At 39.0% G+C, this 121,896-nt stretch overlaps 1 protein-coding gene across 1 annotated transcript; it reads left to right on the plus strand.

Moving 5' to 3' along the window:
* Window positions 1-8,443: 8,443 nt before the first annotated feature.
* Window positions 8,444-104,487, plus strand: LOC128742057 (protein tincar). The gene is made up of 6 exons (XM_053838250.1): window positions 8,444-9,003; window positions 9,738-9,859; window positions 100,752-102,494; window positions 102,549-102,870; window positions 103,288-103,651; window positions 103,702-104,487. Exons 1-6 carry the CDS (start codon window positions 8,444-8,446, stop codon window positions 104,485-104,487), a joined length of 3,897 nt encoding a protein of 1,298 aa, XP_053694225.1.
* The last annotated feature ends 17,409 nt before the right edge of the window (window positions 104,488-121,896 follow it).

The raw sequence follows: 121,896 nt of genomic DNA on the forward strand, positions 1-121,896 counted from the left end.
GGGCTATTTTCCAATACTGAATTACCGGTTTTTCCACGATCAAAAACCGGTATTATCGGTATTATCTTGCACGTTGAGCCCCTTTGTTCCTGGTGCCGATTGGGTTCGTTGAAGAGAACTGTTTTCGTTGCACTGTCGTCCGGCATCTTACGACATGTTCAGCCCACCGTAGCCTACCGAATTTTGCCAGCTGTATAATGGAAATCTCTCCGAACAGTGCCTTTAGTTCGTGGTTCATGCGCCTCCGTCACTCTCCGCTTTCAGTTTGTACTACGCCAAGTATCATCCGCAGCATCTTCCGGTCAAACATGACAAGGGTGCGTATTTCCCCCTGACCAGCGACTTCACAGCTTCAAGTCCGTAAAGAATTACCGGTTAAATATGGGTTTTGTACATTGCCAGCTTCATACGGCGGTGTATGCATCATGATCGTAGTGTTTTGCGAAGGGCAAAGTAGGTCCGATTTTTTGCTTGTATGAATATAAAGAACATTGCACAACAAAAGAAATGTGCGATATACAGTGAAGCTGTTCAGAAAATCTTCAGTGAAAAGTAACGGAGTACTCTAAAGAAATGTTAGAACACACCACGAAAGAGGAATTCGTTCGGTTAATAGTACAAACTGGAATAGAAATAACTTTACGATTAGTTAGAATTACCTGTTGGCAGGGTTGAGCCAATAATACGGGCTCCAATCATCGCTTCGTACGTCTCTGTTCGATCTAAGAAGCAAGGATACGCTTTACTTAAGCGATGAGGTATTTATGAAGAAAGAAGAAATTGTCGCAGTGCTAGAACCAGCCTTGGCCGCTATCGAATTACTATGCACAAAAATTGCAAACTCTTCGAACTACGAACTCTTAAACTACGAACCTTTCAGGTATCGCACAACTACTGTTTCAGTTACTGTATTGGTAGAATTTCAGAGAGAGTTCGTATATTTAAATGACTTTGTAATATTCTTCAAGGCATAAAGGATGTTTTAAAATAATAAAATTCTGCAAGGTTTTATTATTTTAAAAGTCAACGGAATTAATTCAGAAACCGAGCAGGCAACCAAATCTACTGAACTTTCAGTATTAATTTATCATAAATGTCAGTATCTAAGCCGCGTATTAAAAGCTCTTGAACAATGGTTTTATTATACCACATTTCTAATTTACCGCTAGGAATTGTTCTTTCTTTTTCCGTGGACACCGAATAAAGATTCGCTGCCTCCGGAAGTTTTTTCATCATGACATGGTAAATTCTCTTGGCAATGTTAAATATTATTTTTTTAATGAACTAGTCAATTAGTTTTGCCAAAAGAAATTGAGTACCATTGATTATGGAAAGATCTTCAAGTGGAAGTCACATAATTTTTAAAGGTAGTTTTCAAGTAATAACTTTTACCGGTTTTTTACCGGTTTTACCGGTAGTGCATTTATCAATACCGGAAAACCGGTTTTCAAAATATCCCCCGGTATTGGCATCTCTAGTTAATAATGATTGATAGCACTGCTACCAATTAATCATTATTGACTATTCATTTTCTCTCAAGCAGCCTAGAAGTTTTCAACTTAATATTGTTTTCTATATAAATGAAAATTGTTTGCTTTTTGTCAAGCTCATTCATTTGTTCATTCATTTGTTCATTCAATTTCATAGCGTATGTTTCGTGCTGGAGTTCGAATGCTATGCCACACTTCATTCAGTCATACCACTGATTGTAGAGCAGAACGAATGCGTTGTGATCTTTTTTAGCTTTTCATTTCGATCAAGTTTCCTTTACCGTTTGGAGCAGCGAAAAACTACAATACAGTCAATTAACTACCAGTCACCACTTAACGTAAAAGCGCTATCATATTTATTATTTTTATTTTATTATTTATTAACATTGATCCATCTGACAACAGTGTCTACATGAATAAAACATACTAAATTGCTACTAACAGGCTAACTAGATTACATTCAAACTTTGCAAACGATTTCGAAAACAATTAGCAGAACAATTAAAATCAAAGTGACTATATACACGATTAAACATACAACACATAGCTCTGATTGGCTCATTTTGTCCGTAATCAGTTCTTCTAAAATCCAGCCGAAGAAAATCTGAGCTGCGAAGGGCACGTGGAGCAGCGTTTATGTTAATTTGAGCGAGGATATTTGGAGAGTCCAATTCGCCCAGCAAAACTTTCCTGATGAAGAGTATCCTATCAATATTTCTCCTTTTGGCGAGAGTTTCCATATCGAGTAATTTACAACGGTCTTGATACGGCGGGAGCACTGAAGGGTTTTGCCAGGGAAGGTGTCTCAATGCGTATCGTAAAAATTTCCGTTGAACTGCCTCAAGTCTGGAAGACCAAATTCCAGTGTAAGGGCTCCAAACTACAGCAGCGTATTCCAAGATCGACCGAACGATAGAATAGTACAAAGCGCGTAAACAGTACGGATCTCTGAACTCTTTGGACACTCGAAATATAAAACCCAAATTTTGATTGGCCTTGGATATAATGTAGGAGTAGTGCTCCCGAAAGTTAAGATGCGAGTCGAATATCACTCCTAGATCTTTAACAGCATATACCCTTTCCAAGCACTCGTTGCCGATGTGATAACTCCAAGTAATGGGTTCTTTTTTACGGTTAAAGGAAATAACCGAACACTTGCACACACTAATAGAAAGTTCATTCTTTCGATATGATTCAATACTACAAAAAAACAACCACATGTGCATGAAAGAAGTTGGTCGGATGTCGTCCGACATAAACGAACATTTTGCTTGCGTCTGACTGACGCCGTGGAACAAACTTTTGCTGTGGGCATCCGATTTGGAGACAAAAAGCGAAACGAAAAAATACGAGAAGAGGAAAATAGAGAAAACCGAATAGAAAGAATGGCCAAATCACTCAATAACTCAGATTGCAGTTTACACTCTTCAATATGAACGCAAAGCAGGAGAGCGACCGTTAGTTTCTCTGGCAAGGCCACATATGAATAGTAGGCTGCAGTCTTGCAAGCGACAGATTGATTGCATTCAAAAAACTGTCAAATGATCGTTTTTGAAGCGCAAATTGAATGCAGAAAGCGTACGCATTCACACAGTCACAGTCAACTGGCGATCCTCTTCCAAGCGCTGGCCGGATGTCACATTCGACCTGGTCGAGCACTTGTTGTCCACCCAGTAAACCATTTAGTTTGTATAACTCGATTGCAACTGAGGTATACGAAATCATATCTGAACGAAAAAGTTATATTTCACGCCATATAAGAACATATATGTACCAAAGTGGAGGCGATATACGTGCGAAAATTTTGACAACTATTTGTAATTCTATTTTGTGCAGTTTTTATAACACGCAACTAAATACTACTGAATATATGATATAATCAAATATTGCAATTGTCTATCCTATTTAGTATTTATAATTCACAGTCATGAATTGTATATGAGGACACGCACGACATCGTCGGGTCTGTCTTCGTGCGTGGGTAGTGCACGTTAATCATGCTGTAATTGACGAAACAATCCTTTATCCTCAATAGACACATCCTTTAGTTGATCATGCGATCTTGAAATTTGCCCAACACTACAATGCCCGTTCCCAGTTCGTTGGTAATGCCACCGCTTTGATAAAAGTGGGTCTTTCCGCCTCACATCTTCAGACCTTTCTCTCCTTTGCGACAGATTTACTGCAGACCTAGCTGCGGTACAGATGCGGTATATACCTACAGACCTGTCCGCTGCCTTCGACAAGATTAATCACCGTATTGCAATCGCTAAATGGGATCGCTACGGTTTTTGTGGCAATCTGTTAAGCTGGCTAGAATCTTACTTAACTGGACGAACCCTGAGCGTAAAAATTGGTGACGAGATCTCTGATTCGTTCCCCGCTACTTCCGAGATTGCGCAAGGTAGTCATCTGAGTCCACTAGTGTTCGTTCTGTATTTCAACGACATAATCCGCTCACTAAAACATCCAAGACTCACCTTTGCGGATGATTTGAAGCTATTCAATAGCATCCATAGCACTACCGATGCGCTATTTCTTCAAAAACAACTTGATATGTTTGCTAACTGGTGCGAAGTGAATTGTATGCTGCTCAACCCAATTAAGTGCTCTATGATTACGTTTACGAGGAAAAATCAGCCGTTACGTTTCGACTATAATCACAATGGAATTCCAGTTCAACGAGTCGACCATGTAAAAGATCTCGGTGTGTTATTGGATGTTAAATTAACCTTCAAACAGCATATATCGCTCATTGTTACCAAAGCCTCTAGGCAGTTAGGCTTAATTATGCGAATGACTCGTGACTTCCGCAGTATCGAGAGCTTAGTAACGCTTTATGGGACGCTTGTACGGTCTTCATTAGAATATTGCTCTGCTGTATGGATTTCTCACTACAATAATGCCATTTAACGCATCGAAAGCATCCAGCGCCGATTCGTACGCTACGCGCTTCGAATGCTGCCTTGGAGATAGCCCACGAGGAATACACGATACGAGAATCGCTGCTAGCTCATCCGATTAGACACCCTCGAATTACGCCGAGAAACAGCGCGCGCCATAGTAGTTTCCGATATCCTGACTTCCAACATCGATTGTCCCGATATTCTTCGCCAGATCCATCTGAATGCACCACTAAGAGTGATGCGATGGATTCCTCTGCTTAACCTGCCTTTTCGTCGCACCAACTACAGTGCTAATAGCACCATCACTGGGCTGCAACGTGCATTCAACCGAGTTTCAACAGCGTTTGACTTTCATCTGTCTCAGCAAGTGTTACATTCTAAATTGGTCTCAATGTTTGCTGTATTAGGTATTAAGAGCCATTAGGGCAGTGTTGCCTGTTGGTAAAGTTATAAAAATAATAAATAAGACGGCAGCAACTCAATTTAAAATATCCCGGTCAAAGCACTACAGTGCTCTGTTTCGTCCATAATTGGTGCGATGAAATGGTATTCTCAACATTAAGTTATGGTGCATTACCCTGGAGCGTACGTTCACATCAATCGCTCCTAAAATAGTAGGACAATTGATTTTTCCCTGGAGCATATCAACAGCAAAGAGAACCACCTGAAGCGTCTCCAAATGGATCAACCAGCATTAATTCTCGTAACTAGGCAATCGGAATGGATCTCGCCATGGTAGATGATGGAGAACAAAGCCATCCCGTTTTGGTAATACGGATGTCAGACCAACCGACTTCGTCGCCTCCAAGAACGTGACCTTACGTGGTATCTTTTTCCAGCATATCCACTTTCGGTGCACCTGGAGATGACCCAACCAGACGGAACCTCAAATCGACCACGGTCTGATAAATGGTCGACACTTTTCAGACATTATCGACGTCAGAATTTATCGGGGTACTTACACTGATTCGGACCAGACCCTAGTGACCTAGCTACGCATTATCTCTAAAGCCGCGCTGCCAGAAGAGGGTAAGCTGGAAGAAGCCTCTCTTGAGGACTGTTGGAGTGTCGTGAAAACAGCCATTAACAGCGCAGCGGAGAGCGTCTTAGGCCGTAACGAATGAATGGTTTGACGAGGAATGCCAGCAGATATTGGATGTGAAGAATGCAGTGCGGGTACAAATGATGCGTAGAGCCACTCGTCAGAATGTGTAGCTATATAAACAAAAGCGAAGACAGCAAATCCGACTCTTTCAGGAGAAGAAGCGCCACCAGGAGGAAAAGGAGTGCAAAAAACTCGAGCAGCTGTACACTCGGAAGTTCTATCGGAGACTCAACGAATTTCGCAAAGAATTTATGCTGCGGGCCGAAATGTGCATGTATAAAGATGGAGGTATATTGACTGACGATCGTGCGGTGATCGAAAGGTGGAAGCAGCACTACGATGAACACCTGAATGGCGTGCAGGCGGAAGATCATGATAGTGGAGGAAGTGGCTTCATTGGTGCAGCATCGATAAGCTAAGTTAAAAAAGTAATCCGACGGCTGAAGAACAATAAAGCAGCAGGAAAGCATGGCATTGAACCGGAAGTTGTTAAAATGGGCCCGGCAAGTTGGCCAGCTGTTTGCATCAATTGATTATCAAGATTTGTAATACGGAACGACTACCGGACGAGTGGGGTTATGTGGGGTTATTTGGCCTTTCTACAAAAAAGACCATAAATAGAATTGTGAGAACTGCCGAGTGATCACTATCCTGAATGCTGCCTACAAAGTACTTTGCCAAGTCATCTTCCATCGACTGTCGTCAACGTACCCACAGGTCATAAGCGAAAGCATGAATCAATAAGGTGGATTCGGATAAGTTGTAGGAAATCTAATTATTAGTTATTAGAATTTTATTAGAATTATTAGAAATTTTATTACAAGGTGAAGTAACTCAAATAACAAAAGGATAGGAGATATTTAGAATAAAAAAAACTTAAATAAGCCATAGAACCCTATATATTTTTAGTCTATGTATCGAAATTTTCCAGTTCACCCAATTAATAATTTTTCACATCAGAAACTTATACTCATTCCAGAGAAGAGGCCAAAATATGCTTTTAAAAATCGGTGCCCCACCTTCTGTTTTGATATGGACTGCTTGTCGAACAGCGAAAACAATAGAGGTCCCAGATTACTCTCTTGAAGAACGACAAAAATATTTGTGAATGCTACCAAACGAACAGTTCCTAATTTAATATAACTCAGTTAGCATTTTCATGTATTTATTACTTGCCGATATGTATCCAACAAAATCGTATTCGATGCGCAAAACCTGCTTATACGAACTATTTTGGAGGCGATATACGCACGAAGGTCACTTATATAGGTATTTCTATACCATAAGATCCGATTTAGTGCGACTAGCTTCATACTGCTATACAACTTTGTACTTTTGTTTGTCAGGTAAAAGCAAAACAAAGCCTAGGTTCTACACTCCGTTATCAAAACTTGACCTTCTGTTTTTATACGACAGACTTCGCATCCAGCTGTTAGAGTACAAGACAGTTGCGGGGCCAGTGCTACGATCCTATTGACTCTAACCACCTCTCCCAGTCGGGAGTCATACATACGACGATTGGCTTATTATGTTTGTCAGCTACTATCATTAAAAACGATTGAATATCAGTGGTTTATTAGGCTTTATTTACAATTCCGAATTTGTTCAGAGATATTTACGAGTTGGTGCTGCGTGCTAGCTGGGAAAGTTACTGCATGAATATATAAAAAAAAAACCAAATTTTTAATTTTTTTTTTTAAAGAGGTTTGATTGATTTTTGTACTATTAGGGAGTTAAGAATAAGGTCACCATAACAAGAAAGTTAAGAAATACAGTATGGTTACGTTTTCTTATCTGGTCGTTGATTACCAACGAACGGAAGCTTAAATTTTAACGGCTCCAAATGCATTAGTTTGGTGCTAAAATAATGTACACACCTAAACCTTTTGACCATAGTGCACAACCAAAGGCCGAAACGTCAGACAGTAAAAAAAGCCGTTTTCGATATAAAACTGACTGGAAAGCCGAAAATCCACAATACAATGCTGATTTAAAATAGTGAAAAACAGCAATAGGGTAGTTGATCCAATAGTTGTGGTAGTACCAATAGTTGCGCCACTATTCATTATTAATGCATATTTTCGTCACCGTAGCATTTTAGATAAAACCATTACATTCATTATATAAAACAGGCTTTTAGAAGTATTGGTAGTTAGACTACACCATTTAAAATTAAAGCATTGTTTGCTAAAATGCCAATTTTCCAAAATCTAACGCGCAGTTGGAGCGCACAACTATAGGCGCTCATCTATAGTTTTGCTACGATGTTTTTTCACCTAGCAACCTAGCAATGTATATGGAATAACACAATTACAGGAACATCAAACTTAATTAAGGAAACATTAGCGCAACTGTTGGTACAATATAATTGAATCGGGAAATTCATTTTTTCTTTATAAAGCTTCTCGTACAACGAAAGCAATTGTCTTGCCTTGTGACAAATACCTTGTATTTGATAAATTTATATCCCACAAGCATTAATTGAAGCATATAGCTCAATAAACAAGCAAAATGAAGTTATATTGTGCTTAGTGGCGCAACTAATGGATCATCTACCCTAGATCATGCAATAAAAATATTTTGTTCCATGTAATATCCATTAACTACAAAAAGCATCTCTGTCTAATTGTTTGGTTTTCATTGTTCTCTTTTTACAGTCGTTCGCTAGGATTTGCTACCACGCCATCAGCACTGAACTAACGATGAACAAACCATATCGAGGCAGCCGGAAAGACTTCATACCAAATACGTAGCCAGTAGAAATGGCAACGGCTCATCATCCCATCGTGTTCACCTAGGACTAAACAGCTTTTTATTTCCACGTCGTGAGCGTCGCAATCCGACGACTCGAAGCTCAATCTAACTGTCTGTAAGACTTCATCAGTAGTTGATTAACTCTTTCGTAACTAGCTTCAAACCGTAAACGTTCCGATTCGAAGAAAATGTCGATAACGGGGTCGCTAGTCGGTTACGAAAACAACAATGAGGTATCGAAGAAGAACCGCTCTCTGCTCAACATAACCGCGACCTCCAACGCATCCTCGAAGCAATGCCCAAGTCTCAATACAAGCATATCGAATAGTGTGATAACAACGGCCAGCAATCAGTACCGGCAGCACCGAACAGATGCTAGCACCGGGGGAGGCTGCACTTCCGGAGGCGGCACCAAAAAGCCCCGGCGGTTGCATCTGAACACACTGTGGTCGGTGTGGTACGGTATACTGATTACCCTCCTGCAGGGCTATCTGGTGCTCCAGGGAACGCACCGCTATCTTGGTCTGTCCGCGCTGAGTTGGAAATATGAAAAGCCGACCACCGAACTGGACATACAAATAGTGTTTTGCGGGTTGGTGGTGTTGTTTCTGCCCCTGCTGCTGGCTGCCACGATGTTCCGCGTAGGGAATCTGGCCAATGATGGCATTAAGCTGGCATCCGGCACCAGACTGTGCTCGTCTGCACCCACCGACGGACTGGAGGAGGAAGCCTTCGAGGGAACACTACGGTACGTACCGACACTGCACTGCTCCCATCTACCCACTACTTACCTACAAGTGGTGCATTGTTGCTCTCAATCACAACCGCAACGACGCGCCGTGGCGCGACGACCAACCGGTGACGTTCGTTAGAACCGACGCGACGAGAGTGCGGACAAATGTGATTTATCATTGCGACACCTCTCAGAGGCTCGCACGTCAGTGTCCGTCAAAGGAACGAGTTTCCGCTAATGAGATTAACTGGACGGCACTATGTGGGTCTCGGGGAAGTGTGGAAACAATTATGATTCATGATAGCGTCCGGCTATGTTTCATGCTAGTCTGTAGTCAATACATTTCCTAAAGATTACTTTAAGAGTTTTATGAAATATTTTCGGAAAGAGCATATAATTAAAACTTTGTAAGCTATTACTTCCATTCATCTTTCAAGAACTTCTCGCAGTCGATGATGGCTATTAATTAGCGAAAGTTGCCGAGTCGGTGCCAAATTACTAATTGATTAATTACAAACACTTGTTGGACCACCTCTGCTCTGCTCATGCCGAGCAAATTCATTATTCGTTCATTCTTCCACTAATGGAGCGATAATTGAACGCCAAATAAGCTAATAATTGCAACCACCACCACCACCACTTTGTACAACCGCAAATTGTTCGAAACTCACTGCCAGTCGCAATGATGGCAACTGTGATGGCTGCTCCTGGCTCTAAATAATATACCGTATTTTCGTATTTTTCGACAGAGCACTGTGGATTCACGGAGGGCCGACTTCCGCTTTCATACATATCATAACGGCAATATGTCTGCTACTTCCGCGCTTGCTGCTAGAGGCAAAAGTGATCGAAAATGGACTGCTTCCCAAAGGTAAGTGATGAAACCCTTTACTTTACGCTACCTTCAATCGGGCGTTTCCTCTAATTCAATTCAATGTAAACGCTTGGTTATCCACTGTAAAATTGGCTTGGCACAAGCAGCTTTAAACTTTTTATCGAGTGCGGAGAACCGCAAATGGTTAGAATAATGTTATGCTACAGCGTTCGTTTGCGGTTCAACACGGGTCGTATAATTTCTTCCGTTCGGTTACAGCAATAAATATACCAACAGCCAAGCTGCCTGGCTATAATTGTTGGCTGACTCGATTTCTGGTGCGCCCGGCGCTCGCCCGCTCGCTGGCTGGGACGCGATCCGAGAAGGAATAAAACTTTTTTAATTACAATTGATGTTATTCGCCTGGTTAAGCTTCGCTCTTCGATTAGCGTCTTTCCAGCGAGTGGTGCTCAATGCTGCTGGGTATATAAAATGTGTTGAAGTGCGAGTACTCTTAAAGTACAGATTGTTTTCCGTTGAGTTTTTCGAATTAAAAACTTTTGTATGGAAGAAGTAGCTGATGTTGTTGTTTTCGAGAAAATTCGTAAAGTTTTCCAGCTTATCGGCTATCGGGAGTACACTGCTTGAATTTCATTTAAATTTTTGCTGTGAAGCTGATCCTAAAAATTAACCTAATAATTCGGAGAAGCGGTTGTCATGGGTTAACGATATCAAATAAATAGTTCGAATTTTGAGCAAATGATTTAAGATAGTTTACAAACACATATAATATAGGAATGTATTCGATTTTCAATTATTTAGTAAAAGATTCCCCTCCATCATTCGGGACCTGCACACGCTAGTACTTATAGCGGAATCAGCTTAATGAATTGAAAAATTAATAATAATGATGAACTAACAAAAAGCGCATTTACATCTCCACAAAAGCTCGTCCGGTATGTAAATCTTCTCGACCACAATCGAAACGAAATTTACCACCCAAATTGATACCGGTGTGCAACCAGTTTATTACCATGCGGAAGCTGGTCTCATCGTCACGAATTAAATTTGCTTGATTGTCAAAAGAAAAAATAATATATTTTTAATTAAATTATTTGCGAATCTGCCCGAACGAAAGATAATGAATGAATAAATAAACGTAATTAATTTCACACTCCCGTTTGGCTAGCGATGCTCGAGCGCACACGAAGCCATCATGGAACATGGAAAGCTACACGGCAAATTCCATACCGACCTGGATATTCGTAAACCACGTTGATGGAGGAAAACTGCAGCTGCTGCAGAACTGTTTTCCTTCTTTGATGAAATAACCTACCTATGCAGTGCTGTAATGTTTTGTTCTGAATGTGGAGTTGTGAATCTTGTATTTTTAATCAGAAAACAGTGGGCAGAAATTAATCATAATGTAGTTGCTGATTAGAATCCCTTATTAACAATTCAACAATCTAAAAGCTTGCACATTTCTCAATCCACATCTGAAAAGAATAATAAGCTCAATGTAAATGTTGTTTTTTTCTGAATTTGCACAGAAAAACGAGCTTTCGCTCGGTTTGTTTACATTTGGTTTATTGGCCATCAATCAAACAATTTTCATAATAACAGACATAGAATTTTTGATATTTCACGTAAGTACAGTGACATTTGCTATTGTGTTAGAGAAATATGGATTTCTCCAGATAAACAAAAACAACTTAAAATCTTACTTTCGTTTCCCTGTCTTGCAAAAAGGTCATCACAAGCTATTTTTATCAGAATATTAATTCTGCGACGAATAAAACTTCCTAAATGTTTTGCAAAAACTGCTTCTTCCTTAACCAGAAAATTACCAAATTTTCAATATAATATTTTCGTTTAATCGATTTTTGGAGAATCCTATTGGAAACCCTGCGTACAATTATACCTGTGAATAAAAAGTGATGAAAATTTCGTTTAGTTTAGCAACAAACATTTATAAAGAGCGAAACAAAATGGTTTACCCAGCCAGAAAGACAATAAGGTTACAATTATTATTACCTATTTCACATTTTATTAGGATTCCCATTAATTTTGCTGCTGAACAACATAATAATTGTGAAAACAAAAATGAGCGAGGATGACTCCATTGTGTGCGAACGAACTCTCAAATCGTGTATTCAAACAAGCATGAAATTATGGAAGCTTCAAAGCTGAAAAGTGATGTTTCAGTGCATTTCCAATCGGTTTAAAACAAGTTTAGCTAAATAATGCGGAAGCGCTCTCTGCATTATCTTCTAATAACTGCGATTTACGTCGAATCACCGATGATCTAGAAAAATGTACGATATTTTATTGAAATTCTTTAATTTCGATCTTCGTATCGTATTCCATTAAGACGCTCTACAAATTTCAGTGATACGATATTTATAAAATATGGTATTGCTCCAGCAATATTGCTTAGTTTTCCGCTCGTTGTATGTAAATATTAGATTGCTGTAAACGGGAAAACTTTTGGATCGACTACAGAAGTCGTGCCACTCCTATTTTTCACTATCTAGGTTGTGTAACTGAAAAAGCACACATTTTACATTTCTCCTAATAATTCGTCGTTGGAATGGATCATTGAAGATAGTTGTTTTCGTAATCCCGCAATCGGTGTTTAACAACAGAAAAAACTTTTTCAATAACTTTCGACGATTCTCTCAGTGATTTAATGATTTAATGAACAATGTGTTTTGAATGTTATTTTCTTTACCAACACTGTTTTGTGTACATACACGGTGTGGTATTATGCCCTGCTCCCGATGAAAAATTCGACAGATGGCATTTGACGCATCTCTTGAAAGGACGTGCCACGAGGTATCCACGACGTTGATCCAAAATTGATTCAATTTCTGATTGTTTGAAGCTGACAATTATTTATTTTGTTTATAAAAACATACATGTAGTGGTCCTAATGATAACTTTAATTTAACTAGTACGCCAAATGTTCAGTTCCCACGAATAGTCCTACGAGTAAGGTGAAAATCAAAACTAGCTGATATTTGGCTGAAGACTCGTTAAAGACCGACGTTGGCCCCGTTTGCTGCATAATTTGTCTTTCGAAACAGCACTTGGAGGAGCATTCTGCTTGTGTTGTTTACCCCATTGGATTGGGAATATTTGGATTTGGGTTAGATAAGGATTGGGCTTGAATTTGGATTCGGATTCGGATTTGGATTCCATCCAATATACAATCAAATCCTAGTTCAATCGAAATCCAATCCAAATCCTATCCAAATCTCATCAAAATCCAATCCTAACTCAAATCCAATCCAACTCCAATCAAAATCAAAACCCAAATCCAAATCCTATCCAAGTTCAATCAAAATCCAAGTTAATTCCTATCTAATCCAAATCTTATCTAAATCCTGCCGAAATTCAATCCAAATAAATATCTAAATACAATTCTAATTCCACTCATATCCCATCTAGACTGAATCCAAATCCAAATAAACATCCAAAAGCAAAGCAAAGCAAAGCCTAGGTGCGACATTCCGTTATCGAAACTTGACCTTCTGTTTTTATACGACAGACTTCGCAGCCAGTTGTTAGAGTGCAGGACAATTGCAGGGCCAGTTGCTACGATCCTATTGACTCTAACAGCCTCTCCCAGCGTCATATCTCGACAAGCGTCATACCTCGAAGCCAACTGGGAGGTAATAAACATCCAGACTTAATCCAAATCCAATCCAATCCATCTAAATCCAAGTCTCATCCAAATCCAATCCAAATAAATATACAAATCCAATCCAAATCCAATGCTAGTTCAATCCATATCCAATCCATATGAAATCCAAATGCAATCCAAATCCTATCCAATCGCAATCCATCTAAATCCAAGTCTCACCCTATTCATCCAAATTGAATACAAATAAATATCCAAATCCAATCCAAATTCAATCCAGCTCTAATCCAAAATCAATCCATAAAATATCCAAATCTCATCCAAATGCAATCCAAATTCAATACAATTTTAATCCATATTCCATTCAAATAAATATCCAAATCCAATGCTAGTTCAATCCGAAACCAACCCAGATTAAATCCAAGTCCAAATGAACATCCAAATTCAATCAAAATCCGATCAAATTTATCTAAATCCAGTACTAACTTAATCCAAACCCCATTTAGATTGAATCCAAATCCAAATAAACATCCAAATTCCATCCAAATCCAATTAAATTCATTTAAATCCAACTCTAATCCAAATTCAATCCAAATAAATATCCAAATCCAATCCTAATCCAATCCGGATTGTGTGCAAATCCAAATAAGCTTCCAGATTTAATCTAAATCCAATCCAACCTGCCTATCATCGCCATTTGGTAACCTAAGCGGAATACCCTAGGGGAGCAACTTGGGACCACTGTTGTTCATTACTTGTTTCAACGATGTTGCATTATTGCTCGTTTAATTGTTTACGCTGACGATCTAAAACTGTATACTGTTGTGAGATGTTTCGAAGACAATGCAATCATCTACAAAAATTACTAAATATTTACGTTGATTGGTGTAAACGCAATAAACTAACTGTCAGTGTATCGAAGTGCTCCGTCATAACATTTCACCGTGGGACCTAAGAAATGAAAGAATCCAAAAACGATTCATCCGCGTTGCTCTACGCAACTTGCCTTGGCGTGATCCTCTGAATCCTCCGCCTCACCGCGATTGCTGTAAACTAATCAACCTTGACACTTTGACTAGACGCCGGACAATTCAGCAGGTTTCACTTATTTCCAAGCTCCTGAACAATGAAGTTAACTGTACACGATTGCTGTCTTTACTGGGGCTCCGAATTTTTGCTTCTGTTACTGTTACTACTTACTCTTGCTTCTGTTGAAGACTTGTTCGAGTTTGGGAAAAGCGCGAGCACCTTCTCACGCATCTGAATCCCTGCATCTGACTCCTTCGCAATGTGACAATCGCACCGTGTTATTTTTAATGTTTTTATATTCAGTAGGACAATATGTTGGATGGATACAATAAGCTATAAATAAATAAATAAATCTAAATTCAATCAAAATCTATCCAAATCCAATCCTATCTATCTAAATCCAATCCAAATCACATCAAAATCTTATCCAAATAAATATTCAAATCCAATCCAAATCACATCAAAATCCTATCCAAATAAATATTCAAATCCAATCCAAATTCAATCCAACTCTAATCCAAATTCAATCCAATCTATCTAAATCCAATCCAAATCACATCAAAATCCTATCCAAATAAATATTCAAAATCAAAAATAAAATTCAATCTATCTAAATCCAATCCAAATCACATCAAAATCCTTTCCAAATAAATATTCAAATCCAATCCAAATTCAATCCAACTCTAATCCAAATCCAATCCAATCCATCTAAATCCAATCCAAATCCTATCGAAATTCAATTTAAATAAATATCCAAATTCAATCCTAATTCAATCCAAATCTCATCTAGATTGAATCGAAATCCAAATAAACATCCAAATCCATTCCAGTCTATCTGAATCCATGAGTCGTTGCTGGCGAACCTCTCCTCTGGACCGGCGAGCACATGCTCTTCGTACTGGCGGTTTTTAGACGGTGGGTTCTTTTTTCCACAGCTCTACCAAGACGAACCAAAAACATTCGCACAGAGTCTCTGAGATTCCTCGCATTGGAATCATGTGAAAGAATTCTGCAGAGGATTCGCACAGAATACCTTGCTTATAGAAGCAGGATTCTTATAGGAGAATCCAAGAGTTGAATCCCAGGTATAGCTATAACTCGGAACGGGATTCGCCTGCACTATAAAATAAAAATCCTCTGGATTCTTAAATTCAAATCCAAATTCAATCCAACTCTTATCCAAATTCAATACAATCCATCTAAATACAATCCAAATCTCATTCAAATCCTATCCAAATAAATATCCAAATCCAATCCAAATTCAATTCAGCTCTAATCTAAATCCAATGCAAATTCAATCCGAATCTACATCTAATAAAAATTCAAATCCAATCCGCATCAAAAGCCAATTCAAATCTAGTTTAAATTCAATCTAATTCCAAGCCCATGTCCAGATCTATCTCCAAATGTAATCCAAATCCGATCCAAATCTAGTCCAAATCCTATCAATCTTATCCAACAGTTTAAAACCTTATTTGCAGCCCGTGAGATGAACTCAAATAGCTTCCAAATGATGTCGAAACATCAGAAGAATCAAATCCCATCCATTTCATACTGTGCAAAATGCAAGAATAGTCCATTTTACCCAATTCACCCCTAAATACATAATAAAACCTAACAAGAGCGACTAAAATTAACTCAAAGGCCGGAGAATAAACACGAATAGTATCAATTCGTTTGAAAAACATCAGGAGAGTTGAATGTCACCGATTTCATCGTACCGTGATGAATTCACAAATGGTCCATTCTGCCTGATTCTCTCCTAGATCCACACGACACGTTCATTTTCTATTGCGTAAAAAATGCGTTAATTTTCAACGACGGTCTCTTTAGAAAAGTTTATCAACAAAATATAGCACATCTTCTCACACTATTAGGGTGATCATAAATTCACCTATTAGGGTGAATATACAAGGTGTTGGGTAGCTTAGTGCAAATATTTCAAGGGGTTACATGAGAACACATTTGACGAAAAAAAAATTTTATACGCTCATGGTCAAATCTCAATAGTTAGCAGAGTTATTAAACATTTTTAGTTTTCGGATCTGTTTCTCTTAAATTAGCTCTAGTTCAAAAAGTACGCTGACTAGCTCAATTCTGTTGCTTTCATTCGAAAGCTGAGAATTTAACACCGATAATTGTCGTTAAGCCACCTGCTTCATGAAATTTAGTAAATTTTCAGAAGTAAAAAGCTTTGAAATAAGTGGTTTTTAAGGTGTTTTCATTAATTTTTTTCCTTAAAAGGTGTGATAAAATTAATTGGTTTTATCTACCAAATTGAAGCTCTGGTACTGTTCTACAATTCATTGTTCGGCGTGAGTTTCGTTACAGTTTAATTTTAATCGTAACGTGTTGAGTGCTGAATTAGTATCTGAAAACTGGGCGAGTTCATGCATAGCACACTAGATCACCGCGTGCGACAGACACAGTCTGACACGTATGAAAAACAACAACAGCAACAACCATGTTTTCCATAAGTAGTGGGTTCGCCACTACGCAACTCAAGTCGCTTTGGTTTGTTTGATGCAGCTCTCCTCGAAGCCTCGTTGAAAACAACGCTCCATCTCGGTAGCGACGGTACTTTGTTGGATATGTCCTTGAATTGAAATCATTATCTGACGAAACGATTCTGGATGTGTGTTTACTTGCTATGTACTTGCATTAGGTTGCCAACGGTACAACCATACTCCCTCTGGGTCTTCCTTGCTACACAATTGGCGAAGCAAATGTGACTGTCTGCAAGTTTTTCCAAAAAATGCATTTTGATGCTGCAATAGTTTTCTCGAATGTCCTAAAGAGACCCAAGAAGTCTGTTTCGTGTTCGTCGCATGCGGTAATCCAATGTGCTATGCGTGATGTATGAATTCGTGCTGTTTTCAGATACCGTAAAACGGGGTAACATTAATCATTGGGGGTAACATTGATCAGTTCGGGAAAGTTGGCGGAAGTTGTTTATTTCGGTTATTTATGCGAATGGTCCATTTGATCAATGTTACCCCGGTGATCAATGTTACCCAGTTTTACGGTACTAATTTAACACTCAATACGTTGTGTTTAAAATAAAATTGCAACAAAACTAAAAGAGCTAGGTGTTTCAGTCAAAGAACGAAGTGAACAGAATTGAACAATAGTATTAGAGCTTCAGATTGATAGATGAAAGCAATCAACTTTATCGCGCCTTTTTGGGAGCAATTTGATGAAAACGCCTTGAGAAACACTTATTTCAAAGTTTTTTACTTCAGGTTACTAAATTTCATGAAACAGAAGGTTTTTGGTCAATTTTCAGTGTTGAGATTTGACCATGTGCGCAAAAGGATTAATCAAATGTGGCCTACTATCACCTCCTGAAATATTTGCACTAAGCTACCTAATACCCTGGCTATTGGTCTAAAATAATTACTGTTGGATTCATTAACTTGTTTCTGTTGGCATTGGATCTTAATTCAATGATAAATTGTAGTTGTCTTAATGTGTAGATAAGCGTGTTGCATTGGAAAAGCTAAAATCTGTGACTAATCGTCTTGAATACTCTATTAAGATTTCCTAGATAAAACATCCTTTGGTATTCTCTAATCTAGTCATTTTCAAGTACCGTACACTTATTCATAGACGTAGAATTCCTCATAAGACGTTGGAAAGCGTTTATTCTCCAAACATTAATTTTCAAAAGTGGTGAAATATACATTTTTACCTTATCCCTTGCAGTGCCTTTGTCAGTAGAAACCTTCCTACCTAGTCTTTAAGCCCCATATGCAAATAAACCTCTTAAGTGCTTTGCACCCCGAGCTCCTGCCGCTGCTGCTTCCGAAATTCAAATATCGCTCGGTGTGCTCTTCCGTAAGTGCGCAATGCCTCCGCGAAATCTGAACATCTGCCTGGCACCGTGCCTGAAAAGCGAGACGGGAAAGGAATTTTTAAATAACTTCACACCCTTTGGTTCGATTCCGATTCCGACAAATTGCCACCTAGCTGTCTAGGGTATTATTATTCTTATTCCTGTACAATAAGTACACAGTTCGCGGGCAATGAGGGTGTGACTATGCGACGAATTCCACCATCAAACGTCGTGTGTCGCTGTCGGTAGATATCAGAGGAATTACGTTTCCCTGCGGCAAATATTTGCAAAAGGGAATTTTTCAGAAATCAATTTGTGAACAGCGAGAAGATGACGGAATCAAGATTGAACAAAGCATGAGCACGTTGGATGCTTGACTGTCATCATCAGTGAAATTTTCAAAAGATTGTGCAGTGCATGGAACACTTTGTCAATCAACGTTTAACGTGGAATGAGATAGGAGGTTCCCACTGTCAAGTTTTTGATAGCAAAATCGTCTCGTCACTTGGTGGCAACAGAAAAGTTTTCAAAATTTTTTTACGGTTCAATGTGTTGCAAAAGTCTCCATATATCAGTTATAAATGGAAATTATGAAACTGTATGAATCATCCTACCCAATGCAGAAAACTTCGGTAGGCAACAGATGAAACCGGTTATCGATTGCGAGATAAAGTTTGCGGATAGCCATGGCACCAATGGGTAGGTACATACAACTGCGTTTGAAAACTGCGAAACTTTTTCCCGCAAATTTACCGAGTAAACATTGCGAGTGAAGACGAAACTTGTGCAAAGTACCCACTCACATATGTGAGCAGATGTTACCGCATTATATACTTCTGCAGGCTCTTTTTGGGCAGCTGTGGAAACTGACAGCCCCCATGAACACCAAAGCAACACATAATCGATCATAGCAGAAATAAAAAGTTATTTAATACTCGAACGGTTTCGACCGGGAGGACGCACGCCGTGTGTGCTTTTGCAAAAATAGAAACTTTATCTGAAAGATCTATTACCAAGCCAACAAACCTTGCCAGCAGATAAGGAAACATGTTTTATTTTTCCTCCTTAGCACACACACGGAAGGTAGACTCGATCGGTTAGCGGTAAAAAACACACTAAGACGGATAAGGTGAATGTTCAATATGAAGTAGGGATGGGCCGTGGGTGGCTTTTCAGAAGGGAGCTTATGAGAACAGCAACGATGATGCAAGCGCAGGGGAAAAATAAACGAGAGCCGGTTCGTTCGAATGTTATTCTTGTACCTATCCAATGAGGGACGGGAGGGGGAGAGCAACGATTTATCCTGTTCCGGCTTTTCTCGATGTGATTGGTTCGGTAAGCGTAACGAAAAATATTTGTGGATGTTTACAGCTATTGCAAAAGGCATTCAAGCGTGGAAAATGAGACGGAAATGCGTTTAGCATAGCTGACAGCCAAATGCCTGCCTTTAGCAGGTTAGAAACGTTGCTCTTTAAGGGATTTTTTTCGGGAGGATAAGAAAAACAATTTCTTGATTTATGACTTCTCTCATTATGAATGGTAATTCGACAGTTTCTTATGTTAATCGCGAAAGTTCCCGCTTTTCACGATAACATTCGAGAACATAAAAATCTACAACATAATATCTGTTTCGCCCACAACTCAAAGTGCTTTGCAGTTATGTCTCATAACGCTCAATAAAGGAAACCTGGCAACTATCATTAACGCGCTGAAGCGCAAATGCAAAACTTCTTCCCTCGAGTTGTGCATCAAGCAGCTTACCTGCATCTAGGTAAGTACTACTATATTCCTAGTTATTGCTATGGACAACCCGCATACTGCTAGGGAAAGAATGCGCAGACAGCACAGGTGCAGCTGAAATAACAGCGAACGAACAGCGCTCCTAGACTATCATTTTTCTACTACGTGACGCCTGACGCCGTCCTGCTGCATGGGACGATTGCTCCCATTTTTTTCCTCCTTGGAACTACTGCATCGAAAACGAATCCTTCTGGAAAAAAACTTTTGCTGGTGCGAAGTTTTCTCTCACGCTTCCCTATTTCTCGAAGCATTCGGAGGTTGGCAAGAAGTTGCACTCAACCCGAGAACCGAAATCGATAAAAAGATAAATAGAAACGGCGAAACGAAGCGGTTCGTTTTGAATTTCTGCGATGGTATCCGTCCGTCGCAATATTCCATTAGAGGAAATAAATAATATATGAGCCACATCTGGATGAGATCGCGAGTCGAACTGTCGGAGTGTCGAGCACTTGTCGCGCCGTGAAGCTTGTTCGATCATTTGACATCTTGCAAAAGGATGTGAAACAAGTAAACGGAAATGACGCTAATCTAGTTAATTGAAACTCATTTTTTATCAAACAACGTCAGTTTGAATAATTCATCATTCTTGTCGAATCATTTCAAATAATTTCAGTGCGAATTTATTGCGTTTAGTGGATACTACTTTTTACTCACGTTATCAAATTCAATAATTTTCTTAGCACAATCTTGAGTTGATTTGAATTGGTGATAAACCTTTCAAAAAACTAAATATATCTATCTGTATCTGTCATCTTTGCCCACCACTTTTCCTTGTCAGAGTGTTTTGGTTGTTTTGCCACACTTCTACAATTTACATTGAAAATTGCCCAATATTTTCCGATAGGACGAAAAATTGTACAATTTGGTAAATTCAAACTTTTTTCAATCAAATTCGCATTATTTGGCTTATATTAGCATCCTGTTGTGCTCTTTGCGGGCATTGTATAGCCAAAATCCTTCACGCATTCAACGAAGTGTATCGTGCACCACAGTGAATCTTTTCGCCAGATGTCATTATCACACATGATGAATATCAGAATGCCACATCCTCCCCCTGCATAATATGAACAATTCAATATATTCTATCTTCGTATATATTTATAAAAGTGAGCATGAGTATGTTTGTATGTTTACATGTCCCACCATAATTCCAGAACGCTTTGACCGATTTGCACTAAACTTGGCACACATGTATTCTGGTACTAGCTGATTACCCGATCTTACTCGGGGTCCCTTTGCCTCTCAGTCACTTGTACATCTCTTATTGTATGAAAATTTTTAGTCATTTTTAGCGGTTGACTGAGCTGAGTGGCGCAACAAAATCGTGTCGAATGTGACTTACATAATACCAAAAGTAGACCAGTCGAGCAAAGTGCCCAGATAACCAATAAGCATTAACATAAGCAGCAAATCAACCGCCTATTAGCATATCTGGCATTTTATACTGCACGTATATTACTGTATATTAGCTTTTTGACTGCATAGGTGTTGTAAATTGGCATCCACAATTCTATTAAAATTCTTCTTGTCGGTAATTAGCTGCACATTCTCATTTTCAGCACTACAAGAAGGTAAGCAGTAAAGTAGCCATACATTTCGCCAAAATGGCATTATAGTAGCATTTAAGTCTTTAAGTCGCCTGCTTATTGGCTTGCATTTGAATAGCATTGGTGATGCTTATTGGTTGCCTGGGTGACATTCGACGTGACAAAATCGGAGTCGAAAAGTGGTTCTATAGGAATTAGATACAACAGTAATTGTCAACCCTGACTCTCTGACTTGAACAAATTATCGAATTTAAAAAACGAAATAGTGTGTTTCATCTATTTTGAAAAGGCGTTATATACATTTTGGACATTTTGATTTCAAAGTCAAACTTTTGCATAAAAAATACTTCAGCTTCAAAAAGCAAGTTTAGTTAACATGTGCATCCACCTATAACTGCGAATCACGGGGCTTGACAGAAAAGTTAGGTTTGAATACGATTACAATTGGCTCCCATTATAGCTTGATTCAATCTGTGGATCTCCCAGTTTGGTAAAAAGAACGGATTTTGAACTGTTGCTTTAATGCCCCTCCCCGAATCTAATTGTCGCTCTTTCCACGTTTTGTCTCGTTCGGAAATACTATAAAACGCATATGTTTCATTACTTTCTTCTACTGTTTCCTTCGGCTCTTAGAAAGAATATTGTTATAAATTTTTTTTTTAAGTTATCGAATGACTTGGAAAGCAAACTGAGTTAAGAACTGAGGAAGGCGTCAAATCGGGTCTTTATGTATCAAGGATGCTAGAATGTTATGCTACGATTCCTTTCAGTAATCAGCATCTGCGGCTGATTTACAACGCCGAGTATTAAAGTTACTCAAAATTTGCTATGTAAGAGAGATCTCAGCACATTTACCGGTCTTATGACAGGACATTATCCGTGCAAATATCATCTTCAAAACCTTGGTTTTGTACAAGATGATGTCTTTCGCTTTTGCAATGCCAAGAACGAAACCTCGGAACACTTGCTCAGCAATTGCGGAGCACTAATTAGACGCAGACTGCAGTATCTCATAAAGGGCCTATTAGAGCCTAGAGAGGTCTGGTTTGTGTCGAAGATCAGGGTAAGTAGGTTTATAATTCAAGACATTCCTGTTTGGTACTTTTCAATTAGGCCATTGCAAATAATTTTAAAAGTTCTTGTCACTCCCCCCTCTAGGAAATTGGTTGAAGGATATGAGTTAAATTTTTTTATAAAATCAATTGTCTGTGGGCTCTACAGCCTGAAAAACTTGAAAAATGAGTGTACGAGTTAAGTTAACGCTTCTAGTATGAAATAGAAATGGAAATTCAAACAGCGAAATTTCCGACAATCGGCCAAAAATTTTCTTTCGTTTTTGACTTTATTTCGTAGACTTTGGTATGGAAATTAACAATGTATATATTAAAAGCAAGAATAGATTTGGTTTTCACGTTTAAACTTAAAATAAAAATGCCTAAAATCCATATATTTTTTTGCTCGATTAAAAAATTCTCTTTGTTTGTTTTTCAACCCTTCAGCGGCCCAACACCGGAGGGACACAAGATTTTTTAAAATATTTGTAATGGCCTTATAGAAATTTCGACGAAATTAAAATGTAATTTCGTTTCCTTTCGAGAGTTCGAAATTGGTCATTATTTCGTTTCAACTAATTTCGCCTAATCGAAATTGAGCTTGAATTTCGTTTCGTTTCGTCTCGACACCGAAAAAGCCAATCTCGCACAGCCTTAATGATGTCCATCCAGTTTTGTTTGTTATTGCGTCTGCAACCATCCACCCTTTTTCATGCCTTTTCACCCCTTTTCATGGAATATGATCGACGCCCATATCGTAAACGGACCAAATCTTCACCCTGCGTCAGATCCTCCAGAAGTGCTGCGATTTCCATGTCCCCACGCATCGCCTGTTTATCGATTTCAAAGCCGCATATGATAGCGTAAACCGACAAGAGCTATGGAAAATTTTGGACGAAAATGGCTTTCCGGGTAAGCTTACTACACTTACCATGGCTACGTTGGATGGGATTCAGTGCTGTGTGAGAATCTCGGGTGGACTGTCAAACCCATTCGAATTTCGCAGAGGACTTCGACAAGGAGATGTCCTTTCCTGCCTGCTATTCAACATTATACTTGAAGGTGTTATTAGACGTGCGGTGATCGAAATGCGGGGCACGATTTTCAATAAATACAGTCAATTTATCTGATTTGCTGACAACGTGGATGCTGTCGGCAGAACATATTAGGCGGTGGAAGATCAGTACACCAGACTGAAACGCGAAGCAGAGAAGATTGGGTTGAAGATTAATGCGTCTAAAATAAAGTATATACTGGGGAGCGGGACCGAGTACGATCGGCCCGCTAGGACAGTACCGTGGCAATCGGCGGGAATGAGTTTGAGGTAGTCGACAAGTTCGTATACCTTGGCTCACTGGCTACAGAAGACAACAATACCAGCCGTGAGATTAAAAGGTGTATTATCAGAGGAAGTCGAGCCTACTACGGACTCCACAAATACTTGCGATCGAACAATCGGAGTCCCCGTACAAAGTACACATTGTACAAAACGCTGATTAGACCGGTTGTCCTCTACGGGCATGGAACGTGAACACTGCTAGAAGAGGACCAACGGGAACTCGGAGTTTTTGAACGGCGGGTGCTAAGAACCATCTTTGGCGGCGCGCAAGATAACGGTGTATGGAGGCGAAGAATGAACCACGAGCTCGCGCGTTTCTGCCGCGAACCAAGTATTCAGAAAGATGTTAAAGCTGAACGGATACGTTGGGCAGGACATGTTGCTAGAATGCCGGACAACTATCCTGCAAAAATGATTTGCGCATCGAATCCGGCAGGAACAAGACGAAGAGGGGCACAGCAAGCAAGGTGGCAAGACCAGCTGAAGCGAGATCTGGCGAGCACTGGGTGCCCGCGGAACTGTAGATTAACTGCTATGGACCGAAATAGATGGAGAAATTATACTGCGCAGGCCTTATCGTTAGTCCAATTGAGTAAGTCGTGAAGTTATGTTCCCATTACACTTTGAAAAAAGTTGGGTTTTCTTTTTTATTTGCCCTACAATAAGAGCTATCCATCTTGAAGTAGTTGCCAGTTAAACCACCGATGCATACAAGAAAGCGACTAGAAGGTTCATAGCACAGCAAAGATCTCCGCACACACTTAACAAAAAGCACCGAATTTGGTAAAATTTTACCGAAATCTAAACAGCTGAACGTTCGGTAAAAATTTCGATGGTGCCAATCGACGTTTACAGATCATTAATAATGTTTGGTGCAATAAAAAATTTTACCGAACGTTCTGCTGTTTAGATTTCGGTAAAATTTTACCGAACCGATTGCAGGAAATGTTCTCCGACAATTTTGTACTAAACTAAAATGAGTCCTTTCTGGGTTAGGAAGCCCTTTCACGAATGCTCATACACAATGATGGTTTAAAGGGTTATATACAGTTAGAGCTTTCGAAACATCGATTTTCTGTTTATTTCAAAATCGTAGTTTACATTTATTTAAGTATGCACACAGAAAATTTCATGCCAATCCGACAAATATTAACGAAGCTCTACGCATATTTGTAATGACGTGTCAGAGCGATTGAAGAAGGAACGCGAAACTTTGAACGCGTTTTTCTCAAAACCATGTTTTCAAAGTCGGTGAGCAAAATTTTTCGAAAACGGCTACACCGAATCACTTCAAATTTTGATCAAATTTTGAAATTTTGAATCGAAGGGGGTTTTCACCGATTAATATCTGACATTTTATAGACAATTTAAGAGCAAAATTTATGTCAAAAATCGATTTTTTGATGTTTGAGAAGCTGCTATTGCGTCAAAAATGATTAATTTGCTAATTCCTTCGATCAATCTATAGAAAAAATATATTATATCACCGATTCCTTTTCGGTTTTTCGACTTCCGATGATTTAGTCTATAGATATCGTTCTCACCGCAAGACGCCTTATTTTAGAAGAGTTCCAAGAGATTGACTATAGCAGCTATTTCAATAACTTTTTTTAAAAACAAAATATGTTAAAATACAGCCAAAAACTATCGTAAGATGTATAAAAATTTTCACTTTAATCAAAATCCACTTTTTTAAGCCTCCTAACACTACATAACCCCTTAATCCTCCTGCTGCTCCCCATATGGGTGGCTGTTGGGAGAGGATGGTTCGGGCTGTCAGATCAGCGCTGGGATGCATCCCGGTAGAGTAAAAGCTGGATGACGAATCGATCCTCGCGGTACTGACAGAAGCTGAAAGCATGGTTAACCCTTTATAAGGCAGTGGCAACTATATTGCCACCAACAAAAATTTTTTATTTTGCTTCTATAATTATATTGATGTCCTTATAGACGCAAAACAAATATTTTTCGTTGGTGGCAATTTTATTGCCACGGCCTTATAAAGAGTTAATTCCAGACCATTAACGTTCATCCCACTGGAAACGGCCTACCAGGAGTCTTTAACACCGAACTATTTCTACAGCTCAATTCGAGCGGTGTGCAAAAACCGGAGAAATTTCCCACGAATACTGGTATGGCACTGAGGAATAGCTGGAGCACACCCTGGATAATTTCTGGCGTCATTGCCTAGCAGAATATCTACCAACTATTATTAGTCGTATGAAGTTGTTGGTGAAGGTTTTCGCAACAGACGAAATCAGAATATTAGAAACTAGTGATTCAAACACTTCCAGGAAAAGATGGAGTAGCACGTTGAGCAGATGCACAGACCTCAGCAGGTGTTTTGAAAAGGGTTGTTGTGAAGTTGGCTGTACTGGACATAGGACCTTTTGACGCTAAATCAGAAATTAAGGCATCACGGGGGGGAGGAGATGTTCGCCGTAACAGCTCTTGTAACGAACAGCTCTGGTGCAATTCCACGCAAGCCCAACGGACCGGATGTTCGCGAGAAGTTACATCAGGATCAGGATGGATGCGCATCGGTGGCACTCGCGTTTGTTTTGTTTATTATTTTGACATTTGACGATTTTGATCTGTTTTAAAATATTTTAAATAATGAATACTAAAAAAAGCAAAGCCTAGGTGCTACATTCCGTTATCGGAACTTGCCTTCCGTGTTTATTCGACAGACTTTGCCGCCAGCTGATAGAGTGCACGACAACTGCAGGGCCAGTTACTACGATCCTATTGACTCTAACAGCCTCTCCCAGCCGAGATTCGAACATACAACGACTGGCTTGCTAGGCCAGCATCATACCTCGAGGCCAACTGGGAATACTAACATGTTCAATATTTAATAACACAATAACATAATTTTCTAGTAATACGCTACGGGTGATGATCTTACCCTCCATATTCGATACATTTGCTCCATTGAGAGAAGTATATTTCTCTTCAATGTTTTACCTTTGTTATACTATAACAAAGGTTTAAAAATTGGTCGAAAAACACGAAATTGATCCGAGGCCCGGAGGGCCAAGTCACATATACCAATCGATAGGGTTCGACGATTTGAGCAATGTCTGTGTGTGTGTGTGTGTGTGTGTGTGTGTGTATGTATGTAATGATTTTTTCTATCGCCTGTTTCTCAGAGATGGCTGAACCGAATCGTTCGCTATTACTTTTGTTTGAAAGGTATTATTGTCTAGTAGATCACTATTGAGTTGTTTCGTGATACGACGTTTCGTTTAAAAGTTATAAGGAAAAATGTGAAAAATACGTGACACGGGTTTCTCCGGAACTACATGACCGATTTCAACGATCTTAGTATCAAATGAAAGCCCTTATTAAAGCTAAATTGTTCAGGATTTTTTTATTGAAAACAAACAAGTAGTTTAGAAGTTAGTCTTAAAAAACCTGTTTTGACAAGGTAATAATTATCGCCTGTTTCTTAGAGATGGCCAAACCGATTTATGCGCTATTAGTCTCATTTGAAAGATAATATATCCTAATAGATCACTATTGAATGATTTTTTGATTGGACGTTTAATTTGAAAGTTATGAGCAACCGTATACACCACACCAAAATTAACAATAATTTGGAATGATTTTAACGAAGAAAATTTACCTAATTTCAATTATTTTAATATCAAACGAGATGTTTTCACACTACGAATATATATGCAAAATTTCATAAGAATTGGTTTTACCGGTCAAAAGATATTAACCCTCGAACACTCGCGCCAACTTTTGTAATACAGTTACTCGCGCGCAAAATAGTCCCAAACCAAAGAAAACGCGCAAGGGAGTTTTGACTGGGAAAACTTGGTTTTAAGTTTATTAAACCATTGTAAGAGTTACTTGAAATTGAAAGCTCTATCGTCTGGTAGAATTTTAATTTTGATTAATCCCCCTAAAAGTGAAATAAAAAATTTATTTTTCTTCAGTGTCAATATAACACATTGATGTGTTCTGCAAAGTTATAGAACATATTATTACAAGAAATTTTGTTGAAAACAGTAACCTTCTATCTCTGCAGCGAAGATAGAAAAATCTTATTTGAATTTGTAAAATCAGTTTTTCTATTTTTGCTCTTTTTGTAATTGTTGTATAACTTTTATATGTACTACAAAATTGTACAAATAATAAAAATACACAACTTTGCTGAAAATAGTATACCTGTATGTTTGCTTTTTTAGGAACTGTAGAACTTTGATTATAAAGAATGCCCCAATTTTGACTCCGAATTACTCGACTACCAGCAGACGGATACATTTTAAACATTTTACATTTGCTGATAGTTTTGCTGCATACAGTTTCCCAACAGTTTAAATTATTAATGCATTGAATAATTATGACATTTTGCGCACAATAAGTTTGTTGAAGAATATACGTTAATTAAACAACGTTTTGTAACTTTATAACAATATGGCGTTGGAAAACCTACACGTGCTGTATCAAATACAACAGCGTGAGTAACCGAAGGTTAATAAAAATTGATGAAAATTATACAAGAAAACTCTACTGATGTGATTCAAATAGAATAGCCACAGAGAACAGACATCCAAGCAAAAGGTCCCCACTTGGATAAAACTTATGTCAAATTAGTTGGGAAACTATAGTGATGATGTTGCTGAAGGCGCATAAAATTCTACACTAAACTCACAACCACTAGCTTCTGGCGCTAGCATAACGCTTATAGTCCATATAAACTAGCGCCAGAGGAGCCAAAGGTTGTCAGTGTGCAAATCAAAAGAATCATTTAGTTGGGAAACTATAGTGGTGGTGACGCTAGCATATTAGGTGATTTTAATTTGAAATTTTATCCAACAATTCCCAAAAAATTTGTTCGTGAATGGATGTCTGTTCTCTGTGGAATAGCATTACAGGAAACTATGCATAGTTCAAAAACCTATAAACTAGACCTTTACTAAACAATGTATATGTTAAAGAATAAGATTTCCTCTTACAACTTACTTTTATTTGCACTTACTCAGATTAATAACAACAGATTAATAATAACTTACTTATCCTTACTCAGCAATTTCATGAAAAAAGGATCTATCAAAATTTAAAAGTGTTCTTATTTTGATCAAATTTTGTAAACTTATTCAATTTTCAAAAATTTTATGTAAACCAACGCACTGCGTAACGATAACCAATAGATGAATTATGTTCCGAAGCCGTGTCGATTTCTATCTCAAATAGCAAGTAAGACCGTATAACAAAGGTTCCTTTCACCACTAGGTGGATTAAATCGGGTTTTATAATCTGGAATGGATCCGAATTAACGACTTCTGCGATTGTCATGTGTCGGATTAGCAGCGGAATACTGTGGTTTGTTACTCTAAAAATAATTTCTCAAGTGATCAAACTGAGTTAACTGACAAATATACCAACTGATAATATTTGCTCCGGAATCTTCTGTCGATTTCGTATTTTTCGACTCACTTTCATAACATCACATTCTACAAGAACAAAAGTAAGAAGAAGCACTCAATTCTGGGAAATAATTTAGATCACAAAGAAAAAGTTATCCTACGAACGTGTTCTACGTGAAGAATGCCAACAACTACTTCAACTTCTGCTAACAAGCTAGGACTTGCGCCAAACCTTGCTCGGTATGTTTCCATATGAATGAATGCACCGCATGTTTCCATATCGCCACCATCATCAGGCCGGAGTATCATCATTATTATCATCGTCATCAGCACCATCACGACGATCAACGGTTGAAGTAGCTTCATCCCTACAGTATATATTCTCTCCCGTATGAAGTTCTGAGTGTGTGTTACCCACATGCCCACATCCGGCAGCTTCAATCCTCGTAATGTTGACTGATGGCAAAGGGAGGGCGACTGGCAGGGAAAACCGGCCGAGGAAGGTGTTTGGGATGTTTGCCGTGCTAACAAACAGAATAAAGTAATAACCAGCTGTAGTTTTTTTGCTCCTCCACCACCTACGGTTGTAATTTTCCAGGAAAAGTGCTCTCCGGGGAGACGCAAATGAGATGTGTTAGTTAAAGCTGCATCAAAATGCGCCTGTCGGCCGGTTCCCCGGTGAGGGGGACTACCTGGATTGCTCGACGTGTCAACGGGGTTGGAGGGCTGGCACGCTGGTAATATGGGGAGAATGCTCCGAAATTGCTTACCGGTTTGGGGTATTTATTTGTACGAAACTTGAGAAACCGCCGAACAAATACCGGTTGTTTATTTTGGACTGGTTATTCTGAGAGGAGGATAAACGAAACGGTATGTGAAAGTTATTCCAGTCTGAAGGAGCATTTCGTTCGGGGGGTTCTTTTCCGCAGGAAGAATTTTTCTCTATGGCTACGTTGGTCAGCAGACCGGCCGGCTTTCAGATTGAACAGCCGAACAGACGACTTCTAGGAATCTGTTGTAAAAATAAAGAAAACACTAACATTACCATAACAAAACGATTTTTGCGGACTTAATGCAGCAATAATTAAAATATACAGCAATCCCACGAGTCGGGCGGTTAGTGATACTATCCACCTGTCATATTTATTTTACTCTAAGTGACTCTATTTGCAGCTAAGTGACTAGCTTCATGAGGGACCTTAAAAATCAAAGAGAAAATGCACTTCGTTGGATAGATATAGGATACCTCACTCAAATTAAGACTACTGAAAATTTTAGTGATAATTTCAAAGGATTTTCGTTTACAAGCAATATGCTTTAACTTTTTGTTAATAAACCCTATTTCCAATTCACTGGTCGTCCTTTTCTGGTCTGTCCTTCTTGATCAGAAAGTTGACTGTCCAGATAAAAATGAATTTCTGTTTAACTCGCTTCTGGTGTGATGTCAATTATGTCGGGCACATAATTGAGAAGATGCCTGCTTAAGATATGCAGACTGTATTATCTGACAAGCACTTCTGTGTCGAAAAAAATCTGTTTCCTTCCGTTGTTTTGCTTCACACTTACTTTACCTTTGGCTTGAAATGAAGTTTTCACATCGCAAAGTATATACCGTGCGGGTAACCATATAGGTTACTTGCTGCTTTAGAGGTTTCCAATTTCAAGTAGCTCCGAAACTATTCGTTCATCAAAAACAACTACAGGCAAAATACCTGCAGATGCATTTTAAACATACATGTCTACATACATGCATGTAGAGCAATTTCGTAGCATATACGATAACACCTCGACGGAAAGTTGCTCTAAGAGTGATATTAGATCCCTTCTACATACAAGAAAGGTCGGAAGAAAACTTCAGCAACTACACCCTTTCATCCCGAACAAAAAGCGCAATATATCACATTGCACTGCTCCTTCACTTTTCCACCATCAGAAGCTATCTTTTGTTTTATCGCTGTTCGGAACACCAAAACCTCGTATTTTTTACAACCGGCGAAAAATTGGCTTCTTCGAATATTCATATCGACCTACAACATTGGGTTAACCAATAAGAAACGAACTTCTCTGTTTTCAGCTAGTTTTCCTCTTTATAAATTTGTTTTCGGCGAAAACTCGGATTGCACCCATCAGGAAAAATGGTAAGACTGCTGCTCTGTCCAGGGAAGACATCCTACTTTGGGCGTTTGGAGATGGGCAAGCAGCTCGATAAAACAATCACTTCGCTTCGAAGAACCTCGAACTTCAACCCTCGATTACAATCGAAAACAAATAATTCGACCAATGTCGACTAAGAAAAGGAAAAGAATTTTTCCTTTTTCTTTACACTTCCTGTTCCGCTACATACTTCACCATTATTTTCACAATCCAATCGAATACTAACGAGATGGAACGAGATGATCCAATTGATGGGAACGCAAAAGCTGGAAAAACCACCGCCCGTCGCACCGATGATCGTACAGAAAAATCGAGCTCCTTCCTGCTGGATGGAAGAAAAGGAAAGATTCTTCGGATGAATAATTCGTCCTTACTGACGGATCCGGACGGATGGGATAATTTAGCCTCCGGCTGCCGCCAGCTGCATCGCTAATGAAGTCGGTCGACGGTCCTGCTGTGTGTGCGGTAAAGGAAAACAATGATGCTTTTATTTCGATCGGAGTAGCAGAAAAGTAGCCCCCGAATGCGAATGCCGTGCGGCGGAAAAGTGGTGATTGTGATGGATGAATCGAAACTGCGGATTCCAGGCGCAATGCAGAGCTTCCGTTTGGGTAATGTTGTTTTGGGTTATGAGTTTTTTTACTGTCTGGATTTGTTGCTAATCATGATGAAGGTAGAACATTGTGGTATTTGCATAATCTCAAAATGTTTTCTGCTAATAAAACAAATGCGTAATTATATGTATTAAAGTCAAAATAGCTGGGCGGAAAATTTCAAGTTGGTAGCTGATTGAATACAGGACTCCCAATTCATCGGAGTCTCTTTCAAAACAAAAAAATAAAATGGCAGTACAAAGATGTACAAAGTATTGAATATGGATAAAGAGTATTCGTTAATATGATCTTTCCTAATCGGGTTTTGTTCAACATGTTCGGAAAATGAATCTAATACTGCCCTAGTTTTTCTACCAACCCAATGACTGCTATCTCATTTTTCTTTTCCTTACACCTAACATGTGCATTACGAAATCCTTCCGTATTGGTTTATTATTCCCATCGGATTCCGGTAATCAGCTCATCCATCCTTTCCTTGCCGAAGAAGGGAAGGGATCCAATTTAACTGTCGTGTCCCTTCGCACCTTTACGAACAACCAACCCCTCTTATCCGATTCATTGCACAGCAAGTAGGCATGAAAAACACTCAACTTGCTTGCTTGCTTGCTTCTTGTTGCATCAAAAGCAAACCCAACAAGCTCACATCTCCATCTTTTGTTAGCCATACATTTGCATCCCTAGTTAGCTTCATAACTTACGGTTTGTTGCTTTGAAGTCCTTCTCATCATGTGCGTTTCATAAGTACCTACCGACCGTTCGCTAAAACATCAGTCACCTCTTCTATTCAGCTGGCAGGTGGGACGGCAATCTTGATGTGGTAGTCCTTTCGGGCTCGGCAAAAGCTGAGTCGAGTGGCTACCAGCATGGTGGATGGTAAAAGCTCATTCATCATGCACTCGTCAACGCTTTTCTCCGTATTCAGGTCAAAGAAAAACCAGTTGCTCTTCGGAAGACTTTCGCCGGGTGCCATGAATCAACTTCGGTCGTCAGAGTCATCTTATCGTGCTTTTTGACACCTTTTTTAACAATGGCAAAAAAGTGAGAGCTGAGAGAAAAAAACATCGGATCGGATACCGCGCAGGCAAATTTTTCACCGGGATTCCCTTGATGAAAGCGGATGATCGAAGCTTCACGAGCGCGAAAGGTGATTCATGTGATGTGATTTATACATTTTGGCTACTAACCAACTTTCGTACCGGAATTCAACTGTCATCGGCGAATGATTTATCCCGCTACAGGGTGTGAAGTTTCCGAAACGATGGTGTCGGCACCCAAGCTCCAGCCAGCAGCAGCGTCCGCCGAATGAAAGTTTTTATTTATAGCTGGAAGGAAGCTGAAAAAGTGCCATTTAATATTAAATCACAGTTTATTTTTCTGTCATCGCAGCAGAACGATTTCCGCTGGGAATGAATTCTGCTAACGAAATGGTTATTGATATTTTGTTGGAAAACGAATTGAGAACGATTGTTTTTATTTCATTTGTATCAATAAAATCAAAAAGTTGACCCATTAAATATCATACGATTCCATACGGTAATAATTATAAATTGATTGATTAAAGTCAATATTATTAACATAGATCATGTTCGCAAAGCAGAATTTCATTCACCAGGTAATTCTGTTGATTGCCGTTGAATCAACAACAACTAAAAAAACATTTTCAAAAGCTTTAACCAGGATACTGCCATGATCCACAATTTTATTAAATTCATTTTCCGCGAAATCAAAAATCTTCCCGTTAGTCTTGCTGAGCGGTCGTCCGCTAGGATAAATACTCTGCTGCCATTTCTGCCAGCTGATGGCACAATAAAGTAAAAAATCTATTCTGCGATTTACTCCCCTTCTTGCGCGTGACAATGGCTATTCTTTTGCTTGGTTCGGTAACATCCGGTGCAAAGTCGTTTGAGGAAGAAAAAAATAGAAATGCTATTTATGCTGTTGATTGCTTCTTCTATGGTTTGCTTTTAGGGCTAGGAGGCGTTTCTAGTCTAGATTATGATTATATTTAATATGCTCTATTTTATTCATTGTGAAATGCTTGCCTAAATGCAAGACAATCATTAAGCTTTTCTCGACTTTCGGGCAGAGCTGAAATACCGTTACGGTAAAAGCTTTCTACTCTTGGGGCTATTCACGGTTCAACCCATTTTTCGACAGCTTAATATAAGCGTAACTGCTGATCAATCAAACCATATGCCATCAAACGGAACAATTATTAATCAGACAGCGCAATATCTGGGGAATATGGCAGGTGGTGTAGAACTTCCTATTTGAGTGTTTCATAACATAAGGCCGGGCACTGTCATGCTGTTAAATGATATTCTCAGGGAATAAATAAACACATATTACCCCGCATTTGCCGGATAAGTTAACCTATAGTGGACCCTTTACCTAGATTGGACTTTGGGTACAGTTTCGGCGTTTAATAGCGTGTGCTTCTTACTTCCGAGGATAGGGTTTATTTCTAATTCCGTCGTAGTAAAGAAAACCACTTCAATTTTTATCATTTCTTGGATGGATGTAACGAATAATCCAAAAGTTCTTATGCTGATTGTACCCAAAGGCACTCACCTTCCGATCCATGCTCTTTGAATTCACTAAAAAGCGATTATTAAATCATTTTATTGAAATTAAGCAACTGACTTTATATCTTAACTTCGTAGTACTGTTATGAAATCCAACCATCAAAATACTAACCAAACTAAAAATCAAAACAATGTTTATGAAATTAACGCGCATGTATTTGTGTAAGACGGTATGACGAATGTTATTCTGCAAAAATTTCTGCTGGTCGTGCAAGTTTTCCCAGCTGCAGAATAACGATAATGCGTTGCGTGAGTGATTTTCATTTTACGAATGACGGAAATTGAAACGATTAGTTGACATTTTCTTTCTTGTCGCACGAAAAAAACGTAGGATATTTGGCTGCTAGGAATTCTTTAATAAAAAAAGCATTTAAATAGATCTCAGTTCACTTTGATTGATCGCGTATGATAGTCAATAAACTAAAATACGATGAAGCAGCAACATACAGTGATGCCAGTTCTACGGATTTATCCATAGTTCTACGGATTTAGGAATTTTCTACGAACCTACCGATCAAGTGCTCAAATCTACGGATTTTCATAAACTATGCGGAAAAGATTGAAAGTTTCATTTAGTGACAAAAAGTACGAGTACGCTACATGCAATGAATAATACCCCGAAAAGCATAACTTTATTCTTTCTGAGAGAAAGAAGCGAATAGAATACCTTTCTTTAATGAGAAGTGTATTAAAAGTTGAAGATTTGCTTTATTGCTGTTATGCTGTCAATAAAAACTAGCATTTTTCGCTTTGACGGTAGATATTTATAGTAATACTGTTATTTTCCTGGTTGGATTACGGCAAAATGGCTAAATATTTTTATTTCTTCTTTATTTCCATAATATTTCAATTCTTCATTTCCATAATATGATTTCTGTAGTGCGATAGAACATCGAAATCAAACGAAAGAGGTTGTTCTTTATAATCAAGTAGATTGTTCTATATGCATTAATGTTCAATATGCTCTTTTTACGCGACAAACAAATACTCTTGGACATTTATTCCTTCAGAAAGCGATGAAAAGATGACTTAAATAAACTGAAAAGACAACGAAGAGATGGCAAAAGACAGCGGAATGTTGACGAAAATGTGAATAGAAGTCAATGAAACTGTGATGAAAAGATGACCAAAATACTTTAAAAAATGGAAAACGACATTTAAAAACTGTTAAACAGGCGATAAAATATGCAAAAAAAAAACTTCGAAAAGATGGCGAATATATGTCATCAAAAAGACGTCGAAAGAACAACGAAAAGACAAGAAAAATACGACAATTTTGTTGTCTTGGTAACAAACAGGGCGAAAGATGATAAAAAGATGACAACGAAAACGAAGAAAAGGCGGCAAAATTTTATAAAATGAAAATACGATGAAAAGATGGCAAATAATTGACAAACAAGCAGTGAAATGCCTGCGAAAATACCATAGAAAGACAATAAAAATGTAAGAAATGACGACGAGTAGACAGTGAAATGCCTGCGAAAAGATATGACAAACAAAACAAACAAACAAACAAAAAACGGCAAGAATATGATAGGAACGGCGAAAAAATTGACGGAGTACACTTCTCTTTGTCGGAAGATTTGACCACTGCGACCATTATACTTAGTAGTACACTTAGCAAAGCGAAAAATTAAAGACAAAATACAAAATAACCAAACAACGAAAAATTAAAGGATTCGGAGAAATAAAGGCAAAAGGCGAATGACGAAAGTCAAGATTATGCGATTTTGAATAATATGAAATGGAAATATGAAATATATCATGAACTGATTTGATTCAAAAAAGTATTTAAAAAATGTCACTTGTTAGCAAAACTGAGAAACACTTTTTACAAAGAACAAATGTCGGCCAAACTTCCATTTAAATCAAAAGTTTGATTTGAAATTTGATTAAGTTTATATCCCTTTCGTCTGTGATTAAAACACAGATGGTAAAACTACGGATTTTTCTTCAGCAAAACCTGGCATCACTGGCAACATACCCTATATGACATGAAACAGAAAATACTAAACATACCACACAGTGTATAGGTTTATAGGGGAGATGCATTAGCCTTCGCCCCCTCCCCAATCTTCGCCCCCAGGTCAAAGTTGCTTTTACTGTATATCTCAACCTTTGCGCTTACAAGGAAACATCACTATCGGTAACAGGCTTAGAGCTTAACCATATACACCATAGTATAGTCCTGTCGATCCAGAACTTCACTGCACTGCTCGTATAGGTGTAGCCTATGGAACTTTTTTGAGAAAACTTAACTTGAAATTTGTATGGGCATTTGACTTAATGGAGGCGCATGGTACATTGTGAATATCCTAAACGTTTAGGTAAAAGATCAAAAGGAAAATGATATTGTTTGAAAAGGATAATTACATTATGCAACAAGCTTTTCTAAATCCCTTTTTCGTTCACCTGGAAGTGTTATTAAACTTTTCTTCCCGTTATTCCGGTATGCATGTTTGGTGTTCTGAATTGAAACTACAAATGTAATTAAAAAAGCAAAAATTCCTGCAAGATTGTTTTTGCATGTTGCGTATCTTGAAAAATCAAGACAAAATTGCGCTGGTGTTAAATTCATATGGATGTTCATCAATGAAGACGTTCCGATACCATGAATACCATGATACCATAAAAACTTTCAAGCCTTGGTACCAAAGCATGTCTAGAATTGCCAATACATTGTTCCGCTTTGACAATATTGTGATGCCATTGAATGTTATTACATACGTTTCGTATGAGATCCTTAAATGGTCGATTAATATATATATCTGCCGTTTACAGAACCGAGGTTGAGTCAGGCGGAAGTAAAATGATTTTCATTTTGCTACTCCATCATTTGCTTATAACCGGACCACGAATTAATTTTTAAAACTCTTTATGTATATTGGTCTATAACTTGTTAAGCAGCTTCACTTTTAAGTAATTAACCGAACTTTCAAGTTGTCTTGAGTTCGCTGCATAGAACGCTAAGCAGCTTCGAAACAAACTGTCAAAAATTAAGAAAAAGCTAATATTTAGCAGCACTTCTATGTTCTATTTTTATACTTCTACCTAACTTCTATATTCGTTGCATTCGCCTGTTGTTGGATTTGAAACCCGGGCGTGCCGCGTTGTAATCCTATCCCGATCCATTGCGTCATATTTGTCGTATACAAGTGATGTGAATTTTGCCAATGAGTTATTCTTGAGTATAAGTATGTTTTAGAATTACAGATAGCTTTATGCAGCGTGAGTTAATTATAGAATAGTAAAGTTCGAAGTCAGGCAATCAAGTAATAGTGAGATATTTACCTACACCTGTGCCTACAGCATATGTTATTGATATGCGTATAGTTGAAAAATAATGAAAATCATTGCATTCTAATTTATTCTTTTGTACTGATTAGAAATTGCGATGATTACATTTATTTGAGTGATGGAGTGAAATACAAATATTTGCTGGTTTGATCACCAGAAATGTAAACATATAAATAATAACAATCATTTCGTGGCCAGAAGCATACAAGCAGAACTTGTTAGCATCTGAGGTTACTTCAGAACTTCATGTAGCATCCTAATAGCTTTGTAGTATCTATAAAGTACTCACAGCACTTCTTAAAGCATTTAGTTCTACGTACACTTGATATACACTACTAATCAGCAAGGAAGGTCTACGGAACTGAAATTGAACTAATTGTGAACTTTTGAGTTCGCTTGGCAAGTAATATTCGAACTTTTGGGTGCTTGGGTATGGCCTCTGAGAGACATGAGTTGATCGCCAATGTTTTTTGATATGCGACACGACATACTTTACTGATGCTGAAATGTCCCTTTATGGGAACCGGTTCCGGATTCATAGTGTCCCCCCGGATCCGAATCGTTCGCGCCGTAGCTCGTAACTGCGGCAAAGTAAATTATATGTCCACAGTCGATGATATATTTACAAAGATCAACAGATTTCAAACAAATTTTACATATTTGGCAACTTTATCTAAAAAAGCCATGTCGCGGTCCCCCAAGGAACTCCGGAATGACTCCGGGACCATAAGACATATGGCCATTATCTATAGACATTATGAAAATAGGAAAGATTTTCGGGAAATCCCCCAATTTGGTGAAAAAATATTGGAAGATAAAAAAGTTACGACCATTTTAGTGAATTTTGCGGTGCTAAAAATAATGTGGACCTTAGAGGGATTAATGCATGCATATTGACGACTGCGGCAGCAATATAAAGTATTTGTACAGGGATAGGGTCTTTTTCTAATTCCCGTCGTAATAAGTAAAGCCATTCTAATTTTCATTATTTGCTGGATGGATTTAATGAATACTCCAAAAGTTCTTGTGCTGATTTGTCTAAAACACACTTACCTTCCGATCCGTGAACTTTGAAATCACTGAAAAGCGATTATTAAAGCATATTATTGAAATTACGCAACTGACTTTATTTCTAAAATTCGTCGTACCGTTTTAAAATCCGTCCATCAAAGTTTTCATCGTCCGAACTAAAAATCACAACAACCTTTACGAAGCTAACGCGCATGTATTTGTGTAGGACGGCATGACAAATGTTATTCTACAAAATTTCAGCAGGTCAGGCAAGTTTTTCTGGCTGTAGAATAACGACAATGCCTTGCGTGAGTTATTTTCATTTATGAATGACGGAAATTAAAACGATTAGTCGACATTGTCTTCTTCGTCGCACGAAGAAACGTACAAAATTTGGCTGGTAGAACTTCTTTAATGATAAAAAGCATTTAAATAGATCTCAGCTCACTTTGATTGATCGCGTATGATAGACAACTAACTAAAATATTAGGGAAAACCTAGTTTTGCATTGTGAGTCATAAAAATGCTGATATTTTCAATAATTTGTGTTGGATAGGACGGGAATAGGCAATTACGACGATGTAGCAACATACCCTACCTCGATATAAGGCAATGTATAATTTATAAAAGTTGTCTTATATCGAAACATGTTTTTTTTCAAAAAAAATTGCATTAGCGGTCGGCAGTTTTGCTCTGTGTTATGTGTTTACGGTTTTTGAACTATTTATTATTGTTTGAACTATTAGTTTTTTTACTATTTTTGGGGTTATTTTGAAATAATAAACATCTTCATGGCGCCGATTTCAGAATGGAAAATCAGCTCTGGTATCGTTACCAGCTATGTCAAAGGGATTTATTTCGATATAAAACAAAAATAGTTTTATATCGAATTGTCTTATATCGAGGTTGCTTTATAACGAGGCTGTCTTATATCGAGGTATCCCTGTAAATTAGGGATGGGAAAACTATCATTAACTACTGATAGTTATCAGTAAGCAATAATATCACTAAGTATCAGTAAGGTTTCGCTATTATTGATATTTACTGATATAGTTGCCTCCCAGTTGGCCTCGAGGTATGACGCTGGCCTAATAAGCTAGTCGTCGTATGTTCGAGTTTTGGCTGGGAGAGGCTGTTAGAGTCAATAAGATCGTTGCAGGGCCAATTGTCCTGTACTCTAACAGCTGGCTGCGAAGTCTGTCGTTTAAAAACAGAAGGTCAAGTTTCGATTCCATTTAACTCGAACTTTGGCCACATGTCGCCAATTTTCCAGTCGTTTCAAAAGTCACAAATCACTTTCGACGTGATCGTGCTATCTTGCACGTTGAGCCCCCTGTTTCTGGTGCCAGTGAGATTGTTGAAGATAACTGTTTCCGTCACACTATCATCCGGCATTCTTACGACGTGTCTGGCCCACCGTAGCCTACTGACTTTCGTCAAATGTACGATGGGATTCGCTCCAAACAATGCCTGTAGCTCGTGATTCATACGCCTCCACCACTCTTCACTTTCAGTTTGCACTCCGCCAAATATCCACAGTACCTTTCGTTCGGACACGGCAAGGCGCGAACATCCTCCGTGAGCGACCTTACGAGTCCATAAAGGAACTACTGCCCTAATAAAAGATTTGTGCATTATCAGCATCGTACGGTAGCGTATGCTTCTTGATCGTAGCGTATAGCGAAGGGCAAAGCAGGCTCGATTTCTCGTTTGAATGCGCCGCTGGATTTCCTTACTAATGTTGTCCGCGGTCACCAGCAATCCAAAATACACGGATTCATCTACCACTTCTAGTTCGTCGCCGTCAAGGGTTACCATCCGTGAGAAGCACGCGTTTAGTCCCTTGGGGCCTCTTCCTTTCATGTATGTGATCTTTGACGTATTTATTATTAATCTGATCTTCCTAGACTACTGCTTTCAACCTGACGTAGGTTGCCTCCACCATCGCAAGGTTCCTAGCTATGATATCAGTCATCTTGTCACCTTGTCAACCCTCGCCGCGTCTCGAAGTGTGTGTCCCCGAGATACGCACGAAACACACCACCCGATCCAATAGCTCTGATCAGCAGCGACAGTTTATCTGGGAAACCGTGTTCATCCAATAAGTGCAATTGGTGGTCTTGATCGACTGGTTCGTGTGTAGGCACGATGTGCTCCCAACATATCTGCTGGGTGGTAAAAATCTGGTCCGTAGCTGCGCGAGCCTCCATAAAGCCCGCTTGGTAAATTACAAAGTAAACTTACAATGAATAACGCAGTTATAATATTACAATTTCCTATTTTTTGCTTCAATGTCCTAATAGTTATCAGTAACGTACTGAAATTACTGATAGTCAGTGTTGGGCACCGCTAATTCGCTAATTCGCTAACCGTCCAATCGAGAAACGCTAGTTATACTTTATAATTTATACTCAGACTAGCCGAAATGTTACTGGGCCATGTTTTCAAATAAAATGCCGCTGTCTATTTTAAAATTAATAAACTGTAAAGCATTTTATCCATTATAATAGGTTTTGATCTTAGGTAAATTAAGAAAAGCCATGTAATAAATGTAAATTACAAATAATTTGTACAGCGATAGATTACAATGCAAGTTATTGCGATATGTTCAAAAATAAAGAGTAACTGTTAATTTGCAGTTTGCGATTAGTGATTAGCGAAATTTTCACGATTATCGAGCAAATTGTATCGGTTAGCGAATTAGCGAATTAGCGGTGCCCAACACTGCTGATAGTTATCAGTTACGATTTTTAATGATAGTTCCTATCCCTACTGTAAATGACCGGAAATAATGTATATTGAATTTTTCATGTTACGCATGAGGAGGATGTAGTATCCTGGTATATATACCATATTAAAGGATTCGCCTAGGATGTGTAATGTGTGTTAAGGTGGCATTATTTGAGCAGTTGCCGGTAGCGTGAAACCGGCACAGGGAGAAAGTGTCGGAGTCAGTTAACAGCTTCCCGCATAAATGGGATTCGAGTCAGTTAGTCATGAGATGGTGAAGAAGCAGGACATTAGAGATGGTCGGGTATGAAAATTTGAATACCCGAACCCGACCCGTACCCGATTAAGAAAAAAATTAAAAACCCGTACCCGACCCGAACCCGCAAGTTTATTATTTTTGATACCCGAACCGCAACCCGACGGGTACGGGACGGGCCCGGGTACCCGACCATCTTTAGTGTTAAATGTGGTCAATAGACATACCCGACCCGACCCGTACCCGGTTTCAAAAACAAACATTAAGAACCCGTACCCGACCCGAACCCGCAAATTATTTTTTTTTCAATACCCGACCCGAACCAGGCGGGTACGGGTACAGGTGCGAGTTTCGGGCAAATTTTCCGCTACCCGACCATCTCTACAGGACATCACAATTATGTGGTGTAATTAACGTGAAGCTGGTTAAATAAGAAAAAATAAGCAAAAAGTTTTGTAAAGACCGGGTACTTAGTCAGGCACTCCGTTAGAAAAACTGATAAAATAATCTGAAAAACAAACAATGGTAAATCTCTTTAGTTACAGCAAACTAGGCGACTCCACCGATTCCAAAGAATCGAACGAAGAGTTAGTTAGGCCACTACAAATATTTTATAAAGTTTTTGTATTTAGCAAAAAAATGCGTTTTAAGCATTTTTACTTAAAGTCAAACGTGCAAACCAAATCTATTCTTGCTTTTCCTATACGCGTTATTATTTTCCATGCAAAAACTTTATATCCTACAAAGTATTTTTCTGCCCCCCGATTTTTCAAGCCGATTTCAAAGGGGGGAAGGGGGGGGGGGGTCGTCTCAAAACGGGGTGACAAAAACTTTGAGAAATATTTGCAATGGCCTAGTAGTATGTTTGCCTATTTACCATAGTGATATTGTAATCGATTGTAAATTGATAACAAATTTGATGAGAAATCCAATGAATAACCACTTGAAAAATATCAACTCAAAGCACACTCCTGTCCCCTATTTTCTTTTCAACAACAACAACAACATCCATGTAAAGCATTCGCGCTGCAAAAAGGGAAAACATGACAACATCTTCCGAAGTGCCGACAAATTGTGCCACAAAAGTGAGCGTGTTTGTAATCCTTTCGCGCGAACGGAATCAGAGTGACGACACGCTTCAGCAGTGGTTGGATGGCTTTAACGCAGATTCTTGTACTTTCTAATATGAGCTACGGGTGAATATGGAAGTGACAATCAGGTGGTAATTATACACTGTTTGGACAGTGTTTCTTTTAGATGAAAAGAAACGCAACTGTTTTAGGAATCACTTTGATAAGAAAGTAAAATGAAATATAGTTTTGTATTTACAGAGTTTTGTTTTTCAGCTTTGTAGTCAAATCGCTGATAAAAACGAACATTTTTCTTCTACTTCCAACGTTTCGATTTATATTAAAGCTTTTCCAAGGACTATATTCAATTAAGGTTAAAGATTAAATTTAATTAAAGATTTAATATAAATCGAACGTCGGAAGTAGAAGAAAAACGTTTCGTTTTTATCAGCAATTTGGCTGCAAAGCCGAAAAATAAACCTCTGTAAAGATATTCAGTCGAAAGCTACAATAAGAGTTTTGTATTTAATTAACTGAATTAGAAATAAAAAAAAATTAAAACAAATATTTGAATTTAAAAATGTATTTGTAATGAAGAAAACACATTATTTTCTGTTGGAACTACCAACCAATATTTTATTGTTTTACTAGTTGAGCCCATGCTTCGCCTTGCGTCTAACTATGAAGGTCCAGATACAAAAATACAATACGGATTTTAAAATGTTGCGAAAATTTAACAGAATAACCATGGAAAAACTGTCAAGAAATTTCGGTGGAAAAACACTCTTTGTTGTGATAACCCAAACCCAATTATAGCCTAGATAACCGGGACCAAAATGCACAAATGTCCTGTCTGGGGTATAGTTTTAGTTACAACCAGGCTCTTATATAGTAGACTAATGGCGCTGATTGTGCCGATAGTGAAACGTATGACAATTTTCATAGATTCTCATGAAGCGAAAATTGAATTTTCATATGCCGACTTTTATGGCCTGATATACTGGTATAATAAATATCGATTATTTCGAATGGGCTGCACAATTTTATCAGAACGTTGCTGCAACGTAGGGAGCAACAGCTTGCAGTAGATTCAGCAGCACCCGTTATATCCAGCGAATCCAGCGAAATGAAGGACGACAACGAACGCTGCTGCATTGCATTGAAGCGAGAATTAGCGCATCGTTCAAACGGCGGACGTGCCTCGTTGGATTAGAATTGCGATGATTATTGCGGAACGTTTCCGGGGCAGGGATTCCGACGCGCCAAGTGAATAATAACCAGCTTCGTTGGTGCCGGCTTCGAACGGTAGAGTGGGTCATATTTTGCGCTGACTGCTTTGCGACTGATTCAAGAGATGATTTTTGGAATTCTGTATTTGCTTCTCTATTGAAATATAGATATAAGCAAAGAGAATTACATTTAATTTTTCGTAACAACCAACATGCTGTCAATTTTGTGTTTCCTAGAACAAAATTGCGTTCCATGGCATTGTGTAATTTAAAAAATTGGCCCAATCTACAAGACAATATCGTCGGCAACAATTATCATGCCTCGGTATCTCTATAACTGTTCGTCTATCGATAAACACTGATACGGTACTGGAAAACTTTTAGCTGTCATAATGTATTGCCTTAATTTACGATACGAGGAAGCCATTAATAGGTGTAATTATTTTGAGTTCTAAATATTTGATGTGTTATGTGAAAAAATCTCAGCTGGTCAGAAAAAAATAAAAAGGTTGAATCTTTTTGATAGTTCCACTAGCTGACTGGCTGTGATACAGTTAGTAGGGGTTGTCTACATAACTGGCTGCAGACAAACTGATAAACCATAATTATACTGTTCACGATTCCCTTCTAAATACGAATTTGCTTATTGATGTGCTTTATTGTCCGGACGTTTAACTGGTTAAGATTGGGCAACCACTACGACTTTTGAACTGGATATCAATGTTTGCAGTTTAGGGCCCCAACTTTGGAAGTTGAAAGCTGATAACCTCATTTGTTTTTATCATCTCCTCTGATCCTTATATTTTCTCTCAATGCGTCTGCCAAGAAGGTCGTGCTTGGTACCCTGAGTATGCCAGTTATTTTAGCCAGGACCATAAAATTTAATGATATTTTCAATCGTTTATCAACCAATTTATATTGTATACTGAAATCCCCACATGGGATTTGTTGGTGCAGCTTTAATTTAGAAAGCAATGAGATTTATATCCTTTTGTCTAATCCCTTTTGTGGCGTATATCACGCAAAGCTTGTTAATGTGTTTTTCTCTTACCCTAGTCCTGAGCACAACCACTGCACGTACGAATGACCAAGGCAAGAATCAATACTATATAACATGTCCTTCTGCTATATGCTGGAGGTGGTTGCAGAAGAAAGTATTCGTTATAAATGAATCATTCAGCACAGTTTTGCGGGAGACCGCGTTTCGGCCGGAAGAAAACATCGAAAAGCATTTCCAATGAAACGCTACAAAACTTATTAGATCTATCGTAATAAGTTCATATGACAACAGGCGGCAGATTGACCTGGGGAGGGGCACAAAGTTTGCAATCCTGATGGTGATGCATTTTTATTTAGTTCGGCACATAGTCCCATGCAGTCACGCTACGGGGTTTAACATTGTAGCTGTGGAAGGAACATGTTTCCGTCGAGCAAGAAGTTCTGCTGAATCAACAACCTCCTCCTACATGTATTACTATTTTTGGAAGAATCTATAATTCGTAAAAATTACCATACCAGGGTTGGTTGGATAAACTTAGTTGCTATAATCACTACTTTGCAAAAACAGATCAAAAGAGAGACCTATGGATAACATGTTGCTATTGCCATACATTTTGGGTTCATTGAAGATAATTAGTTTTACAGTGACTACAGCTTACTGCTGGCGCTAGTGTATCATTGAATCGTTCATATACATTAGCACCAGAAGCAAGTGGTTGTCACTCAAATACTAGCTATGTCAACACGATAGAAGCGTTTCAGGTGTTTCAGGCCTCACATATTGGTAGTAGTGTAAATAACGCACCATATGCTGGAATTAAAAACAAAATGCTGCTAATTGCTAGTGAATGAAAATTGATTTATATTTTCATATCAGAGGGGAATTTTTGTGTTCTTCCGTGATAAAAAAAAGTAGAATTGTTCTGTGATAGCATATTCACAGCTGTTTAGTTTCTAGAATAAGTAAACGTGATCATAATTGTGTGTTTTCCAAACCATCATCAAGAGCGGATATGCGTAAGCGATTGCTGCTGGTTTTTTCAGCTTGGTTACGTGCTAATGGAAAAACAGTGGTTTTGATGTTTGTTGAATAAAATTTAGCAAATTACTTACATTTTTATGTAAATAGTTATAACACATTAAACCCTATGAGTGCTACATTCATTTCAGTATTGTTATATAGCGTCAAAGTTTTTATTTGGGAAAGTGTAGCCAAAAAAGGTAATGTATGCCGAAATAAGTAGTGTGCTGGGAATGCCCTCCCGTACCTTACATCCCTTTCCGGACGGTACGTTTTTTGAAATGTTCCGGAAAATGGTTACTGCGAAACAACTGCTACACCTGGAATATTTTTATGGAACTATTTTTATAAGAAGTGTAACTAGCTATAATTTTTAGGTATAATTTATAGTAAAAGCTATCATCTACACAATTATTGGGGCTTAAAGGGATATTTTTACATTGTTAGCGTAAAACAGGCGGCATCTAGATGGTAGTATAACGGAAAGTTTGTAGATAAATAGCGAAAACAAAAGAGGCCTTAGATTATTGCCCTGAGGGCGCCTACAACATTCGTAAACACTCCAGAACGAGAAGCTCCTATCTTAATGCAAAGCGATTGGTTTGTCAAACAGAATCTGAACCAGGCGATCAAGGATCTGTAGACTCTAGGTTCCTCTAGTTTGCTTAACAGAATTTTGTGATTCGCTCGATCAAATGCTATTATCAGAGTAGACAGCATCAACTTGTCCACCGTTGTCTATTGTATGAACGCAGAGTGCAAATTCGGTTAAATTTGTTTCAATAGGTCGCTTAGGATAGAGTCCATGCTGAGCTGAGCAGTTGAAATGCAATTCTTACATGAGCAGAGAAGCGCTTCTTTGATAATTATCTCAAACACTTTTGAACAGCAGCACAAGGAGGTAATGCCTCTGTAATTCCGAACGACTCTTTTGTCACCTTTCTTGTGAACTGAGCCCATAAATGAGGATTTTCACAGTTCAGGAAATTTGCTCCCTTGCAATGTTCCTGTTGAATAATTTCGGAAGTGGAGCAAGCAACACCTCCGAGTATAACTGCAGAATGGACGTTGAAAAGCCATCCATTCCCAACCAGCAGCATTTGAATTTGAAAGGCAGAGGTGGGCACCGCTAACCGAAATTTTAGCTTCGCTAACAGCTAATTCGCTAAATCAAAACGTTAGCTTCGATAACCGCTAACCGCTAAATTTGTTAGCACTGTAGAATCAACATTACTTAAGCGAAAAGCGCTGACTTCGGCAATAAAAGATAATTTTTGTTTCAAAGGTAGTAATAAAATTTCAAGTTTTTAGTAAAAATACAATGAAATCAGAATAAAGGGAATTAGCAGGTAGAAAATTTGTAAAAACATATTTTGTTGATAATAATTGTCCTTGGTTGTTGTGAAAACTTTATTGCGTTGATGCTTGGCCCAACACTTATGAATTTCTTAAACTAGTGATGTCCGAGAAAATTGAAAAATCTCCCTTGATGTTTTCAGTGAATGTAGGAGGCCTTATTTTTTTTTTAAATTTTTAAATTTTTAATTTTTAAATTTTTTTTTTTTTTGAATTTTTTTAAATATCGATTTATTTGAGCCCGCGTACAAAAGTAGTCCTCTACGGACTTGAGACAGCAACTTTGTTTACGGAAGTGCACTTGCCGTATTTGAACGAAAGGTATTGCGAACTATTTTTGGCGGAGTACAAACGGATAGCGGAGAGTGGCATAGGCGTATGCACCATGAGTTGTAGTCACTATTTGGAAAGAGTTGGGAGACTACTGTGGCCGGCCGCATCGCAAGGATACCGAACGATTGTGCAGTAAAATCTGTTCTCTACAAGAGCCCCACCGGCACCAGGAATAGAGGGGCCAAACGAGTTAGATGGCTTGACCAGGTTGAAGCCGACTTGCATGTGCCGAGACGCGTAACGATTTGGAAACGAGTAGCCCAGGACCCAGGGGTGACATTGCGATTTTCGTTTCGAGTGATTTTGGTTCGTTTCGACCACGTTAAACGAATGGGCGAAACGAACCAAAATCACTCGAAACGAGAATCGCAATGTCACCCCAGAAGTACAATGGAGAGGAATTCTTGATACGGTAAGAGCCACCCCGGCTCTTGGCTGGTAAAGTACGTACAAAAGTTTGGAATTTGGAACCCTTCAACCGAAGCCTGTGTGATATTTCTCACAAATTTTCCTTCTGCCAAAAAAAAGTTAGCGGTTTATTTAGCGGTACATAAATTTAGCGGAAGCTAACAAAAACGCTAACGGTTATAAAAATTTGCGAAAACGCTAACCGCTAACCAAAATATTAGCTGAGCTAATTAGCTGTTAGCGGATTAGCGGAATTGTGCCCACCTCTGTTGAAAGGTTTAACTTTTGGAGAGCAGACATGACGATGTGTTCACTAATGTAAAATGGGCGGAACTCCAAAGCATCATCACTAGGACAATCGTTGATTGCTATAGCGTTTTGAGCAGGTGAGGCAGAGCTTTCGTTGAACGAATTCATAAAATGTTGGCAAAAACCCGCACTTTTTCAATTCAGAGCTAGCAACTGGTTCCCCAAGATGAACTAACACTGGCAGACCCGCTTCTTTCTTCTTGTAATTTACAAAATACCGGAATCGTTTTGGATTCCTGCACAGAGATGTCTGCGTACGGAGAATATATCGTTGGTACAGAAATCTGTTGAGTTTATTGTGGTCGCTACTCACACGGTTGAACTCTTGTTTTGTAAGGTGAGAATGATTCCGGCATCTCTAGCCCTCATCCGTTTTAGTCTACGTAAATGATTGTTCGACCAACAAGACTTTGGCGGCGAATGGGTAAAAAGCAAAGCCTAGGTGCTACATTCCGTTATCGAAACTTGACTTTCTGTTTTCATACGACAAACTTTGCGGCTAGCTGTTAGAGTACAAGACAATTGCGGGACTAGTGGTACAATTTTATTGACTCTAACATAAAGTGACCAGATTTTTTTGGATGAATGCGGGACATATTGAATAGCTTATTTGCTAAATCTGTTGAGTAGTAAAGATGGGATCATTTAGAAATTGGGCACTTCATTTTGGCTACAGCGGCGTTGCCAGCGGCTGTGGATGCTTACCTTTGGTAGCGTTGTGTTATTTGTAAACAGTTCTGCTCGGTATATTTGCTTCGCAGTTTAACCACAGAGAACAGAATCCATTCAGTAACAAATTTTTCGGGAATTCTTGGATAAAATTTCAAATTAAAATCACCTAATATGCTAGCGACACCACCACTATAGTTTCCCAACTAAATGATTCATTTGATTTGCACACTGACAACCTTTGGCTCCATCGACACCATCACTGTAGCACAGACATAACACTCGTTTTCCATTCATCGTACCGTTTAACCCGCATTTCAAATTTGGGCTTAGTTGGGAATGTCTCCGTTTTGGTCAAAGTGGCGCTTTTTGACGAAAGAAGGGGAATTCCCCATAAAAAATACTTGCTACTTCTAGGGATACCCATATTGCTATTTGATATTTGGGAATGTCGATCATAGATGGTGCTAGTGTTCAGGCTAAATGTGAGGTACGATAATTTTTGTTGATTTTTCTTCCAAAAGTTATGTCTGTTTGTCTGCGACTATAGTATCCCAACTAATTTGACATAAGTTTTATCCAAGTGGGGACCTTTCGCTTGGATGTCTGTTCTCTGTGGTTTAAAGGTAACGTGGTTTCGAGATATTCATCATGCAGGAGGAGAAATGGTAGTAACTGTGTGCGGTTAGCTGCAGAATCCATCAGCGTCGGCTCGGGAGCTGGCGGCACTGACGGATTGTTCTAAAAGAGCTGTGGTGTGAGTAATTGAGGGTTGCAAGGAAACTCTCAAGGCTGTCCATAAGGCGCAGGTCAGACATTGGAGTTGAACTCTTGATCGTCAACTGCGGTTGACGGTCATTTGGAAAGTCAAGGCTGATCTCAGCATAACGGATTGTGCTTTGGCGACAAAAACTGAATACTGACCGCTGTACGGCGAATCCGTCTCGGAATGGCTACAAATGTTACCGAGGAAGTGGGGAGCCCAACAGAAGCCTCAAACAATAAACAAAGGCTAGAATCTGGTCTCGTAGGATGGGGCCGGGTGGTGACGAAACGCAATGCATGTGTTCATGCTCAGGTTCGCGGTAGGGTTTGTGGTAGATTCGAGATTGGTTTTGGGGATGGGTTCATGATAAAAGGTCATGACTTGGCAAGGGATCTGTTTCACTGGCATTCGTGTGAAAACCAGTATTTTGTGACGGACAAGAATTCGAAGATACACAGGGTTAGGTGCCTCACCATGACAGCCTACCACAGTTTTAGCTTGCAGCTACAATGGACCATGGACTTCTGTTCATCTCAAAAGAGCTGAGTGCACCAAATTATTCCCGGGTTCTTCCAGTATTCAAATATTGGGGGTTAAAGAAGCGAAAGCTGAAGATGAAGAGAACAGTCACCAGCGACATTGGTCAGATGAGGAGTTCGAAGTGCCGGCTGGCCGTGGCCGTGACTGGGAAGGGTGTGCACCGGCTAACGACCGGTGTCAGCAGTAGGTTTGTTCATGAAATGTAACATAATTTCCTATGTTGCATTCTTGGAAACTGTTGCGATTAAAAAATTAATCAATGCGGGACATTTTGCGGGACGCTTAGTAATCCGGGACAAGCCATCCAATTCCGGGACTGTCCCGCATAATCCGGGACGTCTGGTCAGCCTACTCTAACAGTCTCCCCTAGCCCAGGTTCGAACATACGACGACTGGCTTATTAGACCAGCATCATACCTCGAGGCTAACTGAGAGGCTGAAGGACGTCAAGTAGCAGTGTTTAGTGGCTGCCAGTCAACGCGAGAAGTAGCGGATCTGATCCCCTCATAATCAACTCATCGAAACTCCGGTCCATCATGTCCGAAGGTTGGGAGATTCCACAGAGCATCCAAATCAGGATGGTCTACGTCGAGTGGCACAAATCTTCCACATGATTGTGAGGAACGTGCTGCTCGAGCCAAACATGCTGATGCGTCGAGAGTAATCAAAGACTCAATGACTTCCGAACGGTGCAGACGGGTATAGGGACTTCGTTGGAGAAGACCAAATCAAGAAATCGAGCATTTCTGTTAGCTATGCCATTGACTTGCATCAACCCATGTCGAGCTAAACCATGTCTTACACCACCGAAGCAGAGATTAATCATAGCTGGAAACAAAAGCACCGATAGAGTCCACATGTTCATGAATGCTGCTAATATCGTTAATAAGCTCCGGGGGTAAGTAGCTCACACCCACACTCACAACTCATCGAAGCGTAGCGATTCTAAACCCTGGCTGCTCTACAATATCGGAAACAGACGTTGGATCGATATAGCTGTTCCAGCGAGTTCAACCAGCAATCAGAACACCCCCGCCACGGTTTTTATTCTGTTCTAGAGTCACGATCGATGCGATTGACAGCAAAGTCATTGCAGAACAGTTGCGCGCTATATAAACATTCATCAAGCCATGTTTTGGTCAACATAATAACCAAGTAATTGCAATCTCTTGCAGCCAGATGGAATAAATCTGCCTTTGTCCGTCATCCTCGCACATTTTGGTAGTAAAATAGCATGGGGTGGTTATCTGCCACATTGATAGTTGCAACTTGCAACAGCTCCATTGTTCAACTCTGAAGTTGAAGCTCCCGGTGGATAGAAAGACTTCAGGAAGCGAAGATGAGCTATCACGGTGGTACTTTCCTGAGCAGGCAAGTTGGAAACGCTCATCACCGGTACCGAGCACAGGAGCGGAACAGCTCTGTTGACAGGAACTAATTGTAGAATCGACGAAACAACGTTGATTAACCGTGCCGGGCGGGCTGAGAGTTTTCATTATACTTTCTGGTGTGCATTCCGTTGATGGAGAAATAGCATCGGGAGGCAAATTATCTTCCATTGGCGAGAGAATTATCGTTATGCTGAAAGCGCGAGACGCATCAGCGGTGCATAGGTAAGAACAAGATTTATACTTGCCATGAGTTGGGTTCCGGAAGCTCTGTTTCCCACAATGACACGCAGGACCGGTACGATTATTTTTTCGGAATCTGGTTGAATATCCTACAACAGCGGTGGCGGTAAAGCAAGTTGTTGTTTAATTCCTGGTACTAATTCAAACGGCTGAAACTGGGCTGGACTGAACGCTTGTTAGGTATCAGCATAGGATAAAAAAGAATAAGGTTTGCACTTGCCATGAGATGGATTACGAAAGTCCTATGCCCTACAGCCACACGCAGGACCGGGACAACCGTTTTACCGAAGACCCCATAACAAGAAGACTGGCAACTCTGCCAATATTTGGGAGACACTGATGGTAGCTCGCTCTGCCGGCCAAGGTAGTCTCTAGATGCATCTGTGTGAGTGAGTGCTAATATTCATACCGCCATGCCAACACACACCAATTCGGAATTTGGGTGAGTTTACTAACATGTGTTTGTGATTACTTCTGTGATTACGTTATTGTCAGTTATCGTCTGTGATTAAGACTAGTTTTTACCCTGTAAACTGTTTGTTAAAATCGTTATTATCAATCATTACAAGAGTAAACGTACTGATCTAGTTGGCAATCAATAAGTTGAGCAATTTGCGCTTGATTTACCGTTGTTTTAACCGAATTTCATACGCCCGCTTTGTTACCAGTTGGATTCTATCGTTTCGATACGTTATCTTTCTTTTGTGCACTCTTTGGTTTGCCTCTAAACTCGATCGAGTGAGACTGTTTGCACACTGCTTATCCGTCGAGCCACGCAGTAAGTCATGGAGAAAAAACCCGAATTAATCCACCTAGCGGCGTGACCTGGCCTTTCTACTAGATCATTTTTTTTTTTTAGTTTCTGAATATGTATTTATAATTCAGTTAGCCATATTTTAATCTTCAATTAACTGCGAGCAACTATTTTATTTTCCTTATTAGACTCCAGAATGAATATATGAAGTAAATCAATAATTCAAAAACCAAAGTGCCACAAACATTTCCGATTACAGGTAACAGTGACAGAAGAAAATTACGATTCAAATGTTTTAGAGCAATTCCTGCTTAAAAGCGCTGGAAAAAGAGCCATTTTTGTTTCGACTATTTTTAATTGAAAAGAAATTTAGCTGAGGTGTTGGATGCCACGTAAGGATTCATTTTCTATGAAACTTAGTTTTTGTTCATCAAGCGTAACTGTTCAAAAGGGCTTATTTAGAAATGAGGTCAATATTTAATATATAGCCTAAATTATGCTCTAAAATCTGGTGAAGTGTTATCGAGACGGATACTCCTTCAAATTTGAAACAAATCTTTAAAATTTGATAAAGTTTTCGAAAATACCCTAATTTTACTTTCTTTTAATAAAACTCAAACAAAATCAAATTCTACGTATGATTTTGAACAAAATATGTCACATAAACTTTTTTTTTAGGCCTAGCAGTTCTCAAGTTATTGTTAATTCAAGTTAATGTTTAAATCTAAAAATTATGTCCTAGGGTAATTCTACGCGAGGTATCCAAGAACCGTGTAATCGACTTTTACGGATTTAAAGCAAATTTTGTAACACTATTCGTCTTAGGTCACAAAAACAAAAACCCAAAATTGGCCCCCACGGTTGTTTGGAGCACATCCTTTTCACTGAAAAGAAATTTTTGTTAAACCCTTTTAATTATTTTGCTTATAGGTATCTCCGAAAATATTTGGTTTAGGAAAAAATCATCTTCACATTTCCAAAGGAAATTGACCAATAAATCCTAAAAAATATTATTTTTTAAAAGCAGTGCTACCAAATACTTTTTAATTCGATTTGAAATTTCTTTTCGGTAGCTCTTCACTAGATTTTAGAGTATAATTTAGGCTATCTTCAAAAAAATATGAGACAAATCTGAGGGAACATGTTTTGAGATAATTCTCATTTTATGATTTTTATCATGGTATTTCATGAAATTTTGAAGTTTTCTCTTTCAGTTAGGCCATTACAAATATTTTATAAAATTTTTGTCCTTCCGCTGTTGGGCCACTGAAGAGGGAGGGGGGCGAAAAAAAACAGAGATTTTTTTAATCGAGCAAAAAAAATTGATTTAAGGCATTTTGACTTAAAGTTTAAACGTGAAAACCAAATCTATTCTTGCTTTTAATATATACGTTATTATTTTCCATGCGAAAATCTACGAAAAAAGACAAAAACGAAAGAAAAATTTTTCGGCCGATTTTCGGAAATTCCGTTGTTTGAATTTTCATTTCTGTTTCGTGCTAGAGGCATCAACTCAACTCGTACACTCATTTTTCGAGTTTTTCAGGCTGTAGAACCCACAGACAATTGATTTTATGAAAAAAAATTAACTCATATCCTACAAATTATTTTTTGCTCCTCGATTTTTCAAGCCAATTTCCAAGGGGGGGGGGGGGGTGACAAAAACTTTTGAAATTATTTGCAATGGTCTTATTGAAAATACACTTAATTTTCGACAACTTTTTCTTTGATGTCATTTTGAACAAATAAATAGGTTTTGGGATATGAATTTTTAAAAACATAATAACCTCGTTTCTAAATACGCCCGAAACGAAAAAAAAAATTCATAGAAAATGAATCCTTGCGTGGTATCCAACATATCAGCAAAATTTCATTTCAATCAAAAATAGTCGAATCAAACCGTTTTAGTTGAGCTGGAAGTGCTCTTCATCACTTTTCCTGTATATCAATGCAAATTACGCAACTGCAAATTGTACATACATACACACTTACATATACGCACATACATAATATACACACATAGATACATATACACATACATACACAAATACATACATACATACATACATACATACACACATACATACATACATACATACATATATACATACATACATACATACATACATACATACATACATACATACACGCATGCACACATACATACATTATATACAATCGACCCTTGATTGATACATTTTGGCTGCACGTTTTGAAAGTTTTAATATACAGTGCTTAAGTGCTAAAGTTTGAATAACTTTTGAAGGAATCATCCGATTTTCAATAACTCGGTTTCCTTTGATAGATCTCAACAGTAATTTTCAAATAACAATAAATTGTAAAGTATTTTCCATTGAATTAATGCTTATATGTAACAAAAATATGTTTTAAATGCTTTTGTATCACATTTCTTTATGTAACTTTCAAACCACAAGCTCATTCATCATGAAATTTGGAAGTTAAGGGTTTGAAAGGCTTCCCTTTCAAATGCAATCAATTTTGTTCAAATCGGTTAAGGGACCTATGAGATAATGAAGTCCCATATTTTTCGTATTTTTATATATAACTTTTGAACTAAAAGTTCGATCAGTATGAAATTCAATAGCGACCAATTTCTATACCTTTATACTATATATTTATATAGTAGAAAGGCAAAACTGTGCGGAGAATGCAAACAATCCATCAACGATCTCGAGCCAGTGATATGCGGTCTGAGCGATGCATACTATCACATTAGCCAACAGTGCTGTGGCTTTAATTGCCGTGGATATAAAGATTTATTCGCTCAGGGCAAAATTGCATTTATTTGTCCTACCTGCAGGGATAAGTTAAATGGACGCAGCATTTGTGCTTACTTTGCTGATAAATCGGATGGTACCCAATCACAACCAGCGGCCGATACTAATTTGCCGTCGCAAGTTAAATTGCTGTCCGATGCTGTCGATACGCTGAGCAAAAAAATCGACAATTTAACAGCTGATACGCACCCCGCCGTGACACCCTCGTTATATCCTACTACTCCAGCTGTTCCCGTGTATGGTTCAGCCCGATCTTTAAAACGCCGCCGCATCGATGGACAGGCACGTTCAACTGTTCAAGCACCGACAAACTGTGGCACAAAAATTATCGACCTGAGTGATCTTTCTGTTGCAAGCGTCACATCTACTGCTACCGAAAAGTTCTGGCTCTATTTGTCGAAATTAAATCCATTGATATCGAGTGATGACGTAAAGACGATCGTATCGCGCTGCCTGAACATTGCCGAGCCAAGTGACGTTGTTCGCTTAGTTCCCAAAGGAAAAGATGTGTCGACTTTGTCGTTTGTTTCTTTCAAAATTGGACTCGATCCTGATACACGGGACGCCGCTCTGAATCCTTCGTCATGGCCTGCTGGTTTACTGTTCCGTGAGTTTATTGATCAGTCAAAAAACTTGGACTCGCGCCTGGAACCTGCCGCTTCACGAATGGAGGATGCTGTTGCAATGAATTAAATACAACGCGATGTTTGGTGGACGGTGGGAACCTTCGGGTTCCCGCCAAAGGCGAGTATCCGTATAGTACAAATAACTTTCCCGCTGTGTACAGTAATTCTATGTTACAGTACTCTGACACGTATTCCAACGATATCGTCGTCTATTACCAGAACGTCAGGGGATTGAGGACGAAAGTGGACGATATCTTCTTGGCTTCTCGTGATTGCTGTTTTGATGTCATCATATTGACGGAAACCGGACTCAACGACTCCATTAATTCTGTGCAGCTGTTCGGCGAAAGATTCAACGTTTTTCGCTGCGACCGTTCGTCCCGTAATAGTGATAAGCGGAGCTTTGGAGGTGTATTGATCGCTGTCGCCCGGCAGTACCCATGCGTTGCCCTCACGTCAGCACAAGCAAGTAGGTTAGAGCTAGTCTGTATTACCGCGAATATTCATGGGTTGAAAATTTTATTTGGTGCTGTGTACATTCCTCCCGCCAAAAGCCAGGATCCTGTTGTTATTGAATCGCACGTTTCTTCTATTCGTGAATTGTGCGAAAAAAACCCCTCAACTGATGCTATGCTCATTTGCGGTGATTACAATCAACCACGCATTGTTTGGGAATACAATGACGACATGATAAATCACACGAATACATCGCAGCTTCCCACTGCGAGTGCGGTTTTAGTTGACGGAATGGATTTCCTCAACCTCCAACAAGCCAACTTGAAACGTAATCATCTTGGAAGGGTGCTTGATTTAGTTTTTTATTCTGCTGACCACGTTGTATCCGTTGACGAGTGCGTTGCACCATTACTTTCTGTAGACTCTCATCACCCCCCATTGTTGATTTCGTTACCCGCTTTAAATGACCACTCCGAGAATCATACACCTTCAGAAAATGAACGACGAAAATTAAACTACCGCAAAATAGATTTTGGCCTGCTCTCTGAACATTTACTTAACTATGACTTGGAGAATCTTCTTGAAATGAGCGACGTGGATGACATGGCCAATTTATTCTGTAACGCTATTAACCGGTGGCTTCAATCAAATTTGCCTTTTGTTAAGCAACGTTCCACACCGCCCTGGAGTACTAATCGTTTACGAGCCTTAAAACGTTCGCGCAATACTTGTTTACGTAAATACCGACGCCGTAAATCCGCAGAATTAAAACGTGAATATAAACGTACCAGTGACGAGTATCGTCAGCTCAACGCCTCCCTGTATAAGTCATATGTTCTCCGTGTGCAAACTAACCTGCGAAGAAACCCGAAAGATTTTTGGAGTTTTGTAAACTCGAAACGCAAATGCAATTCTATTCCCGCCAACGTATATCTTGATGGCTCAGAATCGTGCTCCACTACAGACTCCTGCGAAATGTTTGCATCCTTCTTCTCTTCGGTATTTGCAAATGAGTTCGCCTCCGACGCAGAAGCTGGTTTGGCTGCAATGAATGTTCCCGAAGGACTCGTCGACCTTGACACTTTCGAAATTACTCCAGTGATCGTAGATTGAAGCGATCATATTCCCCCGGACCTGATGGAATCCCAGCCGCTATTTTTTGTTGTTGCGCATTTGAGTTATCCGTACCACTTTGTTGTATTTTCAACAAGTCTTTTGCACAAGGAAAATTTCCCAGTATTTGGAAACGATCCTTTATGTTTCCCGTTCATAAGAGTGGCGATCGTCGGAATGTTAGGAACTACAGAGGAATTACCAGCTTGTCTGCAGCTTCCAAACTTTTTGAAATTATTGTGGGCACTGCCATGCTTAACCGTACCAAAAATTATATATCAGCCCACCAACACGGGTTCATGCCTGGCCGATCGGTTTCCACCAATCTACTCGACTTTACCTCCTTCTGCATCACGCAACTTGAAGAAAAAGCACAAGTCGACGCAGTTTACACGGACATAAAAGCTGCATTCGACCGGATCGATCATCGCATCCTTCTGCAGAAATTGCATCGTTTGGGAGCCACAGAGCAGCTATTGGCTTGGCTTGAATCATATTTACGCGATAGAGTATTGCAAGTCAAGTTAGAATCTACTGTTTCATCTGTGTTTACAAATAAGTCTGGTGTTCCTCAAGGAAGCAATATGGGGCCCTTGCTGTTCATATTGTTTTTTAACGATGTAGTTATGGTACTAGAAACTGGATACGCACTTATCTACGCTGACGATCTTAAACTGTTTCTTACCGTGCGCTCCATCGACGACTGCCGTCGGCTCCAAAAATTGTTAGATGGCTTCGTGAATTGGTGTAAGATCAACTACTTGATAGTGAGCACAGCAAAATGTGAGGTTATAACGTTTCATCGCACTCCAAACTCTATCATCTTTGACTACAATATAAATGGAAATACTCTCCGGAGGGTAGAGCAAGTTAGCGACCTCGGCATCTTACTCGATTCCAAACTTATGTTTAACGCTCACCGTTCTGCTATTATTTCCAAAGCATCCCGACAGCTAGGATTTATCTCCAAAATCGGAAGAGATTTTAGGGACCCTCACTGCTTGAAATCTTTATACTGTGCACTAGTTCGTCCTTTGCTTGAAAACGCCTGCGTGATTTGGCAACCACATCAGCTCACCTGGATTCTAAGAATCGAACGCATCCAAAGACGATTTATCCGTATTGCCCTCAGAGAGTTGCCTTGGAGAGACCCAGAGAATCTCCCTCCTTATCGTGAACGTTGTCTTCTGCTCGGTTTGGACACACTAGAACGGCGCAGAAAAGTTCAGCAGGCAACGTTCGTAGCAAAAATTTTGAACAACGACATTGATTCGCCGACGCTGCTTTCAAAAGTGAATTTACGAGCATCTCAAAGATCTCTGCGAACTACGGCCTTATTGCACACGGAATTTCACCGAACCACGTTTGGGTACCACGAACCAGTGACGTCATGCATCCGGATGTTCACTCGGGTTGAAGAACTGTACGAATTTGGAGAGCCTACTCGAATTTTTGTTCAAAAATTGTCAAGAACTGATGCTTTGTAAGAGTTTGTGTGACCTTCATTAAGACATTGTCAGATGAATGTATCAAATAAAATAAATAAATAAATAAATAAATAAACACTCATGCAAAATGTACCACCTTCGCAAATAGAAGCGTCACTGATGGTGACGCGTGGCGTTTATATGGAAAAATATAAACCAGAGAGGCCAGTCTTGTTAACCCATTTCCTCCCAGCAGCGTTGCGAAAACGCAACGCACTTTCATTTGATTCTAGAGAAATCCCGGTTGAAGATATCAACTTGGACCCTGAGAAACAAAGAAAGATTGGATCTAATCGACCTGTTTTTGCTCAAAGGTCAGATGTTACATGTAACATAATTACAGCTGTGACAAAACAACATGTTTTGCTATTTTTCAGACAGTTAAGGAAAAATGCTCATAAAACTCGATTTTACCTCTATTAACGCCTGACCTATCAATCAGTGTTAGTAAGAATCGGTTGCTGGCCAAAAAAAACTTTGTTTCATAATTTTGATTATTTTTGTAATTTTAAGATAGGTTTGAAGCTTTGCGTTGCGAAAACGCAACGCTAGGAAGTAACGATATTCAAAATTTGCAACGGAAACGTTTGTTTTCGTTCGTTCGCTGCGGTGTTTCATTTGATGTCGTTGCTTTTTAGTAAACAAATGAATGTAAATCTTATCTTTCGCTTATTTAAAATATCCCGGAAACATTATAAAATTTTACATAACATAGAATTCGCAGCTTCAAACACTGATGGCAGATGGAGAAGCCGTTGTGAAAAGAGCGTAATAAAATTGTTAAAGTACCTTTGCCTCCAGAATATCTGGAGGAATTGAGTGATGGCAACGACAGTATCATGGACCCAAATTTAAAGTTACAACCTTTCCGGAACGTGTTGGTAGGCATTTAATCATCTGCGATGACATGCATTTAGCATTGAAACTACATACTATGCGTCTAGTGCAAAGATGGTCTCCAACCCAAATGTTTCGATACCTATCATAAAACATAACATGTAATACTCTAAGTCGTTCATTTAATCTTTATTAACACTCAAAATCACAAAAAAAATCCCAAATTTGATTTAACGATAAAAAAGTATGAAGCATTTATACGCACAATAATGAAGGTATGCAAAAACGGTATACCCTTAACGCCCAGCGTTGCGTTTTCGCAACGTAGCGTTGCGGGACACAGGGTCAAAATTAAAAATACATGTCAGCGGCTTTTTCTTAGTTGACCTAAAAGAGAATTTTCCTGAAAGCTTCAACTTTCTATCCCTGCTGGGAATAGTGTGGGGCTTAATGGGTTAATAATGGGGTCTTCGGTTTTACGCTGGCTGCAAAAGCTCGACTGCTACGGAGGGATTGAGGTCTTTCATAAGGTATCGCCTTCAAATTCTCTGAAGAGTATTCCATGTAGCCAAGTGCTTTCAAGTCGGCATCCTTGATCGGGTCTTCGCAGTACAAAGTATCCTTGACTATATTGGCGAAAACTTCAGTTTTTACGAGATGGAGACCACGGGAGGTTATACCAACCCTACTAACACAATTAGTCATAAAGCAGCTGTGGCAACCAATTTAAACCCTATTTCAGTCGTGAAGTTTCCTTAACTAAAAATGCCAAAAGTGTCTTGCTTAGGAATGGGGGTAATTCAGGTCAGGTATGACAAGAAGGGGGAGGGACGGTTATCACGGTTTGCGAAGTGGTTGACTTTGTACCGATAAGAAGCGGCTTGTAACGTAGCTTGGTGTTAGCGTCGTAGTTATGACTCGGTTTTAGTTACCTTAATGGAGAGTTGCTCCATGTGCTGGCCGCAATGTCCTGAATGGTTTGTTTCCATTCGCTAATAGCTTCGTCATGACTATCAGTGATCGAGGAAACTACGCAGCTCAACGATGACATGACCCCCACCAACCATTTTCATTAGACTGACACACTCATCGCACATCCATTCATAAAAGCCGTGTTTATTTTTGCGCATTAACCGTGTGTGATTTAATCTTAAAGCCTAAAATTGTTCACCATCAGCATGAACCGGTTTAGCGCAGTAATCGCAAGTTTTCCATCGTAAAACGGGTTGAAATTTAGAACAGTGATGGGAATGCATTTTTCCCGGAGACAGCTAATGTAAATTGACTTTTTACTATATACTTTATACTATATAAATATATAGTATAAAGGTATAGAAATCACTTGGAAACCCGGAAATGGGCTTAAACGTCTTTCTAAGACTTGACCCTTGACAGCCCTTCATAGCCGGCTGTTAGAGGACAGGACAGTTACGAGGCTAGTGTAACGAAAGCTTTCACTCGTTATAATTTTGCTAAATAAAATGTTACTGTGGATTCAGTACGTTTACTTTTCACGTTAGATTTGTCTTTTCAACCTGAATTTCACTATGATAGGGCTCAACAGAAGTTTATAGGTGAACAAAAGCTTCATTCGACAAGTAGTTGGCGCCGCGGTAAAAATGATGATATTTTTATTTCGAGCTGTCAAAACACATAGAAAACTAAAATCATAAGAGGCGAATTTGATTTTTTTTTTAAAATACGCGCTTTGGAATCAATAAAATGTTATGGTTGGGTTAGAAAATAACATATATACTTACTATAATTTTTATTTGCCTGCATTTTATTTAAAACCATTTATAATTTTATTACATAATAAATACTAAACAATAAGGGCATTGATTCAACATGCCTTGTATGAAATATTGTTATAATTTCGCTTAAAATCATTGAAATTACCTTAAACAATATATAGAACACTTTCATGAATATATCTGGATCTAAATTTTTCGGTCCCGAACCTATAAACATAACCACACACACCTAAACTAAATCCGGATCTCAATTTACTTGTCCTAAGTACACATTTCATTTGCAACCACCAGTGCGCTAGCTGGTAAATAAGATTTCTAACCCGCTGCAGAAAATTCAATGTTCGCAATATTCATTTTACTGAGATTTAAATGAAAAATGTTATGATTTGTATATACGTCCAGCGAAAATTTGTAACTGATCATCATTTTCCTAGTTCGGACAGCCAAATGTAGGAGTCGCATGGGCTTCATTAGTTTTGCGTTTATTCGCCTATCGAGTGGTTCGCGAAGAATTCTTGATGGCAGTTAGCAAAATAGCGGTAAAAACTTAGAAAAATATTCCGACCAAAACGCACGTAAACAAACAGCTGCACTGCCGACTTCCTGGCTCGATCCAACAGTTCAGTGGACTGGCTCACCACCGCGCCCTCTGCATGTCAAAATACCGAACATGCCGTATTCACAATGCCGCGTTCTGGACATAATTTGGGCCCTACATTGCCACACAAAATAAAGTTACCGACGAACGGTAACAGTAATTATCCTGTACTTAACAGTTATATTGAAAATATGCTTGTCAAGCAAGGCGGGGTGCAGTAGGAAGGCAATACCGTGGACCCCCGTTCGTTTGACCGTTTTTAATCTGAACACTTTTTAATTTGAACCCCGTTGATTGCACGACGTGCAAACTAAAAATGGTTCAAATGTCATTCTCAATCAGACATCATTTGCTTATGCAGACAATGCACATAAACACGATTTGTTTGTACTGATCTAGCGTGTTTAATCTGTTTCACATTGCGTTTTCCAAACGATTATGGTAGAAATCCGATAGGAAAATGAAATATTCGCTGCTTGCAGCTGCCAACTGAATCAAACCACCAAAACAATAACAAAGAGCAGGGCAGCTAGTCCACACGAACTTCAGCATATTTAGGGTTACTAGTTGTTTAAATTAAAAACTAACCCCGTTAGTTTGCATGAGGAATCGTTCAAACGAACGGGGGTCCACTGTAATGGAAAACTGATGGTTCAAATTTCTAAATTGCAAACAGGTGTGGGACACGCAGAAAATATCCACGCTAATAATATTCGCGTGGGAGTCTAAAAAGGTGGAATCTCCGCAATAAATAAAAAAGAGAAAATGATTTACTTGCCGGTTTTTGAAGCAAGGCTTAGGGTTTTTTACATATTTTTAAAAGAACACTCATGAAGGGATCTTGAAACTTCCCGAATCGAAAAATAATACCAATAGTCTCGAATTAAAGTTGATTTGCGCTTTTGGTTGTTATATTCAATAATACGTAACAGTATTTTAAACTCGCCATATAAACAAAATATAACAAAATTAATTTCACCTCTCTCTGCGGTATTTGAAAGCATTGTTTTTTACCCAAAGGCAATTTCATCTCCCATTCTCCTCGCTGGGAATCCAACACAATTGCTAAGCCCGAATGGGGTTGTCGTTTTGTTATTGTTTTTATTGCATCTACTAAATCATACTGGAATCGGTTTGCTTTCGAAACGGTTCGCTCGATTATTCCTGAAGGAGTTCATTCAAACTGCGTGAGCACTGATTTGATTTCTCCTGATGGAAAATCCAAAACACTGGTACTTTTCCGACATTGTTCGACGTTTCCTATTCCACCCTTTCCGCCATAGCCCAAAGGATACTTCAATAGTCCGTTGGATGGCATGCACTAACCAACCAACACAAAGGTCATAATCGTGACCATCCAGAAAGTGCCGCGTCGCTGTGGTAGAGCGATAAAATGTTGCCTCAGTATGAAAGGCATTTTCTGTCACAGTCCAGAGGGCAAAATTTCCGTGTCATACTCGAGATAGTTGACGTTCGGTTCGGGAGACAGCGAACGGCTGTTTCTTATTCCGGCTCATTGAGCCGGTCACTGAGTGTATGTGCGCTCGCTTCATCCGCATCCGCTGCAGTCCTACGGAAGTGAAAAACGATGAGCTTCATTTTCTCAGACATGGTGCACTGTTTTCCGGCACGGAGTGTAATATCACGCAGAGCGACTCGTACACGATTCCGACCGACCGACACAGACCGTGGAAAGGAAAGGAAAATCAATTTAAGTCCGTCTTTATGGTCGAATTATATTTACGATTATGATGGTTCGCCGCTTCGTTGTCGGATCCAGACCGGCTTCCGGTACATAGAGAAATGCGTTCGGATGCTTCAGCTGGATGTCCTCTATGGTCGCACTGTGGGGGAAGTTTGAGCTTAGAATTGGTCACTGGTCTCGTCACGGTGTTCGACTCTCCTTGACTGGCTGCGGTGAATGTGACCATAAAAGACTACTCTTCAACGTTTCTGTTGATTGCCACGATGATTGCCAACAACGTCGGATTTAATTGCTTGATTGGAAACTACGGTTTCCCTGTGGAATGAATGGTTTGTCGGTTAAATGGGAAACGATTCGATTTGGGACTTTCCGCAGATTGAATCAGATTAAGGCCAAGATCAACTTGACGTAGATTGAACAGTAACCTCTAATCGGTGAACCGTTCCAAAATAGTATACTTCTTCATTCGGTATTCATTTATTATAATAATGTGTCTTCAGTTGTATGGTGAATTAAAGAATTTACCAGTGAATCTGTCATTAGAAGCACTTATGCCCAGCTTTATGATGTTTTGTAGCAATTGTTCTTAGTAACTCCGATGTCAACTCTAAGTAAGTCCGATTTCAACTCTAATTTCAAATCTAGTTGGAAGTTTTCAAGTTTTTAAGTTCAATTTTAAGCTAAGTGATGGTGGAAAACTAAAGAAAAGTCGAAGAATTATGTTTTGTCATATGGATTTTTTTTAAAAGTATTTTTGTCAATGCCGATGGATGAACGATGAATTTAGAGATAGTCAGTCTCCTGCTGCTCTCTAAGAAAAAGAAGCAAAAAAGGAAAAATGAGACAAAATGAAAATAAATGAAAAAGAGCATGAAGAAAAACATGACTAAAATTGGACAACGGGTTAAAAAAATAAAGCAAACGCGAGACAAAGACAAAGACAAAGAATAATAATCGGCATGTGCAAAAGAAAAACGAAAGAAAAAACATGACAGAGTGGGAGAAAAAACGCGAAATAAAAAGAAAAAAATGGAAATGGAATGTGCAAAATGGAATGGAAAACAGGAAAATGGAAGGTAGGTACAGGAAGGTACAAAATGAGTAGACTGGACAGAAAAAAGATGAAAAACGGAAGAGAAAAGAAGAAAAACAACAGAAAAGAAGGAAAAAATATTAACAAAACGAGAAAGAAAATGAGGATAATCTGAACAGGAAAAGAAAAAAACGGACCAAAAGAGGAAAAAAACGGGATAGAAAAGGAGAAAATACGTGAGCAGGAAAATGGAGAAAACTGAACAAAAGAGTGAAAACGGGAAAGAAAAAGAAAAAATGAAAGAGAAAGTGAAATGGGATTGGAAAAGAAAACCAGAACGTGCAGAGAAGGAAAAGTAAGACACAATAAGAGGAGAAACCGAATAGACCATAACAAAAAACGGAATAGAAAAAGAAATACGGAACAGAAAACGAGAGCAAGCAAGACAGAGGAAACGAGGAAAACGGTAAAAAGTTATCAAACGGGATATAAAAGGAGAATAATGAGACAAATGAATTTGGAAAATGAGACAGAAATAAAAGAAATGAAAACAGGACAAATTGACGTAAGAAAAAGGTAAAACGAAAGAGGAAAAGATGTAAAACGGGAGATAAAAAAAGAAAACAGGAAAGGAAAGAGAAAAAGGGAGATAAAACACAAAAAGCGTGACAGAATAATGGAAAAACGGGATCTCAAAAAGAGGAAAAATGGAACAGACGAAAGAAAACGAAAGGAGACAAATAGAGTTAGAAAAAGACGAAAACTGAAAACGAAAAAAAGTGAAAAAGAGATGAAAATAGACGAAAAACAGGATAGAAGACAACAGAAAACCAGTTTAAAAAACAAAGGTAAAACACAAGAAAAAACAGGACTGAAAATAAAAACATGGGAAAGGAAACGTAGAAAATTGGAGCAATGAAAAAGGAAACACAGACAGAAAAAAGGGAAAACGAGAGAAAAAGAGGAAAACCGGAACCGGAAGAAAAGTGAGAGCAAAAACCAAGAAAGCGGTACAGAAAAGGAGGAAAAACTGAACAAAAAGTGAAATAACGGGACTGGAAAAGAGAAAAAACGAACAGAGAATGTCAATCCTAAGTTTAACAAAAACTTCGTGTCTAATTTCCGGTTTAAAGCAAAACTTCTATTTCTAATTAATGCAAATTTCAAGTTCTATTGCATGTCCGATTTTAAGCCCAATTTCTAATTTAATTTCAAATTTAGGTTCAATTTAAAGTCCAATTGAAGCTCTAATTTTAAAAGTAATTCTAACCCTAATCTCCAGTCCAATTTAAATCCAATGTATGTCCAATTTCAACTCAAATTTTTACTTCAATATTGAGCTTAAATTCAAATCTCATTTCAAGTCAAATTTCAACTTCAATTTAAAATCAATCCCAATTTTAAACAAAGTTTCAAATCGAATTTCAAATAAAAACTTCAAGTTAAAGTAAAACTTCCAGTCCAAATAACTTTGAAATTTATCCAATTTCCACTTTAATATGAAGTAATTCAAGTCTTATTTAATGTCCCATGTCCAGTCCAATTTTAATTCCAATTTCAACCCTAATTTCCAGTCTTGTTCCAAGTCTAATTCCTAGTCCAATTTCAATTTTGATTTTAAATCCAATTGCACACGAAAGTTCAGAGTTTTTAACCTAATCGGCCAGTATTTTTCTGACAAGTATTAATAACAAATTCGCTATCCTACGATTTCTCCGTTATTCAGACCAAAACGTTCCGCTGAAAGGTCGGGTGCCCCACCTTCTGTTTATGTATGTCTTAGCACGCTAGTGAAGAAAATTGTTTGTTTTATTTTGCTTTTTTCGGATTTGTCTCTAACGAGCAGTGTACCTGTAGGTAGAAACAAAAATTCACATGTGTCAAAATTACCTTTATTTCGGTCTTGGGAAACTTTGCTGTGTTGACAGACTAGATAATAGCTGTTGTCCATTTATTTTTTAATCCCAATAACTGTATACAATCTTCTACCGGAAGATTTAAAAATATTTATTGATAATTAAAGAAACACCCAAATTCTGAATAATACAATATATCCGGCTTTAACTTGCGGCAAATATTTACTTATTTCGAAAATCTGCCACTGTTTCGCAAAGAATTCCAATGAAAACATATCCAGATAGAAAGAAACTGAAGAAATCCTTCTCGTTTATTTTTTTAATGGGGTGCTTTCCCACCACCCCCGACACTCACTAACCGGGAGCCGACAGATCTTGTCAAGCTTAGAAGATAGTAGGATTTTTTCCTATCTGCTTTAGCCACGGTCTCTAATCGAATCTCGTCTAACCATCGTTTGACACATATATAACACAGCACAGCTCCTGCCACGGTAGTCCAAAAAGGTTACGGTACGGCTGTTATCCGTTGTTGTTTTCCCAGCCCGTATACAGGATAAATTCGATTTTCACTCAATTCCTTTTTGATACTTCCGTACAGTAAGAGTACCATTCCCGTCAAGTACCGTGGAGAAAGGATGGCATTATTATCTTCGCTCTTGTTGAGGCATCAGATTCCGACCCATTGTTGTATAGCGACCATTCATGTCGACTGAGATGCAACCGACCGGCCGGCTGGTTGGTCGGTCGGTGTGGGCGGTAAACCGGAAAAACATCCACCATAGTCGGTTGCATTGTTGGACAAGAAAGCGACGTAATAAGTACGATCAGAGGTCAGCACGAAACCCCACCAGGCAAGCTGCGGCGGAAATCTAGACTGCATTGAAGCATCCTGCGAAGAAAACGGAAATTCGATTATTACTGAGTGCACTTTTACTTCTCTCCCTTGGCTCCGGAGAAGCCACCGGGGGAAGCGTCCGGGTCGCCGCTACCGACATCATATGGCACAACTTGTTCGTTCTGTGTCGTCGGTTTTTTGCTTCGTTTATACAGTCTTATGATATTTGTGGGTGGCAAAAAAAAACAATAATCTCCAAACATGGTCTTGATAAATAGCAGTCGTTAAAAATTTAATCTATTCGCTTTTGTTTTGTGGCAAGAAAACTTGGTAATTGAAAATATTATGAAAGTACGACACTATATTTTTACACATTTACGTCGGCTAAAATAATTGCTTATCTACTTAAGCACCAAATTATTTTCAAAGGCAGTTTCATTGCACCTGATTTTTTCTTTCGGTCATATATAATGAAATTGCAAGAAACCAATTTGAAATAACTAGGTATAAGTTTCCCTTGGGATTTTACGTTGCATACGATGCACTTTAACTTGTTTTACGATTTCAATTTGAGTACACTTTGCGGTTGGACATTTTATGTTCTCATGAATAGTTCTAGCGTGCCCAGACATAAACAAAAGGTGGGCCACCCGACCTTTCAGAATAATAGTATGGCCTGGAAAATCGAGTAATCGTATTTAGGGTGACGAATCTAAATATTATTACTTATCATAAAAATACCGGTCGGTTAGATTAAAAACTCCAGATCCGGACTATCGTGTGCAATTGGTTTTAAAATCTAAGTTGAAATTGGGCCAGAAATTAAACTAGACTTGACTAGGAACTGGATCAGAAATTAGAGTTGAAATTGGATTTAAACACTGACTTGACACAGGGCATTAAATTAGACTTTGGAATTTGGACTAATTTGGGCTTGACATTTTTATATCCAACTGAACTGGGAATTAACTAAACAACTAAAACTGGAAATTTTGGAGTAATTTGAATTGGAAGTTTTATGTGGAATTAGATATGAACTCGGACTTAAAAAATAAATTGAAATTTTTATCAAAAAATTTCACTTGCAATTTTTATCATAAAATTTCACTTGAAATTGGAGTTTAATTAGACTTAGAATTGGGGTTGAAACTGAATTTGAACTTGAAACTGAACGTAAATTGGACTTGTAACCGCATTTGAAATTAGACTTGAAATTGGGATTCAAAATTTACTCGAAATTGAACTTGAAATCAGATTTTAAATTTGACTTAAAATTGGAATTAAAATAGAGTTGAAATTGAGCTTAAAATCAGACATGCAATTGTACTAGAAATTGTACTTAGTATTAAATTAGAAATTGGGCATTAAACTTGAATTTGAACGTGGACACGAAATTAGACACGAAGTTTTATTTGAAACGATCTTACTCGGGACCTTTTTGATCTCATTATGCAAAACCCTTTTCCTTTATTTTAATGTGCCTACTCCTTTTGTCAGCACTAGTGCAGTGGTTGGAGAATTCGCGAAAAAAATGATTATTTGAATCGATGAACATCTTTACATTAATACTTCGATGTCCAAGACTGAAATATTTGAGCTTGAAAATGCTCGAAGTTTGAATTAAAAACGAAGCGTAACTTTTTAGTGTTTTTCAATGTAAAATAAAAAAAAATCCCACGAAAATAAATAAATTGTCATGCTATTAATCCATTTATAGGGCTAAAATAAAGATGTTTTCGAACATTTTACTTTGAAGAAAGTTTCAGCATAGCTTAAGTGTTCGAAGTTTGAATCAGAACGGTATAAGCTGCCCGAGAACGCCGAAGAGTATTCAAAATAATATCACCATGAAAAAAAAATAGTGTTAGTTACTTTAGTAGCAGTAGGAAAAGTTATTTCGCACTTTTGCGTTGCACACGATATTCGTACATTCAGCGAAGCAATAAAGTGTGAATGTATGTGGCTCATTAGTTATAGGTGAATTAAACCATTCGCTTCTCTGTTTTGTCATGATAAAATCATTTGCCGATAATCGATGTAGGGGAATTGTGTATAACGTGCCCCCCTGGCCAATGTGCCCCCCCCCCCTTCGGTTTTCGCTAAACAAGCGAAATCAAAATGCAAAACCACCCAGAAACCATAGTATTTGATGGAACTAGCCTACTATGCAAGTATGACAGTTGTCACATGCTGTAAAAACAAAACAAAAATAAATTTGTTTTTGAGCAGCTTCCGATGTAACTTTTGGCGTCATTTCCATAAGCTATTTTCTTGTCAAAATCTGTAAATAACGGGTGTTGCGATTCGATTACGTAAAGTGAACTTCAAAGACATCCCTGCCAAAAATAACGGTATGAAACGCTTGATTTGCTTTAGCATTTAATATTTTTTCAAATAAGTAAAAGCAGGCCAATATGCCCCACTTGCCGTGGTGCAATTTGCCCCCCTTGCAAATGTGGCTATAAACATAGGTAAACAGATCTAAGTTGAAGCCAATTGCCATTATTTAATTCAATTAGTATTGTAGAGCAACCGTGGTGGGAATAATTTATTACCAACGTCCAAATTCTAGGTAATTCAACTACCCGGTACAAAACGCCACAGCTGCAGTATAATGTACCCCATGCAGAAAAGAAAAAGTGCACCAGAAGGCCGAAACTAGGTTTATTTTACATAAAATAACGATATTTTGCAAAACAAAGGAAATAGTTTTACTTTCTACAAAATAGAGTTGGTCTGTCACTGGTAGAAATACTCAAATTACCGCATTGGGCATATTATACCGCAGGTGGGGCATTTTACCCCGCGCAAACGAGCAACACAACATTTAGGTGCTTTTATTAAATAATTCCTAGCATGTTTATTCCACAATACTAAATGAAATGACCAATTGCAATTGGTTGTCAGCTTAAATACCAACATATACACGTAGTTGTAACGTTAATTTGGGGAAGTATAACGGAGATATATCCATTTATTCTTAGGGGGGCACATTATACACATTTCCCCTATATAGAGTAAGGAGGTGTAAAAGTGCAATGCGGGTAAAAGTGCGATTCAATGATTTATCGGTGCAGATTCCAAGTAAATTGACTACATTGGCACGGATGGGTGACTACTTTGACAGCTTGAATCTAACGTAAACTTTGGTTGCTTACGAAGCATAGTTGCTGAGTTATGTGCAAATGTTAGTTTAGGGCGGTATTGATGTAATTTTTCGTTATACGGGAAATACGATATCAACAGGAGGATATTACTTGTTGAAAATTTGTGGCAGAGTTTTACATCACTCACATATGTTTCGAAAATACGATGAAAAGAATTTACGAAATATATTTCGCTTTTCCGTAATTTAATCTAACGGCGTCAAGTGCTTAGCGGGGTAAAAGTGCGATTCACGGGTGGGGTAAAAGTGCGATTCATGGACAAAGCAAAAATGTATTGCTAATTATATACAGCGTTAGGCACTATATTACGGATACTAGAAATGGAAGACCTGCAGAAAACTGTGTGCTCTACAGATGTTGGCCGAAGGAAAACAATGTTTTTCCGCTGATGAAACAAAAAACAAACGTTTGGAAAAGTTTCGATCTAACGGAGGCTGCAATACACCAGCGCAAAATAGGAAAGGTGCAAAATGAGAATATTCCTTACCGAAACACAACGCAAATTGAAGATAATATGGTTTTGTTAGCTATTGTTGTGATAATTTCATGGATTCGAGCTTCACACTTTTGCCCCGCTAGTGGGGTAAAAGTGCGAATCGGCACTGGATCAGAAGAATGAATAATTTATTTTGCAAGATACTATTACCGCAGATGATTTATATTTGAATGTAAAGACATTGAGTTACTGCAACATTATAAAATATATTATGTTGTTGTCCTTCTTTAAATCTCACGAAAATTGATGACAACTTCAAACATCGCACTTCTGCCCCGCCCTACTCTATTCATTTTGCGAATTTTCCAACCTTTGGTCAGCACCCTTCTTGCTATCCCCCAGTCTACAAAAAAAATCGCTTATCTCAATATCTTCAAATGCCGCTGGACCACATTCAATATCTTGATATCAAAAGAAAGGTAGTTTTATGGGGATTTTAATGGTATGCTCCTTGTTTACGGCACGCGTTTGCTCCTAGCAGTTTTGACCAAATGAAGGGGATTTTACCCTGCTTTTCTAGGAGCACATAGATATATTGATCAATAACTCTGGAACATGCTGGGATAAAACCGTTTTTTTTTTCGGCAAAGAAAGTCAACTTTATGTAGATTCCGATGTAAGAATATTTGATTGCAGTAAAGTTAGTCATTTTACCCCAATTTTCTCAGTTAACTTTGCCTAATAAAGGTAGCATGTCCTTTATTTGATTAAAACTACAAAAAACAACAAGTGCTGTGAACAAACACCAAACTATTAGAATGCTTATAAGAATAACTTTCTTATATTACTCATACCTGAATGACCAAATATGGTTAAAAGCTCTCAAATATAAACAAACAAAAAACTTATATTGATTGTCATTGATAAAACTAGGATAAAAAAGGATTGACCAAAACAGCAAGAAACAATCCTGCGTCGTAAACAAATGCCATGGCATCGAATTCTTCTTGAAGATAGCTTGTTTATGGCGAATAAAAATTAGGAGATATGGACTTTTATATCTTTTCATGTCGAGAAAAATAGGGTAAAATATCCTTCTTTTGCCAAAAACTTTATTTTATGACAAAGGACATGTGTGCTAAGTTTGATGAAGATCCGTCCAGGCGTTCCGGAGTTATGGCGGAATATATATTCATACTCTCATTCACCCGTATTGGCTTCCTCTCAGTCTGCTTACCTTTTTGTCTTGGAGCCTATAACGGAAGGGAAACAAAGTTTTCTTCCATATAGCCCTCCTCAGTACATCCCCGATCAGACAAACATAACAAAATTATAACAAATCATGATCTTTTGTTATGACGGTATTTCTAACATGATTTGCTATAATTTTGGTCTCGTTAGTAGTTAAAATATCAAAAATTCTATCACAACTTCTTAGCAGCAGTAGCAAAAATGTAACAAAATTTGTTATGTTTTGAACAAAATTATATCAAAATTTGTTATGACATTCGTAACAGGTTTTGTTATAATTTTGTTAAAATATTACAAAAACTTCTTTGCTTTCATCTGCTCTATCGACATTTTATTTCGGCTAAATTGCCAAAAATAGTACAACTATTATCAGGAACATTCACAAATAGCACAGAAAAAAACTTTCATACATTTTCAAAAATCCTTCCGGCCTCGTCCGGGATTGAACTCACGACACATCGCACAGAATGCAACAGTCTTAACCTCTGTGTCAGAACTACTCTTGAATGAAGAGAGATTAAATGCTTATATGATTTAGCCGATAGCTCATTCGGGGTTGTCAGTTTTTGCTTCGAGCTGTCTATAAATAGAAAATAAGCGTTCAATCCAAAGCCGATATCAAGAAGACGAAGAAATCGAATCCGTTTTATCAGTGTTGCGCCACTTGAAGAATGTTGCGCGAATTGCCATCAAATATGATCGGTGTTAAATCAGACTGGACCAAGTAGCAAATTCTAAAAAATGTGTTAATGACAGCTAGCGATCAACAATTTTCTAGGCTGCATTTTACTTTAATCAGACTATCATAAATGTTGCAAACAGCCATAGGGTAGATGCTCCAGTAGTTGTGGTAGTACCAGTAGTGGTGGAAACTCGAAATATATCATAATTTTGGCGGATTTCGAGATAATTTTAGTTTTCTATTGTTAAATATTTATTTGTTAACAGTTTTATCTAAGATACACAGTTAAAATTCAAGATGCTGGTGCAAAAATTACAAATTTCTTTTCAGCAGTCCAATAGAGTGCAATTGCTTAAGAAATTCGTAACAATCCATAGCATTTTAACAAGCCTACGTTGTTATCCACATGCTGCCATGCTCATTGCAAGCGTTGCTAAGGCGGTAAACAACATTCCACTATTATAGGCAAATTTTCCACTCTTATAGGAACTTATACACACTTATAGGAACATTACCACTACTTTAGGAGCACATACTAATGTCAGGAAAAGCAATATTTTAGATATATTAACCAGCAGAATGGTATAATTTTGGTATGTATTTAAAGCCAACACTATGGTGCACCATATTATCATGTAGTTCAATTGAAAACTGATAAATTGAGCGTTTAAATTGTCTTTACACACTACCTCCCGACATAATCCCTCCATTACTGGAGCATCTACCCTAGTTATCAGATGATTTCGAACGATTGATAGGTATTAACCATACAGAGCAACAAACTTTGAACGCGTTTTTCTTGAAGAGTTTTGTCACTAGGTTCGGTTTGACTTAAAAATGACCATATATGATATATGTCTGACTTAACAGACCGAACCAACTGACAATACTCGAAAAACGCGTTCAAATTTTGGTGCTGCTATGTAGTTTAAAACTATCAATCATTCGAAATCATTTCATATCTTTGGCTGTTTGCCATATTTATGTAATCTGATTAGAGTAAAATGTAGCTTAGGAAATTCTCAATCGTTTGCTGTCATTAACTTATTTTTTTAAATTTTGCGACTTGGTCCGGTGTGATTTAACACCGACCATATAAGAAAATAATGCTATCAACATTTTTTGCAATGACTCCTATGTTTCGAGTCTGTCGACTTTTCTGCCAATTTTAGCAGGATTCAACCACAGAAAAGATTAAAAACAACCATGAACTTAATTATTTAAATGACGTGTACGGTAGAAAGCCCCATTAAAAAGTAAATAAATAAATAAATAAATGATGCGTAGAAGAAACTATTTCTCAGTAATTATGCGATTTATTTAGACAATCTTTTTGTTTTGTTGGTAAAGGTTTGGAAAAAAAATTTAATTACTTGTGAACTTTATAAACATACATAAACCGAGAATATAAAAGATAAGATTTTATTTTATCGTTTATCCATATTTTAAATGTTGTTTTGCTAATTTATGTTCAGTTCCAAGCAGCTAGCAATAAAATATAACTGAGTAAACGGGACATTCCCCAACTACATGCCATTAACTAAAAAAACTGGTTCTCTCATATATGATATTCTACAATGACATTCAAAAATAATTCTTTGGGTTATTTAATCAAAGACTTCTGTCAATACGTTCTTTAATTTCTAGTATTGCAAATTGCATCAAAAACGCGAAATGCAAGAAACTTGCAGACATGTTGCAAGTAAAATCCCAGCAATGATCTGTCAATTATATATGTCAATTTATAGGGATTGACACTCCCAATAAGTTGACATGAATATTTGACAGCTCGACGCTGGGATTTTACTTGCAAACTCTTTACAAAATTTTTGCATTTCGCGTTTTTAATGCAATTTGCAATAATAAACTGCATGAGGTTCCCCAAGCGTGACTTGACAGGAGCGGCTTGTTGCTGTATCGAGTATGTTTCTTAAGGTGCATTTAGATTAGACAATTTTTTAGCAACATGTAGAATGCAAAATGTAGAATGCGACATGTTGCTAGTTGTTGCTCGCATTAATCGTGGGGAGAACCAACCAGCACCAAATTTAAGATTTTTACATTCTGATCTAAAACAAACAATCTGACAAAATTTGGTTCAAATCCGTGAAGGTCGATTACATCTCGGACACTTCGCGTAGAATTACCCTAATACGTGATTTTTAGATTTTAAATTTAAAATAATTTGAGAACGACCTAAGAAAAAAGTTTATATGACATAATTTGTTTAATATTATGCGTAGAATTTGATTTTATTTCAGCTTTACAAAAACTTTTCAAAGATTATAAAAATTCCGAAAGAGCTCTTTACCAGATTTTAGAGCATTATTTGTGCTTAAAAAATCTTTAAAAAAAGACATGTTTTGGGATAATTCTCGATTTATGATTTTTATCACGTATTTGCAAAGCTTTTTCTTTCAGCGTAATTGTTTACTGAAAATACACTGAATTTACTACAATTTTTCCTTTGACGTCATTTTCATAAAGTAAATACCTAGTTTTCGAGATAGAATTTTTTGAAAAAAAATATCTCGTTTCTGAAACACGCTCTTTTTAAAAGTTACTCTTGACGAAAAAATATATTTCATTAGCATTAGTACTAGCAAAACTTCATTGCAATCAAAAATAGTTGAGACAAACCGTTTGCAAGCTGGAACAAGCTGAAATCGCTCTGTAACAAAGTTATAACAAATTTTGATATAAGAACAAAACTTGTAATAATTCTGTTAGCCTCATTATTTTGTCTGATCAAAAATATAACAAATTCTGTTATTTCTATCTAATTGAGATACTTTTCTGTTATATGTTTGTTATAATCATTTACTCGGGATCCCACCTCTATTACCCATCATAATATGCCCCCACCTTCTTGTCACTTGCGCAACTTCCATTGGTCTAAATTCATGAAAAACGTAATCTCTTCTATTTATTCGACTTTTTCCCCTTGTTAGGCACCATCCTCTCTTCTGTCAATCACCCCTTCCGTTGATTCTCTTCTTATGTCAAGGAACATGTGTGTCAAGTCTGATGGAGAACGGTGAAAGTGTTCTGGAACTATTACGTACACTTTTATGTATATAGATTGGGATTGAAATATTTCGTCTTCCTTTCTCACACGTTTTACCTCTTTTCCGTTCCTTTCTTTCTGCTTTCTAGTCCCGTCTTTCGACGTTTTGCTCTGTTTTTCTTCCTGTCCAACTTTTTCTTATTTTCATTCGCGTTCCGCAGTCCCACCTTGTTTTCATACATATTTTTGGAAGTTTTCCTTCTGTTTTCCCCTTTTTCTTTTTTCTTTTTCCTTTTTCCTTTTAACTCTTCTGCTTCTCATTTTTCTTCTTCATCTGCTCCGCTTTTCCTCTTTTAGATGCCCATTATTTTCTTTTTCCTTTGTTATACTATATAACAAAGGTTTAGAAATTGGTCGAAAAACACGAAATTGATCCGAGGCCCGTTGGGCCGAATCACATATACCAATCGATAGAGCTCGACGAACTGAGCAATGTCTGTGTGTGTGTGTGTGTATGTGTGTATGTGTGTGTGTGCAGCTCATTTTCTATCGCCTGTTTCTCGAAGATGGCTGAACCGATTTGATCGCTTTTACTTTTGTTTGAAAGGTATTATTGTCTAGTATATCACTATTGAATTGCTTTGCGGTCCGACGTTTCGTTTAAAAGTTATAAGCAAAAATGTGAAAACTACGTGACACGCGTTTCTCCTGAACTACGCAACCAATTTTAACGATCTTAGTACCAAACGAAAGCTCTTGCTGTTACTAAACTTTTTACCAAGTTTTATTAAAAACGGACAAGCAGTTTAAAAGTTAGCCTTAAAAAACCATTTTTGATAAGGTTCAAATGATCGCCTGTTTCTCAGAGATGGCCAAACCGATTTATGCGCTATTAGTTTTATTTGGCAGGTAATATAGCCAGATAGATCACTATTGAATGGTTTTTGGATTGGATGTTTGATTTGAAAGTTATGAGCAATCGTATACACCACACCAAAATTAACAATAATTTATAATGATTTTAACCAAGATAATTTACCTAATTTCAATTATTTTAATATCAAACGAGAGGTTTTGACACTACGAATATATATGCAAAATTTCATAAGAGTTGGTTTTACCGGTCAAAAGATATCAATCCTCGAACGCTCGCGCCAACTTTTGCAACACAGTTACTCGCGCGCACAATAGCCCAAAACCAAAGAAAACGTGCGCACTAGAGTTTTGACTAGGAAAACTTGTTTTTAAGTTTATCGAACCTTTGGAAGAGTTTCTTGAAATTGAATGCTCTATCATCTGGTGCAATTTAAATTTGGATTAATGGATTAATTTTTTTTCAGTTTCAATATAACACATTGATATGTTCTGCAAAGTTTCAGAGCCTATTATTACAAGAAATTTTGCTGAAGACTGTAACCTGAGATAGAAGCGAAGACAGAGAAATCTTATTTATTGTTTCTGTATTTGTAAAATCAGTTTTTCTATTTTAGCTCTTTTTGTAATTGTTGTATGACTTTTTCATGTGTTACAAAGTTATACAAATAGTAAAAATACACAACTTTGCTGAAAATAGTATACCTCTATGTTTGCTTGTTTAGGAACTGTAGAACTTTGATTATAAAAATACCCTGATTTTAACCCCGAATTACTCGACTACCAACTGACGGATACATTTTAAATATTTTACATTTGCTGATAGTTTTGCTACATACAGACATCATTTTTCCATATGAAGTAACGTGAAAAAATTCCAGTTTGGGGCCAATAGCGGTACACCCACGGTTGCCAGTATGCCAGATTTTTGATTGCGCGCCAGACCAACAGACAAAGCTTAAAACCTTCCAGATATTTGGCAATGTGCCAGATTTTCGATCCTCCGTCTTGCAAAAAGGTCATCACTTCTAATTTTGGACAAAATTTTGCATCTACGGTAAGCAAAACGAGCAAGATTTTTTCAGGAAAACGCCTCCCCATCGGACTAATTCACCACCAGATTTTTGCTAGACACTTTTATTCGTGTTCGCCAGATATTCGGGAAAACCTGTTGGCAACCTTGGGTACACCTCACATGCTGCTTGCTTCGTTTCTGTGCTGTCGGTTTATGCTGATCTATTTTCCTAACAATTTAAAGTATTATTATTGAATTATTCAATATTCAGACATTTTGCTGAACATTTTTTTGAAGAATATACGATTGGTAAATATGGCATTCAAAAACCTACACATGTTATTCAGAATACAGCAGCGTGAGTAACCGAAGGTTAATAAAAATTGATGAAATTTTTTCAAGAAAACCTTATTGATGCATAGTTATGCATAGTTCAAAAACCTATAAACTAGACCTTTACTACGCAATGTATATGTTAAAGAATAATATTTCTTCTTACAACTTACTTTTACTTGCACTTACCCACATTAGTAACAACTTACTCAGCAATTTCATGAGAAAAAGAACTATCAAAATTTGTAAGTGCTACTATTTTGTTCAAATTTTGTAAGCTTATTCAATTTCCAAAATTTTTATGTAAACCAACGCACAATGCAACGTTAACTAACAGATGAATTATGTTCCGAAGACGTGTCGATTTCTATCTCAAATAGCAAGTAAGACCGTATAACAAAGGTTCCTTTCACCAATAGGTGGATTAAATCAGGTTTTTCTGGTAAATTTATTCTTTTTTGGCTCCCTTTTTTCCCTCCTTTCCGGTTTTCATTTTTCCTTTGCCGTTTGTCGTCTTTTTCTCTTCAGTTTTGCCTTTTTCTTAGGTCTGTTTTTCCTGTTTTTATTTTTTTCCATTCCTCCATTTCATTTTCACCTCTCATTCTCGTTTTGTCTTTCTCCTGTTATGTCTCGTTTGACCTTCTTTCCAGTTTTCCTCATTTCTTCCATCGGTTTTGTTCTTTTTCTCTCTCGTTATTCGTTTTTTTCCTATTGGTTTCTCTTGTTTTCTGTTCTGTTTTCCCTTTCTCGTTTCTTCTTCTCGTTTTCCGTCTTTTTCTTTCCCATTTACCAACTTTTTTTACCCCTCTATTTTCCTTTTTCAGTCTCGTCTACTATTTGTGCTGTATTTCCCCTTTTCTCTCTCGTTTTTCGTTATTACCATTTTTTAATTTCTGTCCCGATAATTCCTTTTCTATTTTTTTGTTTTCGTGTATTCCGTTGTTCCTCTTATTACGTCTTGCTTTACCTCCCTTTTTGTAACGTTCTGTTTTTCGTTGGTTCCCGTTGGTCTTGTTTTCATTTTCTCTCCATTTTCCTCTTTTTTCTTATTATTCACTTTTCCTGCTCCCGTTTTCTCCTTTTCTTTCCATCCTATTTTGTTTCTTTTTGTTCCATTTTTTCTCCTTTTCTGTCCAGTTGGTCCTTATTAGGCCGTATGAATAAAACAGTTTGCTTTGCTTTTCCCGTGTAAATTTTATGGGAGAGTTTGCTCTAACTCTTTTATTCATACGGCCTATTGTCTTTCACTTTTTTATCGTTTTTTCTTCTTTTCTCTCATTTGTCTTCTTTTCTTTTCCATTCATTCTCTTTTTCTGTCCAGTCTCCTCTTTTTTGCCTCATTTTTTCTGTTTTCTGATGTTTTCTTCTTTTCTACTTTTTTCTCGTTTTCATGTTCCCGTTTCCCTTCCCTTGTGTTACGATTTTCCTTTCGTATTTTTTTTTCATGTTAGTTTTTCTTCTTTTTCTATCCCGTTTGTCACGTTTTCCCCTGTGCTCTTCTTCGTTTTTTCTTCAGGCACCGCAAAAGACGGACTACCTCTAGATCCATCGGTAATCGGATCTGCGAAGAAAACTTACTCACATTGTCCTAAGAAACTGTTTGCTCGTACTATTTTTCCTCCCATTGTGTACTGGTTCATGAGATGCGAACATTTTAATTAGATCAATATTCAGGAAAACCTTATTTTTCGGACCCGGAAACATCAAAATATGTTATCACGAAAATTTATCAGTAAAAAATTGGAAATTGATAAACAAGAAAAAACTATTTCAAGAAATTTCCATGTGACAGAACATAATCCCTAATAGCACGGTTGTTATAAAGTTGTCGTTTTAACCGAAATATGATCAGGTCTTTTATTTGAAATTAATTTTAAAACAAGACTCAAAATAGGTCTACAAAATTCAGTGTATCAGTATTTAAATTAGACATGAATTGAATTTAGACTTCAAAAAAAAGCTTAAATTTGGCTTAAAACCGAACTTGGCACATGTCCCATTGTGCCCAGCCTAGGCACACCTAGTTTATCTGAAGTACACAACCATTTGTAACAGGGAAACAAACCGTTACTCATAAGAGCAAAATGATTCATCGCTAACTCTGGTAAAATTGATCACCGAACTAACGCTTTGTCAGAATTACCTTTTGCGTTTGCTCACAATTTGCATCAGAATTGGTAGTAAAGTGCTAAACAAACACCAGATCCGTACGCCGAATGTCATTTGTCCTACAGATTTATTGGCATAAAGTTTAAGGATCCGGACCAAATACCTACCCGAAGTAAAAGCTTCCCGTCAAATTTTAAACTAAGTGTCGACAGTTTTTTATATAAATAACTTTCCAAGCACGCAGCTGCCTTCTTGCCGACATAACCCCAAGGATTATGTTCCGCTGTCACACAGAGCCGGCCGTAAGTTCTTGTAACGATATTGATATCTCTCGGGTGAAATCCCACAGAAAGAATGGATACCAACATTAAAATCTAACCGACTGTAACATTGCATTGTGAATGTTTCCCATTCCGGAATAAATTATCTTCTTTTCCACTTTGCATTGTATAAACGAATAAAATGTGCACCGCAAAGAAAGGAACGCGCGACGCCCGGTGTCGCTATCTTGGAGCCCGACCCGTTTCGCGATGAGGTTTTTCCAACCCGTTCGGGTTTTGTGTCGTTGCCACCCGGATCCTTGCACTTACCGGATAAAAAGAAAACAAACCGAAAACGCGATCCCGCACAGACAGAGCGGGTAAGTTGAGAAGCGTATACTTTTCCACGGATGAATTATTCATTCCTTAGCAGATGGTAACGGGCCGGAGTTGGGGACCGGGTTATGTGGCTGTCGCTTCTCGCAGCCATTTTCAACTCATTTAACTTTCTTCTACCGTGTATCTTCGCCTTTTCGGTAGTTCGCTCCACAAGTTAGACTGAAGAATGTGACATCATGTCTATTAGACCGACCGACGTTTCTAAAATGCTGTGAATGATCTGTCCGGAAAATCTCACTCATAAATAACATCTTAGAAATAAAGACAATCAGATGGGAGATTTTGCTTTGCTTTATTGTTGTAGTATTTAGGCCACTCTATTGTCTAGTTCGTCTCCAAATTTTACTTTCCTAGATCTTCAAAGTAGAGCTCTCAACACAGGAAGTTGGAACCGACAGCTTCCTATTTGCAATAAACCCAACAGACAGCAGCTCTGAAGCAAATGCTTGAAAGCACAATTAAGTTAAATCGGGTTGGTTTAACTGCACTTTCTCGAGCTGCTGCTGCTGCTGAGTACTTTGCAAACACCGGTTCTATTTTCTGAGACATTTCAACTGTAACAAACACAATAACTTGCTCCCTTTACGGAACAATTTGGCTCCGTTCTGATTCGGATAAATTAACTGGCGACCGTGAGGAGGCGCCTGCATCTGAACGGTTACTTGGAGCAGACACCATAAATATTAAAATAATAAAAAACTAACGTTACGAGAACTTTTCTGCTCCTTACCTTCTAAAGGAATGAAAATACTGGTAAAATAGGCAAGGCACAACGATTTCCATAATGAGTGCCAGAAGCGAGAGCAGTAGTTTTTCCTATGTCTACATTAGCACTGCGACCAGTACTTTGATTGATTGTGGTGTTTTTCTGTATTCCGCACTTTTGATGTTCCATATGTTTGCGTGTCGACGTTTTCACTCTTTCCTTCTTCATTACGGATAAGAGAGTTTTTATTGAGTGAAATTCAAAGTTTGATCAACCTTAAATAATATTCAAAGCAAACGTTGACATGGAAAAAAAATTTATATAAAGAAGACATGTTGGCAACAATGTTGGCATTTGCCGAAGAAGGCCAGCGTAATCGTTACGTTAAGTCGTTCCTATTCCTGTTCCTAAGCAATAGAACTCAGACTCTACCAGTGCAGTGGTCGCCCGACCGAATCGCAAAAACGCAATGATTATCGATTGCGTAAAAAATGCGTAAAATTTAAAATTAAAATTTTTCCAAGATGCTGCTGATAATTTTTTTTGTAGAAAAAATACAGCAAAAATCCTCCAAAAATTTCGGAAGTACAACGTGCCCACGCACCATATTTTCATGGATTTCAGGGCAGCATACGATACAGTCCAATGCGAACAGCTATGGCAAATGCACGAAGACGGTTTTCCGGAAAAACTGAGGCGGTTGATCAAAGCTATCCTGGGTCGAGTGATGTACTACGTACGTGTTTCGAGGCACTCTTGAACCCCTTAGAATCGCGCAGAGCGTTGCAACAAGAGGATAACTGTTTTGTATGTTAGTCAACATCGCCATGGGAGATGTGATTCGTGGACATGAAAACGAGTGGAGCGATTTTCAACCAAAATAGATAACTCCTAGCTAACTCAGACGACTTCGACATCATTACTAGAAACTTTGGGACGGCGGAAGCAAACTACCCCAGAATAAAAATGGAGGCTAGGAGAATCTCTGGTCACTGCCGGCAATAGTACGAGTGAAGGCCCGCGCAGAATTGGTACAATAGCGTTGCGGCTGCAGAAATTGGACAGAAAATCTTTCAGATTATATGAAAAATTGTCAAATCTGCGCCCGAACGACCATTCGGGTAACAGGTCATTAAATAAAAACAAACAAGCAAAACCAGGGTGCGCGGGCCCTAAGCAGATTCAACGACCCATTCAAACTGGAAATCGAGCCTGCATTCCCTCCATCAGACGCAAGAGCATACGCCACCGCGCAACGGACTTTAGACGGAAGACTTAAGTAAAAGCAAAGCCTTGGGCTGAAACGTACTTTCTAAGACTTGACCGTTTATTATCGACAGACTTCACAGTGGCTATTAGAATACAGGACAGGAGGCTAGTGCAACGACCCTACTGACTCTATCTAGCAAAACTGCCTAGCAGAGATTCGAACATACGACCAGCACTGAACATACGATGGTAGACCAGCATCGTAGGTCGAAACCAACTAAGCGGTTGGAAGACTTACGTACACCTGCCGTATTTAAAGGAAAAGTGTTGCGTACTATTTTTGACGGAGTACAAGCGGAAAGCGGAGTGTGGCGCAGGCGTATAAACCACGAACTGCAGGCACTACTTGGAGAGATTCCTACCGTACACCTGGCGAAAGTTCGGAGACTAGGGTGGGCCTTCCACGTCGTAAGAATGCCGAACGACAGTGTAATGAAATATATTCTTTTCAAATCCCTCATCAAGTCCAGGAGAAATAATGAGGCACAACGTGCTAGATGGCTCGACCAGGTTGAATTCGACTTGCGTGTGACGAGACGCTCAACAAATTGACGACGAGTAGTCCAGGATCGAATACTGTGGAGAAGATTTCTTGATACAACAAGAGATACTTATTTAATGATATACTTCATACTTCTAGCAGCAAAAGTCAAACCGGCTCTATGCTTGCTTTTTTGCCATTCAGCACCACTACTGTACAGTGGTACTGTGGCTTGGATTTGGTTGCTGAAAAAGCATCCGTACAACTACATATTTGATTTCTACTATATCATATGCCAAGAAGGAAGTTCATAAAACAAATCCAAGAATCTAATTCCAAGTCCAAGAGTCCGAGTCTTAGAAATCCATAGATCCAAATTTAAAAACTGATGTTCAAGAGTTCAAGTCCAGGTCCAGATCCACGAGTCTAAGTTCAAAAGTCCAAGGCTAAGAACCCAAACCCAAGAATCCAAGTCCAAGAGTCCAAGTTCAAATCCAAGTTCCAGTTCATGCCTAAGTCTAAGTTTCCAATCCCAGAGTCAAAATTCTTAAATGCACATTCAAGAATCTAAGTTCAAGAGTTCAAGCCCATGTTCAAGTCGAAGTCTTAGAAGTCCTTACTTACTTTACTTTAGTGGCAACGGTCCGTTACCGATCCTGCGCCGAACGAATTATGGTCCTCCAGTACCGTCGGTCCTGGGCTGCCGTCCTCCAATCCCCACGAACACCAGCTGAACGTGCATCGTCTTCGACAGCACACACCCACTGGGGGCGGGGTCTGCCTCGGAGTCTACGGCCTCTTCCTGGTTCTCTGCTGAAAATAGTTTTGACTACTCTTTCATCGGGCATTCTGGCCACGTGTCCAGCCCACCGCAGCCTGCCACCTTGCACTACCTTCACTATATCAGCATATTTGTATACTTGGTACAGCTCGTGATTCATGCATCTGCGCCACACTCCACACTCGCCGATCAACTTCCTTTAGCGTCCATGATTCGTGTCCGTAAAGGGCCACCGGGAGGATTACTGTTCTGTAGAGCGCCTGTTTTGTGCGAAGTGGCAAACTACGGGACTTCAGCTGGCTACGTAATCCGTAGAAAGCCCGATTCGCGGCTGCAACTCGTCGTTTCACTTCGCGGCTTACATCGTTGGCACATGTCACGAGTGTACCAAGCTATGTAAATTCCTCCACTACTTCATATCGTTCCCCATCTAACTCCACCTCGGCACCAACACCACGGGGGCTCCCACGTTCCCTACCAGCAACCATGTACTTCGTTTTGGCATTATTCTATTCTAACGCATAATTTGGATCCGTCCAGCGTCGCACGAATCAGCGTAACTAGTTTCGTCGGAAAACCATGTTCTAGCATTATCTGCCACAGCTCATTTCGTTTCCAAGACCAAGCCCAACTACAAATTCAAGAGTTAACGTCCAAGGGTCTAAGTCAAAATCCAAGAGTCCAAGAGTCATGAGTCCAAGAGTCAAAGTCCAAGCCCAATGCCAAGGGTCCAAATCGAAAAGTACAAGTTCAGGAAGCCAAATCGAGGAATCCAAGTCCAAGATTCTAAGTCCATTCTAGGTCCAAGAATCCAAATCAAAGAGTCAGTCCAAGTTCATGTATCCAAATTCATGAATCTAAGTCCAAGAGTCCAAACCCAAGTCCAAAGATTTAAATCCAAGAGTACAAGTCCATGAATCCAAATCCAAGTCCAACCGTCAAAGTCCGAGAGCCCACATCCAAATTTAAGTTCAAGTTGATGTCCATGTTAAAATTTATGCACAGGTTCAAGAGTCCAAGTCCAATATTCCAAATTCAAAAGTCTAAATCCATGAATCTAAATAGAAGAAGCGATGTACAAGAGTTAAAGGCCGAATCCCGCAATCCAAGAACAAAAGTCCAAATCCAAAAATCAAAGTCCAACAATACAATTCCAAGAATTCAAGTCCAAGTCCGAGTCCAAGTCCTAGTTCAAATACAAATCCGAACCCAAGTTCAAGTCCAAGAGTCTAAGCCTAAGGCTTAAGGTACAAATCCATAAATTCAAGTCCAAGAGTCCAAATCCAAGTCCAAGTCCATGAAGCCAAATCCAAGAATCCCAGTCCAAGCTCAAGTCCAAGGGTACAAATCCAAGAGTTCAAGTCCATGAATCCAAATCCACGAGCCGAAGTCCAAGAGTCCCAGTCCAAGAGTGCAAGTTGGAGAGTCCAAGCCCAAGAGTTCAAATCCATGAATCCAAATACAAGTCAAATTCCAAATGCATGTCAAAGTCCAAGTCCAAAGTTTAGTCCAACAGTACAAGTCCATGAACCCAAATCCAAGAATTCAAGTGTAAGCCCGAGAGTCCAAGAGTCCAAGTCCAAGTCCATGAATCCAAATCCGAGTCTAATTCCATGTGCTAGTCCAAGTCCAACTTCAACAATCCAAGTCTGTGAACCCACATCCAAGCATCCAAGTTCAAGCCCCGGAGTCCAAGTCCAAGAGTCCAAATCCAGTAGTATAAGTCCATGACTCTAAATCCAAGTCCAAGTCCAAATCCAAGTCGACGTCCAAGAATCCAAGTCCAAGTCCAAGCGCCCCAATCTAAGAGTCCAATTCCCTGAATACCAATCCTAGTCCAAGAATCCAAGTCTAAATGCAAAAATCCAAGTCCAAGGATCAAAGTCTATGAATCCAAATCCAAATTCAAGAGTCTTAGTCCGAAATTCCAAGTCCAAGTGTTCAAATCCAAGAGTCCAAGTCCCACAGCCCAAGTTGTTGGAGACTCTAGAGTAGTCGCAAAAAAAAATTCAGCCAAATCGGTTCACTTCACATCGGTTCTGAGATACACGTACCGGCTGCTGAAAAATATGGTTCCGTGAAACACGCGTTTAAAGTTTCGTACAGCATTTCCCTTGAGGTGATCCCATAGTTTTTACAGTAACTGTTCAACGAGACCAGTAGTAGAGTCGTTAAAAACTTTGGTTTGATTTGATCTGAAAAGTTCCATTTCTAATGACAAAAAATACAAATTTAACATTTCTTGAAAAGTAAACATCACATAAATGTCTGAAAGAATCGGAACACCAGCAGAACTGTACAGTTTTTCTGCTTTGACTAGTTGACACAGATATCTGAACTGCAACAAACATTTCAACTTACAACAGAAAAAAAAATTGAATAGGGTAGAAGTGCCAAACATCGTTATAGCACCAATCATGGTAATACGAGAGGGTTTTTTAATCTTTTAACATGTATGACATGCTATTTCTAAATCAAAAGTACATATTTAAAGAACAACTAACTCTCCTGTGCCGACTTGTTAAATTAGTTTTAGAATTAACTTGCTCTTTTTGTGAAAAAATATAATTTGAAAATTTCGTGTCACTGTGAGACTTGTTTCTTAGCAATTCGCTAAGGTATACGTAATCGTAATTAAGAAATTTTTGATGTATAAACTACATTTTCCGAAAAGAAAACCACATTGGGGAATTAGGCACAACCTTCTTAACATTGTAAATTAATAAAAAGCACGACTTTTATCAAGAATGATTGCTATTCTGTATTATTAAAATTTGTAAAACATCGCCAAACATTGCGCCAAACATCGTAGTAGCCGATGCCCTATCATCGTAGCACACGAAAGTGCCATTTCTCATCGCTGTCAGTTTTGGTCATAGCGCGTTGTTTTCCGGGTGTGATCGAAAATTAATTTAATTTTATTAGCTTTTGCTGTTACTAAACTAACAGGTACGTACAAAAATTAGTCGCATATTACTTACACATAATTACAATATTTTATTTATGTTCTACAGAATGGCTACACAGCGAAAGCAAATTTCCCGTAAATATTGCTCCAAAGAAGATTTCACGTTGTACCGAGGCCATCAATACCGGGGCAACGGTTTACGCAAGCTGTAAACAGTTCCGGATTTCAATATTCACTATTGTCTACAGGAGAAGTTGGAGAAAAAATGTAATCCGGACTACAATCTGGCTATCTAAAAAGAAGAGCAGCAAATTGTCGACTGGTTAAAAGGTATGCAGTATCTGGGTTTTCCTGTTTCCCGATATGCACTTCTGCTTAAAGTTAGTGAGTACCTGACATCAAATCACACCGTTCCGGAATAGTCAGTCAGGTAAATACACTTGTAAGTAACGAACTTTATTTGGGATTAGCAGCGATCACGAGAGAACACGTTGCAAAATTGCAGTCGTACTTCTGATTAATCAATAGTCTTTCATGATCATTATTCTGATCCCAAAAAATTCCTTAACATTATTCGAGCATATTAAGTATGTTATTCGTTTTCAGGACGTTTCATGGTTTTATGCTTCGCAATCCCGGATTTTCTATCACACCAGAGGTCATATTGGAATCCCATATGAAGCAGCGTGCATTAATTACGTACTTGATACGCTATCCTCGGCAGAACCAACTATGGATTACACGAACCAGTGCTTAGTATGTGCCTGGTTAATAATTTCTACCATAATATGTTTGATTTTAATGTGTGTGTTAGTTCAGTTGTCATTAGGATTACATCTTACTTGTTGACCATAATTAAATAAATAAAAAAAAAACAATTCTAGTATCCCTGACTTCTTCCCTGCCCTTGAAAATGCTACCTCCGGGAGATTTTCTCATGCCGCAATGTTAATAGGTACCTTCACTTCCTTCTTAGACGCATTATGCAATATACTAACCGTTTCTAATTATTTTTAATAATAAAATTCAAATAAATAAACGTCGTGATGTATCTTTCGTTGCTCACTTTGAAAATATTTTAAATTATGATTTGATTTTTACATATTAGTCTTTGGTGTTCCAGTATACATCTATAATTGGTACACATACAACGAAATGCCAGAAACACTACTACTATGATTGGTACATTGCAATGATATTTTCAAATCAGATTTTAGGGACTTTTTAGCGAAAAATCATTAAAACTGAAGCCTGATTCCTTTTCTACTGAGCTCAGATTAATAGAAAACTTATAGGTATTATACACTTTGAGTCATAGTTGGATATTTATACGTAAATTTGTCGTAATAGATGACATATCTCCACCATATTTGGTACATCTACCCTATTTAGTATAGAATTACGTACAGTTCCAGTCTCCATAAAATCCAGCTGTAGAGTGGAGAAAACTAAATAGCCCCAATGCAACAAAAAAAGCCTCTACACTTCCTTCAAAGCGAAACTTTCAACTAGGTACCCGGAATTCAGACACCCATCGGCCATCATTAGGAAGCGGAATGGATGAGTGGAGAATAGTTTTAGCACAAATGACGGTGAACCTTCAGCCAAACGTTTTTCTCTCGATTGTGCCACATTCGTACACACACACAGCAAGAGCAACATGAAATGACGAACTGTCACTTCACTTGTGACTGATAACCATTCTGGGCCTGTTTTTCCCTGCCGCCCTCCCGGAGGGCAAGCGCCAGTTAGTTTCGGTATGATTGCAAGCCGCAGGTCATTCTGGGGGGGAAAAGTTTAATTTTAATCCTGTTTAAACAGGACGGAAGCCAGCCCGTCGCATAAGCTGATGATAGTGGTTGATCGAAATACACGGTACTGTTGGCATGGTAATTGAGTATAAGAGGCTTCGGGATATTGTGTCGTTATGTGAAGCGAGAGGCATGGACAAAGTTGCAGGATGTCAGCACTCCGGTGGATGAAATAATGGGGGCAGATAAGGTGGTTCAAAACTTAATATCCACTTAATTGGAATCTGTACATAATTGAAAGCTATCTCGTATTCTTCATTTGTTTTGCAAATACAAATCCTGATTCGGCGAACAAAAACTTTATAAAACGAGTCTATTATGCATGGATGAGAAATGAATAATGAACTTGTCTATTGCTTTTATATGTTCATGTGAGATGGATGATGAATTCAATTATCATCCTCATGTTGGAACCAGGTATGATGAAGTGCTAGGCAAATATTTGCAGAGTTTAGCATCAGGACTGGACCGATAAAGGTTTAATTGATAAATGATGTTCAAAAGTCTGCTGAGCAAGAGTGGGATGAAGGGAAATAAATGAGAAAAAAATACTTGAAAGAAGAAAGTAAAACATGACAAAAAAGTCTGTCCAACCCGAAAGTTATCATGTAACATCTCGCGGCCCACACTACCGTACAAAAAATAATTCCCCCAACAGTCGCTAAAATTACAATCTCGAACAAAAAAAGCTTTCGCTTCGTCCTCCTGAACGCTGTGTTCGGTAACCTGCTCTCTGTCGGCTATAATCGCATGTTTACACTGATTATTAGCCAGCCGACTTTTAGCGGGCGAGATCACCACAGAGCGTAACGATTAAAGCCAGACGAGAAAGTTTTCAGAACTGGAACGGAGTGAAAATTCTCCACCGACACCGGGAAGCTTTTCTCCGAGGTGTGACATCGTGGCAAATTTATGAACAAAAGTGCACAACTGTGGAGCTCCAAATTTCGTTCGTCGACGTTGTTCGGGCGAGTAGAAACAAGCATTCTGACAAGAGCTTTATGAGAAACTAAGCGCATTTATTTTATGGTATATATTCAATCCAGGCATTATTTAACCCTACAATGGTTAAGATCATCTTTTGGCGGACTATGCTTTTAGAGCCGCAGAGCAGCAAATTCAACTTTTTCCTGAGTTGAGCTAACATTAGTCAAGTCCATTATTGCTATATGTAACTTTGTTCTGCGAGACTAATTAAAACATTCATTACTGGAGCGACGCCATTCAGCTTCTTAGATGAAAATGGCAAAAGCCGCACTCCCAATAATTACCGCATTCCAATATGCCTTCAAAGATTTGTTTCCATTTCGTTTACATGAGCGAAATTACCTAGATGAAAGAACCATCTCTGCAAAAACATAAATAAAAGTCCGTTTCTGGCTGGTTCGATTGCAACTCAAGCATATTTTTTAATTAAACCTCCGTACTGAAAAAGAATCACTGCAAAACAGCACACCTTTATTCTCATTAAATACGAACGCAAATAAGCGTTAGTTCCTCTAATTAATAAACAGATTACACAGACATCATTTACAATGCACATTCAGCCAGTCAGTGGAACCACGATGGAAATAAATTTCCCAAATTAATTATGCTTTAGGTGTTACAGCTTTTCGCCTAGTCGCACACTCTTTCGGCTTCGGATCTCATTTGTCAGTGGCTTGAAAGCAGCGAAGTAAGCTTTCATAACAACCCCTAACCTAGCTGTCTTACGACCGACAGTTAATACCTCCCAGTTAAGCGCCTAGAACTTGAAAGAATATACTTTCTCAGGTTTATATTTTCGTTCCTTGGCAGAGTGGTTCTGTGATAATTTTTCTTTTAGAATTATTCAAGTATTCATTCATTTTCCAGTGACAAATCTACCACACAGTAGGTAATATTACTAGGTAGAGGAGGAAAAACAGGACGAAACGTCGCGTCGTCGTCGTTTACATAGTGTTTCCTGATTTGTAATCAACGCATTAAGGAAAAGTTTAGACAGTTGGCGTTCGTGAAGTATTCTCATCAACGACACTCCATCCTTGCCACACCCTACCCCCCGTGGGGTAAATCGTTCGCTTCGACGGTTCACGCTGAAAATGAGGCCAGGTTTTTCTTCTGTTGTCGAGAAAATTACCTTAATTAGATTTATGCACACAACTCGGTCAGACCCGACGTTTTTTTTTTTCTTTTCTTGTGAGGGAATCATTTTCCTTCGATTTCTTTCCTTCGTCCGGGACTTTTCGGCGGGATAGAATGTATAGCTGTAGGTACAGCGCAGGAGGCAACTGAACGCGGTTGATAACGACAGCTTGTGGGGGAGCTAAACGGATGGCACAAGGTACCTTACCTGTCTGTGTAGCCTCTCACGTCGATTCTGTTTCATTGTTCAGTTTATATAGCGCAAATATTCTAATAGGACGGAAAATGAAATTATCCGCTTGAAAAAGTTCCGTGAAATCTGATAACAATGATTTGCAAAATATTTGATGGAGAGGAGATTCGATGAGAATGGGGGTTTGAAAACTTCAGCGTTGGCGAATAATGATTATTACTTGTTACAATTTATTATCAAACTTTGTTAGAATTAATAAGCAATTGAAATGGGACGGACCTTGCTGACCAACTAACTCTTGAAAAAAGGAGCAACTGATAGGGAAATAAATCAGAATCAAGCACAGCTTTAAAATATGACAACAGTGTTTAAAACACTGATCACCAAACTGCAACCCTTTTAGATAGTCCACGTGGCCTTCCGACTTATGAAAGGAATTGTGGAGGAAAATTTTAGGATAAATTTGTTAACGACTGAGGGGCATCCAGTTTAGTCGGCAATGCAACCGAATACTTTTTGGTATGAATATTAGTGCTTATTCTGCGAGACGAGTGACATGAGACGGTAACGCGAGTTCCACGTGCATTGTACAAAATACAACAACATGAATACCTGTGGGTTAGTCGAAGCATCCCTGGCACGAACGTCATTCTCATACATTTTTCTTGAAGCCGTTTGAGCCAGGCTTACTGGCTCGATTTTACGTCAAATTTGACAGCAGCTGTAAGAATTGCGCAATCATACGGTTTTATTCTTCAGAAAATTTGTTGCATGTGGGATGTAGATAATGAAACATGTTCGTTTTTTCTGTTTTCGCAACATAAGAAAGGAAAAAATCTGACTTTTGATAGTCTTATTTTTTACGATAAACGAAAGAGGAAAAACAACACGCTGCATTCGTCATACTGCGCAGCATTAAATGCATGCGTTGTCTGGTATAAATTTTGTTTCAAAATTTGTTGTCTACCTCTATTACCACCACTATCGGAAGGATTATCTACGAATGGCCGAAACACAAATGGCCGAATCACGAATGGCCGAAATAACGAATGGCATAATATATCAAATGGCCGAATCACAAAAGGCCGAATCACGAATGGCCGAATCACAAATGACCGAAACACGAATGGCCGAATGTCATATTCGACCGAAAATATTCATAACCTTCAACCTGCGCAAACATTGGGTATATGCCGTCCTTACTCACTGCCGCTCGTTCGGACTTAACTAAGGAATAATCCCTAATAGACAGTAAACCTAGGAAAATGCATGCACCTAAATAGTAGTGGTTTTTAATTGTTAATTTATAATAGTATTTATAATAATTTATAATAGTAATTTAATTATTTTATTATATTTTGTGTGAAATGAAAAAAAAACATAGAGGAATGCTTCTGCTCGTTTTTATTGAATAGTATCCCATCAATGGAAAGCATCGGTTCTCCTCTCTGCGACAACACAATTTTAACGACAGGTGCACTTTCTTCGTTGTTGAAACCCGCAACATCGGATGAATCGCCGGATGCACTCATTTTTCACAGGACATCTACCAACTACCGTGCGGAAAGCAAACCGTGTTCAACAACAATGGACACAACTGTTGGCTTTGCTATGTGTGGTCATCAAAGATGGACACGGCGGGATATTGAATGAAATGTTTCGGCCGCTTTAGTAATAGGGTAATAAACTTGTAGTTTATTGCATTTACTTTTTTATGAAAATCCATGACAGTAAAAATAAGATTACAATTTTACAATAAGCATATATCTACGAAAGATAATTTTTATACTGGTTTTTACCTCGTGATTACAAATACATCTTCATTATAAGGTGCGAGACGTATTTACCGTGTTAGTAGCAAATGTTTCCTAGATGATTCAGGGCGAGACGGCCGCAGGCCACGAATGTGCACCGGTGACCCGCCGTCGGAAGCGCCGGCCACTGCTATTTAGCTGCATGCATTTTCCTAGGTTTACTGTCTATTAGGAATTATCCCTTAGTTGAGTCCGAACGAGCGGCAGCGAGTAAGGACAGTATGTACCCAACGTTCGCGCAGGTTGAAGGCTATGAATATTTTCGGTCGAATATGACATTCGGCCATTCGTGTTTCGGCCATTCGTGATTCGGCCATTTGGTAAATTATGCCATTCGTTATTTCGGCCATTCGTGATTCGGCCATTCGTAGGTAATCCAATAGCCGGCTGTGAAATCTATCGATAAAGAAAGGTCAAGTCTAAGAAAGACGTTTAAGCCCAAGGCTTTGGTTTTTTAGACTTGAAATTGAAATTCAAATTGAAATCAGAGCTAAAATTTGATTTAAAATTAAAGCTGAGATTGGAATTAAACTAGACTTGAAATTGGATGCGGACTTAATTAGGCACGAAGTTTTATTTGCAATTGAGATTTACATTATTCGTCTTACTTTGTCACACGATATACTTCTTTTTACGGTTCTTTTCCATTTACTTTTTTCGTCTTTCTAATTCTTTATATCCGTTCGTTTTTAGTTCTTCGTCTGTTCCGTTTTTTTTCTTTCCTTTTAGTTTCACTTGTTTTCTGTTCCAGTCTGCCTTTTGTCTCCTTTTCCCTATTTTTCTCTCCCGGTCACCAAACTTTTTTGTCCCTTTTTTATTTCCTGTCGCGTCTTCCCCCTATTTACTTCGTTTTCCCTCCTTTGTTTCTCATTTTTCTTGTTTTCTGCTGCTCTGCTTCCTCTTCCTCTGTTTTCTGTTCTTCTTTTCCTGTCTCCTTTTACGCCCTTTTCAGTCTTGGTTGTCCTTGTGTTTTTATTCTTTTCTGTCTACTTTTGACGTAGGACTACGTCTTACGGCAAGTTTTGAGATAGGGTGTCATTCCAAAAAATTGAAAAATGCGAGCGTCACGAAAAATGAAAGGTTTTGAGCGCTAATAGCTCAGCGGTTTTCCGATCGATTTTTAATATTCTTACACCAATCGATTGGAAAATCTTCTACGAATTGGCCCAAATGAAGAAAAGTATGGATTCTTGATGTTGAACTATTGAAAAATCGAAAATGATGAACCTATGTTTTACCAGAATTCTCGCTTCGTGATTGATTGGAAGATTCTTTAGGATGATCTAAACCTATACCAATTTGATATCTGTGCTTGGGAAGTAAGCCAAAACAAGTGACAAAGTTTCCTCATTTCAACAAGATTTACCGCGTTTAAACCTAGACCATTTTGAAATCCTTGCTTGGGAAGTACGCCAGCGAGAGTAACAAAGCGCCTCGTGCCAACAGATTTCTTACGAACGCGATTAAACCTAGTCCAATTTGATGTCTGTGTTAGGGAAGTGCTAGAAAAAATGTCATAAGTTCGTTGTCCCAACAGATCGCAAATTCTTTACTGCGAGACGATTAAATCTAGGCGAATTTGATATCTGTGTTGGAAAAACGTGCTACAGCTGTAGTGTTCGGTTATAATATGACTCTGTATGAATACGCATGCTTGCCGTTTCATTAGAGGTGTAGTGAAAAGATGTGCTGTTGATAAAATAGGATTGAATTGGTAAAATCCCTTCAACGTGGGTAACCATGGGTAATAAAAACAATCTTCAATTTCTGTAAGGTAGCAGGTAAGCAATAGTTTGTGTTCTTGATTTTGTTAAATAGTTTCCACATGCACATTGAAATAACTCTGAAATCTTTTGAGGATTGCACGTATGCAATGTTACTACTTTGATAAATGTTACATACAACGCATGTAGCATGTATATATGTTGCGTACAGCATGTATACATGAAGAAACGAATGATTACAAGCATGGATACATGCTACTATCACTACCAAGAGGCTTACGTAGTTCTGCGTCACCTCTGATTTGTTTCATCTGTTCTGCTTTGTTTACCTAGTTTTCCGGCTTGTGTTCCCTTTCTTCCTTCTCGTTTCTTTGTCATTTTCTGTCTCGTTTTGTCTTTTTCATATTTTCAGTCCCGGTTTTTGCCTTTTTTCGCTTTTAAACACCTTTCCTCTTTTTTCGTTTTCGACTGTTCCGTTATTGCTATTATTATGACCTGCATCTGTATTTCTACATTTTCCTGTAACTTTCTGTTTTTCTTTGCCGTTTTATTTCTTTTGTTTTTAGTTTCCATTTTTTTTCTCCCCATTTTGTTCTCTTCTTACATTTTTTCCTTTTCTTTTCCTCCTTTTATATCCCGTGTTTCCTCCTTTCATATCTAGTTTGTCATCGTTTTCTTTATCTTTTACTTTTCTCTTTTACTTTCTTTATCTTTTTTTTGTTTATCTCCTGTTTTCTTCTTATTCATCTTTTTTCTCTTTTTACGTCCGATCTGGTTTATAACCAGACTTGAAATTGGGCATGAAACTGGAACTATTTTTACACAATTGATTTACTTATTTGGATGCTATGTTTCTCATACTCGCTCTCGTGAGAGTAGGCATCATTTGGGCAATTTTTAATGTAATCTGCCACTATATTAGGGCAGATTACATTAAAAATTGCCCAAATGATGCCTACTCTCACGTGAGCGAGTATGAGAAACATAGCATCCAACGCTAACGCCACTAACGCAAGCGTACAACAAACAGTCGGCGTTGCTGTGTGCAGACACTCTGCTACCTACACAGCCGCGAACGCACTCTCTCGTAACGTCTTTTTATAGAAACTTAATTAGAGAATGGCCAACGTAACTCAGTTGCTCGTGAGTACTTCCCAGGTAACCCATAAGCATTAACATAAGCAGTAAATCAGCTGATTATTAGCATAACTGGCATTTTATGCTGCAAGTTGTTGTTTTATTAGCTTAGACGCGAGACAACCTATTCACAATAATTTGGCATCCGAAATTCTATTCAAATAAGCATTGCCAGCACTATAAGAGGATTAGCAGTAAAGTAGCTGTATATTTTGCCAAAGTAGTTTTTAAGTAGCATTTAAGGCGACTTAAATGCTTATTGGCTTGCATTTGAATAGCATTGCTAATGCTTATTGGCTACCTGAGTCGTCATGATTAAACCAGCTGATGATTGTTTTACTGAAATTTTTATCATCAATAAGTGTCGTTGGTTTATTGATACGAGTGATTGAGCGCCTTGGCAATTCTGTAATTGAGTTTCTCTACGTGTTTCTGCATAGCCCGCTCACGAGGCTAACAATTCGTGAGATTTTGTATTACTTTTTTTGTTCTTGTTTATCTTACGTTTCGATTTGACATGCGGGTGGGAGTGCGTGCCCTCGCGAGTGATATGTTATTGGCAATAATAAAAGCCTTTACTTGATTAGGCATTACCGGAATTCAAATCATTCTGTTATTAAGCATGCGTTTGTTCTCACCGAAATTTATTATTAAAAAGTAAGATTGTCGTTCAGCTCGCAAAGCACGAAATTTAATTTACATTAGCAAGTCCCTGAGTACATATGTCGCCCATCTGTAGCATTTCACAGTACACAAAAAAAACACGACTGAAATTGAAGTTTGTACAATAAAGTTTCAAACGACGACCTCTAAGCCGAATTACCACTCACTGGCGGGGTCCAAGCGGGGAGCAAACAATGCCCGCTCTCACGCGAGCTAGTATGACACTCTTACTGCACTAACGTAAGTGTGTGGCAAACAACCTATTCTGTGTGATGTGTGCATGCAACTTGCTACCTCCTCGCGAGCACACAGCCTCGTAGCGTTTACAGAAAAACCTGCTCATGAAACCAATAGCTCGTGAGTTTCCAACAATCTGTGAGCGCCCTACCCGGCACACTAGAGTGTGGCTACAGATTTTGCTTCACTTGTTCTTTCTTTCTTCATATTATGTCATCGCTTACAGACGCGATCGCTATCAACTGCTCGGGTTGCATTGACGAGCGAGAGCGACAATTGAGTCACACGTCGCGGTATATGAAAAAATAAGAAAGGGAGTCCAACAGAGCAGATGCTCATGCCTGGCTGTTCGTTAGGTCTAGATCATCCGTGTGAGAAAATTAGACCAGAAGAGTTGAACGAACAGCTCGGAAATCAAGCAGCAAATCAGTAACGATAACGATTCTACTTTTCTTTTAATGTTATTTCAGTAGTCTTTACATGTTAATAAGGCGATACTACGTTAGTGCCGTAATGCAACAAAATTTGGCATGAGGGTGTTTTGGGAGACAAGAATTTTTTTATGGAGCACTGAGACCTCTCCCCTTTTTAGGAGGGGAATTATAATCCCTCCCCCCTTTAAGAGGGAGGGCTCCCATACAAATGAAATACAAATTTCCTCATAACTCAAAATCTAATCAAGCAAATGGAACCAAATACGGCATGTGAAGGTTTTTGGAAGCAATAATTTTTTCTATGGTGAATCAGGACCCCTCCCCACTTTGTGAGGGGGGGGGGGCCTCCTATACAAATGAAATACAAATTTTCTCATAACTCGAGAACTAATCAATCAAATGGAACCAAATTTGGCTTGTGATGGTTTTTGGAGGCAAGAATTTTTTTATGGAGCATTGAGACCCATCCCCTCTTTAGGAGGGGAATTATGACCCCTCCCCCCTTTAGGAGGGACAGCTCCCATACAAATAAAATACAAATTTCCTTGTAACTCTAGAACTAAACAAGCAAATGGCACCAAATTTGGCATGTGGGTGTTTTGGGGAGCAAATTTTTTTCTATGGTGCATTGAGACCCCTCCCCTCTTTAGGAGGGGAATTATGATCCCTCTCCCTTATTATAGGAGACGCTCCCATACAAATGAAATATGTACAAATTTTCTCATAACTAGAGAACCAATCAACCAAATGGAACCAAATTTGGCATGTGGGGAGTTTTGGGGGCAGGAATTTTTATGGCGGTTTAGTCCCCTCAGCCCTCTGGTAGGGGGATAAGGACTGAATGAAACAGAAATTTTTACGTACCGCCATCCGGGGTGACATTGGGCCACGGGGGTGAGATTGGGCCAAAAACCAAAAATGTTTATTTGTGAAAATTTATTATATCTGTAGAAACTGGTGACTTAAATTCAAAATGATGATGAACATAACATATTTATTCATAACTTAGAATGGAACACAGATAATATTAGCGAACTATTTAGCCTAAGCAGGGTTTCAAAGTTCGCGATCAAAAATACGCGGAAATAACGCTTGTAAAAAATGTCCCGCATAAACCAACCCAAACAAGAAATCGCATCAACTTGCGATCTTGAAGGTATATAAACTAATCATTTACAATGTTTCGAAAGGTTATTATGTGTTGGATAAGTTTTGATTACGAAAATAATATTTTTCGAAACTTTGTACTTTTCGAGCTTCACGGGGGTGAGATTGTGCCAAGCCATACTGATCGATCCAATTTGTGGATTTCACATACACAACAAAAATACGTCAGTATACACCAGCACACTCACATTCTTTACTATTGAGCACAATATTTTGACAGATTAGATTGCATCATCCATTTTGGAGCAAACTGCATTATAGGTCTGCTAAATAATTTAAATTAATTTTTACTTTTTCTCTGGAAATTTCAGATACTTTGAATAAACACTCTAATATAAGACGAATATATTATACCGTGTATAAACTGCCAGTTTTAAGGAGGAGGGAGGGGGGTAGTATAGGCCACATGTTCTGCGGCCGCGGGTTCTTGAACGAAGTAATGGTTACTTTTGTTAAATAATCAAATAGGTATGCTTCCTTAGGATACACCCTTTCATATATCTCCCCCTTGTTAACCCTAGAAATGCTACTGGCTATATAAAGGCTCTCCATTGACTACGAACTCATTTTTAGTTATTTCAGACCACTCCGGGTTATTTTCGTTCATATTTTTTGTATGATGCGTTGTTTTTGGCCGGCCCCCTGCCCCTAATAGTCCACTTAGTTCATGGACGGCCACATATGAACTACTTTATACTGATCTTTATGTGTATTGTTTATAAACATGCTAATGTTCACTGTTTAGGTTTTTAGCCTAACTTTATGTTTTTGGCACAATGTCACCCCCTAGAAGGGGTGAGATTGTGCCAAAGTTGATGCACTTCCAGTAAAATTAGGTTTCATTGTAACTAGACCATCTCTACGGTAGTTGTTAATTGAACAATTTAGTATATATTGACAGCTTCGAAATCAACTTAGTTCCTAAATTGTGTGTGTACTGAGCTAAAAAACAAAAATATATACTTTTTTGGCACAATCTCGCCCCGGATGACGGTAACTTAAAAACTAATCGAACTCGAAAAATTTTAGACTCTTCCATAAAACATTAGTCAATAACAAGACTACCAAAAACTATCAATCTAGTGTTAGATGATGCAGTGCGATATGGCCACAGGCCGCGAGTGTTGCTGGCAACCCGACGGCGGAGCGCCGGCCATTGCCCCCCAGCAGAGAATCACCTCTATCTAGGTTTATTTATTTTCCTAGGTCTACTGACCTGTATTACTTTCCTTCAGTTGGGGCCGAACGAGCGACAGCGAGTGAGGAGAGGATAACCCTTGCGAAATGGTACTTTCCACGAAAACATTTTCTGTGAAATGGTACATCTCGCGTAAGGTTCGCGAAATCGCCAATTTAAACACAGTAAATATATTTTCATGAACAAAATCTTTGTTTCAAACAAAAAAGTACTTTTGAAATTTGTTGAATCGATGACGACTAATTTCACCTTAATTGAGTATTTACTTGAACTTCAACATTACCTAACAAACTATTTTCTCCATTACTTTCCAGATGACATCTGGCGCACCGATTTGGACTTCATGGTCACTCATAGCGATCGGCTTGTGGTGTTATCCTTTATGACCTCGCCCTATCCAAATACAACTACCAAACCACCCCGTCCGCCAGGCTCGACCAACAGCGACTACGACGGTAAACTCTATCGAAATGGATATTTCGACCACAATGATCTGGTGGAAAAATTTTCCGCCTACGAAGAAGATGATGGCGAAGAGTTCGGGGATGACGAAGAACCTTTTCGAACTCATGAGGCTTTGGAAGCGGACAAGGGTCTTCCTCCACCGTCTTCAATTTCCATTTCGACGATGGAAAACTATAACATCAACGTATTTGACACACCAACAACTATGCACACTCTGCCGCCGGTACGAAACTTACTGACAACCACGTCCACTCCTAGCACTACAATCACCGAAGAAAGATCAACCACAGTTCTACCGTCATCAACTCGACCAACAGGCCAGTCAAAGAAAATCGATCGAAACAAAAACTCCAACCATAATCGGAAACATGCTGGAAGATCACAAAGCACTGGAAATCGCAAAGAAAAGCACCATCATCATCATCACAACCAGCATCGACTGGAAGACGTCGATACCCGCTTAGAACTGCAACCGCAGCGAGAGTTCGACTTTGATGAGTTTGAGGACCACGAAATCACCACTCTTTTTGAAGTGAATCATAGTCGCAAAGTGCAACCCGGATCGAAGAGGGTTTCCACGACTACAACAACAACAACGGTAGCGACGACCAGCAGAACCAGTGGAACGTCTCCGGCTGCGGATACCACCACCGATACAACGAAGCCGTCCACTGCCCAGAGCGGCACGAAAAAGTTAACACCTACCAAGGACAGCAATACACATATCATCAAACCGATGAAGCTGCCAGAGAATGCGATCCCGTCTACTCCCGTCACTACCAATTCCAAGATTATCGAAATCCGGCCGAGTACTACGGGAGAAACTACTAGAAGTACACCAAAGAAGATTAAACGTTTCACCTCTGATAACTATAGTAGCGAGAGCTTGGAGAGTCTTGAGAATATTCCTAGCGTAGATGAAGATGAGTTTATTATTAAAGACGAAAACGGGATGGAAATACGGCCAGCGTTTCTGATAGGAACCGTTCCAGGAAATATAACGACCAAGCAGGTTCAGTTGAGTGGCTTTGCCGGATTTCTACAGCTCTTTCTACACGTTGATCAGCAGTTCAACGCAAAACGTTGGACATCCGTTCCCTGTTTGGAGTTCATCAATCTGGCAATAGCTCTCATGGCTTGGGCCGTCCGCTACCCGTCCGTTTTTTGGCACACTTCCAAGATGTTCGCCTTTGTTTTCAGTTTGCAGATGATCGCGAATGGGTTGGATATTTTGCTGAGCTTTTCCGGAGCGAGTGTACTGTACAAGCTGCAGACCTTAGGTCAGGGGCTACCACTGCAGGCGCCGACTTTGATTTTGAACGGAACGGTAACGATCGCGTTGACCATTCTTTCCGTAATATTAACGATAGCTTCCTCGATGGTTCTGTACCTGTACGGTCATGGTAAGCTGGCTGTAAAGATCCGCGATCGTCGTTTGATTACCGACAAGCAGAGTACCGATGTTTGGGCTTACTTTGCGCACTGTTCCTCTCTGTGTTTCGTACTAGCGTTGGCAGTGGTGAAGGCACCACTTCTTCATGATTTGAGTGCAGCTTACCGAGGCAGTTTGGATGGAGCGGTTCTTGCTGCTGGTATGTTTGGGGCATTCAATTTCAAAAGTGGTAATAATGCTTTGTTCCCTACAGCTTTAGGTTCCGTAATGCACCTGTTTCTCTGGATCGTTCTGTGGCTTTGTTTGACCGCAAAGCGGCGTTGGCATTTTAAGCTGCCGCCCTTGGATGTAACGAGTACTCGAGCCGGTGTTTCGCAGCCCCTGCTGCGAGGAGGTTCACTGCTGCGTAACGTGAAGGGAGGTCCACCTGGGGATAGTAACGGCGCAACCAGCAGCGAAGAGGAAACCATCTACTGGCCAAAAATTGCTCCGAATTCGCCGAAATTGAAAGTAACCTTCAACGAAGTCACCAGTACGTCATCCGATCATGCCCATGGCGATCATGACGGCAATCGGTAAACAGTCAATCAAAGTTGTTCCAAGCGAGAAGTGTGTGTTCGTGTTTGTGGCTTTAGTTTTCCCTTTTTTCCTGGCTGGTTTGACATTCACCCTAGATGTTTTCTGTGTGAAATTGACAAGCATTTTCAGTTTGGTTTTACGTTGATTGCCTGTTACAAATAGCTCTAGTTTTATTAGTATTAGTTGCTAGTTAGTTGTAGAAATGGCCCTAAGGATCACCAAAACTTTTTCAGATAACTCCATCAGTTTGTTTTTTTTTAGTTACCAATCTCAAATGGAACAGTATTTGTTGATCTTTCTGGTGCTTACAAACCTACGTTTGGTATTTTAAATTTTCTCAACGATTTTTCGAATGTTCTCGAGCGCAATGTTTTGTAAGCGAGTAAAGAAAATCATTTCCTCGATTTCTGTAGCCATTCGTCCGGTGGAACCACGTTACGTATGTCCAGTGTTACGGGGGAAACTGATGACGGCGACTACGCTACGCTAAGAAGACCTGCCGGTGATCTGGTGCATCTAGGCGAGTACGAAGATCATCCGCCTCCGCCGGATGAGCTGCTGGTCAATCCGACTCACACAGACCACGCGGACGATACCTCCGAAGAGGGAAAATTACTTGCCTGCGTTCGCGATGACAGTGTTACGTATGCTTCCACTCGAGACCTGGAACCGCCTATCACTCGTACAATGTCGCGCGAAGCATTCATCCGATCACCAGAGCAGCTGGCAAGTCCTCTAGCTCCCGTCACCGTTACAGTACACAACCATGAAAACCTGGTAAGACTATCCATTATATTACCATCCATAACCTAACACTCTTCAATTAGGCACCCGGTTCAACGCCACGCTGTTTACGTCGTGCCGACTCCGGCATGCCGAACGAAGCATTGACACCCCGATCTGATACCACTTCAACAGAGAGCTCAGCCTCACCACCCGATTGCCGAGATGCTCCATCGGAAACGTCCAGTGGGGTTCACTCCGGTGAAGAACGAGACGAAGTGGTCATTCGGCCTCGATCAGGACCATACAAATCCATCATCAAACCTCCTCCACCAGCGATCCAGGAGGAACCTTTCGGGCGAACCACCAACATGAAAATGTCCAGCTTTAGCAAAGATGCTTCCAGCGCTACACTCCCCTTGACGCGAGGTTCCAATGAAAACCATCAATCTTACCCCCAGTGTAGCACGATGCCACTTCCAGCCGGTTACCATAACCAACAGCATCACTATCATTCGCAGTCTTCTTTCACACCCCCTAATTCCTCCTCCCGACAGCAGCTCCAGCAGCACACTACCCTACCCAATGGGGTTCGCTATACCTCCAATCAATTCCTGAAGCGAATGCCCTACATAAAAACGGCTGACTCTCCCTACGGACACTTGGGTCTGGGCAGTGGCCATCATACATTCTCTAAACTCTTGCAGGATCCATTGGTGATGCCACACCAAACACCTCCCACTCATTCCCAATCAACTTACAGTAGCTTCTCACCCGTTCCACCTATTCCAGAGGATCGTGACTCGGCAAACTACTCAATGATCTCCGACCAGGACCGGGAAATGTACATAAACGCTGTGCACGATACGTCGATACAGTTGCAGAATTAGTAGTAACTCGTAACTGTATGATAAGTGGAAAACCTACCGATTTGAATCTAGACAATGGAAATGTTTCAGTGTCAAGCCATAACGTACCAGCGTAAAATTTCACTGTCATTGTAATTACAAACCATTCGTAATCAGATAAGTGTAGAAAATTTACCATTCAATGCGCCTTCTTTGAATTAAGTTACACCGTACAGTTAGGTTTTTTTAGAAGAAAAAAAAGAAGAACGAAACCGTAAATATAGTCGCACAAATAATTTTAGAAAGCAGTGAACTTTAGTTGAATTGATACTAGGTTTGTACATTGCTCTACCGTAAGCTGTAAATATTAGGACATTTCGAATATGATACTACGCGTTCCATAAGCAACCACCTAACTTCGCTCACCGAAAGTAATTGACAATTCATCTAGAGGACAAAAAATCAAATCGGCTATACTTTATTCATATATATGCGCTTGGTGAACATCACAGCTTTCGCTTTGCTAATATTCCTATTTATAACAGCCAGTTGTCAGGATTTTGAACTCGACTGTTAGACGAACAAAACGAAAAAACTAACTCCATCGACATGAATTTGCGGCAACTCATAATATCGTGATAATAGACGTACTTACTTGGAGAATCGTATATTTTCAATTTCAACAAACTTTAATTCAGCCTTAAAAATAAGTCATATTTTCTTTTTAACCTCTTTATTATTCTAAATCATCAACAGATAACACGGGTTCGCCAAGTACAGATGCCAGGAAACATTCTGAAGTTTATCATCCTATCATATTCTTATTATTATCAACCTATCATATCAATATGCAGGATAAAATTTAATGCGCACGTGCTGCAAACGACCTAAGACTGCTCAAAATTCATTGTTTGTTCTGTGGGATATTTTATTATAGTCGCTATAAACCAAATCGTTCAGAATGATCTGACAGTAAAACTTCATATTTTTTACTCACGGATTTTAGCGTTTATAGCAGTCATCCGAATGTTCTGCTGGAGCTCATAGTTTTATTAGCGGTTTTATTAAATTGGTCATGAAAACCAGTATACGAACGTAGTAAAATTTGGAATTGTTACTTAGGTATTCAGATTTTTAGCCCAAATACCTACTGCAGTTCAAATCTGGCTCTTGGTCGTGAAATGATTCGTTTGATTCGTCATCTTCGTTCAGTAAGGCTTCAAGCAGTGCCTGAAGCAAGTGATTCATACAACTCCGCCATTCTCTTCATTTTCAGTTTGTTCTCCTCCAAAAATTGTCCACAATCCAATCCGTTCGAACACGACAAGTGCGCCTATTTCCACCATGAGCAGCGTCACAGCTTCAAGCCCCTAAGGACCAGCCAGTCTAATGAAGCTTTTGTACCGACTTCCTATGGTGGCGTATTATTGTTGGTCGTAACAGCTTCGGAAGGGCAATTTAGGGTCGATTACTAGATTACTAGCACCACCCGATCTGCGATCTTGAGTTATCTCAGATAAACGAAATCAGCCCACCACTTGCAGTTAGTCGGCGAATCCGTACAGTATAAACCATTGCTGGTCTCGGTCGACTGTATCATTATGCTGCCTAATAGCCATTAAATATGTGATGCATGGACACGATGCATATTGAGCATTTTTGGGAAATCTGAGCATCCTGTCGAATCCAGTTAAAAGCCGAAAGAGCGCTCTAACGGCATTGTAGTTCTACAGCCCATAACCCAAGTAGCACACTTTAAGTCCATTTAGTTGAAGCAACTGGATTACGACTGAAATTAGTCATAATTTGGTTACCACAACTACTTTGTAACAACCGTGCTAGTAGGGAAATACTAAAGATAAAACTCTGCTTAATTCAGCAATATTGCAGGTATCAGCTAACTCTAGAAGTGCCTAATACATACCTTCTTTAAATTTTGCGTAGCTGGGGCCGTCTTGTCAAAAGAGCAAAATTGAAGCAAAACGAGCGTGAAAGTCTGGGCTCTCCTAGGTCAACTTTCATTCCGCTTCCTTCCGTAATTTGTATGGAAAATGCAGTGGCTCATTCAGTATTAGCGTATAGCTTTTGGTAGATTTCTGGTTGTGTATTCGAGGAGAGATTTATGTTCGGATCGTGAACGAACTAAATTCTTAGAGCAGCCTTTATTTGTGCAGCTTAAAACTAAAATAAATTTTCTCGTAACATTTTGATTATATAAATCTAATTTCGCTTACATGAATAGTTTTTCACGAAATATCTTCTAACGGGCAACGCCGCGGAAACTTGTTTCACCTGAACGTTTCTCGAGAAAAGCAACTAATGCTCAGTTTTATACGAATCTTCTGCCAAAGGCCTCTGTCTCGCTTGCCGATTACGCTGACTAATTTTGTTCTAACGCACGTAGATCTGCTTTCTAGCACTTTTCACTTAAACAGAACCAGCTCAACGATACGTTAGCATTTAATCTTCAAATAATTAATTTAGTTTATTTTGTTGCAATTTTAACTTTGTTTTGGTTTTTCTTCACTAGCACCAAGGTGTTTTTGTTGTCTAGGTAACAGCCATTCCCCTACATGTCTGTATTGACGTCTATTTACCAATGAGATAGTGGCAGGTGCATCGGTGCCACAACAATTTATATTTTGCAACCGACAACTCTGATTTGTATGATAAATAGTTGATAGCTTTGAGGGCATATATACTGTCTGTAGTTCAGAATCAATATCTACACAACGCAGGACAAGTGTTGTTGAATGTTAGTGAAATCCCATCTATCTATAAGAACGTGAATTATTTGGATCATTGTCATTGTACATCAGTCAGGTAATCTCCAGATGGTTTTATGGATATGGATATCTCTGTGTAGACACAAGTGCCTCTGATTACCTCGTGACTGACCTCGTGAAACTTGAAATGAAATTTACACATCGTTAACCGTATTCAAATTAAAGCCGCGTGTTCAATTGAATTGAACCCCATATCGCCCCATTAACCGCAAGCCCCGAAGGGAAGAAAAGCGGCTTGGACATTCTTTCGGTAATCATCAGCCTCAGATGGACCTTCTTCTGGAACTTAGTTTGAATTATAGGGGAAACAAGGGAGACTTGACCATTTTGTTTCATGTATATTTCTCAAAAGTCTACTAGAAAAAAAACCTACAATTTATCAATTAGTAATACGTAGCGCTTAACAAAAGGTATGAGATATTTTGTAAAGTACAGAAAATTGTACATATTCAAAATATGCGGGAGACTTGATCCCCCGTCTAGGCACAATTGATCCATTTGCAAATATATATTTTTAAAGCTCAACTTTCATTTGAAAGTTTTATTAAAATAGGCCTAGTTCATATAGTGTCATTATTTAGTGTACAACAGTTTAATTCAAAAGTATAAAAAGTATTTAGAAATCGTTAAGTGCATCGATCTGTAAAAGTATAGCTTTGGACATCTTTTATAATTTGCGACGAGAACTTTTTCGTTGGGTTTTAATTTTTGAACCATTATATTTTTCCTGTTTAATAATCAGAGCGGCCTCCAGCTTCAATTTCGTTGGTGCATCTGTAAGGATGTGTATCTCCTCGTTTTCTTACTCTTCGCATATTTTTACGTGGTGATGCCTTTGGAAATGGTTTTATATTTACAGGTGTTTTGATAATTGTATTGTACGGAATCATCGATTTTGGTACCTGATTAAGAGAATTCTTCAAAGAAGATGGGTTGTTTTGTTCAGATGAATTCTTTGTCCGAGCAGTCTTTCTTCATCCTTGGAAAATGCACAGGTTGCTCTTCCGTAGTCCGGTTGGTAGATGAACTTTTCAGAAGCATTTTTTCGCTCTCTAACGTATCGCTTAAGTGTCATTACATTCAAATTGAACATTTTTGCGGTCGTTCTGACCGGATTTCCAAACTATTCGTGATTTTTACATAACGAATGTTTACGAAATGGAGAATTGTTCATTTTATTATTTACGACATAACGGCCTCCAAGCTCTTCATTTCCTAACAAAAGGATCAAGTGTCACTGAAATTATGTGGATCAAGTGTACCTGTCGTAGTAAGTTTTACTGAAAATTAATTTTGTAAAATATATACATACAAGTTTTATTGCAAAATGTATATAGTATCAATGAATACACATGTTTAGCTAATTTTTTGTTTGAAAAGCAATTAAAAAATTTCAAGACAGTTCTCCGTAGCCAAAAAGTTGGACTTCACTAAAAAAAGAAGTATAGAGATTTATTCCGTTGCAAATCTTATTATTTTATATTTTCTTTGCAATGTAAAAATTTATTACATTTTTGTTTTGCAATTTTGTTACTTGAATGAAATGTACAACTTTGTTTTTTTCTGCATAAAAACAACATTGTATTTACTGAGAAACAATGAATGGATCAAGTGTCCCAAGGGATCAAGTCTACCTGGTCTCCCCTACATATGTTACGTCTTTACCGTTTGGCAGGTTGCTCTCTTCCAGCCTAAGGCTTAGGTCACCTTGCTCTTTGACTTCCTCTTCAGCTTCCGCATTTTACGGTCGCACAATACCCGGAACCAGGCTTCCGTTCGAAGCTCACGACTTTCTCTAGAAGAAGTTGTTGTGAAGGACGGATCGGATATATCTCGCGCACACGAAGTGCCTCACGATGTCCAACTTTTTCGCTCCGGGGTGGAGCTGTCAGTACGAATAAAGCATCGAGCGTAGTTACTTGACTGTTTTCTCCATGGCTGCTGCAAATCAACTGATAACGCTGTGAACTTTTTTCTGTACACAACTGAATTAATGCAATTTAACAAAATGTTCCCGCAGCAATCCTGTGCTTCAGAGTACCTTGTAGATGGCGTTAACCAGCGTTATGCCACGGTAGTTGCAGCAGTCGAGCCGATCACCTTTTTATAGATGGGACTAACCACTCCTTCCATCCACTTCTCCGGTAGTTTCTCCTCCTTACAAGTCTTGGAAATTACCCTATGTTCATCATGCTTTATCGGTAGGCGCCTCTTACCAGCGGCCTTGTTGGTCTTCAGTAACCCGATTTCTCGTTTGACTTCTTAGAGGTCTGGTGCTAGAACATTATTATCTTCCATAGTCACTTCTAGGTTAACTACCGTTTCGCCTCCTTGTGCAATTTTGCCATTGTCGTGATCGTTGAAGAACTTCGCGTTCGTTGATCATTAGACTCCCCCCTTGTCCCTAAACATGTCAGGTTTCGGTATGAAACCCTTACGAGATTGGTTCATCTTCTTGTAAAACCTGCGCGTGTCATTAGCTCGAAGCAATTATTTTAATTCTTCATGAAAGCTCTCTTCCTTTTGGCACTTTTCACGCCTCATGATCGCGGTCAACAGGTTCCTAGCTCATCGGTAATTGGCCGAGTTCACTCTAGTGGCAATAATTTTTCGAAGCAATTTTCTTTCTCTCCCTCGCTTCATGACATTCGTAGCGACGGTAGCGGCCTCTCCGAAGGTCAAGCGCATTCTGCCGGTCAAGCCAACCGTCTTCGAGGATTGATGAACCTAACTCCTCGGAAGAAGGAAGTACCTCATCCAGTATTCGGGCGTAGTTTTCGGTAGATTGCGGGTTATCTATCTGCCTGATTTTCAACCGAGGACGGCTTTGACGTGTCTGGTATACGGTTGACAGTTTTTAGCGCACATATGTATACTGCTACTAGGGAATGGTCAGCGTCAATATCCGCTCCCCGTATGGAACGTATGTTCATGATGTTAGAGAAGAATTTGCCTTCTATAAGAACGTGGTCAATCTGGTTCATTGTACGTTGGTCAGGTGATATCCAGGTGGCTTTGTGGATATCTTTGCGTGGAAAAGAAGTGCTTCGGATCACCAGGCCTCGGGAAGCTGCGAAGTTTATACATCGTTTACATCGTGTGCAGACTATGGGGTCCTATCATCGGTCTATAAATTTCTTCCGTTCTAAATGTCCCGCGGCGAGCAGCTGTCGTACGTTGCCTCCAGCCTCGCGTAGAACGCTTCCTGCTCGTCGTCGGGCCTACCTTCGTACGGGCAGTGCACGTTGATAATGCTATAATTGGAGAAACGGCCCTTTATCCAAAATCGAAATTGATTTGGTTTGCCTTATTCTGCCGGGCGTTCTTGACACATCTTTCTCTATCGATTTAGCCATAACCAGGGCTTCAACCGATCCTTTTTTTCTACCGCATCCGCATTCACACCACCGCGCATTCAAATTCACACCGTCTGTTTAGTGGTGGAATACGAACGCTATACATAACGCCACTAGCAGCTTGCTCAGTCATGCCTCCGTTTTGAACGGTAGAACGAATGCATTTTAAACCTTTTTAACATTTTTGTTTCGATCAAGTTGCCTTTACCGCTTGGAGCAGCGAATGACTGCAAAACAGTCAAATGACTGGCAGTCACCACACTAACGAAAAGCAACCGCGAACTATCGTATGATTCAATACTACAAAAAAACAACCACTACATGTGCATGGAAGAAGCCGTCGGACTCCGTCCAATACAAACGAACATTTTGCTTGCGTGTCGGACCGACTCCGAGTGACAAACTATTACTGTGAGCAACCGATTTGGAGACAAAAAGAGAAACTAAAAAATATGTCATCTTATGCTTCCAGCCAGTTTGCAGTTTAGAATTCTTCGATGTGACACAAAGCGGGAGAATGACTGTTGGCTTTTCTTAAGAGGCCGCATGAATTATAAGACGGCAGCAGCGCAAGTGGCAGATTGACTGGATTCAAAAAACAGTGAAATGATCGTTCAAAAAGCGCAGGTTGAATGCGGAAAGCGTCCCCATCTGAAAGGATCTTTACCCAGTGACTCAAAGTAGACGTTGAGTGAATTGGATAACTTCTTCACAGTAAAGAACTGGGCAGACTTCCAATGAAATTTGTTATGTTCTGCCAATCATGACTTAAATTGCTTTTGACTGTCCAGGGTCATATCGGGCGTGCACATCGTTGAAGCACAGACAAACAGACGAGACACTCGCGATAATTCCAGCGTCCAGTCAAAAACCACTCATTTTTCAAAAAAGTATGTTTCGCAACATGGCCACACAGCGGCGCGCGAGTGTTGCTTTGAGTTTTCAGTATAAAACCATTCAAATGTACAAAACCCTACAGCATAAAACCCTGCAAATGCAAGCTACTTCGCAACATGCATAAAAGAGGGTTCTAGTGTGTAAGCAAAATGTGCAGGACGATGGTTTTTAAAGGATTTTCTTCTATGTGTCATGCCAGTTCGTCAGTGGTTGAAGCTTCTACAACAATGGCGTAGTTGGTATCCTGAGTGACGGCAACTGACGAAATCTTCTCACTGAGCCTCTAAAGTTAACTTTGCATAGGAAACTGGAACGATCGGTATTTCCAGAGAAAATGTTGAAAACAAACAGTCGACCGAGAAAAATACTTCTCAAAAAAAGTTCGATGGGTTAAAATTTATCTTCATAAGATGGTTGGCGCTACAGGTTGCTCACGGTACAAAAAGCACTACTACTTAGCCTCCTAACATCAGTGTGGAGCATTATTTTGTCGACAATTTCCAATTCATCAGTTATACTTTGCAGGTTCGTATACAAGTTAATTTCGTTCTCAGGTATATCTAGGATAAACCATTAGAAATCCTCCGACCCAAGTAACACCACAGAGAACAGACATCCAAGCGAAAGGTCCCCACTTGGATAAAACTTATGTCAAATTAGTTGGGAAAGTATAGTGTTGATGTCGTTATAGGCGCATAAAATTCTACACTAAACTCACAACAGCTAGCTTCTGGCGCTAGCATAACGCTTACAGTCCATATATTAATTTGAAATTTTATCCAAGAATTCCCGAAAAATTTGTTCCTGAATGGATGCCTGCTCTCTGTGGTAACACTATGAATCGTGATTCAATTACAACACAATTCGTCTGCTTCCACTGCTCTGTACTTCGCTGAACTATTTTATCTAACCTTCAGAACAAAAAAAATCAACAAAACACATTTACATCATCATCAAAAACATGAAACCAAAGAATTTGTCTCAATCTTTCACCTACACAAAAGAATCCACCAGAATATATAGGAAACAACTGATTAAATGTAACGCGTGTGACAAAATGGAGAGGAAAAAATTCGAAAGGCATATCCCTATAAAAAGAACAGAGTCATATCTAGGAGACAGCATAAACAATAGAGAGTATAATAAATCCGATGTAGAAATCCACGCTAGGAGTGGAAATAGCCAAACCAGTTAGCAGAACGAATGAAGCATACATTATTTATCGACTGTTCCCTCAGACCTCAGAGATACGAATAGATTGCAGCCGGCTCTCCGTGTATTCTGAATGACAGTAAAAAGAAAAATAAGCAGCAATTGCCATCTAAACCGACCAGACCACAGAAACAGGAAAACAGGAAACGTTGTATTAGCCCGGATATATTGTATTTTTTGCAGGGCAAATAATGGTAGTTTTACAGAAATCTGCAGATCCGTCAGTAAGGACACCATCAATCGCCACACATCCGAGTGAGTGCATTGTAATTCAAAGCATAGCATCATTTGCAGCAAAACCCGTATATATGTATGTATATCGTAACCACAGGACAATATTACCATGAGACAGAATTTTACATATGAGTAGCAATCCAATTGTTTTATGGAGAAGCAAACATCATCAGCAATATCCTATCGGCCAGAAAATCCAAAATTTAACTCAACGCCACGCGTCCGCTAGGTGTGTGGCAGACGACTGTAGGAAAGTGTAGCGTAAATTTACACATTTGTAATGGAATTTTACACATCAGCGCTATACAAGTGTAGCATCTGTCAGCTATAGAGCAACTGCATAATATAGATAAATCAAAGATAGCACTCTAATAGGAAGGCTTTCCTAAGAAAGCAAAAAACAGCTTATGCAAAAGCTATTCCGCTGCAAGCTTTTACTTTCTACTATACAATTACTAATGAGAAAAATCATAAGCGGGACTCATAATCCCGGGACAAACTTTATACCGGAGATAGCTATATCCTTCAGCAAACAAACAAAATTTAAATGTAAGATTGAAAACACTAAAGAGTATTAATTTTATATTATTTAGCTGAATTTATGCAGCTTATTCGAAATTATTTATCAGTTAGTTCGAACCAATTGGAAAATAAACAATCGTCTAGTTGAACACAATGTAAATTGGCAATAAATGTTTTATTTCATCCAAAATTTACCCAACATTCGAGACGTCAATGACACCTCAAAGACTGAATAGCGATAGTTGTTGATGGAAATGATTTGTCAAGCTCGGTTTGACAACTATGCGCACACGTTTCATGGAAAAACTGAACCCGACCAGAAGAATTGTAATCCGGTGTAAAACTTTTTAGTTTAGTTCTATGACCTGATATCAAACAGTTTCGGCATAGCTAGTGACAAACATAGTTGAGGGCTGTTTGTGAAGGGATAAAACTTGTCGTTAAATGAGAACTGAAATACACGAACCCCCGTATCTAAACATTTACCAGCTTCGTAGATATGAAACGATGCAAGTAATCTACTATTGATTACAGTTGGTGGATCCCTTGGCTTCCTACTTATATGATATGTTTCTTGGCTATGCGAAAAAAAACATCAATAACAAATGTACTAATAAAATCACCGCTTTGTTATCGTAGCATATTGTACTTTTTTTCATTCAATAAAACTCGCAATGGATAACCTGCTCGATATGTAATAGAAAAGCATAAGCGAAACCTGTTTCAAAATAAAATTGCACCAGAAAGACGATGACACCCCGTTGAATTACATACAGAACAGTCCGTCCTCCTGCCGCAACCGTCTGCGCGATTCGAAAGGATTCGAGAGTTCCCCTAAAACAGACACGTAGCGCATCACTCGCTGCAGAGTAGCTTTGATCTCTTGCATTATCTGCTATAGTTGTACGCGCTTGACTGTAACGTATGCTGCCTTGAAATTCACGAAAGCTTCTTTTGGCGTAAAGGCCCAAACAGAATGCTACGTCAACGCATCCGTCAGCGTCAATTTGACAGTAAACCTATGGGAAAACTGTCAAAATAACGCTGACGGACGCGATGACGCAGTATTCTGTTTGGCCCTTTAGTGTACCCTGAATGCACAAGTCGCCGCACACTAGTGTCGTGTCCGTCGGTTATTTTCAACCTTTTCAACCGAGTCCTTACGGAACAACGTCCGTCAAAGTCTACGTTCGTCCAAAAACTGACTCTTGCTTGGAGCATGCTATATCATGCCACAGTATGCGTAAGTCTCATATTGAACGATTCATTTCTCTCCTTGTCTCTTATCGTTCGTGTGACGGTATTCTTCCTATGCAAGGGGTTTCAGTTACACTCAAGTAAATAATTCAGTTTCATTAGATTTGTTTTACGCTGATTCATCTAGCTCGGCTCGTTCCCTACATTCACCCCCTCCTCTACTCTTCTGATTAATTAACCAAAAAAATCTCATGACCATCATCATTTTTGACATCAGCATCGTTTTCATCATAACCACTATCAATTTCGTCATTACCATTATAATTACCATTTCCATCATCATAATTATAATCGTTAACATAATTAAAATCATCAACATCATCAAAACGTTCAAAATCATCATCATTTACGCCATCGAAATAATTAAAATTAACATCGTCATCAAATAGTTATCATTATCTAAATCCTCAACATTATCCACGACATCAAAACCATCAGCATCATCAAAATGATAATCATCCATTTCAACAAAACTAACATCATTAAAATAACCGTCAATATCGTCTGCATATTTTTTGACATCATCATTTACGTCATTATCACTATCATTTTTATCATTATCGTCATCATTTTCTATCATCAATACTATCATTATCGTCATTACCATCATCATTTTCGTTATTACCCTCATCATTTTCGTCATTACCATTGCTATTTTGGCATTACCATTATCATTTTCGTTATTAGCATCATCGCTTTCATCATCACCTTAATTAGTTTCGTCTTTACAATCATCACTTTCATCAGATTCGTCATTGCTAACATTTACTTCATTTTTATCTTAATATTCGTCATTACAGCCATCACATACGTCAGATTCGTCATTACCATAATCATTTTCCTCATTTTCATCATCACTTTCGTCATTACTATAATTATTTTCCTCATTGCAATTCTTACTTTCAATATCACCAGAATCAGTTTCGTCATTACCATAATTATTTCCATCATCATAATCATCATTTTCATCATCACCTCTTAGGGGAACCTTCGCACACAAGCGATTTTCTGCAGGCCAGATCAAACTACGCATATCAGCGTGTTTCAGTAAACTATTCTACCTTCCCAGATGCACGCGAATCACACACGAAGCATATGCAAAAGTGGCCCTCACAGAGGCAGCTAAAACATAATCATCAGATGCGCACAAGCATCTTTTCAACTTTCTCAGATGAACGTTTGCCAGACGCCAGTAAAGTTAGACGCACACCAGCGAGCTGCTAAAAGTCCCTCACAGGGGAGCTATCGCATACAAACGAATTTGCACTGCCTTCCCAGAGGCGATCAAACAACGCATACCAGCGTGTTTCAGCACGCGAATCACACACAAAGCATATGCAAAATGTAGCCCTCACAGAGGCAGCTAAAAAAAACCAGATGCGCACAAGCATCTTTTCAACTTTCTCAAATGGACGTTATCCAGACCAGTAATACGCGCACACCAGCGTATTACAATAAAGTCAGACGCACACAAGCGAGTTGCTAAAAGTCCCTCACAGGGGAGCTATCGCATACAAACGAATTTGCACTGCCTTCCCAGAGGCGATCAAACAACGCATACCACTTACCAGCGTGTTTCAGCACGCGAATCACACACAAAGCATATGCAAAAAGTAGCCCTCACAGAGGCAGCTAAAAAAACCAGATGCGCACAAGCATCTTTTCAACTTTTTCAAATGGACGATTGCCAGACGCCAGTAAAGTTAGACGCACACAAGCGAGCTGCTAAAAGTCCCTCACAGGGGAGCTATCGCATACAAACGAATTTGCACTGCCTTCCCAGAGGCGAACAAACAACGCATACCAGTGTGTTTCAGCACGCGAATCACACAAAGCATATGCAAAATGTAGCCCTCACAGAGGCAGCTAAAAAAAAACCAGATGCGCACAAGCATCTTTTCAACTTTCTCAAATGGACGTTATCCAGACGCCAGTAAAGTTAGACGCACACAAGCGAGTTGCTAAAAGTCCCTCTCAGGGGAGCTAGCGCATACAAACGAATTTGCACTGCCTTCCCAGAGGCGAACAAACAACGCATACCAGTGTGTTTCAGCACGCGAATCACACAAAGCATATGCAAAATGTAGCCCTCACAGAGGCAGCTAAAAATAACCAGATGCGCACAAGCATCTTTTCAACGCTTTCAAATGGACGATTGCCAGACGCCAGTAAAGTTAGACGCACACAAGCGAGCTGCTAAAAGTCCCTCACAGGGGAGCTATCGCATACAACGTATTTACACTACCTTCCCAGAGGCGAACAAACAACGCATACCAGCTAGGATTGGGCGATACCGTATCGATACCCGCGATATCGATACTCGAAGGCCGATATTTCGATAAATTTCATCGATACTTACGGCGTCGATATTATGCTAAATCGATAATTTCATCCCGATACTGTTTTGATAAAGCGGGATATGCATGCTGAAAAAATATAGACTAAAACTAGGGCAGGAAATGCGCAAGAAAGCAATATTTTAAGCATTTTTTCTCGCGCTGTTTTCTTTTCAGGTATCTACTAAGCTTAATTCTCAAATTTACTTTATTGGAATTGACTCTTATGCAAAACCTTGAACAATGTCACCTACATGTTTAACGCATATTGAACGGTAAGTGCATACACTGAAACAAGAACCATGGTATTTCGCGCCATTTTGCAGAAAACGCTTGCTTTTTGTAAGTATTATGAAAAAGTATTCAAATTTACCATGATTCTTGTACAAGTAACATGTTCTCAGATAATTTTACCACATTTTTTGGTAATGTCTAGTAATTTTGACTACGATTCTGTTATTTTTTGTGTTCGGGGTAACGCCGAAGGTAACACATAGGAATTTTAACCAGAACACTGCTTAAGCTAAACAGAATTCTTTTCTGCAAAAATTCACCGGTGTGTCCTCTTAATTTTACCCTCTAATATGGTAACAATTACCATGATCCTTGTTTCAGTGTACGATACGCGATTTTCAGCAATTTAGAACTGACCAGAGAGCACAGAGAGTAGTATTGGGCGTTGACGGCATTAACAAAGACTTTTCAGCTTTTTACGCGCCATAATAGTAGTGAAAGTTGCAGAGGTGGGGCAGAGATCGAGAAGAACTAGAACTGGAAAGGAGCAACTCCCAGCGGAATTCTGCAGGAATGGCTAAGAACCGCCAGCAACGACACATCACTGGATGGTTTCAGGGGTTTGAGAGAGGGCTGCCGGACGAGTGGATTGAGGGTGCAGTTTGTCCTATCTACAGAAAGGCGATCGAATAGATTGCTATAATTACCGTAGCATAACGCTAGTCAAAGCCATCAACAGATTTTGTTGCGTCGTCTGTCCCCATTGGCAGGAAAGTTCGTAGGGTAGTACCAGGCTTTATGGAGGCCCGTGCTACTACGGATCAAATATTTACTCTTCGGCAGGTCATCCAGATGTGTCGAAAGTACAACCCATCATATTTTTGTGGATTCTGGGGCAGCATACGATTCAGTCGGATGCGAACAGCTCTGGTAGGTGGTGCGGTTTTCCGTACAAAGCGACGTGTCCGAAATAGAGCTGCCATGGAGCGAGTGATGTGTTATGTGCGTGTTTTGGGGGCACTCTCTTTGCTCAACATGTTTTTTTATTAATTAATTTTTATGAATCCCTGTTTTTGTGCAGCATTTCCTAATCCCAGAATGCCGCCCTAAATAGTATCGATAAATCTAATATCGATGCTTCACGAATGATATATCGACGCTATCGATAAAGCGGCGGATTTGATATTGATCGATACTTTCGGGAATTTTGCCCAATCCTAATACCAGCGTATTTTAGTAAACTATTCTGCCTTCCCAGAGGCACGCAAATCATACACACAAGTATGTACAAAAAATAGCCCTCACAGAGGCAGTTACGCAAACAGCCAGATGCGCACAAGCATCTTTTAAATTTTCTCGAATAGGCGCTTGCCAGACGCCACAATATATAATCAATTTACTATACTCACTATTCGGGAGCACTACGCCAATGTCGTGTCCGTCGGTTATTTTCAACCTTTTCAACCGAGTCCTTACGGAACAACGTCCATCAAAGTCTACGTTCGTCGAAAAACTGACTCTTGCTTGGAGCATGCTATATCATGCCACAGTATGCGTAAGTCTCATATTGAACGATTCATTTCTCTCCTTGTCTCTTATCGTTCGTGTGACGGTATTCTTCCTATGCAAGGGGTTTCAGTTACACTCAAGTAAATAATTCAGTTTCATTAGATTTGTTTTACGCTGATTCATCTAGCTCGGCTCGTTCCCTACAACTAGGTGGTATTTTTATCGATTTTTACCAATTGAGAAGAATAAAATGAACGAATAGAGAAGTATAGAATAAAATGACTGCACTCAAAATTTTTCTATAAGTAATTTTCATGCCTTAATTCAATTTTGTGGCCTATCTAAATTGAATAAACATCTGGGTAGAACGTTAGGCATGGGAAACAAAATAGAGTATCAAAATCAAAAGTTGAGCTTGTTTTGAGTGTACTTTCACGGAAAAATAGTCAGAAGTCAGAGGTCAGAAAGAAAAAAATCAAAAACAGTCAGAATATAAAGAAAGAAAAAAGTCAAAATTTTATTTCGTTCAATTTTATTAATTAAAGACTTTTATATCTTTCCCAAAATTCTTTCAACAAAACAAAAAAAGTTTGTTCTACTGTAGGCTGACCAGACGTCCCGGATTATGCAGGACGGTTCCGGATTATGCAGGCATGTCCCGGATTACTAAGCGTCTCGGAAAGTGTCCCGCATTGATTAATTTTTTAATCGCAACAGTTTCTGAGATGAAACATAGGAAATTATGTTACGTTGCATGAAAAAAACCTACTGCTGACACCGCTCGTCGGCCGGTGCACACCCTCCCCAGTCACAACCCCGACCAGCCGACACCTCGAACTTCTTATCTGACCAATGTCGCTGGTGACTGTTCTTTTCATCTTCAGCTTTCGCTTCATTATCCCCCAGTATTTCAATACTGGACGAACCCGAAGACGATTTGGTGCACTCAGCTCTTTTGAGATGAACTGAAGTCCATTGTCCATTGTAGCATGCATGCTGAAACTGCGGCAGGTTATCATGGGACTTAATGAAGGGCAAAATCCGCCAGGTGAGGCACCCACCCATGTGTATCGCCGAATTCTTATCCGTCACAAAACAGTGGTTTTCACACGGATGCCAATGAAACAGATCCCTGGCCCTGGGTTTTATCACGAACCCATCCCCAAAACCAATCTCGAATCTACTACAAATCCTACCGCGTGCCAGAGCATAAAGAATTTAAGCCCTGGGTTTGGCTGAAATCGGCCTTCTCTGAAGCTCATTCATCATCGAGTTAGACACATGCATCGCGTTTCATCACCACCCAGCCGCACAGCCCACGCCCTTTGTTTATTGTTTGAGGCTTATGTTGGGCTCCCCAGTTGCTAGGTAACACTTGTAGCCATTCCGAGACGGATTCGCCGTACAGTACAGCGATCTGTATTCAGTTTTTTGCCAAAGAACAATCCGTGATGCTGGCTCTCCGAATGACCCTCAACCGCAGTTGACGATCAATAGTTCAACTCCAACGTCTGGCCTGCGCCTTGCGGACAGCCCTAAGAGTTTCCTTACACCCCTCAGTTAGTCACACGCAGCGCTTTTAGGATAATCCGTCAGCCCCGACAGCTCCCGAACCGACGCTGATGGATTCTGCAGGCAACCGCACACAACTACTTTCATTTCTTCTCCTGCATGATGAATATCTCGGAAGCACGTTAGCCTTTAACAGCGAAGTAAATATACCGAGCAGAGCTGTTTAGAAATAACTTAACGCTACCAAAAGCTAGCATCCATGAAGTGCCCAATTTCTAAATGATCCCATCTCTACTACCGAACCAATTTAGCAAATAAGCCGTTCAATATGTCCTGCACTCATCCAAAAAAATCTGGTCACTTTATTCGAAATCGTTAATTAGTTTCCACGAAATGGTAAATAAATACATAAAGTTTGAAAATCGGTTTTCTACAGAAGTGGCGTTTTGTCACGTCGAGTTTGTATCGCACCGTACTGGAATACTTATGTGTATGATAATTTTTCATCCACATCCCGTGGTCGAATCATGACAAAATTAGTATCAAAATAAACAAAATCAAAGTCTGTATAATCGAAATCTGAAACAAAAAAAACTAGGGATTTTTCAAAATTTTAAGTTGATTACATCCCAACAAACATTTTTCCTGAATAGTAGCACAGAGAACAGACTTCCCAGCTAGAACAAATTTTTCGTAATTTTCTGTGTAAAAATTCAAACGAAAAACCGTTAAAATTACAACAGTTATCAAACGCCGCCTAGCCTACGAATCGCCAAACTAAATTGACTATCAATCACCGTCAAGTATTTCCGTCAATTAACGATGAGAGATAACACTTGAAATAACTATCGATATTACGAGGCTATTTATCGATGATTTGACGGATACTATTTCGAACAAAACTAGTCAAACATCAACAGTAATAATAATAATAATTAGCCTAACAACACGACAGCATCAAAAGAAGACCGAATTTTACCACGTGTGTGTCACAAATCGCAAATCATTTCTAACAATGAAGTTTGACGATACTATCGATACCACACTAGTTTCGATAGTATCAACAAACCTTTGTACCATTCCCATGGTGGTTTTTTTTTTTCATGTGTGGACTCATTACTGCGACCAGTATAGTTGATCTATTGTAATATCGCCCGGGTGTTTGCTGTATGACCTGCACTACATTTCTTTTTGCTATAATCGCTATTGAATGAGCGATATGCTTATTTTAAATTGTATGCGTGCTTGCGTGTATTGGGGTTTACCCTTCCTTCAAAGCTTGATCTACTTTACCCGCATATTCCTCGCTGCCAGTACTATCCCATATTATAGCCGTCCCTGGCGAGGACTCATTCGTACCTCTGACCAGTACCACTCAACTATAGGAGGGACATTTGCACTGTCAAGAGGCGTCAGAGCGTAAATATAGAATTCAGCATGAAGGAAGGGTAAATGGAGGGCCTGAGAATAAACCCATGCTAAAGTCACGACATCGAAAGTCTTGATTCTACTAAGATTCGAACCCACGACCACTCGCTTGTCAAAGCAGACTCGATAACCTTGCGGCTACGGAGCCCCCCTCCCATGGTGGTTACT

Source organism: Sabethes cyaneus, chromosome 3, assembly GCF_943734655.1.
Source record: "Sabethes cyaneus chromosome 3, idSabCyanKW18_F2, whole genome shotgun sequence".
In the NCBI taxonomy this organism is placed as follows: Eukaryota; Metazoa; Arthropoda; class Insecta; order Diptera; family Culicidae; genus Sabethes; species Sabethes cyaneus.

Coding starts and splice junctions, on each gene's coding strand:
- LOC128742057 (XM_053838250.1), top strand. CDS start 8,444: ATGTCGATAACGGGGTCGCTAGTCGGTTACGAAAACAACAATGAGGTA. Junction 9,860..100,751: donor AAATGGACTGCTTCCCAAAG/GTAAGTGATGAA, acceptor ATTACTTTCCAG/ATGACATCTGGCGCACCGAT. Junction 102,495..102,548: donor TGGAGCGGTTCTTGCTGCTG/GTATGTTTGGGG, acceptor TGTTCCCTACAG/CTTTAGGTTCCGTAATGCAC.